The sequence below is a fragment of the Sardina pilchardus genome, chromosome 13 (genome assembly GCF_963854185.1).
Source record: "Sardina pilchardus chromosome 13, fSarPil1.1, whole genome shotgun sequence".
Taxonomy (NCBI): domain Eukaryota; kingdom Metazoa; phylum Chordata; class Actinopteri; order Clupeiformes; family Clupeidae; genus Sardina; species Sardina pilchardus.
Window position 1 is genome coordinate 9,075,560 of NC_085006.1, and position 120,000 is coordinate 9,195,559.

Below are 120,000 nucleotides of genomic sequence, written 5' to 3' on the forward strand. Positions count from 1 at the left end.
GTATGAATAGGTGGTCAAAAAGGGAACGGAGACAACAGGCCTGGCGCTCACCTGGGACAGGAGGTTTTGTTATCTCGAAGAGAACCATGCCGGTCTCCATGTCACGGATCTTGAACCGTGTGAAGTCAATGTTGTGTACATTATTTTCTGGTCCACATAGATAATCTGAAACAACAACAACAAAAAGCAAAGTTATTGATGCAGTTCTTTCCATGTCAATTCAGATTGGGCCCTCCTGGGCCAACCCCAGAAACTGTTTTGTTTTGAACATATTTTAGAGATATAGAAATACTGAGCAGAAAATGCAGAATCATTGTTTTTGTTCAGTCTACAAAATTTCTCACACGTTTCCAACCACGACTAGCGAGTGCAGACAGGAATATACCGTATATCGAATATATGTAACACTCAAAGGTGCAATAGGCTGAAGTGCAAATAAGGTGAGATAAAAAGGCTGCCTGGTATGGAATTATACACTGTTAGGAGCTAGACTATGATATGTTGCATGTAGGCTATGGAGTGACAATGTTCAGGACAGTTTTTGCTACAGTATATGCCTATTTTGTATATTTGACCTCATTATGGGAAATTACCAATTTCATTTTATTTGAATATCTAGCCCTATTCAAAGTATATCTAGTTGCAACATGTCTTTGGATGCCAAGGACTGCTTCTCAAATAAATAGTGAATAACACTTCCCATAAAATGAACACTTCTTATATCTATTAATAAATTTCACCAAAGCATGGCTTTCCTAACTGAGGGAAGTGGCTGGACAGTGCGTAGGGAACATTTTGGCACGCAGTTGCAGTGAAGGGGAGTGGTCAGTGGTGAGAGAGGCCTTCTTCCCCCAGGGTGGACAGCTGGCTTCCTGTCCCTGGCTGTCCTATCAGTGGCGGGCAGGCGGGCAGCGTGTGAAACGCTGGCTGCCCGCGCCGCTCTCTTCCCCTCTCCTCCGTGTGGTTGGATTACCCCTAAGAGGCTTACATTGTTTCATCGTCACATGGTACAGATTGGAAGATGCTAAGGGGATTTGAGGAAACTCCAGGGTTTTGACATATCCCTCTCTCCCTCTGTGCTATCTGCTAATATCATACTGATGGAGATCTACCAGCAGACCCTGATGATGACGACAATGACGACGATGACGATGATGATGATGATGATGATGATCAGCCCACAGTGGGCCTTCAGTGCTGTTAAACGAAAGCTGATTTTGCTGAGTTAAAAGCTGGATCTGCTGAGATCACGAAAAACCTGCCCACTAAAAAAGCCTCTCTCTTCCTTCAGGTTAACGAACAGATGGGCTCAACTGGCTCTAGCCAATCACTCTGTATTTTTAGCCTTCCTGCTGCCTATTCCTGCCATGTGGAGAAGCCTAGTCACAGGACACATATCTGCTAGCGTCGGTGGGCTTTCAGATGGCTCTCTTGTGTGATGAATTAATGAAATTGCTTTTTTGTTGAAGGGCAAGGCAGTGGTGTTTCTTGAAGGCATTGGGGCTCAGGCATTTTCTGAGTTTCAAGCTGTTCTTATTGATATTAAAATAAGAAACATTTTCATTTTTAGAACTTCAACTATAGAAGTCACATTCTTAATGGCCATTCTATTAAGTTTATTGCCATCCCCTGATGTGCTTTCAAATCCTCTTCACCAAGAAATGACAGACTTAAATTGTTCACATTCTTGTTGTAGTGATCTCCTTTTTTGACAACATTATCATTAAGTAGGCTATTTTTTTGGTTTATGGGTAACTTTCTCCCTTTTTTGGAAACTCGTTACCTCACTTCCTCACAGCAGATGCCTTTTGGCTCTCAGCTCTCAAAAGCTTTAGAGGACAACAAAATGGCCATTAGATAACACTATGCATGTAATCTCTCTCTCTCTCTCTCTCTCTCTCTCTGTCTCTCTTAGACACACACACACACACACACACACACACACACACACTGTGTGTGTATAGCCTACATAATGTGTGTGTATTTTCAGAGCCGGGGAGGTAAGTATGGAGGAGTGAGACAGCAAGAAGACAGGCCATCACATGCTTGCTAGAATGCCAATGAAGAGATTTATGAATGTAAGTAGATCCCCTGCTTAAACGCCAACAAACAATTGCTCTTGTGTTGAGCTTGAAACAGCTTCAAAGCATTCCGTACTCCACAGCAAGAAGTAATGAGCATTTGTACACTTTACTCTAACATGACCTACAAATCATTTCAGGAATATTATCGGAGAATTAATAGATAAAAGGGAGAGTGCAACACCCACTGTAATTCACCAGGGGCTCCTTGGTAACAAACACACAGTGACAAATACAAGAAAAGGTTGCAGGGGTTCATTTAAAAAAAAAAAAAAAAAAACTGGTGGTGAAGATAGATATGCATTTCTACAAGCCAAGATCCACTAAATTCCAAGGGTCCTTGTTTAACTGACACTATACCCATGCCTTGGTCATGATCGGCCCTGACACTTGAAGTCCTACTTCAGCGCTAAGCAGCACTCTCATGCCTGGGGCGCTTGGCTCTCATGGCATCTCCTGTCACCATAGTGATATCATCATGCAGTGAGTCTGTCAATGAGTCTCAGCAACCTTTTCTCAGTGATCATAATAGCTAACTGGCTTGGCATCCTGACTCAGATGCGGTAGCACATAGGCCTAAATAAGAATGTTTTTAACGATATAAAAGATAATGAATGAAACAGATGGAAAAACAAAATACAAAAGATGTCTAACATGAGAGTGAAGTTAATCACTAAAGTCAAGAAAGTACCAGCAGCAAACGTCAGCTTCCAAAGTAAAAGCTTGATTACTGCAATCCTTATTGTCCACTGTGAACCCATCTATTCATTCAGGATAAGGGGACGTCAATACGTTGAAAAGACTGACAGCTGAAGTTACATACTTTAATGCTCTTACAGTGACAGTCCCTTGATTCTCCGTAATCAGCCAACCATTGGTGAGCCCAAGCCCTGGCTAATGATGACATTGTCCTTGGGCTGATTTGAAGAAACCCTGTGGTGCTGAAGTGACTGGGGAGTGGAGCTGTTTCTGGCAGGAGGCCCTATGAGCACCCGGCTTTGACATCACACAACAGATCCAGATTCTCCTCAACCCCTGACATGAATCACATCCTAAAATATGATCAAATAGGCTATTGGCTGCAGCTACAGCAGCTGATGATAACAATCTCCATTGTGTGGAAGAAGTGGGGGAATAACAGACATTACATGGATGCTATTCGAAAGGTGGACAAATGGAATGTGAAATGGTATCTAATAGGTGGTGTCTCGAAAACCACCAATCCTATCTGATCAACAACTCATGAGGACAGGCTAACCAATTGATTTGGGGAGACCTCACTATGTTCTTTTGATTTTCAAATGAGTACAGTGTGGTTACGAACAATAACACTGAAACAGTCTTCCTCTTTCAAACAGGCAAGTATCTATATATATATATTTTTTTTTTTTTAAATTCTGCCTCTATGGGCAAGAGATGATTCATCAGAGGTAATGAGCTGAAAGTAGAGATCTAAACAACCAGGTCCTAGTTTGCTTTTTATATGGTGGCGACATTTTAAATATCAAAGGCCATTTCCATGGACAATTCCTGTGAAACCTTTCTGCAAAAAGCTTAAATTACACAACATCATGTCTCTGAGTGTCCATACAGATGGGGTTTTTTTTTGTATTTCACCTTAACACCAGCCACTTGCCCTATTGTGTACTGGTTGAAGTGGGCCTGCATATTACAGAGAGGTAGTTGACAGCTCTGAGTGTTATCGTTGATCTGGCTCATATTCATAACCTGAGTGCTGCCACACTTCACTTCCTCTAACACTGTCACCTAGCAACGCGCTTTCTGATGCCAAGACGGAATATCTGCCTGCTTTCCCTCACCACCTGCGTATTGAGGTAAACAAATAAAATAGCCTAATAACACAGCTCCGTTTTTCACATCTTGAATAATAGAAAGAGGATGCTTATGTTAAACTAAAAAAAGAACATATTAAGAGCAGAGTAATCATTATTCAATGGAATCAACTTAATTGAAGAAAACACGCTGAAAGACATTTCTGTTCTCTAGACGTCTGGTTGTGAAGACACAGGAGAACAATTGGACCTTGCCATCCACACAGGGGATCCATCTGGTGACAAAATGAACTGAGAGTGGCCTTAATCAAGAGCAGAAGCCATTTATAGACTATAATCCAGGTGATTAGTCAGGAGTTAGAGCCTCAGCCACAGGCTTTCTTTAGACATAGAGATAGCTCAGTGAACAGGCAACCACCATAAACCTTGAACACACACACACACACACACACACACACACACACACACACACACACACACACACACACACACACTGTATATACACATATTTGGATACCTTGTAAGTAGCTATAAGTATGGCAATGTTCATGGGCCTATATGGCTGGGAGATGTCTAGTTGTTTTGTTGTTCATGCAAACTCTCTGATGGCTGATTGCATCTATTGAATAGCTGAGTCTCATGACGTCGCTGTGCATAAAAGACAGCTTTGCCTGTGGAGGCAAGAGAATGCATTTCCCGTCTGTCAGGGAGGAGATAGCGTTTCAGACCTCTGCTTCTCTTTTCACAAAACTCGACCAAAAAACGCTCGGATGAGTCAGCTGGTGGTTAGAGGCAGCGTGCGTCTGCAGCAGAGCGAGAGCCCTAACTAAATTCACAGCTATAGCACTGTGGTCTGTGGCCTCTATTGTGCTGCTCTTGTCATGAGAAAGGTCACACTATGTCCTCCATCAGACGAGGGTGTACAACTGACAGAATGACACTAAACAGCAGGGCCTTCATGTCACACTGGTGTTACTACTGTATATAGATGTATCTGTGGCTTCGTGGCTTCATACTGTAGCTAAGTACTGGACACTTGATTTGGTCATGCTTGTATTAAAGTCAAGCAGCTTGTTGCTCAGCCGAGCTATTTGGGTTATGAAACAACCCCAGCGACTTCCTTTTGCTTCAGAGAATTGGCACACGCAATATTTCAGTTCTCACATACTCACATTGATGCAGGCCACCTTTTCTGGATCATGTGGCAAGTGAATTCATCCTCATATTGCTATCTTATTAGCAGAGGCATAGTATCCAATCAGGAGTACTTTTGGGGACTGACAGAGTGAGCTAAGAGAAGAGTAGATTTAAGATCAATCTTAAAACTCCCAGATGGTTAAATAACTTCTAGTATCCTCAAAAGGGAAAATGTCACTCGTATAAAAGAAAACATTAATGGGAATAAATCGCCTGTAGGCCTACTGGCTGGGAATGGAACGATGATGAGGTTATAGCCATTTATTCTCACTCAGTCATTCAACCAAAGGCAGAGCAGCCCAGTCCAGTCAGGAAACAGAGAAAGGGGCGAAGCGAGTGAAACAAGTTTGATGTTTTCGGGGCATGGCGAGCGGAGCCAAGACAAAGCCCTCCTTCCCCCGGGCCCGACGACTGGCATTTCAGTGGGTTGCCCGAGCACGAGCGTTATCTCCCTGACAGGCGGCCTGTAGCAAAACAATTCACCACTCCACTGGCTTCTCGGGGCGGCATCACCCAGAGAAAGGCAAAGGGTCGTTCAAGTGGGTTTAGATTCACACTATTTGAGGCACTACTGATGTGTATACAGAAGGATAATGAAAATGAAATTAATACAAATGTACCACTGTTCTATTGCTCTAATAACATTTACAATACAAACACTGTGGATGGTGTTTACAATGTAAATGTAGATGTGAATGAGATCACCCTGCATCACTAACAAGGATATCACAGGGATACTGAAATTAATTCAGCTGAGTAACCTTGCTAAACACTTATCCTGTAGTAGGGCAGGACTAACAGTACCATTTTTCCAACTGTCAAAGAGGCATTTCCGATCCTTGGGATATGCTACCAACCAGGCCAGTGAACAGAGCCGCCTTCTCTTTTCAAATTAGCAGCCAGTGCGGCCTGATCTCTTAATACTAAGTGTGAAAGAAATGGTTTAAGCGTTTAAACGTCTTTCATCACACAGGATGTGCATGGTGAGCTCTGGCCCTGATCCTAGTATGTGGTCAGGCCTCGCTGGCGTTCAGTTGAGATGATGATCACTGCACTGTGAATTAAAAACGTCTCCCAGAGGTCTAATAGCACTTGAGTGTTAAACGTTGACAAAGGTCTCCGCGGAATAAATGAGGAGGCTGGCATGAATGCACAGTCCTATGCACTGTTTACATGCAAATATCTTTGGTAGCCCCTCCAAGGCATACATTTATGAGATTATTGGTGAATGCTTAAAAGCATTTTTTGTAAACATGAAACTAGGGGGAAGATGAGTTTTTTACTTTTTTCACAATATTTGCTGAAACAAATGATTGTGCACCATCAAATATCTCTGTTCCGATCCGTAACAGAGAAAAATGGGTAATTTGCTCCAGGTGCTGCCCTTCAACACACACCCACAGTGATACTGCCCTTGAAATGGAAGTGTGAGATTGTGTGTGTTTGTGTGTGTGTGTGTGTGTGTGTGTGTGTGTGTGCATGTGTGTTTGGGGAACTCGGGTCAGCTCTCATTACAAGAGGCCATTTGAGGCCAAGACATGACTGCCTGAAATTAATTAAGCACTTTGAAAGTTCTGTAGCGGAGACAGGATGTGGCTACAGACATCATGCTATCATCCGATTTGATAAATATCAGCATTAGTCCAAGAAAATTGAAATCTCTCCTCTACAGTAACTGTTCTGTGGGAGTTATGTAATCACTAACATGTAGTCGAGAAGACATATTACCCACCGACGGACCCTTCGCTCCCTGTGTCTATAAGCTTAATTAGATTTTTAAATGTGTTTGCATGATTTAATTCCTTTGAATACTGAAGGTATTCGTTTTCACGAGGGACTGAAATTGAGAGCAATGAAACAGATCCCTTCAAACTAGTCATTTTACAATGATATCTGCCTGTATGATGTTATGTCTCTAATGTTTGCAAGCACATTCCACATTCAGTCATCATCATATATATAATTTTTAGAGCTGAATAAACTATACAACATGTATGCTGCATATGTAATATATTCTAAGCACATCACTGTATCAATCTCAGACCCTGTCCCTGTCTGTATACTTGCCATGCCTCTTCGATCTGCACACAGTATACAGACAGGCTTCAGCCCGGCCTTCCATGTGTCAAATTGCACACAAACGAGAGAGCTTTATGGTTCTGCCCTATACTCCTCTGACATACAATGGCGAAATCGTCTATGTGACACAACATCTGCTGGCTCTCTCCGCACGCACACCACACACAGACATACTGCTATGGCCCATGAAAACACTGCAAAAATAATTTCTGTCAGTTTCACAGTGAGCTTCCAAATAGAACCCTTTATATGACATACTCTGCCCCAAAAGGCTACGGAATTAGTGCAGTCTTTCATATTGTATATAAAGTTGCTTTTTAATATGCCATTTTTACTCTGTGTGGAAGAGTGAAACCATATCAAATTGAGCACAGTTGCCAGGAAATGAAGGTGGGGGGGGGGGGGGGGGGCTGTATTGTTTGTGAGTATGTGTGTGTGTTTTTTTGAATGACGGCATTCCCTAACTTTACTTCCTTTGAGTTCTGCTCCAGCAATATACATAAGGAACAGGGAAAAAATACAAAGTGATGTTATGACTGCTGGGTGATACAATTAAGTGATACAAGACATGCAAGAGAGCAACTGTTGCTGAATTAATGCCATTATTCAGGTTAAGCCATTACAAATGGCCTATACAGCCATATCACTGTTCATCCTTCTTCAGCGAGACTCTTTATGCATGGCCAATTGAACATGGTCAGTGGAATCTCTTTGCCCTCGGTTTCACTTGGAAGACCAATCACAAAGTCACTGAGCTTTGCGAGGTCTTTTATTTTAATTTTTTTTGCAGAGCCATTGGTGAATTAGGCAGCTAATGTAAACATTGAGTATTGGGTATTCCATATATGCTCTGACCATAACCAGACAGATAGGCCAATATACAAATGAAGATGACTAATAATAAGTTAATGAATTAACAGTGAGGTCTAAGGCTATAGTATTTTTGAATGTGCTTGAGAATCTCCTCAAATGTTAGATGAACTGACAATGAGAATGACATTGTGTTAAGTTCCTTAATGGATTGTAAGTTGCACAAAATACCTGTTACCCAACCGTGTCTGGGCAACTTGACAGACACACACACACACACACACACACACACACACACACACACACACCCCTTCTCTCTCTATCTCTCTCTCTCTCTCTCTCACACACACACACACACACACACACACACACACACACACACACACACACACACACACACACACACACACACACACAGCACGCAATTCTCAACTTTAAAAAGGTCACTAAATATTCAATCTACTGCCAGGTAAAGCATGCAATTACATATGAATGTCAATGTACTATATGATCTAGACTAATAGACAAAAGGTCAAACAACCATCTGCATAAGGCTATGGTGTTTTAGTCCTTCACTAATCCCCTTCTCCATCACTATCAATACTGTTCAATCCTCATGGTTGTGTTGATGTTCAGGGTTGCGTTATGACAACAAAAGGCACGAAACATTAGAGATCAATTCGCCTATAGCCACAAGGATGTGTTACACTTCACTGGCGTGACACACCAGGTTAAGCACTTTTGGTTTGCAGGTTTGCAGGTCGTTAAACTATTAGAAATGAACCAAAGCTGAGCGCGCGCCTTCAATGATGACATTTTACAGACAGGCGTCACTTACTCGTTGTGATATTCGGTAATCCCAATACATCCTCCGGGGTTATGACACTATTTTTAACCAATTCCTCCTCTGTTGTAGCCGGGACCCCCGCGTCTGTTGCGTTGCACCCTGTCTTCACTTTCATTGCCGCTTGCGACTCGGGGTCCGGTTCCGACGGACTGTTGACGATGGTAGTGTTGCTGTCGATACCTCCACTCCCGCTGCAACTACTATGACCGTTTAACGAAACACTGGCGCTTGACGCGTCCTGGCTATTACATACAGCCTCTCTGCTGGTACAAGAATAGCTCATTCTCTGCACCTCCTCCCCCTCTCAGGCTGCTAAGGATACCGAGTCTACCCCCTCCCACGAAGGATCAGCCGTTGCTTCACACAGTATTTAATTTAAATCCTCCCGTCCTTTAAACCGTCGGCTACTCGTTGGCGCATCTGCTCGTCTCTAGTGCTGTTAGCGGTGTCGAGATGAGCACTGGCAGCGCTATTGTGGTGGAAGGAAGGAAGCAGGCGTTGGTGCTCCACTGTGTGTATAGGTGGACCAAAATTGACATTTCAGCATCACGCACAGGCTACTTCTCTCTCAGACTGAGAACTATTAAGTTCCGATGATAGTGAGGTTAATTGAATTTACCATTAGGCCTAATAGAACGGCAGGTCTTGTGTAATGGTAAAGCCAATGGGCAGGACTCTAGCATTTTTTTTTTTTTTTACCGTATAGGCTTCTGATGTTGAAGACCTACTTTGAAGATGTTTTTAAATTGAAACATTCAACTTGTTGATACAACAAATAGGCTACAGAGGGAACAGTATATGACTTTGTCATTTCTAAGGTTTGAAATCTTTATTATCATTTAGGAAAGTTGCTTTCCAGATGCCAGCATCCCTGAGAAAGATACAGTGTAACATAACCGCAGGATCAGCCAGTCACAGGGGAGTGTAAAGTCTGTCCACGGAAAACACGCACTCCACCATCCGGCGACCCCTCCACTGAAAGTGGCATTTACAAATATCCCCAGCAGCAGACATATGAGGTCATTACGAGTTTGCGAGCTCCATACGAACCTGGTGGAGCCCATCCGATGACGCAAACTTCTCATGGTAATGTCTCATTTGGGGGTTTCTAAAGTGGCAAATGTGACTTTGGGGTAAATCTGGGCCACATCTGAAAACAGGGCGGCAGAACAGTGCCCTCTTTTGGGTGATTGTGCTCACTACAGTGATCTGTCAGGGCGGTGAGGCCTGCTTTGAGAAGATCTACATTGGCTCGAAAATGGGCCAAAACCCTTATGACATTATTGCATGGAAAAGCCTTTCACTTAATTGGTATAATCAAATAAATTAGAATATAGTTAAGAAATGTAAAAGAGAAAAAAAGGTGTATAAAAGTTTAAAGAAAGGGGGTGCTGTAATATGAACAAAGTAATAAACAAAACTAAAGATCTACTGTTTTGGTTAAAAGAGTTGTAATATTGTGGAAAATACCAAATCTGTGTCCAATAATATAATTCTATGGTTGCAACAAAGAACATGTTCCATCACTATTACCAGTATTTTCTAAGTCTTCCGGTATTTGTCAGTTACCACCCCCATACTGCTAAGGCAGTGTTATGACTGATTCCCAAAATCGCTTTAATATAGAACTGATAAAAGTGATAGAGGGCACTTAAAAAAAAAAGGTAACAGCTCTTGAGAAGACTGGAGGTTTTTGCTGGGGGGGGGTCACCTCCTACAGGGCCTTGTCCCTCTGTCCAGTTGTGCGCAACCACTGTCCTCTTATGGGTTCATCTCGAAACAGCCGCGGCGGTGTGTCTGCATGTCCCTCACTCTGCGTATCGACTGAATCTGGGGGTGGTGTGCGCCCCACTCATTCCAGTGCTTGAAGGGTCCACACTCGAACACGTACTGGTAACCACGATAACCAGGGTACTGGTATCCAACCCACCTGCACAGAGATCAATCAGAACAGCCGACCGGGTGAAAAAGGGTCTTTTGTCATGCAATGCTGATTATGACAATGATAACAAAACAAGGGGGGGGGGGGGGGGGGGGGGGGCTTACGTTCCACCAAGGACCTGGATGCTGGCAACTCTATCCTGGAAGCCATAAGACCACAGGCTGGGGATATCCTCATCGCAGACCTCCATTTTGCGTCCCTCAAAGTTCATGCACTCAAACAGGCAGATCTTATGATCTTGAGTGTCCTGAAATGACAAGAATATCAGTAACAGTGTTCCGGACTAGGAAATTGACATTTTGGGATAATGTTTAGAATACAACGGTCAATGTAAAATATATCTCCTTGTGATTATTAATTGGTATTTTGATATTTTGATCATCGTTCAAGATGGATGGTCTCTGTGCTGTGCTCACCATGCGGACGGGTCTGATGGACATGAGGCGATCACACCTGTAGCTGTTGGACCAGGTGTCCCAGCGGGGATACTCTCCTTTCTCCAGCATGAACATCTCACCAGTCAGGTTCTGCTGCTCATAGCCCACCCAACTGCAAGAGACAAGGCCCCATCAAAACACAGCCTCTTCCCCATATCAATTCATACACAGGAAAGAAAAATGAGCTCTTCACTAAAACAGAAAAACACATTTTTACATTTTGATAACTACGGTGGCAATTCCTGATGTAATGAATGGTACCAGGGGTAGTCCTGGCATTGGTCAGTGATCCAATATGTCCTACTATATGAAATAGAAATGTGTTCACTCCGGTTCTCTGGGATGACACTGGTAAAGACTTACGGGCCACACTCCACTCTGATGGAGCCGATTCTGTCGAGGCCTTTCTCGCACAGGTTACGATTTTCATTAGTCAGCTCCATCCTGCGGCCTTGGAAATTCTCAAACTCATAGAGGTAAATCTGAGGATGGAGATAACCAACGTCACAGCTGTCATGCTTCTACAGTTCCCTGTCCCCTCATTTCCCAACAGTTTCTTACATTCATTGCTGAAAGTGTACTGGTGTGTATTTGTGTATCCAAATATGAGAGTAATAATAATCAATGCTGTGCAATATTATAAGTGTGGCGTGAATATGTGTGTGTGTGTGTGTGTCTGTGTGTGTGTGTGTGTGTGTGTGTATGTGTGTGTCTGTGTGTGTGTGTGTGTGTGTGTTTGTGTGTGTGTGTGTTTGCGTACATACAGTATATGCCTGTTGGTGGGGACACAGTTGACCTACTTTGTGGGAGCGGAAACCCATGGCCGAGTGGCTCCCGATGCTTCCCTGGACAGCGGAGTGAGACATGGCTGAAGCTGTGGCCAAACAGAGAGAAGGGATACGTGAGAGAGAGCAACGTTACAGAGAGAAAGAGAATAGTAATACAGCAAACACTCATTTACTCATATCACTTCAAAAGTATTCAACCTGGGCTCTATTTTGGGATTTTTTCAGGTTCAAAACATCAGTTTTGTCTTTTGTACCAAAATCTTGGACCTAGAAATACGGCCCAGGTCGGAAAATCTAGAAGTTTCCTTTTGACTCTACTGTGATGAAAACTGCATTTGAATGACCCATTTATTTGCAGCATTGGGAGAGCGTGGCCTAAAAACTGACTGCATAATGTCCATTATAATAGAATTCAAACAGTGAAGGCTGACCGTCATATCTGAAAAATGTACAGTCACTTAACAAATCAGTGAATCACGCCTATGTTGCAGTTCAATCAAAAATGTAAAATGTGAACATCAATAGGATACAAAAAAATGAGGATGACAGTAGGATGGTAGTAGGCTACTGCTATTGACTGTGAATGCTCTTCCATCACTATGCACCTTCCTATGCAGAAAACAAATTACTCTCTCTTAGCCTCTCCCGGACTGTTGTTTAGTTCTGTACATAGTTCAGAACATTGGCTAAGTGTCAGTCCAAATCATGGACCATGACAGCTTTACAGCGGCCACTGCAAACAAACAAGATGGCCGGTCAGTCATGGCAGGTCCTATTTACAAGTTGCTGTGGACCACAAACATCACAGTATCTCTCCACAGTAACCCTCGCCACTGGTCCCAGTTTAAAAATGTGGTGACATGTCATTCCTCCTCAGGTTCCCCCCATGAGCAGTGACAACTTCATATCCAGTCAAAGCATAGCAAGGGAAGGCGTCCCTTTTTTTGGCGGTCGCTGGCTCCCCTGGCAACCTCGCGATCCAACTCCCCCTCCCATCCCCCCCCCCCGCCCTCTCCCTCGCGTGAAAAAATCCCCACCACGAGCACAAGTCTCACCGAAACACGCTGTAGTCAGGTACAGAGGACTGGAATGTAAGAGGAGGACTGGAGGCAGAGGAGGGCGAGGCCCAAAGTGAAGTGCGCAGCCTAGGCCAGCGTGGGGGTTATATATATACATATATATCCTGAGGCTTTTGCGTGCGGCCCTGGCTCCCCCCCAGCGCCATTGGCCGGGAGGGTTGTGTTGTTGAGGGGAGGGGAGGGGAGAGGGGAGAGGGGAGGGAGGGGGGCGTGGTGACTGGGGCTCATCCCCACAGCACTGCTGACTCGGCGCACCGCTTTGTTCCCGGGCCTCCACTGTGCATGTATCACTATCAGCAGTAAAGCTCTATTTGTTCTCTTTCTCTCTCTCTCTTTCTCTCTCTCCCCTCTCTCTATCTATCTCTCTCTTTGTCTCTCTCTTTTTCTTCCTCTCATTCCATCCCTTTTTCTCTGTCTTCCTCTCTTCCATCCCTCTCTCTTCTTCTCTATTTTCTATGTCCATCCATTTATGTCCCTGCCTCTCTCCCACCCCACTTGTCTGCCACTCTGTCTCTCTATCCCTCTCTCTATCTCTTTCCCTGTCCCCCTCCCTATCCCTCTCTTTGTCCTTCTTTCTGTCCCCCTCTCTATCCCTCACTCTTCCCAATTTGTGGCTGGGTGGGCGATTTGCTGACCTCAGGAGCTTCCTCACCATCCCCTCTTTTGTGCAGGAAATATCACTGTTATTGTTTTTGCGCGCTGCCAGTATTGTGTCCACTGCCCAGCCAGCGCACCACTGGGTTTTGTTCCCTCTGCGCGGCCTCAATCACATAGCCCAACAGTAGCCGCCCCGAAGAGCCAATGTCCAGTGCGCCAGAGCATGACAATTTGGCCCTCTTCTTTGGCACTGTGCTCCATGCTTTAACTGAGCTCCTGAACTGATTATTTTGCTATTTTGCTGATTTCTTACCCTGCTGTCCAAGTCAGGAGTAAGCAAGTGTGGTGAGGGAGACACATTCACCTGCTCGTGGACTGGGGGGGGGGGGGGGGGGGGGGTTATGTGTGTCACAGTATGGGAAATTAATAATAATGTGCAGTGTGTGGTTAGTTAGCTGCACCCAAAGGCTTATTATCACCAAATAACAAGAATGATTAGTATTCATAGTAGGCATATTTCATAGTCCATACTGGCCCTGAGTCTTGAATAGGTGTCCCTCTGGGCCCACCCCTCACACCGCCTCATTCAGCCTGACTCACAATGGCCTTGTCTCAGGGCATGAATAGGATGCTTTGCATAGCGTGAAAAGGAGTGGGCCGAGCATGGATGGCGACCGGGCGTGCATGTACGTGTGTATGAGCGTATGAGCCTATGCATGTGTGTGTGGGCGGGCCGGCCGGCCACACGTGTAAGAATGGGAGAGAGACGGACAGAGAGGGGTCAGTTGAGGTGGATGTCGCAGGGTGATTGCAAGGTTTTTGGTGAGAGGGGACTCGCATGTGCTTAGACTGATTACTCGCTCAAGGCTAGGTTGTTGGCATGATTTGAACGAGGCTTCATCAACAGCTCGGACAAACACTAGAACAGGTCAACTGCTTTGCAGGACACAGATTTTCTCCATAAACTGCATGTGGCCCATGCTATGATGAAAACAAGTCAGACACACAACACACCACCACCATTTTCCTCTTCTCGTCATCACATGCCATTTCTTCCCTCCCACTCAAGCATGTATGGTGGCAGTCGTCATGGGATCCAGACTTATGCCACCCTGGCAATGGGCACCGTGCCCTCCACTCTCAGTGCCACACGGCTGCCCGCTTTGTGCAGGGGGACTAAAGCCAGCGGCTCAGCCTGAAACAATGCCGCTGGTCGCAATGTGCTGACTCCTGCCGGGCCTGTGGTGCTGGACACCATTCAGCCAGGCCATGTATAAATAGACCCATGTGCCGGGGGTCAAGAGACCGTTGTGTGGAGCCCCCCGAATGCACACAGCTATTTTTGGGTAGGTCAGGTAAGCCCTCCACCTCAGTTGTTTTTAGCCATTGCTGACATTTTCCATTTAGCATTTTGCTGACGCACAGAAATCTTTGGGGACCAAAGCGTGATAAACAATACACAGGAGGCTTCTTTCGCTCTTCCTCCTCCTCACCAAAATACATCTCAAAACATCTCACTCCATCCTCACAGACAGCAGCTCTGTCTTAGTTTTGCACTGATGTTCACGGCTTATGTGTCTCTACTTGCTAACAATGATTGAAAATACTTTGAAAATAACATTTGCATATCAAATTATATCTAAATTTGGCTTTGAAAAAAGGGCATGCACTTAAAGATCTGTTTTTGAGTGAGCAGTTTAGTTTGTTTATAGTTATAGTCTATTACAATTGGAATTGTAGTAATTTTGTCATAATCATTCTGTGATAGTTTGTGTTTTTTGAAGTAGCATACATACTGTATAAACACACTTATGGTTTATGCTTGATCATATTTCTATGCTTATGTATGCTTGTGTTTTTGCATGTCGGTATGTATATCAATGTGTCTGATACACAGGTCATTCAACACTGAGAAATCGGACAGCATGGCTCAAACTAATCCCATGCCAATGGGACCATGGAAGGTGAGTCAGCATTTGCGCATTTATCGACACAGACAAAACAGGAACCACTCACATAATAGACACAAACAATATGACCCCGACTAGAGGTTTTCTTTGCATATTCCTTGCATCAGTCTGCATGCCATTACGTACAACTAACCTGACCTCAACAATGTTGAGTTTTCTTTTTTCTTTGCCTGTTTGTATGCTGTCACACATAATCACTCCATATGCACCTACTGTATGTGTGCCCATGTGTCCAGATCACAGTCTATGACCAGGAGAACTTCCAAGGAAAGCGCATGGAGTTCACCGCGTCTTGCCAGAACATTATGGAGTGTGGCTATGACAACATCCGCTCTCTGAAGGTGGAGTGTGGAGCGTGAGTCAGAAGGTTTCTCTATACTACTTTTGCACACAAACACACTCTTCCCAGCCAGAATCATTACATTAGCATACTACAATAATTACACATACACTGTTTTATACCCTAATTCACAATGGGACTGTGCACTCTTAAAACGAATGTGTTGAAAACAACGCTTCTTGCATTGTTTTTAACACATCTCTGTGTCCAGATAAGGACAACGGATTTGTTTAAAGAGTTTAAAAGTACATTTGATGATAATACATAATATGGTACAGCATACTGCAACAATTAAACACATACACTGTTTTATACTCTAATTCACAATTGACTGTAACAGAGAGTATACTACAGTGTTCTGTTACAGGACACAATAATATCCTGTTTGTGTTCCTGTTGCTTTGAAAGCCACCTCACACAGGAGGTTACATTGAAGTTGAATTTAAAAAGATTTTAATAAATTCTCCTCAGTGTTTTGTACATATTCTGGTATATTTGCATCTGTCTGTATCTGTAGCTGGGCGGGCTATGAGCATTCCAGTTTCTGTGGGCAACAGTTTGTCTTGGAAAGAGGTGACTATCCTCGCTGGGAGTCCTGGAGTGGAAGCAATGCCTACCACATTGAGAGGCTGATGTCCTTCCGCCCAATCTGCTCTGCTGTGAGTTTGTCCCCTTATGACGATTTGATGCTGGAAGGAAAAAAAGAGCCAAGATAAACCAAGAAGCTTCTGTTTGTCACGAGTTTGTATAAACAACACCAAGTCTGGCTACTTCTGTGTACCACAGAGATGTTTCTTGTCTGAAACAGAACTATCTGGCAAAACATCTCTTGTCTTTCTGTCACCCGAGCAGAACCACAAGGAGTCCAAGATCGTAGTCTTTGAGGGGGAGAACTTTATCGGCCGCCAGTGGGAGATGAACGATGACTACCCCTCTCTTCAGGCTATGGGCTGGCCCAATAATGAGATCGGATCCATGCAGGTCCAGGGTGGAGCGTGAGTAGGCCTGTGCATCTTCTGTTCCGGGTCCTCTAGGGAGGGAGAAATATTTGTAAAAAAACAAAAACACTGAAAATGGGTCACATGTAGGCTTTACCACCATATTTTTTTAAGGGAAATGGGTCAAATTTGCATTAAAATACTGAATGAGAATGTCCACTGAATGTGCAGTCGTGATTGTGACTGAAGACTTCTCCATACTGGCTAGTGAGATTTGGTCATCTAATCAGGTGTATATGGCTAAGCAGTACTGACAAAGAAGTTGGTTCAGACCAATGTTGTATCTACCCTGACAATATAGACAACATGCAATGGGCTTCATGTCACCTTGCTACTGGCTCATTCACTCTGCTCATTTCCCCCTTCCTCAGCTGGGTCTGCTACCAGTACCCTGGATACCGTGGTTACCAGTACATCATGGAGTGTGATCGCCATGGTGGCGAGTACAAACACTACAGAGAGTGGGGCTCCCACGCTCAGACTTTCCAGATCCAGTCTCTGCGCCGGATCCAGCAGTGAGAGGGATAGCCGTCTTCATCCTCTCTCCTCCTCCTCCTCTGCCTCCTCCTCATCCTCCTCCTCATCCTCCTCCTCTGCCTCCTCCTCATCCTCTCCCCCTGTGCTTAATCTGCCTCTACACCCTAGCATTCCAATCCCAGCTTGTTAGACCTCAAAGATCACAGGCTGACGACCTGGTGCTATCCAACTTGAGTTTACAGCACTTTTATTTCCACCAAGCAAGAGAAAAACGGCCCAACAGAAATGATCTGTGTGGGGCTTGTGATGCAACTCAGTCTTTGCTCCTTACCGCCGTCACTGTGCAATATGTGCAAAAGTGATCAATAAACAGTATGAGCATGTAAACCACTCCACTGTGTATGTGTACGTGTGCTTGTGTGTGTGTGTATTGAGTTTTCTTATGCTGGTCAAAACCACAACTTTCCTTGTTATGTACTGTAGGGCCTACACTGCCCATTTCAGTATTTTGAAAGACATGGCTGCTGCTGTATCAAACACCACCAAATTACCAAATATTGCTGGCAGGCACACATGTGTGTTAACCATTTACACACTGCCTCTTGCAGGACAGGACAGATATTGCAGCCATGAATCAAGAGACATGAGTAGGCCTAGGCCTAATGACAGAGATGAGATGGGTTTATAATCTGAATTGTTAGTAGGATTGCTGTATGTCGGCGAATTTAGCACATCTGCAGGACAGGGGGACTAAATGGAGTAAACCTACTCACACACACAGGGCCACCATAATATGAGTAGGCCTATCATGAATGTCATTCACAGTAAATGTACACAGTCTCTAAGATCTGTCACAGGATGATTAGGCCTACCATTAAAATGGTGGCTAATTAGAACTGTTGAAATGTGTAGGCTATATAGGCCTACACCGGTTGAGATAAAGTAGGCTATGGTCATTTTAAAAACCCTGATACTTTACCTTTAGCCTATTTATATGTTCTCATGATTTGTTTTGATTGTGTGAGAATGTCTTCACACTGATAAGCAATAACATATGTGTTATATAGCATAACCTGCTAAATTATGAACCATGGCTGTAAGAATACCATCTTGCTCACTTGATTGTTATCCATCAAGTAGCAAAGTTCACACGTCACACCATAACGACCTTAAATAGCAAGCACCGCCCTCCGAGTGGCATCTGATCAAACCACTGATGTAAGGCGAACGAGAAGTTGACTGTTAGCCTATTGGTCCGTGGATCAAACCACTCCCAACAGGAAGTTGTAACTACTCGGAAAAATAGAGGAAGCCGTCAGGCAAAGAGAACGTAGCGACGTTTCTATTTTAGGCATATCATTCTTCACATTTTTTGAAAGTTGGATGGTTAAGGAAGAAGATTGTCGAGGAGGGACATGGCGCGATTAAAAGAAGCGCAACTACGTTTTCATACTGGACTATGTATTCCACTTTATGCTCTCTTTCTTGTTGTTTCCATCACCTCGCTCAACCCCGTCACTGCTGTTGCTACACCGAGGGTTCTGAAAGACGGTGCGCCAGATGAGGGGGAATCATACAGCAGATATTACAAATATGAGGATCTTACCAGACTGCTCAAATCTCTGGCGATGAAATATCCTCATATTGCCAATCTATCCAGCGTTGGCCAGTCTGTGATGAAGCGAGAGCTTTGGGTGATGCGAATCACAAAGGACCCTAATGCCGATCTCCCCGGGAAACCTAAAGTCAAATACGTGGGAAACATGCACGGAGATGAAACTATTTCCAGACAGGTTTTAGTGTATCTGGTGGAATATTTACTTGACCGATATGGCTCTGATCCGCGGGTGACTGAGTTGATCAACAGCACAGATATTTACATTATGCCAAGTATGAATCCAGATGGCTTTGAGATTTCTAAGGAGGGAGACTGCGCCGGTAACGCCGGTGGTCGTGAGAATGCCCACAAAAAAGACCTCAACAGAAGTTTTCCGGATCAGTTCGCTGACATAAATGTCCCGAAAGATGATATACCAGAAGTCAACGCTGTGATAAAATGGATCTTAGATAACAAGTAATGTACTTCTGTAGTAATTTCTCTCTGTTAGTTATTTTAGGGTGACATTGCACCAAATAGTAGCCTAGGTCTAGTGTTGGTAGGCTAGTTCAAGTGATATTATTAAGTATTTTTCCCTAATATTTAACATTGCATTGGGCCTACATGTAGGCCATCACAAAGGGTTCAGTTCATCAAAAATAGTTTTGTTAAAGCATAGCTAGTTCATGTGTAGTAAAAACTGTATTAATCATGAGATAGCAGACATCAGGACATAGGCCCATACTATAGCTGATAAACAAAGATAGAGATCTGTCTTGCTTATTTATTTCTGGGGTCTTGCTCTCAAAAGGATATTGACATTCCCAACATCTTTACATGTGTGGACTTTCAGTGCACAAATACTTTTCTATTAATTTGCCTAGCTACACTACACCTCAAAGACAATCAAGTAGTCCTACCAATTGAATTGTATTTGGCTGTGACATATGATTATATATCTATTATGTACATATACATGTATCATCCTGTGATCCCCAGTATTTTGGTCTGAGACATTGACATTCTCATGTCCGTACACCCCAACATAATAATTGTGCATCTCATTTGTAGGTTTGTCCTTTCTGGGAATCTCCATGGAGGCACAGTAGTGGCCAGCTACCCGTTCGATGACACCCCCTCGCACAATTTCGAGGGGCAATATAGTCGGTCATCAGATGACGCCCTCTTCAGGCACCTGGCGCGGGTCTATGCATCCAACAACCCTGCCATGGACAAAGGCGAACCCAATTGTCCAGACGCCCCCGATGAGAGCTTCAAAGACGGCATCACGAACGGTGCTGCGTGGTATGATATAGCTGGTAAGAAAGGTGCTCAGTGGATCTCTCCATCTCACAGTGTGACCAAAGAATAAGCTTCTATACGATCTCTCAGTTGCTATAGTGACAAAGCCTGCGTTGGGATTGTGTTTCATCAGCCTTTTACCAAAGGATTGTGCCATACATTCCTTGATAATTGACCAGTGTCAAGTTTGCTGCAGGTCTCATTCATTAAACCATTAAACAAGAAATTATTTTGAAGGTAGACATTTACACGTGAAAGAGGTTTCACCATTTAACCAGCTGTATTGAAGCCTATGATGCTCAGCAGCTTGTTATGTAAAGCAGTATCCATATTGTTTTTTCTACTATTATGGTATGTAAAAGGCCATCATGTACCTGGGGCCTCAGCTGTAAGCCCATACTTCAAGGCCATTCGGAAAAAAACCCATCCAAGATATGCTCACTTATCCAGCCCGACATCCAAGACAAGCTCACATATCCATCTCGTATTGTTCAGAAACAGTTCTGGTTTCAGGTTCTATCGGCTTTTTCTTCAACAAACGTACTCTCTGACTTCCTCGTGTTTCACCACTCCTCGCTGGTCAGATGGAGAAGCATCCTTGCCAGACAGGAACCTGATCTAGTGTGTACCCTTAGGTTTGCGGCCATGCTGTGTGTCATGAAACCGGAAACTCTGCTTTCCATCAGCTCACTATCTGATCTCAGCTGCGTGCGCGCGAGTGTGAGTGTGAGTGTGAGTGTGAGTGTGAGTGTGAGTGTGAGTGTGAGTGTGAGTGTGAGTGTGAGTGTGAGTGTGAGTGTGAGTGTGAGTGTGAGTGTGAGCACACATACGCACACACACACACACACACACAAGAGATTGTGAAGGGAGGAGGTTGTCCAGGTGTTTGGGCAGGAATTCAGCCTCACTTTTAGCCAGTGTTTATATGCTGTCACTGCTTCACTGCTTGGAGTAAATCAGATTGCAAATGACACAGTCACAAAGGCTGTCTTTTGCTGTGAAAACAGGGCCTCTTGTAAACCAGAGACCCTGTTTGAAATTCTCCTTTTTGTTTTGTTTTAAAGCTCCTAGCCCCCTAGCCAAATTAGTTATTTGAAAAGGTTCATATGTTGTCACTCAGAGGGTTGTTTTTGGCAACAGCTGTGCTTGGGCACTCAAGCATCACCGTCCCCACACAATGCTGTGTGTCGGCCCCGTTTACATCCATTGTCCAACGTGCTGTAGGCAATGTTAAATGAAGACTGATGTTGCAGTTAGAGGTGGGAGACTTGCTACAAACTGAGGCTAAATTTGGGACCTTGCAGCCAATGTTTCGGAAAGAGAGCCTTTGAAGACTGCCCGATGCCAAACTATACGCCATCATAATGAGTCATATACCAGGCTCTCAAGAGGCCCTCGCCATTGTGAGGGGATATATTAATCTTCCTTTGTGAGCTATGCCTTTGATTCTTTGTTGTTGATAGATGGTGTGCCACTTGCATTCGCTGTGGGTATCTTATCAAAAGATATTACTTTACAGTTTTTTCTGACTGCAGGGCTTGCACAACAAAAGCTAAGACAGCAGTAGGTGTTTTTAACCAAGAGGGGCAGATTGATACCAAGCTCTGCATGCATTGTTAAGCCAGGCCTACAGCCTTTCATGAATTGAAACAAATCATGAGACAGGGTCCATTTCCCTGAAGCACAAAGGTAATTGTGGTTGTACAAGGCAAATGAGGAATCGCTTGTAGACAAGGCAGTTTTATTCATTGAAAGTAAAAGCAACCCTCGTAAAACCAGTGAGGCATTCTTATCAGTGTCCATGGCTTCAGAGTCAGACTTGTTTTAATGAATCACACAAGAGTGTGTGCATAGGATCTTGAGTATAGCGGGTCTAAAATTGACAGCCTAGTTGACAGACTATAAACTTGGTTAGTAGGTTATGGTATTTAGTGCTTTTGTGCAAAGGTTAATACTCAACCTGCCATCACATTCTTTTGAAATAATTATTACATTACATACGGATGTGGATTACAGGAACTTCTGATGTCTGTTGACATAATTCTGCCTATGTTGAATGGTGTTTATCCCCATGCAAACTGGCTGATCACAACCACACCTTAGTCTTATATTAAATGAAAGGTCACTCTACAAGTCATGTGATTGATAAGGAAGAGTATTTGCCTGGGAGATGTGAGATTTCCCCTATGGCCACTTATCAGGCAGTTCAGGGTAAGGACACATGACAATATGTGCTCTTCTGGAGGAGGGCCTTACCTGTGGATCAGGTGTGAGAGCAGAGTTCTCCACTGTGTGTACACTAGTACATTAATGTATACAGGTGTGTGAACGTCTTCTTGAGTGTGTGTGTGTGTGTGTGTGAAAGAGAGAGATCCTCTTGTAGATCTGCAGATATCCTCATAGCGCACTCACTGCATGGAGTGGATCGTTGTCTTGGCTGTGGTTATTTGTATGAAGAAGCAGAGAGCCAGCTGTGCAAGTTCAGCCCAGTTCATAGCACGGTCACTCACACACATACACACTCTCACTCAACACTCTGACACTCGCACTCACTCTCTCTCACACTCACACACACTGCACTGTTATAATCAAATCCATGCAGGGCCAAATGCATGGAATGACTTGCATAGCAGAAGCCAGCTGTTTATTGAAGCATCCAGATAATTATCCCCAACAAACTTCACATAGGACAGTTTCCAGCGTACGTGATGCACCACATCGTGTTTATGGCCTTACAAGTACAAAGGATTAGCTACTGTGCAGGTGGAGTGAGTGCTGAGTGAATTGTGATTTGTGTCTGGCACGTTCAGTTCAGACAGAACACCGGGGAGTCGACAACTCTCATGTGATTTGGCACCCTGGCACCAGTTGTCTAGTTTTCTTCGTGTGTGTGTGTGTGTGTGTGTGTGTGTGTGTGTGTTGGGCTTCAGATGTCTTGGGTGTATTGTACAGGGTTGCTGGCACTGAGGCAGAGGCTGCCCGTGGTTGCGGATGTTGTTCGGGTGGGGTCGGCTTTGTCTCTGTCGACTCTGTTTACTCATGGCTTTGGGCCTGTGTGTGGAGGGGTGTGGGTAGGGATTGAGACCTGAGGCGGCGGCATGTTTATCTGTTGATAACGAATCCACATCCAGTGTGTTACAGCTGTTGTTGATTTAGATAGTAGCTCTTGCCATGCACTCTCATGTAAACTTGAGACTCAGCTGGAGGGGAAGGTGGTGAGATCATTCTGTCTAGGTCATTGTTTACTGATGTATGACGCAGTCATCTCTCCCAGAGAACTCCTTTGTGGTGTCTTCTGGAGCCTGTGTTACAGTAAGTGAAAGTACCTTGATAGTGTGTTATGTTTTTCAAGATGATTGAATGGAAAATAGTTTTCAGTTTGGGGTAAAAAATGAACTGCATAGCCAAAACAAACATCTTGCTGTTGTGGTCAAGTGGATGCAGTTTAAAAAACAAGCCACTGAGCAACTGCAAATAATAACTGTGACCCTCCTCCGGACTGTTTGTTTCCTCCTTTCGTTCGTTCTGTCTTTCTTTCTTTCCATCTCTGTACGGTGTGCTGCTCTGTCCTCTGATGCTGCTGCTGTCGCTGTCGCTCTTGTGCAAGGGAAGGGTGAGCGCCTGCATAAGCCTGGTGGGATTAGCCCAAGCCTTAATCGTGATTGCGTTTTTATCTGCCCCCCTCGCAAGTGATTACCGCTCACGGCTCACGGGCGCCCCCCCCCCCCCCCCCCCCCCACACACACACACACACACTGCCATCACAGGTGGCCAAAGTGCTTGTGAGGACCTGTGTGCTATGTGTGAAGGAAAGTGATCAAGTCCGTGGAATTGATCCTGTCACAAGTAATTCCCGCTGTTTGGTTGTCGGCGGTAGTGAAACCGCCTAGTAGTTTTTAGATTAATCTGACATGTCAGAGGTTAGCGGGTTTGTGAGTAAGTACAAAACTTCCTGTTGGTGTCCGGCTTGGTCTCTGCCGGCGTGTGTTATGTAATCTGTTAATCAGCTCCTGCCAAGTCCAAATTTGGAAGGCTAACTGTTGTTCTCACCTTTGGTGACCTGACGACATGAGCTGAAGTGACTTGATCCACTCTTTATGGGACATTACTCTTGCGTGGGTTTGAATCTGTGCTACTTTAGTACATGGATTACTTTCCAACTCTTCTTTTTAGAGGTACTGCCAATATTATTTGGGTTTTGCCTGTGTCTTGTGTTTGTACAGACTGGGGTAGCCAGGGAGAAAAAAATTCAGGGTGCCTTTTCTTTCAGAAACCTCTGGTTTCTGTTATATGTTTTTTATCTTTTTTATGAGGTTTTATCCCCCAGTGATGTGGGCCTCGTTGACAACGGTTGTGCTTTTACAGGAGAACACGCAGTTAGTCAGTCCCCCCCCGCCCCTCACCAACACTCTCCACCTGCTGATCTCAGTGAAGGCCAGGCCTCAGTGCACTTCTAACTCCTAAAGTGCTGTTCAGCTAGTAGTCATGCCCTTTTGGTTGGATTTGGAAAAGTGTCTTTTACAGTTTCCCTATCTTTCTCTTTGTGAACTTTTGAAGTGCAATGAAATGCTCTCAGTCATGCAGAGTTGTGAAATATATTTTTTGTGAATTGCATATTCTTGGACTTTTCGCCTTTTATTCTGACCAGACAGTGAAGAGTGACAGGAAGTGGGTAGGTGAGAGATGGGTTGGCACAGGGATCCTTGGATCCTTGTGCCACAGCACCCCTCAGAGTTTAAGATGTTTAAAGCCCCCCTTGGTAGGATTAGCTTAGCTATATTTAATTTCCCCCTCTACTGGAGAAAGCGTGCATGCTATTTATTATTAACTGTGGAAAAACGATAAAGCACATGGATTTGTTTACAAGCTAGTGAAACGGCTAACATAAGTTCAGCACAACAATGTGGATGTTACAAAGTAAGAAGCACAATTTAAAACGAGTTTCCTGTTTCTCACTTCTCTTACCGGGACGGTAGGTCCCAATGTTGCAAGGTTGGTTTTCAGCAAAGATCATAGAGCGCTACGCGCGCTCTATGATCTTTGGTTTTCAGCCTGTGGATGCTAGAGGGAACGGGGAAAGTAACCATTTTCACCGGAACAGATCATTTAATCATCCAAATGATTTCTAAACTTATTAAGCTTACTAAGTTGAAATAGTTGCCAAGTTCCCCTTTAACCAGGGTCTTACCCCCGCAGAGTTGTAAGATATTTAACCAGGGTCTTACCCCCTTTCTTGTGAAGATTTGTCATAATGTCATATCGTAATAAAATGATCATGATGTTGAAACGATTTTTATTTCTTCAAAGGGGGCATGCAGGACTTCAACTATGTTCATGGAAACTGCTTAGAGGTCACGATGGAGCTAAGCTGCTGCAAGTACCCCCCTGCCTCCCAGCTGCCCCGCGAGTGGGAGAACAACCGCGAGGCTCTGTTGGCCTTCATGGAGCAGGTGAGTCCCCCAGCGCCAGAAGCACATGATCTGGTCCTCCCAGAGCAAATTATGATCACGCTATCAAGATAAATATCTCTAAGTCTTCGATCGTTTCACTTTATAAGGTCTTGTTTTATGGCTGTCGGTGTGTCTCTGCTGTAGGCCCACATTGGAGTGAGAGGATACGTGACCGAGGCCAGGAATGGGGCGGCGCTGCCAGACGTCAGGATTCTGGTGGTGGGCATCAATCACAACATAACCACAGGGCGCTTCGGAGACTATTACCGCCTGCTGCTGCCGGGCGACTACGACATCACTGCCATCGCCGCTGGGTGGGTTCCACTTTCACTGACTCTGTGAAATGCCTCCCTCCTCCTTACTCCTCCCTTAGGCCTTTTGAAGCAGCTCTGGCGTCGGAGTAATACCATCATATGATTGGTCATGCTGTTTTTGTTATGTATGGTGCTGGGGGCAGTTTCCGTCTCCTTATAATACTTTCCCCTCAACTTTCTTGGTTAAATAAAGTAAATAAAGGACATTTGTTCATATTTAGGTACAGGGACAGCTTTGCTTGTGAGACAGTAAAAAAAATATTTTTGTACTTTTTGTATTATTATGTTCAACCAGTGTAAATTTGAGCTATACATGTTATTTAGATATACATTTTAGCCATTTTATGTTTGGAGTACATGTCTACTTGATGGTGATGGTGGATGTTTTTGCTGTGATACTTATCCAGAGAGAATGTGCCCATTCCATTCTAGATATACACCCATGACTGTGGCCAATGTGCGGGTGGTGAAGGATAAGGCCACAGAGCTCAACTTCACGCTGGCGCCCTTGGGAGATGACCCTGCGAGTGCGGTGACTTCTGTACCTATGACTGCCGCTCACGCCACCACCACCACCACCACCACCACCACCGCCGCCGCCACCACGAGCACAGCTGCCCCCTCATCCCCCACCGCCAGTGACGCCACCAGTGCGGAGACCTCGGGCTCGGATGCCACAGGTGAGACCGGCCCTGCGCCCGGCGCCGGCTCCTCGGTCCAGCGCGAGCCGCTCCAGCCCCTGGACTTCAGGCACCACCACTACGACGACATGACGCTGTTCCTGCGCAAGTACCACACGGAGTACCCCTCCATCACGCGCCTCTACTCCATCGGCAAGTCGGTGGACGGCCGTGAGCTCAACGTCATGGAGATCACAGACAACCCTGGCAACCATGAGCCAGGTACTCCTCAAACACTCTGGACTGCGTTTCCGGATAGTGTCACTACCATGATTGCTAACTAACCATGTTAACTGTAGACAGAGAAAGTGTTCCAAATGATCTCCTCCTGCTTCTTTGTCATCTAACGATGGCCGTAGTTCACAAATGCTTCCCTTGATGGCCCCTCTGATTGAGATGCTTCTGTTCTACTGTAAATGTTGGAATAGAAGCCTGCACAGGTGCACTGCTCACATACTGTACCTCTCTCCTCGACAGGTGAGCCTGAGTTCAAGTACATCGGCAACATGCACGGCAATGAAGTGGTGGGCCGTGAGCTGCTGCTCAACCTCATCGAGTACCTGTGCCGTAACTATGGCATTGACCCCGAGGTCACACAGCTCGTTAACTCCACCCGCATCCACATCATGCCCTCCATGAACCCAGACGGCTACGAGAAAGGAAGGGAAGGTGAGGGCCTCCATAGCGACCTTACTGCCTGGCTACACCAGGCTCACAACTGAAGCTTGCTGTTCGCGGAGCGGAAATATTTTTTTGGAAGTCTAGTTTTTTCAAATGTCCCCCCTGCACATGCTGCATCTAATTTGATGGAGCCAGTTTCATTGATTTTTGTGGAAGCTTATTGTTGTAGCATATGCTACCCAAATGGAGCACTTCAGTTGTGCACCAGGTGGTAGCCTTGCTGTTATGAATCTGTTTTTACATTTAACAGATTTCCCCCTGTTTTTGTTGATTTTATCTGTATTTGGAGTTATTAACAGAACAGGTCAAGGATTAGGAATGATTTGATGTGTCCTGTTATAAGTCAGATTTATTTCCTCCCTAAAAAAAAATCCATTGCAGGAGACCAACGTGGGTACCTGGGGCGGAACAACACCCACAACTATGACCTAAACCGGAACTTTCCAGACCAGTACACCACCGTTACAGACCCAAGGCAGCCAGAGACCATTGCGGTGATGAACTGGTTGAGGAGTTTACCGTTTGTGCTGTCTGCCAACCTTCATGGAGGCAAGTGACCCATGGAGCCACATGCCCCACTGAGATCCAGTGGCCTGTTTGTTGCGGCAGTTAGCAAATAGTAGCGGGTCCCCAGTGCGGTGTCGTAAACTTGCGCTTTATTCATGTAGGGTCTCTGGTGGTGAACTACCCATACGATGACGACCCAGAGGGACGCACTAGATACAGCAAGTCGCCGGACGATGAGGTTTTCAAAATGGTGTCTCGGGCCTACTCCCAGGTTAGTTCACCATTCTTCCCTCCGGTTGATGAACGTTGATTGGTTTACAGACAGTTACACTGTATAATGATATTCTTTCTGTGTGCTCAATCATTTGTGTGTTGTATGTGGGCTTGTTCATGTAGGAGAACCCTCTCATGCACAAAGGGCACCCTTGTGAGGATATTTATCCGAGGGAGTACTTCCAAGATGGCATCACCAATGGAGCAGAGTGGTACAATGTGCCAGGTGAGCATTAGACTCCACTGAAGACCACATGCATTCTTAACACAATCTGTATATATTAATTAAAGCATTAATTAGAAGTGTACACTTGATTAATTCATGTTGAAATGCAAGCATACATTGAAGTGAACATAGAAACACATTATGCTTTTATCTACAAATATTCCAAGGATAAGTGTACAGAGCGTTCAATCTAGTGTGCAGAGAAAGGACCCTACCAGACCACGTCATTACTGTTTGGCTCTCTCTAGGAGGTATGCAGGACTGGAACTACATGAACACTAACTGCTTTGAGGTGACCATTGAGCTGGGTTGTTACAAGTACCCCTGGGCCAAGAGCCTGCGAGGCTACTGGGAGGACAACCGCCGGGCCCTGCTGCAGTTCATGCATCAGGTCTGCAGCTCTACATGCACAAACCCGGGGCTCACCCTCCTTTGCCCACCTCTCTCTCTCTCTCTATCCCCCTCTCTCTCTCTCTCTCTCTCTCTCTCTCTCTGGCATTGACACATTGTGTTATACTGTATGTGGTATTTTCTTTTACTCCGATGATAAATTGCACCTGTAGGTTATGTTTATTTATGCATCTCTCTCTCTTTCTCTTTCTCTCTCTCTGACCTGTAGGTCCACAAAGGAGTGAAGGGGATGGTTATCGACCTCAAGGACGGCACAGGAATCCCAAATGCCACCATCACCGTGGAGGACATTGACCACCCCGTGAGGACCTACAAAGCCGGAGACTACTGGCGACTGCTGGTTCCTGGAGTTTACAACATCACTGCCTCTGCACAAGGGTGAGGGAATACCCAAGCAGAAGAGGGGGCAGTCCGGGTGCTGGTTTCCTTTAGTGATGATGAATGAATGGAGGCTTTATGGAGAGGCTGATTTGCAGGAGTGTGTGGAGGCGGAGTGGAACGCTTTGCTGTGTCAGCGAAAGCTGGCTCGGTTCCTGTTACACACTGTTTGTTTAGTCGCAGGTGTTGTTCCCACATCCTGTGTTCTTCAAACATCGGCTACTGTATGCTCCCTCCCAGCTTTAACTTCTGGCTCCACCTAACAGTGACGACATCAGCAGTAAAAGCACTTGATAAATGAAATAGTCAAATAAATATGTTGTCACGTTTCCCCATTACCATAGAGCCTTTCCACAATAATAAAGATGTTCTGGCAATATCGCAGTGTGGTTTCAGGCAACATGCTCTGGTTTCTAGACTGTGGTTATGGATTGCCTACTCACAGTTGACAGTTGACTAGTATCAGTGTTCGTTAATTCTGGACTATGGTGCAGTGTTTTTTGTCACAGTCAATCACAGTTTATCCCCTTCCACCCACTCCACATGCAGGTACTCCCCAATGAGAGTGATGGTTACCGTTCCTGAGAGGGGGGCGAAGGAGGTGAACTTCCGCCTGCCGCGGCTGCGGACGGAGGGGACGGGCCAGGCGATGAAGGGTGGCGCCGAGTCCACGCAGGACCCCAGCGAGGAGGAGTTCCAGAGCTTCATCAAGGGGCTGTCCGTCGGCTCAGGGCTGGACCAGCTCATTCAGAGCACGGCCACCGACAGCCAGTTCCGCTATCGCAACTACAAGGAGCTGTCTGAGTTTCTACGCGGCCTCCACCTCAACTTTCCCAAGATAGTGTCGCTCCGAAGGTATGAGGCGACGGACATGTGGGCATCACAGTAGTCTGACAAGTTAGCGTTAGCATATTTGTGGTCCATTGTTGCAGAAGCAGTCATGTGCAGCAAGCTCAGGCATTCAATTGTTCAATTCAGTTGTTTCATTGTTTAATGTGAGAGCCAAAATTTGCATTCCCTTTCAGGCATGTAGATGGCTTTCTGTTCACTTCCTGTTCGTTCAACATTTGTTGAGGCGCGTTTGTTGTTGAGTCATGCTGATGTTCAAAACGTTTCGTAAGATTTCGTTTCGACGGGCAAAAGCAGACTGGAAAAGACTTCATCTCTATGTAAGAGTAACGCTTCAGGCTTCTGAGGAGGCAAGTCAGATTTCTGAAAGTTAACCTTTCTCAAAAGTCGTTGCACTCATAACCCTTAATGTTAGCAGCTGAGTCTCAGCTGTATGTGAGCCTGATTTCACCATAGTCTTTCTGTCTTCAGCTGAGTCACAGGTCATAACGGGCCTTAAGGCTACATGTGTCCTTATCACATGTTGCTTGTCCGGGTTACGAAAGAATGGTTAGTCAAATGCTGCTCAAGTGCCCTGCTGTTGCTTATTGTTTGTCGCCAGGCTGGGGAGAATGACGTGGTTTATTTGACAGGTCAGCCCATCTGTTAGAATTGTCCACATTACATATGTTGTTGACACAGAAAAGTACCGACATCCTGTATAAACAAATCCTTTAGTATTCGCATTTGAGACGTTAAGTAGCTCTGTGTTGCCATCTTGGCTTTTGCTGTTTTTGGCCCAGTTGCCCACACATGGATTAAGCCTAGACATGAACTAAAAGAGAACTTCCATGGAGCTCTACAGTGAGAAAAGGCTTTTAGTCTAGTATTAGTCTTAATCCATGGATGAGAAACCACCCTGTTATCAGGATGTCATCAGTGTGGAAATACTCTGCACTAACAGTGCTTAGACCTGATGTCATGTACACAGTATACTGTGGCTAGTTTTTCTGTGGTAAACGCATTGGTTCTCTTTGCTCTCTGATTTTAGCCTGGGACAGAGTTGGGAGGTCAGAACCATCTGGGCTCTGGAGATCTCCAACAACCCCGATGTGCCAGAACCAGCCGAGCCCAAGATCCGCTTTGTGGCGGGTATCCATGGTAACGCTCCTGTGGGCACAGAGTTGCTGCTGGAGTTTGCAGCCTACCTGTGCATCAACTATGGCAAGAACCCAGCTATCACCAGGGTGAGCGAGTCTCCACTCCATCAATGATTAATTTTCCAGATGTCACCTTCAATTATCCACTTCATTCACAGCTGTGTGTTGTACTGCATTATGTTTAAAATCTTAAGGACAACTCCAGTCTAGGAACAACCTAGGATCCATTTTTGCTTTTGTTGGAAAACAAATCAATGGTAATCGATTAGTTTTAAGAAGACCAGAGTATGCATTTGCAATGAAATAGCATATAGCATTAGCCTTGGGGGAGGCTCAAAATAGCATTACACTTCTGTAATAATGTGAAGAATGTCCCTACAGGCAAAAGGGATTGTTTGTGCAGTCAGTGCATTACGCCACCATCTTGCTAAGAGACGTCCCTACAAACTGATTACTGTATGCCACGCATGCTACTGTCAATGGATGCAGAAAGAGGAGAGTTTGGTTATCAACTCGTACAGACTTTCTTCTCATTAGATGTCTCAGAACCCTTTCCTTTAACTTCAGCACCACATTTTGAAACTGGTCACTGTCTGCCACACACCTACACACACACACGTCACGTACAGGAAGACCCTTGCTGTAACATCTCGGTAGCATTGTACTACATCCTGTTCTTCCTTCCCTGCAGCTCATCAATGAGACTAGAATAGTCATCCTGCCCTCCATAAACCCTGACGGACGTGAGCAGGCCAGGAGTGAGTGCTCCTCCACCACAGGCATGGCAAACGCCCACGGCAAAGACCTGGACATGGACTTCTTCGGTCAGTCTCAAAGCGATGTTTTGGATCAATGTCCAGTTTTACAAAGGGAAAAATAACTGTGGCAAACTGGTCATGCTAATAAGACAAACCTGCTAGACTAGAAATGACTGACTCTCGCCAAGAGGTTTCTAGAAATTAAACTATGTAATAGAATATCTAGATCTGAATTGTGACCATACAGTGTAACTCTGCCCTGCTAAATGCTAGTGTATCTTTGCCATGAAAGGAAATGCTTCCCAGCGCGTTGTGGAGGCCCAGCCAGAGACGCGTGCTGTGATGGACCTCATTCTGGAGAGGGGCTACTCGCTCTCAGTGGCCCTGGATGGAGGATCGCTCCTGACTACATACCCCTATGACAGACCTGTGCAGCCAGGTAAGAGAGAGCCCATGCAACTCTACAGTGCTACAATCCGTTCACTGCATTGTTTTACATGCAACGTTTTGTGTGCTTTGATGTATCTTGATGACTTGTGTATGTGAATGAGGGTTTATGTGTGCATGCAAGTATTTACAGAATTTCTCTTTTTGCTTCAGTTGAAAATGAAGACACATTGAAGTATTTGGCATCAGTGTACGCTGAGAACCATCCCACAATGCACATTGGTAACCCCGGATGTCGCGGTGAAAACCAGAGTATGTTTTTTTTATTTGAATTTTTTTTTTTCAGACAATTTTGATTTTCTTCAAAATATAACCTCAGTCGTACTTCATATGAATGCATTCTGCATTACTACACCCCCCATACCACGTACGGCATCCTACTGATATCAATTGTTTCCACGTGTCTGCAGTAGGGAACAGCGGTGTTCTACGGGCTGCAGAGAGACACAGTCACATGGGCAGCATGAAGGTAGGTGCCACCATCAACCTCTCGCTCTCGTAACGCCATGCCCATCCATCACTACTGCCCAGGCAGGCTGACACGAGGGCATTGTGTGAGGTGAGTGGATGAGTGAGGCCTTTGTGTTTGTGCGCCGCAGGACTTCAGCGTGGACTTCGGCCACTGCCCTGAGATCACGGTCTACACGGACTGCTGCCTCTTCCCTCCCGCCGAACAGCTGGCCACGCTCTGGGCCCAGAACAGGAAGTCACTGCTCAGCATGCTGGTGGAGGTTAGAAATAATTATATTTCACAAAGGTTTCATTTTCAGGCCGTGGTGAAAATTAAGTGTGAATCCACAAGAGCCAAAAAGTAATGCACAGCCAAGCTGACCGTATGGCAGAGTACGAAGCTTTATTCATGACACCAGAGACAGGTTACAAACACATAAGCATCTGAGCACGAGAGCAACAAGTCTGGTGTAAACAAAGTCTTACCATTATTTATGGGACTAAAACAGGTATTGTGGATGGATTACATGAAATGAAAGAGAGAGAGCTGTCACGATAAGAGATAAGCTGTTATTACATCAGACTAAAAGGGAGGTTGACTTCAGAGGACCGAGAAAACCAAAATAACTGAGGTCATCCTTTTTAATGTCTGCCTTTCAACCGCGGCGCAACCCCAGTAGTCATTAAACTGATCCAATTACTAAGCACTGGACATTTCCACAAGGTGTTGACCCTGATTGTCAAACCACCATGTAGTGTCCTGTAATTCTCATACATACCATGCCATGTTTATCACACCATATTCAGATCATCAACCATATAATGTTGTATGTTGGAGCCAGATGAACTGCTATGTTCAAAGTAGTGTTTGAGTCATTCAGAGGTCCTCATGTTTTGGCCTTCAAAGTGTGCCACTACGTTATCTGAAACTGGTTGTCCTCTCTCAGGTGCACAAAGGTGTGCGTGGGGTGGTCCGAGACAAAAGCGGGAAGCCCATCGTGGGCGCCATGATTGTGTTGAATGGCGGTGTGCGGGTGTTCACCAGCGAGGGCGGCTACTTCCACGCTCTGTTAGCCCCAGGCTCTCACAACATCGAGGCAGTCGCTGAGGGTTACCAGCAACAACGGCAAAAGGTAAGCGAATAGTGTGACAATTAACAACAACTGAAATCTCTTCCATAATCCTACTTGTACTGAAAATCCCTCATTCCAAGACTTGGTTGGGGATAATATAGAGTGTGCTTTTTAATGTATAAGTAATGTAGAATAATGTATTGCTTTAAACATACGTTTGTGCTCTCTGTTTCAGGTGCTGGTGTCCTCATTTCAAGCGGCTTCCTCAATCATAATTGAGTTTGACATGGATAACCACATATTTGGCCTGCCGAGGGAGTTTGTGGTGGCAACTGCAGGTAAACGGTTATTATTTTCTTCAGTGGTATGACCTTTCTCATGTTGAGAGTATTACATGTTGAACGTCATTGAACCTGTCGAGCGGCTTGGCATTTCTGAAATTGCACTGATGGCAATAAGCAGTCAGATGTTGGTTGCTGTCGGATGTTCGTGGCTGTTCGCTACCTGACTTCTTTGTGTGACTTCCAGCTGCCTCCATGACTGCTCTTATTGTCACGGCCTGCATCATCTGGTGCGTCTGCTCGGCCAAGTCCAACCGACAGAAGGACGGTTTCCACCGGTTACGGCAGCACCGCGACGAATACGACGACGAGATCCACCTCACCTCCATGGGCTCCAAGAAGTCGTTGCTGAGCCACGAGTTCCAGGACGACAGCGAGAGTGAAGAGGACACGCTCTACGCCAACAAAATCTAACGTGCCCCCCCCCCCCCCCCTACTCCCATGCACCGCCTGTGGCACCGTCCTGTTGGGGACTCTTTATAACATTGAAAGGCCATCATCCACCCACCCCAATCCCCTTAACCCTGCCCCAATCCAGTGGCCTATACCAGGCAATGTGACCCTACCCCAGAAGAGACAGCAGGGGGCGCCATGATCAATCCTACCATCCCCCAGTGCTTACACGGACTGCCACAGGGAGAGCGCCACAGCAGCTCCCGGGTTTATTTAAAAACCAATTGATGTCGCTCGCAAAACACAAACACAATTAAAAACAAAACAAATGCAACTACTCGCCAACCATTTCCAGTCACCCGTCCTCTTTGTCCACCCTCTCTAGCCGGTTAGTACAGCCTCAGCAAGTTGGCGCCCGTCGATGCAGCTGCTCGTCCATTTGAACAAACGCACCCTTCGAGTTGTTTCATGAAACACAGTGCCTTGAGTGATGCCAGCCGGGGGCACTCGGCTGCCTTCCCGCTGCCAGTGCGACAGCACGACTTTTTGTGTTTAGCGAGTTGAGTTAGCGGAGTGGGGAAGAGCGCGTACACCTTCATGCTGAATGGAAAGCAGTCGACTCGGGTTCCTCAAAGCCGAGTCTTGATTGCAGCACAGATGCGGATTGAGTGACTGAGGAGGGAAATCCTTGAAGGCCTTTGATTTCCGAGCCTCATTTAATAGATGTATGCTTATTGGTTCCATGAAAGGAATTTTACACTGTTCAGCCATGTCTCAATTCAGAATAGCATTGGTTTTGTATTAAGGAACCTCAGAGTTGTATGTAAGAAGTGATTTGGATAAAGATGGCATGAGAACAGATTCTCCCTATTCTACGAGTATGTTTGATCAGCAGAGATGTTTTTGCTGTCCACATTTTGCTGTTTTTTTTCCCCCCACTGTGGATGCGCAGTCATAACTCTTTGGTCTGTTCATAAGATACATGAAAAAGTTTTTGTAAATCTGGCTTGCCTCAGAGCACTCCAGTTATAGGCTCAATGACTATTTGAGTGAATACATTCAATACCAGCATGATGATCATACATTTCCCCCTTCCTGCCCAACATTTAAAGGAATATTTCGGTATTTTACACTTTAAGCCCGTTTTCTGTATTGCCTAGCATGAAAACAAGTGTTTCACACCGAAATCTCGACGATTGAGCCTGTTTGTGGAATTTCGCAGCTTTAGAATGGAGCTATGTATGGCTTTAACATTGCTCCCTTTGTGCATGGACTATTCTGTCCTTAAAACACCCCTAAACGTTTGTTTTTAAAAATGTGCAGCTCACCGAGTGGTTACTGGTCTTCAACGATCCTCTATAGCAAGTTTAGCAGCGAAATACAGCTTCTGTCATCTTTTATCATGATTTTCGAAATCCCGGAAGTACTTTTTCAGATACCTCACAACCGTGTGTGCCTAATATAACACAACAGAATTTGAATTCAAGTTAAAGCCATACAGAGCTCCATTCTAAAGCTGCCAAATTCCACAAACAGGCTCAATCGTCGAAGATTTCGGTGTCACACACTCGTTTTCATGCTAGGCAATACAGAAAACGGCTTAAAGTGTAAAATACCGAAATATTCCTTTAATTTACACTTGCAAGGATACCTGTATATATCAAGCACAAACATACCATGTCCATTTATTTTCCACAGGAATCCTTAAGCTTCACTAATGATGCGTGATCTGTAGCTTGTGAGCAGTGAAAGCTGTGCCAGTGGTTCCATCTGCTGACACAGACGCGTAAAGACACCCTTGTACAATTCTGTCCTGAAAGCTATGTTGCACTTTTCCTGTCCATTGGATAAATGGATGGACTTCTCAGTTTTCAAAACTATTTTCCCTTCGCGGCATATGATATGTTGTAGACTGAGGTACAGAAAAGGTATGACCTGCCTGAAATTATTTGTTTTCTATGTTTTTTTTCCCCAGATGTGCAGGTGATTCTGTGTATACCAATGTGGAAGAACAATTCTCAAAACATTTCTTTACAACATCAAATTTATTGGAAAATGTTTGGCCTTCATCCAGTCTTGGTACATCTCAGTATAGAAACCACTACTCTGAATCTTCATCTCATCAAACCCAATTTCCTAGTAAACAAAATGACAGTATGCTGTTTTAAGAACAAAACAGGTGAAAGTATCCGGGATCTCAAATTGTCTGGATATCAGTTTAACAGCTAAATAAGGGAGCACAGAGTAAGATGGTCGTACCAGTGTTTTCTTACACTTCTTATACAGCTTAACAACATTAACTTTCTCCCGCCACACCAATTAATATGCAATGGAAAAGTTCAAACAACCCTTGTAAACTTCTGTATGTTTATCAGATGACTATTGGATTTGTCTGTTTTTATGCAACAAAGTTTTGTGGGCCGGGTTCATGTTCAGAGTTCATAAATGAGTGATAAAGAGTTTGTGTACAAAAACAACGAATCTTGGTAAAAAAAAAAAAAAGCAAGTTTGGGTTATTCTGTTGGTTGATTGATTGATTGAGAATTTAGGTCATTTTTCCTTTTCAGTGATGGGCTGCTGCCGCTGAAAGTTTCTGCTCAATAAATACTGGATTAATATGGACTGTCATGTTGAAACGAATGGGATTGTACATTTTGAAATGGCTTGTAATAGTCATTGTATGTGTGGGCTTTGATGTATAATATCTTTCTTTTTTATATCAAAATAATTGATTGTAGATAATGACATGTTGCCAATTGTGTGTGAATGACAAAAACAAGTGCAATTTACCTTAAAAAAAAAAAAGAATCAACACAACAGAGCAAATAAAATCTGTCATCTCTATGTTTGTATTGTGATGATATTCAAACATGCAGGTGAAATAAAACTGAAACCAGACCCATCCTGTTTGCCTCCTTCTCTTACAACCCCAACAAATGCAAGCGTTTAAGGGTTTATCTAGTGTTCCATAAGCCCTACTAAAAGAGGTACCCCTAGTCTACTAGATTCTGCAAAAAAAAAAACTTTAACCGACAAAACCAGGTCTGACCCCATGGCTGCCTGACTATACTGTCCTTGGGGAACTCTTATGCCGGCGATCCACTGGCAAGCAATGTGAACTCCGCCACGCTGTAGGCTACTCAATCGTTACGCTACCCTCCCCATAGACGCTTTGGTGGGTGTTCCCTTTTTAATGGGTGGAAACAGGACAGGTATGGCGAGTAAACAATCAACCAAAAGCTAATTTATTTGCCACCTTTAGCGGTGGCAGTGCAATTTCCCATAGACAACCAAAGAAATTGCTACCAGTCTAATCTGAACAAATTAACAAGTATCTTACTTTTGTCAACTTCATAACAGTTACACTCACCATCATCATCATCATCAATAATAATCTCCGCTATCTTCCTCCATGCTTCATTGCACATGTTGTCCCTGTGTGAGTCCAATCATAAATACAGGGAAAAGTTGACACTCCAATAAGATTAAGAAGTGAACAGAGTGAAGCAGGCCATCAAAAAATCTAAAGCAGTGTAGATAGAAGAGACGTTTACACAAGGTAACATTCACGAGGCCTGGCAGGGTATTAAAGATAATGGCAGCAGTCAACACTGTGCGTAAACTTTAGACCTGTGTGTGTGGCTGGCAGCAGTGACGAATCCCTCCCCAATAAGCTCAACTCTTCTTATACCAGGTTTGAAAAAAATCACCAGTCTCAGTTGGCGGATATTATCAGTAGCTTGACCCCGAGTGACCCTATCATCATCATGATATGTGACTGACATGCTCAAACAAGCGCACAACCTCATCGGCATCGTTCTCAGCTACTCCCTCTGTTACTGATTGGACCTGCACATTCTTGTCTTGAGAAAACCCGCGAATATACCGCAGACCCAGACGACGTACTGAGGGGAAATGAAAACTGAGCGGTAGTACGTAGGAAGGTGGAGCCAGGCTAGTTAGGCAAGGCTAACCAGGCTAATAGACCTCTGAAGTTCGCCTACAAAATAGCTACCATCTTTGCCCATAAGGAGATTCGGTATCTTGAGATATTTCCTATGGGAAAATAACATGTAGATTTTGAATTAACGCACCTGTAAAGGGATATTCCACTATTTTGGGAATTACACTAATTTCCAACCTCCACTTGAGTTATACAATTGATTTTTTACCTTTCTCCAGTTCATTCAGCCGTTCTCTGAGTCTGTCGATACCAGTTTTAGCTCCAGCCTTGCAGATCATTGAATCGGATTAGATCGTTAGCATCTCGTCTGCTAGCATCACAATTAAAAGTGACTAAGATTCACGGTAATTTTCCTATATAATACTTGTCTCCTCTCAAGTTAGAGAATTCCATACTAAAGACAATTCAATGTGCTTTACAACCAGTGTTGCCAGATTGGGCGGGTGCCCGCCCAATTGGGCTTCTTTAATATCGTTCGGCGGGGGGAAATAACATTTTGAGTTCAATGGTTCTCTATGAGAAAAACGTCATCGGGCGGTTTTTTGCTGAAGGCGGCGGGGTGATTGGGCGGATTTCAGTCAACCCAATCTGGCAACACTGTTTACAACATCCGAGACCAGAGACAGCATGTGCAGGAGCATAAAGGACACATGAACGTTTTAAAAAGAAAATAGGAAGGGAAGACAGAAATATTTTATATCAGAAATATGAAAAAATATATATATAAATTACTATATATAAAATACAGCATAAAAAGAGCATCACAAAAATGTTATAAAAGCTTTTTAATATGAGTCATAAACACATCTATAAAAGTCTGAAGACCGTGGGTGCAAGTAAAAATGGCTATATGTAACCAAACTAATAGTAACTGAAGCGTTCCGTTCGCGATGCGTATGCTGCAGCAGTTAATAATCACTTTATTATACGGCTCTCTAGAATGTTGAGGGAGCTCCCATTCACTTTGAATGGGCCTCCCCAACGTTCTACGGTCAGTTATTTTTGCATAATCACCGCTCCGAAGGTATAATGACCGCTGCCAATGGCAACGGGTTCACTCTGCTAGTTGTAGCGGAAGCCATGAAACGGTAGCCAAGTCATTGCTAAAGACACATTGAGTTAAGTTTATTTTCTCGTTTTGGCAAGAAGCCGTATAATAAGCGTGATAATTGCGCGTCGGGGTTCTGTTCATCCTGTCGGAAATTATTTTCCGATAACGACCGGCGTTCTATACATTATCCCTAAGCTACATAATCAATGGAAGTAGCTACCAAGAGTCTTTGGTAGCTAGCTACACAAGACGCGACAGTGGATCGTACATTCAGAAAAAAAACAGTCTTCCAAAATGGATTTTATGCGTCGCTAACAGAACGCTTCAGTTATACGCCTGGTGTTTTTTTACATAATTACTAGGCTGTTGCCTTTTCTATCCAGTAGATAGCAGTTTAGAATAAGAAATAGAGCCTACAGACTGGCAAGTTAGAAGACGTTTGCTGCAACAAAGCTTTCTTTGTTTACATTACAAAGATGTGAGGCAACTCAGTGCATCGATGTTTGGTTTGTCAGGTTAGAAGAAGTTTGCAATCATACTGCAACAAATGCTTTGTGAAAATGTTATGTCCTCATGACGAAAACGGTAGGTAGGCTAAATACAGTTTATCGTGTTTGAAATTACAAATTTGCATCATTGTTTTGGTGGCTAGCTGGGTAGTTATTGACAGATTAAAAACATTTTATTATTTAATACGGCAACAAATGCTTTCTTAGTTTAATTCACAATACAGTAGGTAAAACAGTAAGCTTATCTACGTGTTGTGGTAGCTAGTAGTCGGCTAGCCAGCTAGGTTAATATTTTTAAAGACGCTCGTGCGTCCCTGTACGTTGGATCCTTCAACAGAAATCAATAAACTCGGGCGAATTATCGAACAGCAAACAACATTCTGACCGATGAAATTCTCGAAGTGTAACGGCTAATAGACCAATCGGAATGTGTTTGATGACGCGCCGTGCAGATCTGGTTACCCATGCAGATCAGGTACCCACACATAGCAGGAAAATACTGCGTTGCCATATTTTGTTTTGACAGGTTTTATTAACAAATCTTGAAATCTGAGAGGTATGGGGGGAATATTGTTCTAGCAAGTATTACTTATGTATTTATTTATTTATCTATCGATTGATTGATTGGCTAACACTTTGATGCTACACTAACAACACCAAGTTCTTTGGACCTGTCCCATTTAGTAGGCCTATAGAAAATGGGAAATTCTAGAAGTAACAAGGACCCAGTGCAGGGACTTTAAGGCTCCGTTCGAATCGGGTAAAACTGCTGCCTTCTAAGATATCTAACTAGAGAGCAAGGCAGCGAAGGCCGTTCGAAACCGAAAAAACGATTTTCGCTGCCTTCTAAGATATCTTAGAATTCCCGAATAACGGTCATTTTCGAAGGCAGCATCGATGTACACTACAAGCTCCCTTCTACCCACAATCCTTTGTGTCCACGTCTGAATCTCGGTGAAAACAAAACAAACATGGCTGCCGATATCGGTAAATGACTGCCGAGTCTGTTGAAATGTCATTTGTGTGACGTTATTTAGCTTGGATTTGTGGAAAGTAGATTGAAAATAAACGATTTACTACCTGGTTATACCATTGTTGTACCCACTAATAACGCCTGGTCTGAGATATTAGCTGTCAGTGAAACTATTTTATACAGTTAGCCTGCTAGCTTACGTAGGCTAATTTAGTTTAACGTCAGGCTTTTGCTAACGTCATACCGTAGTGTTAACCAAAGATTCTAGAGTGCTACGCTCATTTTTAAACGACGCGTTTAAACTAAAGTCATGTCTAGTTAGAGAGCTCTCTATTTAGGGAGGGAGGCAGTAGGCAGCTGCCTTCCGATTCGAACGGACCCTAAGAGTATGAAGGTAGATTTGTGTCTTTATTATTCAATCATAAAAAAGTGTGCTTCAATCAAAAAATATATCTTAAATAAAAAAAACATTCTCTTCTGTTAAAGAAAACAAATTCAATCAAAGAAAAAAGTGTTTGAATGCAAAAAAAAATCAGACTCAAAAAATGCCTTTGAACACCTTTTTTCTTTGATTTGTTTAAAGCAGCTTTTTTGATTGAAGTAATGTTTTTGTGTTTGGGCCATAATATATGGTTAAGACATTTGTGTCTCTATTATTCAATAGAAAAAGATGTGCTTCAAAGAAAAAAAAAATCTATCAAAACCCTAACTTCAATAGAACTAAAAAAAAAAAACTATTTTGGTCATTGAAAAAGTTTTTGAATGCCAAAACTATGAGACCCAAAGAATTGCATTTGAACCCTTTTTTTCTTTGATTGAAATGAAAATGTTTTCTTTTTTGGAGGTGAAAAAAAGTTTTGAAGTGTTTGCTGAATAGATCTTCATTGTGCTGTAAATGTTACATTAAATGTTAAAGTAAAGGCCAAATTGGTTTTTCAAAAGTACTAATATGTGTTAATCATGTTCTGAAAACTTTCATTGGATGTGAATGTGCTTTCAGCATCAACATCTACAACCTGCAGTACTAAAAGATGCAATAAATTAAAACAGCAAACATAAGTGCACGCGCGCGCGCACACACACACACCATACCTGAGCTGCAGTGTTTGCATCCCGGGTAGGTATCTGTGTGAATAGAAAATAAAGAAATAAATAAATGTGGTTTCCCTCACATTGGATTGAGTAAACCTCGATAAGGATCACAGTGAAGTGTAATCCTGAAAGCTACTGCTGAATTTAGCGTGAATGGTGACTTGCCTCTGATAAGTTCTGTCTTTTGCCATGTTTTGCTCGATGGAATGCCATTTCAGGCAGGCTCAGTGGGATTCTCTTCTTCTTCTTTTTTTCTTTTTTTTAACATTCCCAACGAACTTTCCTATGAAATGTTATGAAACAAATAAGAGAAAATTAGAGGGCTGGTTCATACAGGCATTAAAATGGCACTTCACCCATTTGCATTAAGCTTTGTATCATTAGGCCTACAAACCCAGGAAGTAGCTACACTGTTGGGGCTGTCCAATTTATCAAACCATATGTTCAGCAGTCAAAAGGAACGGAACTCACACACCACTAAAGCCGATGCACAAAGTCGGCTTTTATTGCATGAAAAAAGTGCTACCCAAAAAGAAAAGTGCGTGCAAAACGTTTTCGGTCCTATTCAGACCATCCTCTGCACTGAGGATGGTCTACCGAACAACAGGACTTTACAACAACGAACAACATTTTCATTTTCAATCCAGAGAACACTGTTATTTCAGTTATGATAAAAAAAATGAATACCTGTTGGTTACTGTGGGGGAACCTTTTCCTTTTAAATGGGTGAGCAATTTTATTAATTTTACTTGCATGTTGATGGAGGGTGCTAATATCTCAATCATCCTCTCACTCAGGGAAAGGAGGATTTCCCCATCAATAAGGTGCTCTGCAAATGACAAGAGTATAGACCCATTTACACGTAATAAACAATGGAACTGCGTGCGCAGCTTGGAAACGGAACACTCCGATAATGTAAATAACTGTAGAAAAAAATGGCGAATTACTGTCAGGAACTGTCCGCTTTAGATCGACAAAGATACGCTGCAAAGTTGACCTTGCTAAACGTTAAAGTGCTCCCAGATCCGTACAGGATTAACAATTGGATACAGGACCCCAGCAGGTGGCGTAAAATTCAATGGATAAATACTACTAGTTCTCCAGCACTTACCCGAAATAAAATGGGCACTGCACACTGTCCACTCCACCCTTTTTATCGCTTGAAATCGGTCTATAGAACAAATAGCTTGTCATTAAGTGTCAAAACCACAATTGACTGAACATACACCAAAAGTTCTCAAATTGTAACAACCTCTATATACAATGTCGTACGGAAACAGTGAGTCCTCCATCTGAGTTGGTATATGAATCCAGCCCATGGAAGGCAAGTTCTTCACCAGGCAACACTACTTCCCAGAGAGGATCTTCCTCTACAAGGTAGCAGTGTGGCTGTTAAAGCTGGAGGGTCTTAGGATTTTCCCACATAAAAACCATCTACAGTGTACCCAAAACTCCAAAAATATAGTAGATCTTCAAAAATAATGGGATATCCTCACTCAGAATGCACAGTTGCAATGACAATACAGCTTACAATCTTGTATGACACATTGTCTACTGTAATGGATCTGAGTGTTGTATTCTCTCCAAGTTTGTACTGCAAAGCTGTGACTAGCGACCCTGGTACATCATGGAGGGGCGCATCTCTATTATCAGCAGTGATGATTTTTTTCCCCCCAAGCAGTTGGTATTTGTATGTTCCCAGCATTGCCGCATCTGATGTCTCTTGGCTAAACTTTTAGCAATGTTCTTAAAATTGCATGACGTGCGGGCTATGACCTTGAAATACTGATGCTTTGCTTCTAACCGTAAGCATGAAAGGTGAATCAAAGGTCCATATGCCATAAGTAGGCGGGGATAATGAATTAGGTAATGCATTTTTAGTGTGTGTGTTCCTGGGAAGATGTCCTGAACTAGGGCAAGGAAAACGGTTATTCTGTCCTGCAAATAGTAACCAGCTTTTCTTCACTACCGGGGCCATTATGATGTCACCTATCTCCCTTAAGCATACTGTAGATACACATCCCATGCAGAACTTTCCTGAATTTGATTTCCAATTAATTCTGGAAGTAACCTGAAAAGCGTCCACTTCTCTATGTTCCAGCCAGATATCCACCAGGCCTAAGTGCATTTTCAGATATTGGAGGGGGTTTGGATACTTTGTCATTAACTCCATAAGGGAAATTTTGGATTTCATAGTTGATCTGTGTCAATTTTATTTTTTTCTCTTTCACCAACTCTCTTAACACTAAGGTAATTATTTTGGGGATAATTCCTTCCATGAAATTGTGCATGATGTCCGGGGGGAACAAATAAACAATGGGTGAAGGGACAAATTTCAACTGGGAGAAGCAGCATGCATTTCTAATTCCATACATGGAAGAATTAGTTGTGTCTTGTGTCACAGCCTCTAGTTGGTATTGGTAATTGTGGGTATTTCTCATCACATAGTCATCCTCTGTTAGTTTAATGGAAATGTCCTGCTTTGTGGCATTGCAAAACCGGCAGACCCTTCCGAAGCTAAATGTCCTGGTCAAACCGAGAACAGCACGAGCTGAGAGGTTGTCTGCTGAGATAGTTGCTACAGTGCCACGAAAGACCCTCTCCTCCCCTCCACATCTCAATGACACTCCACACTCCTCTAAGGCCTTGATATCAGACGGCAAAGGTTGAAATACTTCGGAGTAGTCTGTGAAGCCTGATTGAATGTACTGTACTTGTGTTGCACAAGGGTTGACAAATGTACGTTTTGAATCTCAGATAAATATTTTGTGTCCAAATTGCCAATTCGGAAGTATACTGCTGTTAATTTATGCTTTCCCCGCTTTGAGCCTAAGGGGTTAACTACTTCGAATTCATCCAAGTAACATTGAAGCTGAATGGTGTTGTTCTGACTTAGTAATGGATTGCTTTAACAAATATCACCATCTCTGAAATGTGCAAGCTAATCCTCATCCCTAGGGCCATTAGCTCTGTTAATCATAGCCCACACGTCTTCATTTTGAGCGACTAATTTCAGTATGTCAAATAGTGGGATGTATTGAAATGTTGCCCTCTGGCCTTGGTCTTGTCCTTTCAAAACAACCTCAACTGGCTTCACCATACCAAGCTCACTGCAACAGTATTATTCTAGAGTCCACTCTGAATTGATTGTTTGCACACATTCCTCAAACACCTTTATTTGGCTTAACAGTTCACTGAGGTCATCATCATCTTCAACATTGATGTTGATGTTTTGTAGGTGAAAGCGTATGGCTTCACTGAAATTGGCTAAAAAGAAGTCAAAAATTGCCCGGAGATCTTCAATTATGGTTGTGTGGACAACAGCTGGTACACAATGTTTCTCTCTAATTTTCAGGATGAATAGGCAAATGTTTATTTTCAGTACACTGAGTAGATCCTCAGTTCAGTGGTTCACAGATTGAACAACATTTGGAGCATTAATTTCATGAGCACCTCCAGCAGGCGCGACCTCATCATAGTCCTCGTCATACTCCATGAAGAATTCGGGAGTAGATTGACTCACACCTAACACCAAATCCCGGTGTTTTCGGTATATGTGTGTTCGGTATGAGGCGAAATGAAGACACTGGCAGACGTCAGCCCAGAGATGAATCACTCGATGAGCACTCTGGAAGTGTCTAACATGTCATCAGACAGTGGCTGTTGGTTGTTCAGCTTTGAGAGCAAGCGAAGGATCAAAATGGTCACCGGGCTGGTGTAGTCATCAGAGATGGATTCCATTGGGTTCAGTGGAATCTACCACAATATCTTGGCTTACTGAACTCACTGTATTGCTTCCTGGCCTGCATGCTCCTCCAAATTATCTGCTTGGGGCAGCATATTCATTACATCCTTGACTGTGACTGCTGTGAGAGTCTGTATTGTACCCTGCAGTACTTGGGTGGGAGATCTAGAAGCACCTTGAGGTATGATTTCATACATTGAATGTAGATAACTTGGACATGAAACTGAGGATGAAGCTTGTGGTAAGAATCTTCCCACGTCAATGTTCCAAGATGTTGGAATGTTGAAGGAAGGAACGGCAGGAACAAATTCTTCATAGACTTCTCTGAATAACCTCTCTGATATTATCCATTTTTGTATTAAATCCCTCACTGGCCAGTTTTTGAAGACATGCTTTGTGCAGGCATCAAGCTGCGGTTCGGGCAAATGAAATTCTCCCAAGACCACTCTATGTGTGCTGCTGTCACTACAGACCTTTCTAAGCAGTGGTCTTGTATGGGACTGTAGCTGCTCACTCTTAGTTATGGTAGGTTGCACTGACGAAGAAGGCGTTAAGTGAAGAGCATCCATCGCCTGCAATACCTCCGCTTGTATTTTTTCATCGTCTGAGGTTGACTTTCTCCACAGAATCACTGGGTTCTTGAAGAATTCTTTAACTTTCAGGTGGACTTTGTACAGTCCTTTTGCAGCATCAAGAATCTGGTACTTTAGAGTATTCTGTACTACAGAGGACTCACTATATTGAGGCTTATGTGTATTTTCCTCACTAATAACAGATTCTGCTTGACACTCCTTGGATTCAATGCTTGACTTCATCTCCTTCGCAAATGTGTTGACAATCATGGAGCCAATAAAGTCAACAGGCTGTGAAGAGCTTGTAGAGAAGATATCTTTCCCATCCATATCGGCATCACTCTTCACTAAAAAACATGCTGGAAGAATAAGGAATGAACAACTTTCACTTTTTCAGTGAGAACATCACTGATGGCCTTCTTTGCCTTTTTAAGGAATTCTTCACTGGACAGCCTTTCCAATGTCCTGCTTGAAACCTCATCTAGATTCTGATCAGGCTCTTCTTCCTCACAACCAGTTCACCAGGTTCATCAGTAGTATCTAGAGGAGTAATAACCTTCTCAGAAACACTGTGGCATGCCAGGGTTTTGACAACTGCCTTCATATTTCCTAGCAGTTTCTTTGCAGGATGGGTCTTTTTTTCCCATCTAAACATGTCTCCATTTGTTGTACGGTGGTTGTCCTTGCCTCTGTGGTGGTTGAGGCCAATATGGAACTGTCTGTCCATTCTTCAGAATCTGGAGTCAAGCTGGCTTCATTCTGTTTCGTTAGACTCTTCCGAAGTCTGTGGGCCAGATGTACTAACACAGCGCTAACAGCGAGTTTTTGTAAACGCAGAATGCGAACGCTGTGCTTGGCTATATTGCGTGGAATTTACTAAGCTGTCACTTCATTACGTTAACTGCGGTCATCCCCGCCCGTTCCTGCCCCCTCTACAACGCTAGTTGCGTGTGCAGAGCTGCTGAACCACAAGCGCAGTTGAATATTGCAATATTAAAAAGAATCCAAGTTTAGCGATCATACATGATACAAAGAGATGTCAATGAGCAGCGACAGACAGAGTAGACCTAGAAGTTCTACTAATCCACTTAAAAAAATACTTGTGAACTATTTACTGCAGGTAGACTATAAGGATATGACTAGGCTTTCACTGTGGACTCCAGTTCGAATGCAAGCTGTATGGTGAAGGTGAGGCGGATGAAAACAAAGACAGGAGCCAGGTCCAGAGCAGCACCTTCTCTGCACGGTGGAAAATTACATAAAAAATGTGCAGAGCAGCCAGAGGATGACGTTAAAGCCTTCAGTAGAAATATTGAACAGAAAATGAGGCGCCTGACAGATTTAAACATCAGATTTGAATTAGAAAGACAAATTGAGGGGCTCTGCTATCAGGCTCGTGATGAGGGATCGAGCAAGACAGGCGTGTGTTCCCCCTCCTCCCTCTACTCCGATGGGCTTGTACTCACAGTTTCCAGTCAGCAGTGTTTGTAGGAATTGAGTGATTAATTCAAGAATAATGAATTCATCCTCTACATCAGGTTGCCATACTTTTTTGCTGTAATTTTTTTGTATTTTGTCTCTCATCAGCAAAGCTGCTTTTGTCACAACATCCCCAGAGACAGATCTGGAGTTTCATATTCAAGGAGTACAGTTTTGGCCAGCTCAGTCCTTGATAGGCTGTCTGGGTACACAGGAAGTTTCCCTTTGTAATCAGAAAAGGATTGACCAAGTTCATGTTCCAATCCACGGCAAAGGTGTTTCTTGGTTGAATCCTTTATCTGGCAAATACCCAGAGACCTCATTGATGACAGCAATCTCGATGCAGAGATTGCTGCATAGGAATTATTTCTGGGTTGGGAAAGAGTTCATTCCTTATGTAAGAAAACAGTTCATATGCATGCTTTTCGGCTACCTCATGCTGTGCTTCTGAATCACCACTTTGATCCATTGAGTTACAGCTTGTAGTAGCCCCTGGCGTGTGTACGGTAGCAGGACCTATGATACATGCCCTCTGCCGCAATAAGCTCTCTGCTAGTGATGGCAATCATTCGTTGGTCCAATTTGGTGAGTGCTGCTTTTCGGATTCTGTCATCTGCCACAAACTCTTTAAACTGTACAAGAGATTCCTTTGTCCTTTGGGCCCTTCAGATACTTCCTTTTCTCCCTTCCATTTATTACAGAAGATGCATGTTTCATCATGCACCAATGATTTGGTGGTAATATGTCTTGCTGTCACAGAGGCAGGGGCAGGTTTTTTTGTGACAGAATCCAGTGATTTCTTCATTGTGAAAATACGGCGGCACTGTTGATGATACTGCACAGGTGGAATATCTCCTTCAATTAGGTTTTTAGCATAGTCTGGAATTGCCTCATTTCTGCTGCCCTCAACAATGTCTTCCAGGACTCTGTGTTGGGCTGACACCAGGTTTCAAATAGAGTCAATGCAGTGGAAGATACAGTCTGAGCGGCCCAGTTCCTTAGCCACTCACTGTTGCCTTCGCTGTGGGTTGAATCCATCATCAGTGTGGCTTCCTGACAAGGAATAATTGTTGTTATTATACACAAGTTCTGAATAGTTACAGACTTATACAGATTTTTCCCTGAAGGATTTTGTTCATGGCTTAAAACAGTGGTCACCAACCTTTTTGAGCCCAAGATCCCTGACCTCGGCCAGAGCAAAGGCAAGATCTACCTTGAAGCATCAAGTGATAACACTAGGAATGAAGACTATGATAGAGTTGGAGAGGCTGCCAAGTGAGGCACGACAGATTTCTTTGAGGATATGAACAGGCTTTTTGACATCTTAAAGGGATAGTTCGGATTTTAAGACACGAAGTTGTATGGGTTCCCTGTCAGCAACGTAGTGCATCAGCACTGACTTACCCCCGACAGCGTCCTGTGAGCCGAGATCCAGCCGGTTTTTGATCGTTTTTGATGCCGGACTATTTTCTTCAGCAAGTTTCTGGGGTCACGAAAGTAAAGTGTTTTTCTTCTCAAAACCATATGCGTTCAACAGAGTGATATATTTGCACCACAAAAACGTTGTCCAGCTGTCAGTAGCGCGCAGTGATAGGAATCGCGAAAAATAAGTAAGTGATAACGAGGTTTGAATTTTTCCTGGACAACGTTTTTGTGGTGCAAATATATCACTCTGTTGAACGCATATGGTTTTGAGAAGAAAAACACTTTACTTTCGTGACCCCAGAAACTTGCCGGACTACTTTCTTCAGCATCAAAAACGATCTAAAACCGGCTGGATCTCGGCTCACAGGGGGTAAGTCAGTGCTGATGCACTACGTTGCTGACAGGGAACCCATACAACTTCGTGTCTTAAAATCCGAACTATCCCTTTAACACTAGAAGCGCCAAGCGCCGGTCATTTGACCGCTGACGCGTATTCCTAGAAGCGCCGTGTGGGTTTGACCTAGATATACCTAGAACTGCCGGGCTGCGGTCATTTGACCGCAGCGATTACAAAAAAAAAAAATCTTTTCACTCGATTAAATTCCAGGACCCTACGTTCACGACTTTTCCTAAATACGCGTGTTTTGTCACCCAGAATTTTTACATGATCAAAAGCACACCGGTACAAGCTAGTTTAGAGCTATTTTGCGCTCACTTATGTGACAACACTATGTTGTCTCGCGTTCGGCCATTTTTGTCCAGGCTGCTATTCTCTTTTCTCACAGCAGATGTCGCAAGGATTTCCTGTCAGTCGGGCATGAGAATAATATTTTACCATAAAACATATCGTTTATATATGTGCAATATGTATTATATATGTGCTTTATTTTAATAACTATTTTTCATTTACATGGCATAGTCTATGGAGGCGATTTACAGTGGTAAAATGCGAGTTTGTTTTGAAAACGTTGCGACAGGCCTACATGTGTAAAACATATTTTCGTCGTAGCCTATTTATGTACGTAGGGCGCGTATGCCTACGTACATTCATAGTTGTATATCTTATCTTCTATTTGTAGGCTATCTTTTAAAGCTCAGACTAATGTATAAGCATTTTCTTACATATTTGCTGGACTGACTGAGTTACGTCAAGTCAAAAACCTATCCTAACGCAGTCTTCATATAATGTCAAGTGGCGCAGCGTTAACACTCCTGTCTGCAACGCCGGAGACCCGTGTTCACACCTTGGCAGGAGCGAAATACAGAATCTTCGATTGAATTTACTGACCGATTTTCAACGTCGATGAACAAATATTTTTTGTTAATGGTTTTTAATAACAACCTATCTGAAATAAACGGATGAATCACAATATGTTTAGGCCTACCATTAACGAAAAATAATTTCGCCAGCCAATCATTTTCTGCCGCCATCTGACAAACTTTGACAAAGCCAGTTAGACTTTTTGCATCTAAAAATAATTATATCATAGTGACACGCGAAAAAATAAACGATGGCTTTGAAACTAGGCCTGCATGAGATTTTCCCACTGGACACACCACATCAGTATTGTGCTCGTTGCTACGATACACAGGACTCACAGTGAGTTGACGACCAATGAAAATGACATGGGGAAAAGAAGGAAACAAAGTAGAACTACTTCTAGCCTGATTTTGATCTCACCTTAGGCCTACATACTTTCCTAATTCCTACGTTACTCAGACTTTTGTTAAATCGTCAGGGCCCGGTTGCACAAACACCAAAACCAAAGATTGATGATATGAACCAAATATTCTGGAACAGATGGATTTACAGCATTGAACGTGATAGGCTATTAGGCTACTGCTGCGACTTCCACCGTTTCCTTTCCAGAGATTGCTGCGCGTTCACAACGCATGAACGCATGCAGTCTACATTGAAGTGAAACGTGCAGAACGTTGTCCAAAACAATACAATAACATTGTGTGTTGATATCTAATACAATATACACATCTGTAGACATGAAGTGGCAACTAAAGCCATTATCAGTCATGAAAACTGTGGCGGCTGCATTAAGGTTTTGGCTGAGCCAGCTAGCCAGCCAACAACTTCATCAGCCAGCCGTTCTCAAAGCAAATGGCTTCGGGGTCTATACATAACACTATCCATTGCAGCCTATTTGAAACCGATCATCCCCCCTCCCCCATACACTCGTCTAGGCTAGGCTACAGACATCACCGAGGCATTGAGGACAATTAACTGCCTCCCCACCCCCACCCCATCTATCTGTCCCTGCCTACTAGTCTGTAGGCGGACTGTTTAGGCAACTCGTGGAAGAATGCGCAATGTTTCATCGCATATGCGCGTTTCAGAATGTTCGAATTCGCCAGCGTGCGTGTAGTTATGTGAATAGAAAAGAATAGAATATAGCCTACTTTATTGATGCCTTGTTCAAAAGGACTTCCGTCATGAATAGGTTGGGAATCAAACCAACACCCCTTGGGTCCTTAAGCCGAAGCTCTAACCAGTGAGCTACAGCCTTGCTTATCAATCACATGAAAATGTGTGTCTCAATGCTGAATCTCGAATTCACATAGAAGTTAGCTTAAATTGTAGAAACAATAGGCCTATAGCTTTTTTTCAGCAGACATCGCAAACATAGCCTACACATTCGCAAAACGGAGAATATCATTCACTCATTATTTTTAAATTAGGCCTATGCTACTTCTCACGCCTATGCCTGCTCAGCATAGCTCTCTCTATCTCCCTCCCTCCGAGGTAGCTAGCCTAGACCCTATAAGATGCTTCTCCCTAAATGAATGAAAGTTGTTTTAGAAAGTAGCCACGTAGCCTGTAAAATGCGGCATGAAATCCTGGCTACTGTGTAATTGAAACCAGACTGTTAGGCTCTTTGTTCCAGGTGACTAGGTCCGATCATTTTCGGCGGCGTGAACATATAGGCTACCTATTAAATTAATAGAAGTGAATTTGGGGAGTGAATTAAAACTAGCCACATTCACTCTTAGAGCATTTTAGTTGAAAGTCAAGTTTGCTTAAGGTTTGTTCAAGAACTCTTCCAAAGTTTTTACCTCAAACAACACAAATCAACACAAATACATGAACAGATAACTCAAACGTGCTGTATGTCATAATGAAACAAACAACCACAGATTATCAACAACACGGTCTGACACGAATGACACATGGCTTAGTGCAAACTGAATTTATGACCAAACGATTTCATTCGTGCACGAAGCGCCATCTAGCGATCATTATGTGTAAGTAAAAGCCTCCCAGTCTAAGGACTCAGCGGTCATTTGACCGCCTCGCCGCGCTTTAAGTAGTTCACAACAGCACGGCGCTTCTAGTAGGTCGTCAAAGCGGTCAAATGACCGGGGCGCGGCGCTTCTAGGTATAAGTGGGTCAGAACGGCGCGGCGCTTCTAGTGTTAAACATCGTCTTTGCCAGAGGGGAATGGAGGGAATTTCTGTATTCTTGATTTTGGGTTGTTTTGTTAGTAATAAGAGGGTGTTTCCAATTTACTTAATGTTTTGTTCATTTTTATCTAGAGAAATGTTTTGCTATCTTTTCCAATGTGTTGTTGTTTTCTATAAGTTAATTGATTTTGATGGGATCTCTTTTAGCAGGTATTAGTTTGACCAGTTTGTATATAAAGGGCGCACACGTGCGAGTATGGATTTAAACCCTTTCATTCACACTGCTCCTAAAATGAATCCACACAATTGTGGATCGAAGTATAACATTTTGGCTGAACATGGACTTTTCAGAAATTCTCAGAAATACTTTTAACTAGTACCGCTAGACAGACATTTTCTGGCTGGCCGCTGTGACAACTGACTGGTTTTCTGGAGTCTGGAGTTGTTTTTGTGTAAAACATGACATGTGGTTTTATTTAGTGTTTTTCAGAAGCAGTGGAAACTCCTTTGCCTAAGGTCATCATACTGCAGGCATGCAAACTCCTCACCTTTCGGCGAAATTCGCCGTTTTGAATCAAAAATAGGTGACTTACATGATTCGTGCAGATCCGATGAGAAAATATTTAGGGGGGGGGGGGGGGGGGGTCAAGGTGAATTGAATTTACAACTGAGTTTAAAAATCATGCGCAGACGCTAACGCATCTTGAGGTGTTTCCAGAGCCGCATTTAAAACGTGTCTGATCAGCAAGGGATGCGTGAATGTAGCCCTTATGCGTTTCATAAACATTAGTGGAAGCTAATTGTTGACAAAGACGCAACGAACAGAACGCGCACGCCAATAGCCTCCCTGTTGTGAGCGCAGATAGATGCGTATCAGGTGGAATAGTGATTCTGGACAGATGGAGGGGAGATGCCGAGGGATTTCAAAGGTGGGCTAGTTGAAACTTTCAACTTCTATTAGAAAAAGACGCGAGTGAAGCAACGGGCATAGGTTGTTTTCTTCTAATGTTATGAAAGTCAGCGAAATTAGACAAAAATGTAGACATAACGAGTTATTTTGATGAAGAATACGTGCAGTTTGAACCATCTAGATCGGCAAAAGGTGAAGCAAATAGGCAGACTTTATCAGTATATCAAAGGCTAATGTGACTGTTGAATTAAATGCTCATAAACTGGTCTGGTTTGTTTTGTCCGGAGACGTAGTTGATTGACATGCTAATGCTGTCTTGAAGCACACTGCGCATAGACCTTACGCAAAGCCTACGCAAAAGATATGCAACTCAAATGATTCGCTATAGTAACGTAGCCAAAAAAAGTTGCGACTGCTTCAGACCACACGTAACGCACGTAACCGTTTGAGTGTGTGTGACTTGCGACTTTCTTTTAGGTCTATGCTTGCGACAAGTTTCAGTTACACCCGGATCATTACGAGTTCGTAAGCCATGCGTAACGTAAATTTACATTTGATTGTCGAGTTACAGGACCCTGATCAGTAGCCTAGTCTGTGCCTACAGGTAGCCTACAGTTTAACATGTAATATGAAGACAGTTCACATAACTTTATTGGTTGGTTAAACACTAGCACAATATAAACCACAAGTAGCCTAGGCTGCATATTAAAACATTTAAAAACAATTTGAAAAAATAAAGCCTATTTTATCTAATAATATTAGGCCTAGTTTGAAATAGTGTGTCTCAAGCAAGTTTATTGATTACCTGGTTTGGTCCAACAAATATTCAGACTTATAGTTTAAAGGGACACTTCACCGATTAGCATTAAGCTTTGTAGGCTAGCTTTAGAAAACCAGTCATGTTTTTGAATGGTCATGCATCATTCCCTCAGTTTGCCTTGAGATGGGAGAAATACGGATTTCAGTGAAACCCATGAATAGGACTTCCTGCTTTCAATGATGTAAAATGATGATTTTACATCATTGAAAGCAGGAAGTCCAACATTGAAATCAGTATTTCTCCCATCTCAAGGCAAACTGAGGGAATAATGCATGACCATTCAAAAACATGACTAGTTTTCTAAAGATACAAAGCTTAATGCTAATCGGTGAAGTGTCCCTGTGTCCATTAGGCCTATGAAATCATCAGAAAAGAAAGCGGGTCCCTCACACTTTGGAAGATTTTTTTCCATTTCTTTTTCCGGGGGGGGGGGGGAGTCTCACCTTTTTCACCCCTGACCAGTTTGCATGCCTGATACTGTATCTCTCCCAGACAAAGAATGCCCTCCTACAGTGGGCTAGGCTGGATGAACCCTGCCTGAACTTCCGGGGAATTTTATTTTCGCCTGGCAGCTCAGGCTGGAAACCAGCAGGTATATCTCCTCTTTACTGCCAGAACCTTTGGCTCCAATCAGAAACTAGCTCATCTAAAAGACGCACCGAATAATTGGTCTGATTGGTTGAAGGACTATCCAAGCGTATGGAGTTATTTGAACGATGCTCATTGATCACGCCTCTTGTACAGCAGAAACAGAGCGCAGCCTCCCCAGACTAATGTTCAATCTTAAAAGATTGAGCTTAGTATGGTGAAAACCAGACTAACAATAGGCCACATAATTGTTGCTTTTCTGTCCTGTGGCCCTGGCAGAAAAGCAACAATTCCCCTCAGGATGAATTCCTCATTGGCGCAGGTAATGTTCACTGGAAACTCATCCAGTGATATAGCCTGTCTCCTTAACAGTTTCGATGAACACCGGTCCAGTACACAACAGAGGAAATGTAGGCAGGATCCTCTGTCTTCAAGGTGCCAGATGTGTCTGATGTTTGACAGGAAATTTGGTGGAGGTCCACCATGGACCAGGCTTACAGCTATAGCCCTTCCAGCGATGAAGTATTTGTTCCCCTAAGAGCTGGAAAAAAATAATAAAACAAAACAACATAAGGGCGGATGCAAAATTAGTGTACATAAGTGCTTATGTTTTTAAAAATGTATCTGGCATCTAGTGCCAGGTTCAAGTTCCCCTCACTTCCTTCGAACAGCTCTGACTGCTGAAGGGCTTTCAAAATCAGCCGTAAAAAAATTCTCCAAGGTCCACAGCCTCTTTGGCCATGCCCCATGTCATTGTGTTAAACCGTCATGTATTATTGGTCAGTATGGTTTCAGCCATTTCTGTCAGGGTTTCCTGTATGGGAACCTTGTCTTCACCTTCGGATGACTGCAGGTAGGTGTGTGGCCTCTGTCCCCCTACGAGCCCGCTCCTCCCTGTGGTCGTCAGGCACAGGCGAGGAGCACGCCGTCCTGGGATGGCCCTCACCTGCTGGTCTCCGCTGGGGCCGACACCCGTGGGCCCTCTCCTCAGTGTGGTCGTTAGGCACAGGCGAGGAGGAGCACGCCGCCGCTTTTTTTTTTTTTCATTTTCTTTTCTGAGCATGTCATTTTCAAGTTCAAGCACCAAAACACCTGGACCATCGGTCTGCTGAGCAACATCAAGGTGACTTGGGCCTGGTTCAGCGCTTCCTTCTTCCTCCACAGTCACAGGGAGTGTTGTTTTTTGCCGTTTGGCAGGGTGGCTTAGCCTTTCCCTCATTCCACGCAAAACGTGTCGGCCCAGCTTCTTTGCCTTTAGGAAAATGCCACCCACACACCCTGGAGTTGTAGTTTGGGGTGAAATTGTCACGCCTGTAAAATCAAAGAAATAATCATACTTACAGTACAAGGTGGCAATGGATATCCTACATCTCAGGCTCCCTAGCAAAATCAATTTCTAATGTCAGACGTGTCTTGCTTTGCACATACAAATACACACATAATGTTACAAGAGAGTTTGTTTAACCCTTGGCATAATTTTCCCCCATAGTCTAATGTTTTCCTGTGCAGCACAGATGCTTCTTGTGTCAGTACGGGTTTTATCTCACACGTTTAGAAACAGAGAAGTGTAGCTGCTAACCTTAAGCTATCATTAACGTGAGGTAAAACCTAAGGCTATGGAAGTATGGAGTACACCGTTTGAAAGGCGAAACTATGAAGATTCATCCACATTTTACATTAAGTTGGTCGGAATTTACATCTCACCATCTACGGTCCGACAATACAACGCGACAAGGCAGAGCTACCGGCGCGAATGTAAACAGAGAAGGGTAACTAACCTAATGCTAACTTTAACGTGAGGTAAAACCTAAGGCGATAGAGGTATGGAATACACTGATTAAAAAGCGAAACTGTAAAGATCCATCCACATTTTACAGCAAATTGTACCGACTTCTTACATCAATGCGGCAATGTCGGGCTCTGGGGTTAAACGTGAGCCACTTGCACAAATGAAAACAGAGAAGGGTAGCTGCTAACCTTAAGCTAACGTTAAAGTGAGGTAGACTACTTGCATTAAGGTGTATTAATCATAATTTGAGATCCGACTTACCATATCAACTTCAGCCATATTCTCTTCTCCTTTTCATCCACAGGAAAGCGGTTGAAGGACACTGTTTTCTGTACATAATTTCTATTTGTGCAACAGGGGTAGCACTGCACCATCGTTGACAGCAGATTGTAGACTGTGCCGCGATATGGCTTGGACACGGAAGTGATCTTTTCGAATATGATGACGTAGTCACTAGCCAACCGAATAGGCTCTACAGGCTAATGCTGGCTACCACAGCCGTTTATTCTGATAGCTGATATTCCGGCAGCCAAATGCCATAATTTAGGTGCAAATGCAAATTAGGCATGATATAATTAAATATTTAAGGGGCCCTACCCATACAATCGTGGTACATGTACAGTAGTCCACTGTTACATTAACATAACAACTTTCAAGGTAGAGCCCATCAAAATTCCACTGCAGCTCCAAGCGGTTTTGTACGCGCAGCCGGCACTCTTCGAGTCAAGGTAAAGTGTACGTTTCGGTACAGCTAATTAAGATACATGGTGGGTGCATGCGTTTCTTTACGAATCCGCCATTTGTATTGAAATGAATATTAAGTGAAACATACAGTAAGAGATAGCGGGCGGACAGAGTATGGTGTCGTTCCGATACCCTGTGAAGTGTGTTGGCCTACTTTAGATCGCCCAACTAGCCTATGCCACAACGAGAATTACTGAAATGCTTACTGATCAATTAGATCAACTATAAGTTGAGAACTTTTTTTGAGACGTTATGCCACTGATGGAGAGCTGGCTAGTTTTTATTTATTTATTTTATTTTTATTTATTTATTTATTTGACCTTTATTAAGTGCTGCAAACAATGTTTATTAATAATATTATTTAAGGGATATTCCGCCATTTTTGGAAATAAGCTTATTTTCCACCTCCCCTCGAGCAAAACAATTGATATTTACCTTTTTCCTGTTCATCCAGCCATTCTGTGAGTCTGGCGATACAAATGCTGATACAACTTTTAGCTTCAGCCTAGCATAAAAGTGACTAAGATTTCCGGTAATTTACAAGTGATATGCACTACTACTGCTTGTTGCCTATGGGTACTATTTTCAGATGCTGCGTGATATCACTGCACCCATGGTACATTTGCAACTTTCCTTGATTATTACGCCAGATGAGAGTGTAGTTCCATGTCAAATCAGCCTAGAAAGACGGCAGGTTTCATTTCCAGTTGGTCTTATTGTACTTTCTAACTTGAGAAGAGACACGTTTTAAATAGGAAAATCACCGGAAATGTTAGTCACTTTAAAGCATGATGCTAGCAGGCGAGATGCTAATGGTCTAATCCGATTTAATGATCTATGCTAGGCTGAAGCTAAAAGTTGTATCGCCAGACTGACAGAATGGCTGGATGAACGGGAAAAAGGTAAATATTCATTGTTTTGCTCGAGGGGAGGTGGTAGATGAGGTTATTTCCAAAAATGACGGAACGGAACATCCCTTTAATATCAAAAGGCCTACCTATATTTATAATTTTTAACTCACCTTTGCCAGTGTCAATCACCAAAACTTGACAGCGTTGATGTTTTTTAGTAAATAAGTGGAAGCTGTTAATCTTTTAAATTAAAGGATGAAGATTGAATTGCTACTTTTGCAAACCACTTGTAAAGATAATATGTGCCAGTAATCAAGTGTTGAGGCGATGGCTGTGCCAGGCTACTCTACTAAATGAGCTGACCTAGCCCCGGCCCCCCATCACTGTCAGGACCGATAATGTGGGCCCCAGAGAAAAAGTTTGGTGACCCCTGAAGTAGGCTATGACTCGAGTCCACATGTCTGATCTATCTAATGATGAGTAAAGGAATTGCGTAGACTTTCTCCGCCTCTGCAAATAGCATACTCTTGTGAATGAATGGACAAAGATTTCCAAAGACACTAATACAATCTTGTTGAATCTTTACCAAATAAGAGCTGTTGCAGGCCTATCAGTTGATTTAGAACGTCACTGAAGTTCCTGTGGTTGTGTCTGAATTTCTAGCCATCTTGTTGAAAATGTCTTCCGAGACACAAGAGGGTAGCCTACTGTGCAGCAGTCTGGCGATATGTTGTAACCTTTTTTTCTGTGGGTTCCACGCTGCTGATGACGTTGAATAACAAAGATGGCAGGAGGAAACAGCAATTACTGGGAAGGTGAGGTGGCAAAGCGATTTCACTTCGTTGCGACGGATAGAATAATGATGTGAAGAGCCATTTTAGTTCATGATACCTCTCTTGGTTGTGGTTATATGTGGACATTTGCATTTTTGAGCGAACAAAATGTAACTCCAGCCTGTCGCTTAAATTCAGTCGAATGCTAGCTAGCTAGGTATCTAGTTAGCCAGCGAGCTATCAAGCTTTTAAGGCACGCAAAAGCTAGATGACTAGCCTACCAGCTAACTTTCCCGACGCTGGAGACTAGAAAGCTACCATTGCCTCAGTTAGCAACAGCAGGACCAATGTAACGTTAGCTAATGTCATCTAGCTTTGTCCAGTTTGGACATGAGAAGCTAACATAAACGAAAGTAGTCATGTGATACAGGTGTTTTATGAAATTATTTCATCAGGTCGTCTCATCATATTCACCATGTCTTCAACAGTTGTCAATGCTGTGTATTATTTATGTTATGTCGAAGCTATTGAAGCGCTTCTCTGAAAGAAATTTTGTGACGTTGGTTATGAATGTTTGGAAGCCGCTGTCAAGTTGGCTAACGTTAGCTATCCTAGCTAAGTAATTCAGATAACGTTACGCAACCTATTTGCTAGAAGCAAGCGAATGTGCCGCAGGGGATGTGTCAAGTTAAGTGAGGAGTTCATGTTTTCGGATAGTTAGTTTACGACAGTATTGCTAGGTGGTAACGTCGTTTTGCCTTTGTCAGAATGATGTCTGCTGCTCTCCTGACACATCCTTTGACATCACCAAGATTGTCACTGTAACGTTACCCCAAGGCCTCACTTACCTGACACACATAACATACCGAGGCCATAAAGTTGTTGTGACAAACATAAGTCTTCGGTTTCTAACAAAAGTTTTATATCCAGATTTAAACTGATCTCTAAAGTAAAAGACAATGTCCTGATAATATTGCCGTCTTGACATAACAACCATAAATTGCACAACAGCATAATCTAAGATGATTAGAATGTGTTCCATGTGTGTATGTTTCATATCACAGTACTGGTAAATGGTATTACTTGTGATCAGACAATATGATGCTGTTTCAGATCTGCGAAAGCAGGCCCGTCAGCTGGAGAATGAGCTTGATCTGAAACTGGTTTCCTTCAGTAAGTTGTGCACCAGTTATAGCAGCTCCAGGGATGGGCGTCGAGGAGACAGGTAAGCTTGTTTCCTTTCTCTCAGTAAGAGAGGCTACAGCCAACCAGATTCTGTGTGAGGCTTTATTTTCGTAGATGTGCCTGCTCTCTATACTTTTTACAATATTTTTTTTTTCTGAATTAGTCTAAATTGTCTCATGATTCACAATTTTTCTCTCCACACATTAAGCTCTGACACAACTCCACTCCTGAACAACTCCACCCAGGACAGGATGTTTGAGGCCATGTCTGTGGAGATCGAGCAGCTCCTGGCTAAAGTAAGATTCTGGCATCCTCTCTTCCCATGACTTTAGCCACTGGGGCCTTTTTACTGCCAGCATTTATTACATTTTTTGCCTTTCTCTCTCTGTCTCTCGCAGCTAACAGGCGTAAATGACAAGATGGCAGAGTACAGCAGCACGCCAGGCGTCGCATCCCTCAATGCTGCTCTGATGCATACGCTCCAGCGGCACAGAGACATCCTACAGGTGAGGAGGACACTTTCCCAGAGACCCCTCTTGAAAACAGCTGGCTCCCTCTGAGCACGGCATTGATTCATCCATGTTGTTCCTACATAACTGAACTAGAGTAATGTTTAGTAGTATTATCAAGGTGCACATAATATAAAGAGGTATTCAGGGCTGGACTGAGAGTTTAACTGTGAAGAATAGAAATGAATAGTTGTTGGATCAGAACATGGGCACTCATGGCATTAAAAAGTGTGGCCACTAGAGGTTTTCATGTGCTGTTTCAAACACCAATTTGTCCCTGGCAATAAGCAGTAGTCTGTGTTTTCTATGGTCATGGTTTCACACATTCTGACTCTGTGTTGCATTTTGTAGGATTATACTCATGAATACCACAAAACTAAATCCAACTTTCTGGCGATCAGAGAAAGGGAGGATCTACTGGGATCTGTCAGAAAAGACATAGAGTGAGTATCTGACATTATCTTACTCATGTTGATATCACCTTACAGTGTTGGAATACAAACGTTTTATACAGATGAGGTACCCTGAATCTTGAAGTGTTCGGTTTGTGTTGGTCTGCAAGATTTTTTTTGACTGTTCTCATGGTTAAAGCTGGCCATTGACACCATGGATTCATTGTGTAGTGTTAACTTCACTTAGTGTCAAGATGTCAACAAAGATATCTCAGTACCCCCACCCATCCCCCATGATGATCTTAATACAGTGAAGAGAAAATGTATTTGATACCATGCTAAAGTTGGCTAAAAAGAGAAATATAAAATCATCATTTGACAATTGATCTTAATGTCTTAAAAAAAAAAAAAAACTGTAAAAATAAAACCGCCAAGTGCACCAATTTTCTTTGTGATTGAAGAATTTATCGTAAATAAGTAAATGTTCCTCCTAAATGCTAGGGGGAAGGAAGTATTTGACCCCCAATGTAACCCTATGGGAATTTAACACATAGGGTTAGGGTTAAAGGGATAGTTCGGATTTTAAGACACGAAGTTATATGGGTTCCCTGTCAGCAACGTTGTGCATCAGCACTGACTTACCCCCCGACAGCGTCCTGTGAGCCGAGATCCAGCCGGTTTTTGATGCCGGACTATTTTCTTCAGCAAGTTTCTGGGGTCACGAAAGTAAAGTGTTTTTCTTCTCAAAACCATATGCGTTCAACAGAGTGATATATTTGCACCACAAAAACGTTGTCCAGCTGTCATTAGCGCGCAGTGATAGGAATCGCGAAAAATAAGTAAGTGATAACGAGGTTTGAATTTTTCCTGGACAACGTTTTTGTGGTGCAAATATATCACTCTTTTGAACGCATATGGTTTTGAGAAGAAAAACACTTTACTTTCGTGACCCCAGAAACTTGCCGGACTACTTTCTTCAGCATCAAAAACCGGCTGGATCTCGGCTCACAGGACGCTGTTGCGGGGTAAGTCAGTGCTGATGCACAACGTTGCTGACGGGGAACCCATATAACTTCGTGTCTTAAAACCCGAACTATCCCTTTAAAGGGATAATCCGGAGTGAAATGCACTTTAGATCAATTTTTCGGACTATTGGGAGTAAATACGTTGAGTTGACACCAAAATCATGTCATTCGGATGTATTTTGAGAAAGTTCGAGCTCACTGTTTTTAGCCAAAACTCGTTAGCCTGGAGGTGACTCGGGCATGTCATTTCGCCGCTACAAAACGCAGTACCTTTCCGGAAATGTCGGTGCTGCAGCTGACAACGCTTTAACAACACTTTATTAACATTTCCGGAAAGGTACGGACTCGGTTAAATTCATTCTGGACTCTCTATCCGACCACATAAAGACGTGGGGATACTTCGGTTTGGCTTTAGGGATCCTCTACTCACTACCACGTAAGCGTAGTGTTGTTTGGAACAGTAGAAGAGGTATAAAAATAGCGTTTTGTAGCGGCGAAATGACATGCCCGAGTCACCTCCAGGCTAACGAGTTTTGGCTAAAAACGGTGAGCTCAAACTTTCTCAAAATACATCCGAATGACATGATTTTGGTGTCAACTCAACGTATTTACTCCCAATAGTCCGAAAAATTGATCTAAAGTGCATTTCACTCCGGATTATCCCTTTAACATAGGGGCAGGCAGATTTTTTTTTTTTTAAGGCCAGCTATTTCATGGATCCAGGATATTATGCATCCTGATAAAGTTCAGTTGGCCGTTGGAATTAAAATAGCCCCACATCATCACATACCCTGCACCGTAGCTAGAAATTGGCATGGTGCTTTTTCCAGTAGGCCTATTAGCCTGTTTGATGTTCATTGAGCTACATGCAAATCAAACAGGCTAATAGGCCTACTGGAAAAAGCACCACGCCAATCTCTAGCTATGACATTTGGCGTTCGCGCTAAAATATCAAGGTGAAAGTGATCATAGCTTGCGTGGTATAGACCCAGCTCCCAGCCCAACTTTGAGAATAGATTAACGACGATACTTTTTTTTATCGCCCGATAAGAGTTGCACGTTAACGCCGATAACGGCCCACCACTAATTTTTATATATGTTTTATTATATTTTCTGAGATAGCTGACACCAAAAAGTCACCAAACAGAATGAAATATTTGCATTTCACATGGCTATTCCGAGTAAATGTGTTCATGTATAAATACCAAGTGTTATGTGCTGTAGTCTAGCCGTAAGAAAGAAGTGATTGTGTGTGTGTGTTTGTGTGAGAGAGAGAGAGTGTGTGTGTGTGTGTGTGTGTGTGTGTGTGTGTGTGTGTGTGTGTGTGTGAGAGAGCAAGAGAGAGAGAGAGATAAGAACACCCTAAACCTCTCCCAGAAAGGAATTTGAAATCAGGAGATGGCACAAGACCATGACTGCTCAGTTAATGACTTATTGATCCCAAATCACATCACCGGAGCATCTTGGCAGAAATCTGCACTGGTGTTTGTGAATAATTACTTATTTTCCTTTCTTTTTTTATGCTTGGGCACCGCAAATCAAAACCACCCTACACACTGTTATCGTAAATCACAGCATTTTTCCCCTGCGTACTGTATATCCTCACCGCTTGCTGGAGCTGCATACTGGTCCTCCCTAGTAACTGTAAACATCTCTGTGGCACTTGTTTGGGCTGATTCCAAAAGCTTGCCTGAACACATTCTTTGTCTTCAGCAAAGTTGTCATGCCCGTCTCTCATATGGCCCACAGAGCACAGCATAATCCAGACACCACCTTTACGCACACTTTACCAAACTGCTGTCCGCTTATGACGGGGACCTCTTATACGGGACCTCTTCGAGCCTCTGATGTTGAAGACTATATTCAAAATATTTGGGCATGCATGCTGATGATGATGAACTTTGAAATTAGGACCAACATTTCATCTAGAAAGAAAATGCAATTTTGTGATGTCTTCTGATTTCAGTTCAGTTAAGTTCAGTTCAGTCCAGGCTTTGCCTACTGAGGAGTATGAATGTTGGATTTTAATGTTTATTAGCTGACCAAGAGGATGCATGTTACAGTGCAGTTGTGCATTGCTCTGTCAGATTATTTGTCATTTTTTCATTATATATAGTAACTTGCCTTGTTTAAGTCAACATATCATTTGCCTTGAGTGATAAGTATGCAACAACATTTTGCATCAAACTAAAACCTTCAGTGTCAGGTTAAGAGGTTTGCTATTTTTAAGCCTTTACTTCATAACATTTTATTTCAGTGGAAGCTTGTGTTTGAGATTGTTTGTTTGTTTTTTTGTCTTTTTTTCCCCTTCTTGGAAACCTTGTGCTGTTTACAATGTGTTCCACATTCTTCCTCTTTCTATTGCACTGTTTTGTGTTTTGCCCCATTTTGGTGGCAAGTACAGACTGTCCTTCAGAGAGTCCTTCACTGTGCTTGTTGCTGTTGTTGCTCCCGGCACAGAAAAAAAAAACAATCAGAAATGAATGTGTGTTAAAGGCACACATGACGTCAAGTCCGTTGATATTTGAGCTAAACGCCAACAAAAACACCAGAAAGCAAACTCACCCCTCCACTCTCTAAATTCACATTCCCCTTTTTAAGTGATTCGCTGGAACTGTTTTATTATACTGTATGTTTGGGGACGATCTTGTTGTACTGGTTTGTTTCCAGTTTACAGAGACAGGGCTGGGTTTTTTCTTTTTCAAAAAAAGTATTACAGGTTACTGTATTGCTTGCGCTACCTTTTTAAGTGTCAAAACTAATATCAGAGTGTGAGAGAAATGTCTAGCAGGCAGATGTTACTGAAGGCATTAGCACATTTGTCTTCATCTCAGTCAGCATCAGGAACTGAAATGGCAACAAAACTGATTTGTCCCCTTCTCTACTACTTACATAATGGGACAATCAAAAGGAAAAAACTTTGTAGAAGATAACCCTAACAACTCTAACAAGACCTTTGGATGTCTATGTTCTGTTGTGTCCCCTGCTAGTCAGACAGTGGATCCATTCATTGCCATATACCTCAGAGCTCCTCCATAAGCTTTGTTGCCTTTGTTATGGACTTCAGGGCCTTGTCCTGATTAAATACCTACAGTACAGAGGCCTGAGTGCACCTAAGCCTCCGTCTGGGTGCTGTTGATCTAGGCTTCATGCATGTGGGTCAGTGCTCTCTCTGGTGTCTGCTCCTTGATTGGTGACTAAAAAAGCCGACCATCTGGTTCTCACCCTGTTAATGTGTGTGTGTCTCTCTCTCTCTTCGTCTTCATGGTATATAGAACAATAGCAACACATTCCACTAGCATCCTCAGGAAAATGTCAACAAGCCTTTGACGTACACTACCAGTCAAAGTTGTAGATTTTCCTTTTTTTTTTCTTCAAGTAAAAATGCAACACATTTTCTGAAATGGTAGAACGACACACTAATTTACCTAAAGGAAAAGCCTACCACATGTTTAAGGGTAGTAAAGCTCTGTCTCATTTCATTTAATGTCTTTGTCCAAGCACTATTTCTATGGTATGATAGCACAGTCTGTAATAAGTGTTAAGTACCGTAATAAACAGAAGTTTGGACACTTTTGGAAGCTTTCTTTAGTTGTCTGAAGAACATTATTGTAACCTACAAGCTGTTCCCTGAGGGCCTATTTGTGATATTCTGAAACTTTTTATCTCTGTTTTTGCTAACCTAATCTTTAGATGTAAACCTGTGGCAGTGCTCCGGTTCTTTTCACCAATACAGGTCATACATTGCATTTAAGCCTATACAATTTGAATAACGTGAAAAATCCGAGGTGTCCTAAAACTTGACCAATAGTGTATGTAATGTTTTGCCGGTGGGTTGTTGTAAGGGTCAGGAGTTTTGGGTAGACGAGGATGATCGCTCGTACCTCTAGAATTATAGTGTTTATTTTACACTGAGTGTTAATTATTATCTTGTGAAGGACATCTAAAGCCCAGTTTAGTTGAACTAGTAATCACAAGGCCATGTTCTTTTTGCTGACCTTATTTTTTTGCTAGTAATGAAATGCAATCTTGAAATGCTGTATTTTAAGTGGTAGTTTTTCTCCCTGCTGTTTTTGTGTTCAATTTAATAGCATTTGATCTAAGCTAGCATTTGACCAAAATCATTGCCCTAAGGCTTGCTTCCTAGGAATAAAAATCCATATGAAAATGCAACCAGACTTTTCCCACAACCATTCTGCTCTGTCACCACTAGGTGTCAGTAGTACACCTTTCCTTTTTTGGTGTTAAGTCTCTGGCGACGATGTCGCTTCATTGCTGAAGCATCCCTGCTTATAAGTTCAACCTCAGCCGTCCTCCCCCGTTATATGCAGCCTGCATGGCTCCTGTTCCGATGCGGAGGCGGTTTGTGGTCATGGCTCCACACGATGCCCCCAGGCTTCCTCGGGCACGATGCCTGCCTCTCCTGCCATCCCTAAAGGGGGGCTGACACATCACAGCGGTGCGTGTTCCGCACCTGCAAATGCCACTCTGCAGCCCTGCCCTGACCCCCCGCAGGTGACGCAGAGCTGTGCCCTTTGGAAGGGTGGTTGGGACGAGGAGCTCAGCTGTCGTTTCCGCTTAGAGCCTCCTGATGGCTGAATAGACCTGGGACCAAGGCAGGCAAGCTTCCCCTCTCTGGACAAAATGAACAAATGTACATGCGTGCGCACTCACACACACACTCACTCTCACACACACACACACACACACACACACACACACTCACACACAGCAGTGCATACAGTGGATCCTAGCACAGTTCCTTTATACTACCCAAGGTTGGGGGTTACTGTATTCTTCTGTTTTATAACAGCTATCTCCTCTTTATTACCCCCTCCCCATCACGTATATATATATATATATATATACACACACACACACACACACACACGCACACACACACACACACACACACACACACACACACGCACGCGCACTCACATACACATACACACACATAAATAAATGCACACACCGATTTGAGCATCTAGATGATATTAAATCCGGTATGTAATACACGCCTGTCCATCGTGTGGGTGGTGTTCTCTGATGAAGGTGCTGGGAAGCGAGGTGAGGGGGTTGCCTTCATCTGACGTCCCCCTGATTAACTCCTGCGGAAGGCCTGAGCTCTTCCCATCGCGGCACTCATTCATTATTCACAGGGAAATGCTTTTCTGTAGTGGGCCCAACCCCTCACACACACACACACACACACTGCTCTGCCCACAGAGAGCAGCAAGGCGACGCAGTCAGGCAAGCACAGCAGCCCTAAGTCCCTAGCCTTGTCCGACTCCTTGCCTCCAAAAGAGTTGCTCACTGTTTTACTATTTTACCGGACGAGGCTGTTTAGGGAGGATGTCCTTTTTTATAATGGATGACTTGGCACTTTATCCCTTCTGTACAGGGTTTATTTGTGTGTGTATTTGTTTGTGTGTGTGTGTTTGTTTGTGTGTGTGTGTGCGTGTGAGAGAGAGAGAGAGAGAGATGCCTTAAATGGAATGAGACTGCTGCTGATTTTATTCTGAGTGACTGCACAGGGGTTCTCATAAAGCTGCTTGCTTTCTCAGCCTGCACAAGTATTTCAGTAAAGGAGAAATTGTTATCCCCGAACTCAACAGAGCGCTGCGTCTCTCTCTCTCTCTCTCTCTCTCTCTCTGTATGTGTGTGTGTGTGTGTGTGTGTGTGTGTGTGTATGCAATCACACACATGTCTAATGTGCCATGTTTTTTGTGTTCCCCTGCAGGACATACAAGAGTGGTTCAGGAGTGAACAACAGAAGGACAGAGCTTTTTCTAAAGGAACATGAGCACCTCCGAAAGTAAGCTCCCCCCCCCCCACACACACACACACAGACCAGCACACCCTCCTTTTCCCTGTATTGTCTGGGTTAGTTATTAGCAATACTTGCCGATCTCCATCTAGCGAATGGAAAGCAGGGATAATTTAATGCGACTCGGCAACGCAATCGCAAATGAGCACCTGCGGTTTCCCTCCAAAAGCAATTGCAGGTTAAGCACTTTCTGCATTGGACAGATGGTCGATATTTTGAGATGGATCCCCTTTTTTCGGGGGGGGGGGGGGGGGGGGGGTTGTTTGACGTGATTCAGTCCACTTGTGACTCATTTTGGACTCAGGAGAATCTCAGCCAAAGTTTCAGCTGAAGGAATTAATGTTCTGTTTAGAACAAATGGGGGGCTGGGAGGGTGGGGTGCCTAGAGCATTTGAGGTCAAGGGTAATTAAGAACCAATTATCTTAGCCCCAAAACTCAATTAAGATTGAAACCATAACTCATGTATCTGCAATTTTTCACACCATATATCACCCTGTAATGAGAAATGGCTGTAAAATTCTTAAAGGTCAAAGCCTTATATTTATTAGATAAGGCACAAGTGCGAAGATGCACACACATGCTCATGAACACACACATATTACTGTGTGTGCGTACACACACCCACACACGTTCATTTGACATGGTTCAGGCTCATCAATTTGCTACATAATTTAGAAACGACCAGTTAATGAGAGGCTAGGTCATACATGTTTAAAGGCTTACGCAGTTGTAAGGGACAGTACATTCCCTGGACAGTAGGGGACAGTAGAGAGCTGGTCAGCGGTGGGGTTCTATCTATATGCTGATCTCACTCATGGCCACCATCATCTGTCGGTCTCCACTAGACCCAAACAGGATGTTATGTCTTCAGCGTGTTCCCTTGGCCCTTTCTCCAGAGCATGACGCATGCTGCCAAGAAGAGGGAGCTCTATGTTATGGGAACTCACATGCTCGTCTCTTCTGGCTCTGTATGCATTACATGTGCAGTCAGAGCTGTAAAAGCTGCCTGTGCGCACTATAAAAGCTATACTACTTACCTGTGTAGAGGTTTGCTCCTCAGGTTGCTCCTCGGGGTTGAGGACATACAGTGTGCTGTAGTGTGGATTGCAGTCAGAGCTGTAAAAGCTGCCTGTGCGCACTATAAAAGCTATACTACTTACCTGTGTAGAGGTTTGCTCCTCAGGTTGCTCCTCGGGGGTTGAGGACATACAGTATGCTGTAGTGTGGATTGATGTGTTGTAGTGAACTGTCAGAAGGGAGCATGTGGCTGGGGCCTCATAGGGCTCATCTGTGGAGATGCAGGTGGCATGCCGACATCCATCTCACACCACCGGGCTCCGTGCACCTGGCAGAGCGGGCCTCCCTCTGTGATGTGTCCAATTAAACACCACACGGTGATGGAGCGCCCGAGTCCTCTGGGCACCCCGATTCCCCACCGACGTGTTTTGTACTCGCTTAAAAAGGGGAGTCATTCTGAAGGGATAATTAGAACGCCAGTGCCTCATTCTCCCTTTTTGAACAGTTGATTCCTTTTATATCTCAGTAGAATTACACATACTCAAACACTGCATTGTGTTTGAACAAATAACTTGTATTAAAAACAGGAAAAAAAAACCTTGTAGACACACTTACTCTCCTCAGAGACATCAGCCTTCTCAATACCAGAGACGTTACCTGTACAAGACCCTCTCCCCATTCATCAGCACCTGCAGAAGGCCGTCGATCGCACCCCCACCCGTGACATGATGGATTACTGATATCCGCCCAGTCATCGCACGTCAGCTCGCGCAGTAGCATATGAGTGTGTGTGTGTGTGTAAGTGTGTGTGTGTTTGAGCTGCTATTCATCACCATATAGATTACACAGGATGTGCTGAGCAGGGGAAACGGCCTGGAATTTGAATGTGCGTGGTGTTGTGTAGCAGGGTTGCCGCAGGAGGGTGAGGAGGGTGAGGTGTCATGCACGAGAGAGCGCGGTTGATTGGCAGGGTCGGTGCGGCAGTCGGTCGGCTCTGCTGTCAACCGCTTGTTTTCCTCCCAAGGCTGGAGTTTATCTGTCAGAGGAGGCGGGGAAATGGACTTCTCGGCATCTCACAGATACAGACATATATTCACACTGGCCTTCTCTGGCGTCCTCTCTCTCTCTCTCTCTCTCTCTCTCTCTCTCTCTCTCTCTCTCTCTATTTCTCTATTTCTCTTACTCTCACTCACTCACTCACTCACTCACCCACCCCCCCCCACACACACACCTTACAGGGAAAATTAGTCCTGCTAACATGATTGATGCAAATAATATCTTGGGACTAAGAGTTAATGCGAATGAAAGAGTATTTCAATACATCGCTCAACTGAACTGCTCTGGAGTCACCAGCTTCAAGCTCTCAAGAGGAATGCTCTCTCTCTCTCTCTCTCTTCCTTCCTTTCTTTCTCTTTCTGAAAATAGTGCTTAGATCATTTCAGATGACTTTGAAAATCATCACGTCAGGCCATCTATCTCTTGGAGAGGATTTTTTCCCCATCCCATTGTTTCCTATCTGTGAGTGAACGCTACTCGTCGCTCATTTTGACCTTCGTAGCGAGTTGAACGCCCCATAGCATTTCCTCTGAGGGACTTATTGGCCTCATCTCTCCGTCCTTTGGGAGTTAAATTCCCCCCTTTCTTTCACCATTGGGCTCCATTGGTTGCGTCTCTGCTCAGCCCTGGCCTGAGTTGGCTGAAGTGGGGCTGGGCTAATACTCATGGATTTCCAGTAAAGCCGCTCCCTCCAATTAGACACCGCTCGGGCCGGAGTGGAGGGAGCGGGGTGCTGGGAGGCTAGCCTGAGCCGCCAGCCGTGTGGCCTGTGTTTGTTAATTAATCCGGCAGAAGCTCAGTAGGCACCTCTCTCTCTCTCTCTCTCTCTCTCTCTCTCTTTCTCTCACTCTTTGCTTGTTCTCTCTCTCTCTCTCTCTCTCTCTCTCTTTCTCTCACTCTTTGCTTGTTCTCTCTCTCTCTCTCTCTCTCGCTGCAGTAGAGCGTGGTAGAACTGGCCTGCTGCCTGCTTTGTTTTCGGCCAGCGCGCTGCATGCTCCCTCCATTTCTCTCACTTACTCACCCTCCCCTGTTGTTTCTGTTCTCCTATTCCTGCCTCACTTTACTTTTTTCCCCTCACTCTTTTTCTTGCTTACTCTCTCTGTCTCATTTCCCCTCACATATATTTCCATTCCACCCTCCCTGTTTCCAGTCTCCTTGTCCCCCACAGTCTTTATCTCTTTTCTCCTCTGTCGTCCATTCTTTCTCACCGCCCTCCCCTTCATACCTGCTGTGCGTGAGGCCCTGATGTGGTACTCTCAGTGAGACCCCCTCCCAGGCTTTACTCCTCCACCAGCTGTGCTGTTGCTGACACACTTTGCGTTGTTCCCAGCTCAGCTGTTTCCGTTCCCATCCCTCTCCATGGAGCTAACGCAACGCTTCTTCATCCCTCAGCAAGCATCACCAACACACTAGACACACACACACACACGCTTATCAGCTTCGCAGCTGTTTCACTGGCAGACCCCCCTCCTGTGTGTGTGTATGTGTGTGTTTAAAATCATGTAAGGTGTTGAGCAGTTGAAAGGCTCCACCCTTTAGATACATCATTGTCTCCTTTCGACTCCTCTCGTCCCATCTCATGTCTGACTCAGAGGAAGCCGTCTGTGATATTAGTAACCCAGCCCATGGAAGTGCAAACAGTAATGGACGCCAACGCCATCCATTTAAAGCCATTAAGCACGAGAGAGTGAGTGAGAGAGAGAGAGAGAATGAGAGAGTGAGTAAGAGAGAGCGAGAGAGTCAGAGAGAGATCGAGGTCCCAGTTGCTGAAATGAAGAGCAGAATGTAAAAGATCGGAGACAACTACATGGAGTGCTTATTTAATGGCACACCCTTGGCTTTTCTCCACCCATCAAGTCGAGGATAATAAAGGATCATACAGTTTCCCCTAAACACACAAGCTCTGCCTGCACAATACCACAATCTTCCCAGGCAACCCCTGCCCTGATGGTCAGACAGAAAGACTCCAGAAGGACCTCATCTAGTCTAGGGATGTCTAGTATTGGCTAGATCGCCGCTGTCAATCATTCTCTTTGTCAACATGTCTTTGGGACCATAAGGTGATGAGTGATGATTAGATTTCTTCTTTTTTTTTTTTTTTTTTTGGAGTGCTGGATAGTCTTCAGTGAAAGCTGGTGGTCAGTCAAGACGAGAAACGGGATTAAACAGGGTGTGTCCAGTAGTTCAACTGTCCTGTATCTGGAGGGATGGGCCTAACCCTCATTGAACCCCTTTTATATTTGACATCCCTCCCTGATTTAAGGGAAAGGAGCGTAGTGGAGATGTGCACTAAGAGACTATTGGGAATGATGGGAGTGGGAACCTAATGTGGATGTGTTGAAAGATACTTCCTCTGGAAAATAAGGTCTTGCTCTACTTGTAAACATCAGACAGTTAGTTTATGGAGTCATAATTCACATTCATGGTGAGTTTACAGAGAGTGTCCTTGTTTCGTGTCTTTTCTTTGTGTGAGTCAGTATGTTTGTTTGTGTATTTGTATTGGGGGTGGGCTTGGTGGCAAGGGAGAGAGGCTGCTGAGGAACTTAAGAGATGCACAATGTGCATACAGCTAGAACAGGGGAGCACGGAGCACTGTCGCCTGACAGTCAGCCCAGGTTCAAACCCGAACCCGCTGTTGTGAGATTGGATAAAAGCATCTGCTAAATACCTCCACACACACACACACACACACACATACTCACACTCACACACACACACACACACACACACACACACACACACACACACACACACACACACACAGCTCTCCTAATGCATAATGGCCATTTCGCATCCCTTTGGTTTGTCATCATTACAGCCTCTATGTGCCTCACGGCTGGCTCTCACCACAACTGTATTTATTTATTTAGGAGGAAATGACTGAACGGATCACTATCAGCTCTCCTCATATTTCAGACCGCATTATAATGGTGGAATATTTTTTGTGGACAACACCACTGTGTGTGCATTTCTGTCCAGGGAAGCCCAGGGAGGACGCACAGCAGCTGACATTTTGTTCTCTGCTAAGAGCTGCTCCCCCTGGAGAGAGACTTCGAATGTATTTGTATTCCTCGTTGTGCTCTCGCTGTCTCTCTCTCTCTCGCACTCTTTCTCTTGGTCTCTCTTTCTCTTTCTCTCTCTCTCTATGTCTCTCACTGTCTCTCTTTTCTTTCTCTTTCTCTCTCTCTCCTCTCTCTTCCACACCCACAGCTAATGATGAGTGAAAGGCAGAGACTTTACAGACGTTTTCTCCTCTACACCCCAACCCCCACCGTAACCTTCTAGACTTCCATTTTCCACACACACACACACACACACACACACACACACACACACACACACACACACACACACACACACACACACACACACACACACACACACACACACACACACACACACACACTCTGAGACTAACAATGATAAATGTGAGATTGATAAAACTTTGCCGGGCAAAGAAAGATACAGCTTAATTGGGGAGCTGTAATCATAACAACCACTCCCACCTAATGGTGTTCTTATTTTAACTATAGACGGTCTCACTCATTGCCAATCCATAAACATAGGGAGTGAGGAGCATCACTTGGCCACCATCATGTACAGGATGAGGGCTATGAGAAACCATCCTAGTCAAACAATCTCCGAAAGTTCATTTGTCTTCTGCCTGCCTTCACTTCAGACTTGTAGTAGACCTATTTTTACAAGTGTGTACCTTATGGTCGACTCCATGTTGTGAGGAAAGTCCGTACAAGTCCCTTGCCAAACTGCCGAAAACAGCAAAGTAAATGTGAATTTTTGGAACTGAGCTCCAGTGGACTCCTTCCTTATGCATTGCCTTTAGTAATCGACTTGTTCAGACTTTCCCTACAACATGGAGGTGACTGAGGAGAGTAGGTAAGTCTCGTAAAACACTCTTTTTTAATAAACTCCTGCTACACTTCGTTTTATAGGGGTCCTATTCATGCTACTGCAGAAGTATGGTGCTATTTTGACCATGATAAGTGGTTAAAAATACGTTTGGCAGTCTGCTCCAAGCACTTCCACAGTTAGCCTCTCGGCTGGAGGCGCTGAAGCCGATCAAACTCGGTACTCCTTCGGTCAACGTAATCGGTTTCTCGAGGGTGTATTCTACTCGTTGTCATGGTGAAATAGACCCTGGGTTGAAATCGATCCGGAATTACGCTTTAAAAGCCCGAAAGCTAAGCATGTGATAGCATGGCGTTATCAGCCAACTATATCAGGCTGTTAGCTGTAAAAGTTTGTGACTCGAGCAAAGCGCCTACTAAGCTTTGCCTACAGTAACTCTTATAATGTTGCACCCCATTAAAAAGAAATTAGGAAATTATTTGTTAGTGATTGGGATAAAATGTACATAAGTAAGCAGTATGAGAGAAGGCAAAAAAAAAAAAAGCCCACAGTACATTAGGGAGATAAGCTCATTGAGCCTCCGGTGAATGAGTTGGAAGTGGCACAGAGTGTGTGGCGAAGCTGTGCTTCCGTAAAGGTTGCGTGCAGGGCAGCCAGTGAGCGGATGCCCATCATGGCTCGCTTTGGCGGCCATATGGAGAAGGAGTCTCCTGAGCCTTGGCAGTACTGGCTGCAAGAATGCTCATCCTGTAGCTGGCTCTCAGCCCGAGGCCTCGGATATGCTAATGTCATCACAACGAACGGGAAGAGGAGGCAGGAAATGTGTGCATGTGTGTGTGGGCGTGCGTGCATGTCTGTGTGTGTGTGTGTGTGTGTGTGTGTGTGTGCGCGCACATGCTGTGTGCGTGTGTGTGTGTGTGTGTGTGGGCGTGCGTGCGTGCATTCGTGTGTGTGTGTGTGTGTGTGCGGGTTGGGGGCATACCCTCTCTGTCTTACTGCAGAATCAGGGTGTGGTTGGATTGGCCCACTGCAGTACCCCTGTTCTCCATCACCAAATTACCGATTCAGGCCATTGAGAACAAAATCGATCACTTGGCTCCAATTGGTCTCAGTGAATGCAAGTTCAATGTGAACCTGATACAAACCAGGAACCACTGCTTAACCCTCAGAGCTTAAGTATGATCAAGTGCATGGCTCTACATGCCACATCAACTACAGTATGTGCACTCTTTGCAATGACTTGCAAATGACCACAGATCTCCCTTAAGTAATTGCATTTTGAAAATGCAGATGGATTTGAGACGTTTTAAATGGTAATTGCCTTACTTTTTGCTGTTAGTTATTGTCTGTAAACCTTTTAAATTTTCATTAGATACGCTGTTTTGTTGATCGAGGCAATTCCTCTTCATTTAACAGCTACCTTCAATTGGTTCCCCTGGGGGGGGGGGGGGGGGGGGGGGTCCTCTTTGTTGTTTCCCATTTGTGCAGCCCTAGTCTGGGTTGCGCTGACTGCATTTCTTTTCATCCGTCAGCGGCTTCGCAAAGAGCAGCCTGACTGCGCTGTTCCTCTGAAGACTCTGATCATGCTCTGATCCACACGTCCGCTTTTACAAGGATGCCTCGCTTGTCTCTCTTCAAGAGTGCTGCTGCGTGTGTCAGGGGGCTTTTTCCAGAGACGTTGGCTTTTGACAAGAGATTGAAACTGTCAAAGGACTGATCTAGATGCCCACCGGATCGGATCTGCCCGGTTGTCAGTGTCACGTCAGATATCACCTTCCACCTTCAAATGGCTGTGTGATGGGAGCGCAGTGGGGTCTGACATTACTGCATGGTCTCGCTGCAGAACCTGTTTCTGAACTGCCCTCCTCACTCTGTGGGGTTTTTTGAGGAGAGAGTTGTGAGATGCCAAATGCAATTTTCTTTTCCCCCTCTGGTTGCTATGTACAACAGACCTAGAGAACCATGCATTTCATTGGTTCAGGGTTCCTGTGTTGTAAAATTGTTCATCATTAAATGTCCTCATGTCCTGATTTGGTGTAGTTGTATAACTATTGACGGGCCATCTGACCATCCACCGCCAAAGAGCCAAATCGGCACTGCAGCCTCTGCTCAGCACAAAGAGCTGCCACATGTGTGGCTTTGGAGATAACAACATACTGACTCACATGGCCGAGCAGGCAAACACAAGGCCCTATGAAACAATCACGGCCATCCTGTGGAGATGAAACGACATTGTGTGTGTGTGTGTGTGTGTGTTTGTTGTCTCTCTCTATCTCTCTCTCTCTCTCTCTCTCTCTCTCTCTCTCTCTCTCTCACTCACTCACTCACTCACTCACTCACTCACTCACTCACTCACTCACTCACTCACTCACTCACTCACTCACTCACTCACTCACTCACTCACTCACTCACTCACTCACTCACTCACACACACACACACACACACACACACACACACACACACACACACACACACGAAGCTGGCCCATCATGGTGTCTGCTGTGCTGTGGAATGAGTGCTCCAGCAGAATGCCAGAGCCTGCATGTGTCCGTGCCAATGTCCTGCGCTGTTCCATTAGCCAGCTCTCAGGCCCTGCTCAGCACGTCCCTACCCGGCCTCTGAGCCAAGCTGCCGAGATGGGCAGAGGAGAGAGGGAGAGAGGTGGGGGTGGGGGTCCAATGTCAGAGAAGAGCTCTTCTCATTCACAGGCTTGTCTGCCACCCCAAATGGAGCCGTTGGAGTGGTAGACCTCCATGACGCAGGGAAAGGGTCCTTTGGCTCAGCACCTCTCACTCAGCTGCTAGGGACATCAAAGTGGAGCTTTCTAAGCTGTTGAGACTTGGGGCACTGGTATATTATATATCATATAAGATACAGGGATTTGTTTTCTTTCAGTATTTGGAATCACAGTTTGTATGTTGTACTGTGTTCTTCTCCGTCCTCTTACATAATGAATGGATGAAAGATCCTAGATAGCAAATTTAGAGTTGCAGATCGTGGACAAATTCAGAGTTGGAGATGTATAACAGTTGCTCAGGGTATTTGTTATTTCAAGGGAGCTCTGTTGAGGAAACGGTCACTCAAAACTATTCTTTAAAGAATCATTTGTAATGCACAAATGCTGACCCTTCATGAAGTTAACTATCAGTGGATATTCCTGTTTAGAGTTACTGATCTGAGCCCTGATCTGCTCCTCATGTGATTGCATGTTTAAGCGCATAGTAACAGGACATCAGGAAACCAGCAGTGGATTGGTGCTTTTATAAAAGGAAAGTAGGAGAAAAGCTCCCAGTGAGGGAGGGGAGACGATACATAGCTGGTCTTTTTTTATCCCAGGGAGGAGGTGGTCCTGGGGCTGGGCTTGTGAATTAGTCCAGTGTGTCTTTCCTAAAATGAGGTTAACGTGTTCCCTGTGCCCTCCCTGAGTGAAGGGGAGGAGGAGAGAGGAGAGGGTAACGGAGGTGAGGGTAGTGGAGGAGAGGCGCTGGTGCTGCTGAAGTTGTGAGCGGACGAGAGCCGAGCAGAAGGATGAGGGGACGGGAGAGAGGGCAGACGAGCTGGGCGCCCAGGGCAGCAGATGGAGCACAGCAGCAGCAGCGGGGGCTCACTGCACCCCTCTATCTGGCACTCTCTGGCTCTCACTCACACACGTACACACACACACACACACACACACACACACACATACCCACACACACGCTGTCTCTCTCTTTCTCCTCTCCCCCTCTGTTTCATTCTATCTTATACTGTTGACCGCTCCTTTTTTTCTGGCAGCTTTTCTCCATTCCAGGCTTTATCACTTATCACCTGTTTTTCTGGTTGGTGATCTCATCCCTTTCACTCCCTTTCACTCTGCACTATTCCTCACTCATTTGTTGACATACCCTCCTTTGCCTCTCCAGCTCTCGTCAGTTTCTCCCTCTCCATACATCTCCTCCCTCGCTCCCTTTCTTTGCTCACTGCATCTCTCTCTCTCTCTCTCTCACACACCCTTTCTCTCTCTCCCTCGTGCTCTCTCTCTCTCTCCCCCTCTTCCATCTCATCCATCCTCCATCTCACTCCTCTCCTCCTTTCCTTCTTTCTTGCTGTCAGTTCTCTGAAGCAGGAGCATAAATCTCTCCCCAGCGCATAGCAGAGCAGGGGAGAGCAGCGCAGCGCGGCCCCTCTCAGAGCCCCGCCTATCAGCCTATCAGCCAGAGGCAGCCTTTCTGATGAGCTGGCTGCAGTCGCCCCCCCCCCTCCGCACCGGGGGGGTAGGGGTGGCACGGTTTTTGAAAAATGCTCCGAACCGTATGGATGGCATGTCACGGTTCGGAGTGTGTGTGTCCTACGGTTCAGGCTAGTTATGGCATGCGCAATTGATTCCCATATGTGACAAGGTGTTTCCCTTTCGCACGAGAGTAGGAGTAGGGAGTTTTGAGTCTTTAGAAATGGCAAGTGCGAGAGACAAACGTTGTTTCTCAAAGTCAAGAGCGCATCCTTGATAGAATGCTTTCTTGCGAGTCGGGTGCTAGAGAGACAAGGCCACACACCTTCCCAGTACCCTCCCCAGCCGTCAAGATCACATGCAATGGAATAGCCTAGTGTTCCGGCTGCGCACTTCATTTGAACTATGGAAATTATAGCCTGACGAGCCAGACCCACATCAAGATGTAGGGTCTGGGAACTCGGCGTAGTCAGGGCTCGATCGGAGGGGTGGGATAAACAGTTGTCTTTCAAATTCTTTCGAATCATCATCTTGTTTTCAAGTAGCAGGATGTGTAACCTTCCCTCTCCACGCAATAGGATGACGCTAAACGAATCATCTTCTTGTTTTCAAATAGCAGGATGCGTTACCGTCGCAACTTCTGATCTCAGACCCAACTCCTCTAACGAGGACGCATGGTCAAGCCCCCTGGCGTCAATATCGGAAGCCGAAGGTGCCCCCGCGCGTTCATATGCGACGCGAAGGGCTGTCATAGACATCAATGTAAATCCTTTGGCGTCAAATGTAAACGCAAGGAACACAGTCACCATTATGTTAAGCCCGCCCACCAACTTTATACACACTGTGATTGGCCCGCTTGATTTTCCAGTTCTCAGCTCCTAAGCTCTATGGATCGTGCCTAGACTGCCCCGCCAGCCAAATTACATTTGCTGCCGTTAGGGGCGTCTAGATTTCTAGGCTATGGAAATTGCGCTGCTTTTACAGGAGTTCTGACAACTATGCAGCTGCACTTCCCTCTAAATAAACGTTTTCACATGCGGCTTGGTCTTCACATATCACAATCCATAGTTTATAATTATGTTAGTGTCAATGGAAGGTTATACCGGTAACGGTAATTGGCAACGGCAACGGTAATGGTAGCCTTGTCGGTTAAACTTGTGGCCTACAAAGTTCGCATTGGGCGAAGTTCAGAGATAAATTAATAGCAAAAGTCTATCAAAACATGTGTGTGGGGGGGTTAGAAACAGAAGGTGCCTGATGGCAATGTGGGAATAGGGACCACAAGGGACCTGTGTGTGTTTGTGAGGGTTTTTTTGTGAGTGTGTTGCAAGCGGGTTGTGTTGTGAATGTTGTAAAGTGTTTGTGTGAGAGAAGTGTGTTTGTATGTGTGTGTTGTGAGTGTGTAAGTGCATTTGTATGTTGTGAGTGTGTAAGTGCATTTGTATGTGGTTGTCAGGTCTGTGTGGCTGAATGCATGGTCCTGCATCAGGACCATGTTGCACTACTTCAGCACACTAATGTGTTTGTTTGGAGAGGACCTCAGGAAGTAGCCAGGTTCAAAAACACCTAATAAAGGAAGCATTAGCTTTGCAGCAAAGATTGTCATCTCCTATCAGGGATGCTCAGATTTACTGGCATGATGAGCTTAGCATTGATTCACCATTTTGATGTTGGTTTTATTACCCATCAGATCATCTGTTTAATGAATGTCTTGGAGTCGTGAGTGGCTTTAAAGGGATATTCCGCCATTTTTGGAAATACGCTCATTTTCCACCTCCCCTCGAGCAAAACAATCGATATTTACCTTGTTCCCGTTCATCCAGCCATTCTGTGAGTCTGGCGATACAACTTTTAGCTTCAGCCTAGCATAGATCATTGAATCGGATTAGACCATTAGCTTCTCGCCTGCTAGCTTCATGTTTAAAAGTGACTAAGATTTCTGGTAATTTTCCCATTTAAAACGTGTCTCCTCTCAAGTTAGAAAGTGCAATAAGACCAACTGAAAATGAAACCTGGCGTTTTTCTAGGCTGATTTGACATGGAACTACACTATCATCTGGCGTAATAATCAAGGCAACTTGCAAACGTACCATAGGCGCAGTGATATCGTACGCAGCATCTGAAAATAGTCCCCATAGACAACAAGCAGTAGTAGTGCCAGTAGCTGCAAGTTGCCTTGATTATTACGCCAGATGAGAGTGTAGTTCCATGTCAAATCAGCCTAGGAAAATGCTAGGTTTCATTTTCAGTTGGTCTTATTGCACTTTCTAACTTGAGAGGAGACACGTTTTAAATGGGAAAATTACCAGAAATCTTAGTCACTTTTAAACATGAAGCTAGCAGGCGAGAAGCTAATGGTCTAATCCGATTCAATGATCTATGCTAGGCTGAAGCTAAAAGTTGTATCGCCAGACTCACAGAATGGCTGGATGAACGGGAACAAGGTAAATATCGATTGTTTTGCTCGAGGGAAGGTGGAAAATGAGCGTATTTCCAAAAATGGCGGAATATCCCTTTAAGCCTTAACTGTAAATGTACACAGAATCTGTTTTCATGTTGGAGTAGTCCAGTGTCCAGACGTTGACCAATATGAGGAGGCTTTTGTAGTGCATGCAGTGATCAGATATGATCCATGTGTTTGTGTGCAAGGGCTAGGCTGCAATGACTATAATTGTCAGTCAGTCTGTTTGTAGTGTTGAGTGTGTGTGTGTGTGTGTGTGTGTGGTGTTCAGGGCTTCAGGCTACTGCTGTAATGAGTTTGATTGTCAAAGCTGGTCTATAGAAAGGGTATCAGAGCTGGTCTGTTTATAAACGGACAAGATTTTTGTGTGTGTGTAATGCCCCAACCTGTGTGTGTGTTTTTTTGTGTCTGTCTGTCTGTATGTATGTCTATTATGTGTCTGTGTCTCTATATAAAGTGTGTTTGTGTTGCTAATATCCTGTTTTGTGGTGTATGTGTGTAGTCGGCACGCAGCCCCTCTGGTTGCAGGAGGCTAATGGCTTCATGGCTGCTTGGGGGAATGAGCTGTGACAGCGCGTCCTTCTGTAGCGCTCCACACCTGCCTGCCACCACCTCAGACAAGCTGATCAAGTATCCAATTCACACATTACGCTCCGCCGATGCTTGGATGGCACCGCAGTCCAAGAAGGCTTTCTAAAGGGCGTTTGTATCGTTATTTATTTATTTGATCATTTTTCAATGGAATTTTAGGCGCGCTTACTACCTATAACTCAGCGCAGTTGTCATTTTTAAGAGTGTGTCTTGTACAAGAAGAATGCTGGCATCCACCTGACGACGCAGTCAATCCATCTTTCCTGAAAGAGAGAGGCTGGGGGTAGGGTGGTGGGTTCACCATAGCAAGGCAGCAAATCTCAATGACTTGGTCATGTGACCCAATCCAATTTCTTCTGCTGTATTGCGCAGGCACCGAAGGTCCAATATGAGGCACCTCAAAAAACCTGCCTCTCTGTGAGGGAACATTAGACCTGTCTGTTGGATTTATTATCCAGCAGAATGGATTTATCCCTGAAATTTGCCCACTGCAGTAGGTTTCCCCTTAAATGAGATTGACAGCCCTTTTCTCAGTAAGCGCTCATTGTTGATCTGAATTCTGCTTTGCATGCAGCAACGAAACCGAAGAGGAACTCCATGATTTACCGCTCACGTTTTATAGCAAAGACCTCTATTTGATTGGAAGCTGAGTCCCATTGAAGTAGGAAGTAAGCAAGCATCACTGTTGTGCACACAGACACCAGCTTTCAACACCTGTGCTGCTGAGGGAAATCTCTGACTGTATTTAAAGGCTTTCCTATTTGTAACAGAACCACAACAAACCCTTTTTTTTTGTCTGGAGGATGGTGAGCGAGGGAGCGTCTGTGTAATGTGCTGTATCCTCTGGGTTACACCAGCAGCGCTACCGAAGCACTCCATTCAGGGACCATATGCTGCAACAATTACTTTCCACTATAATCAATGGAACTTACTGAACCGGACATGCGACCACTTCGCATGTTCAAAAGAAATTAGACCGGTCCTCAATTTCCTCAGTCCTAAAACCATTCCTGTGCTCCGTGAAGCGAACGCCTCAGCTCAGTGCCCGGAGTAGCTCGAGTGTACGAATATGGGATTATAGGATGTGAATCCAAACAGGTCAGGCAAGCCAGCAGAGGTATCAGGCACCAGATGGCCAGAGAAGACCTGACTGCCTAGATGTCCGGCCGTTCACAGATCCCCTGCTTAAATGGCACAGGGTCCGCTGACCTGCTGTCAGTCCCCAGAGCAGATATTTCGAGGACGCTGTGGAGAGTTTGGCTGCCCTAACCTCTTATGAATCTGAATGGGAGCAGATGTCTGGTTTTCTGGGCAGTAGGGCAGCCAGGTGCTCACCCATTGCCACCATGACAAAGCCCCGCTGCCAAGCCCTGTGCCCCTCTCTGGCTGTTTCCCACAGATGGGTCTCCCTGCACCAGTCTTCCCTGGGACTCAAGTGAAATGGCTGGCAGAAATGCACAAATTATGAAATCCCCTGCTCCTGTAATCTTGAAATAAACAACCACAATATATTGTGCGGGAGGCATAAGAAGCCTGGCAGTATTCCACATGATATTTTTTTGTGAATGACTTAATGTGGCTATAGCTGGAATGAAGATTGGCCCATATAAATCCTTGAAAGTGTGATGCTGTCAGGAGATGGAGAGAGAGAGAGGGAGGGAGGCAGGAGAATAAGAGCAGACGGCCCATATGTGAACTCCTGGGCGATTTACACAGGGGAGGGAATTAGGTATGTGCTGATGAACACTTTAATGATAGCAGCAGCAGCAGCAATGCAGCGAGTGCCACTGCCTAAGAAACAGGGCAGAAGCGTGTGCACCACTACCATTCACACACACACTCACACATCCTATACACAGACATTATGTGTCCTTAGCAGTCACACACACACACTCACATCCTATACACAGACATTATGTGTCCTTAACAGTCACACACACACTCACATCCTATACACAGACGTTGTGTGTCCTTAACAGTCACACATACACTCTCACATCCTATACACAGACATTGTGTGTCCTCAACAGTCACACACACACTCTCACATCCTATACACAGACGTTGTGTGTCCTCAACAGTCACACACACACTCTCACATCCTATACACAGACGTTGTGTGTCCTCAACAGTCACACACACACACACACAGGCACACGTCCTGCACAGGCATTACGTGTCCTCAACAAACAGCCACACAAACAGGCACAAGCTCATTTTGATTCATCCAAAGCTCAGACACACACACTCACATGTCCTATACACAGGCATTATGTGTCCTTACCAAATGCTTTTTCAAAGCACAGTTTATACGCACAGTCACACCCATGACCTGTTCTGTTAAGGAGCTCCAAATACAGAGACAAGCAGTTTAAGATAGGAAGAAATCTGTTTGCACTGTACAACATGGTACCATGCGAAACACATTGAGCAGCCAGAGAAGATTCACTCTGTCTACACAAACACATTCTCGGGCGCTTTGCACCAGTGTTTTCCCCCACCCCACCCCCCTGTCCCCTAAACGCTGTGCGCTGCAGCCTGATCGAGGCGATGGTAAATCCTTCAACTGCGCCTCATCTGCGCCAATAAAACCGGCATGAATCAGCCACCAGGGCCCCATCTCCCCGCTTCCCACCTCCCCGCCGCTCGCTTTTACTCCAGGGCCCTCTCCGCACCGGGAGGATTTACTGAGCAGTGCTCCCAGAGACAGATGGTGAGTGAGCAAGCCTCCCCTCCCAACCCAGCTCAGCTCGGCTCGGCTCGGCTCGGCTCCGCACAGCCCGGGTCTTGCAGCTGGTTCTTCTGGTCCAGCACAGGTGCGCTGCAGATGCGGCCATCTGTCACCAGGGCCGGCATCCACTCCACAGACGTGGATGTGCTGACAGGGTAATAGTGTGGAAGTACAACAAGAGAGGCTTAGCTTAGAGATCACCGAGATGTTTTGGGAAATGTGGAGAAGGGCATGTGACTCAGCACATTTTCATGGTCCTTAAGATACTTGCCTGTCCATGTGAGGCCTTAGATGTGATTTGAAGGCTTTAGATGTAATGTGAAGGCTTTAGATTTGGCGGTGGTTGTAGTCCCATACAGTATAATGTTTGTTTGGCTGATGATACCATGTCAGTCCTTGTACTACTGCATTGTTATGCAAAAATGAGTAGTCATACTAATGGTGATTCGATACAGTCGGGCTTTCAGGTCTATAGTTTTAAACATATCCTTAAAACATATACAATTTCAACCAATTTCAGTGAGTTATCATTCCATTTAATCTCAAGACAATAGAAGAATACTATAGAAATGGGTCATAATAATGTCTTTTGGCCTGACCACGCTACCTTGAAACGCCCTATTATGTTTCATGGAAACTTGTTCCACAGTAGATGTTGCCCTTTTCTAAAGTTCTCTTTGCATCAGCGTTTAAGTGAGGTCCCAACCCCTGCTGCTTCCCTCAGGAGAGTAGTACCAAAGATTTGTAGGCTCCTAGATTTGTTTTTGTTTTTGTTTTTATTCTCTTGTCTAGGCTGAAGCATTATCACTATTGATTTAAAACAGAGTATCTTGTTTTTGATTAGAAAAGCTGGTAAAGGAGCCCCTTGGGTGGTTGTGTGTGTGTGTGTGTCTGTGTCTGTGTGTATGTGTGTGTGTGTGTGTGTCTGTTTGTCTGTGTGTCTGAGTGTCTGAAACATAAGGTGTGTGGGCGTGTGGTTATTGGGCTCTCAGGGACAGTGACGGTGAATGCAGAGCTGCTAAAAGGCCCCACTGTGACCCATAATACCTCCTGGGCCTATGCAGGACTCTCCTTGGGTGCTCCTTCGTAAACGTGTGCACGCACACACAGACACACACACACACACACAGACACACACACACACACACACACACACACACACACACCCCCAGGTGAAGGCCTCGAGGGGCCTGAGTTGGTGCTGTCCCTCGTCTATGAGTCATCATCAGTGAACTCCAAGGACCAGAGCAGCGATGGGATTACGAGTGCAGCAGGTCTTCTCAGTAGCCCTGCATTTGCGTAGTGAAAAACATCTCATCAGATGTCAGAGAGGGAATGTCTGCCCCGCCATTTCTTGTCAACCGTCCCAATCTGGCACCCAGCTTAACTGTGAGCTGTAATTGCATCTGACTGATATCAGCTGTCCATTAAGGCTAAGTTGCCATACGAGAGAAAAAGTTTCCTCTGAGGGCCTCCAGCTGTCCAGCTTTACACAGCAGTGCAGTCATTCAGTTTGAAATCAAACTTGGTCTTACAGTTGTATGAGCTAAAAGCAGAGATTTTGAAGAGCACAAATCCTGATGGGTTTGATCCTTCTGGTGTGTTTTGCCAGTTGAGCTCCTCTCATCTGTCCTCCCCGCTGCTTCTGCTGAGCCTGCAGCATTGCCCACTCCTTTAGAGGGGGCGACAGCATCAGTCCCCCCCCCCCCCCTCCAACACCGTCTGTGCTCTCAATGACTAGTGGCTTCCTGTTCGCCACAGATTGTTAAGCAGCTGCCTTAAAATATGTCACCCCAAAGGTATACATCAACTGCTACCTGTTCGGTCTCAATTTCAAGCACCATGGGCATCTGTCTCTAAAATAAAAACAAGATGTTGTGGATGGGACTTTGAGGCATTTCAGTGATGGGAAGGAACATCAAATGTCTTCGGTGACCGTAAACTGACTGACAAGCTTAGTTATTAAAGCAGAACTACACAGCTATTTGTCACTTTTGAATGTGCAGCTACTTTTGGTATCATCTTCAAATTTATGGTCATGTGAATTACAGATAGTCGTCCAGGTGACATGCTCCTGAAGTACCATGTTAATTGGCTGCGGTTGCTCATGGCTTGATCTAAGACGAAATGTTCCTTTTACATTGACAGTAAAAGGTACTGTGTTGAAATCCTCTAGCCATCCATTCAGTGTTTGCTCATAGGTGGACATTTCACATTTTGGTATCTGCCATCCAACATTTGTAAACATTGAAAACATGGAGAAAAGAGAGGGAGCCTTTTGTTCCTTGAATAGATTCAATGAATAGACAAATCACTATTGACTAATGCACAACAGCAAATATGGCTTTTTTCTATGGTCGTTGTTCTCAGGACCTCGTCTCACGGTAATGTAAACCGACTTTGTGGAAATGTTGTGTGCCACTCCCTCTAGCAAATGGGAAAAGCAACTGATGTTACTGAACTGGTTATCATTTTTTGTCATAGCCTACAGTGTACAGCATAAACAGGAAGTTGATTGCCTAGTAGGAAGTGAATCTAGAATGGAGTCGTGCATAGAACCCATACCAGAAGTCCTTTAATAGCCATTGAAATGCTGAGCAGTGTTTTCACGTTTGAGACATCCCATCCCCTTTGCACTCATTTGTTCTAAGCACCCCACCACCCCACCCCTCATTTCTTCCCATCATTACTAGGCTCTCAGTAGGGTGTGGTGCTGTTTGTTAATGTAATTGAACTAATGCATCTGTTGCCAGAGTGCTTCAATTCAGGCTTGCGGCCACTTTAAACGAGAGGCCTGCAAGTTAGTAGCGTGATGCTAGCGGTGAGCCCACAAGGGAAAGCCCCCGTGGCCTGATGATGACGTAGCATGCAGCCCCAGCTATGCCGATCAGACCATCCTCCAGCCAGCTAATAAGTTTGTGTCAATCAATGCGTTTACAAAGATTTTGGCCGAAGACATTGTTCAGGGCACCTGAATGTGTTTGATGTGACCTGGAATCAGGTTGTAGTTGTTAAGTCTCTGGGGTCTGCTAGACCCATGTTTTTCAATTCAATTTGATTTATTTAGTGCCAGCTTATAACTATTATATTTGTCTCAAAGAGCTCACAGTAGCCCATAGCCTGAACCCTGAGACACCCTTAAGTTTCTTAAAGTTTAGATCAATGGCAAGAGAGTAGACATCATTGTCCATTGGCAGCCTCTTGCTGTTGATGTATTTGCCCTTTCAGATACATTGATGGTGGCATTTTGGAACAGTCTCTTTTTGATTTTGTCTGTTTTTGGCTTGGTGTCTGTCTCTGTGTGTGTGTGTGTGTGTGTGTGTGTGTGTGTGTGTGTGTGTGTGTGTGTGTGTGTGGGTGTGTGGGTGGGTGGGTGTGGGCACAAGGCTGCTGTGTGCCAGGGAGACGGTGTCTCCCCTGTTGTCACTAGCTCTAGATTTAGATTAATGAGTGTGGCAAAGCTGCGCTTAATTCCCTTTCTTTTTCAGCTCAGAGCAGCCAGCCAGCCAGGCGGAATGGAAAGGGATGGGCACCTGAGCCTGGACCATCCCTGTATTACTGGCAGGATTGTGGGGCTTTTTGGTGTCTGCTAGGCATGGCTGACTGATGGGGGAAGCCCCAGAGCCCATTAGGGATCATTAGACTACAGGATGTGTGTGCTGCCTGCCCCCACAAGGTTAATGTCTCTTGGCCACTGAAGTGATGGATCCACCTTCCCTCACGCTTATGGTGATGTGGTGGACCGGGGACCCTGCTACTTCAGAATGGATAGGCGCCTCAGAGAGGTTTGGCAAAGTCCGCTGCATTTAGTGAGCTGCATGAGCAACTAGAACAAAGTAGAGCAAGAGAGATTCAGCCTGGTTGTCTTGTCAGTAACATGCAATGTGTTGCTGTTGTAATGTGATCTCTGAGCAGAACGACACTTGCTGCATTTTGTGTGTGTGTGTGTGTGTGTTTGAGAGCGAGAGGGAGGGAGGGAGGGCGCAAGAGTATGAGAATGGGGATGATTGTGCCGCAGTCGTTTAGAGAGCAGCATATGGCCCATTAGACTCCATTTCCCATCATCTGTTTGGGCCTCTCAGCGCGCTCTCCATGGACCAGCCCACTCTCCAGCCTCTATCCACACACCCAGAGAGAGAAACGAGCTCCGGCTCCCCGCAGCGCCCCACATCGGAAACGCACGCCAGAATCTTCAAGCGTCGCGTGTGTCACCTGTCGCTCAAAAGGAAATGGGGAAACTTGTCGGCTGTCAGATGTCAACCCTCGTGTCACTTGTGTCGCGGTGCAGGCATTCTTCTGTATTCGCTGCCACAACCCCACGCGCAGGGCGCTGCACTGCCTGTGTTTTCTGCTTGAGAGACTCGTAATTACGCTGGCAAAGGGAGACTAATGTCAGCAGCTTGGTTTTGGATGAGAGCATGCTGAAAAATAACAAACATGCAGTCATAAAAGCTGCGTTTTGAAAAGATTTTGTTTGTCTACATATAGTAATTCATATAATGACTCTAGTTTATCTTGCTCTGATAATACTCCAGGCAGATAATCCTCCTCTAGTATTGGTTCTTTTGAGGGTGTTTCTGTTTGATGCGCACACACACACATACATACTCTCACACACACTCTCTCTCACACACACACACACACACACACACACACACATATGACAACAGGCAGATAATCCTCCTAGGATACTATACTCTTGTATTGGTTCTTTTGAATTATAAGCTCATCGACTCGTATTTCAGGAAGGGATGTTTCTGTCTGTTCTGTCACACACTCTCTCTCTCCCTCTCTCTCACACACACACACACACACACACACACACACACTTGGCTAGAGGCTGCTGTGGTAATTGTTGGGCATTTCCTCTAGCCCACTGCAGTGGTATCCCCTAACACCTTCAGAGAGGGGCAGGGCTCAAGCCTCTGTACTTGTGTGTATGTGATTTGATTTCACTGTGTGTGTGTGTGTGTGTGTGTGTGTGTGCGCGCGCTGGAGCATGGAGCCCCTCGTGGCTGTGTCTGTGTGGGGTGGGGGGCTGGGCTGTGAGATTGGGGACTCATCCAAGCACAGCAGCAGGGATGTGTGTGTGTGTGTGTGTGTCCATACGAGAGCGTGCGTGTGAGCGTGTTCCCATGAGCATGTGTGCGTACGCCTGTGTGTGTGTTTGCGTGAGTGTTTCTGCGCGAGTGTCTTTGAAGGAGTGAAAGTGACCGAGCGTGCAGGAAGTGTCTGCGCATATGCGCAAGTGAGCCATCAGAATTCACTGCAGCCCGGCATCGATCACCTCTACTCTGACCCTGACTCCCCCCTGAGAGGAGAGCCAGAGGCACCGGCAGGGCTCAAGTCATTCAGGAGAGCCTGTTTGCACGCGCTCCCCACAACCCCTCTCTAATCACTCACTCTCTCTCTCCTCTCCCTGTCTCCCCACAGCTCAGACAGACTGATCGAAGACACAATAAGGTGAGTGTGCTGAACTGACGCACCACACACACACACACACACGCAGCTTTAGATAAAGAATTTTTTTGCATACATCAATTGATTTGTACTTGTAATTACAAATTATTGGCTTGATATCCACTAAACCACTTCAGACTCACTACATTCATTAAGAAGTCTGTTTACATTCCCTTACCATGTAATCAAGTAGATGTTTCTTTCAGGTTAGTGCATCACTATTGTGTGATGTGTGTCTAACAATACTATTGTTGTGGATCACCACATTGTGCTTGGTTCATGAGCGGTACCAAGGCCATCTCTTTGTCAGGGTTTTCACTCCGAGACACTTTTGTTTCCAAGTCAAAGAGAGACCTCAATCAAAGCACAGCAGGAAGCCATTGACCTATTCCTTGTCCGCTCTCTGACAGCATTAGATTGTCTCTCTCTCTTGATTAGGCTGAAAGCAAATCTGCCTCTCAGAGTGGAGCTGGCAAGACAGCTTTCTTGGCAGTCATTTTTGTTATTCTCCTTCCTTGAAGGGGAAGACTAGGAAAGCCCAGTTGTTGCTTACTGTGCAACAGCTCTTAAGCCCTCACAGTTCATTTTGGATAAAAAAAAAAAGAATCCTTCACTTTCAGACACTGCCTGCTGTGAAGTTTTCTCCTGCCTAGCAGTGAGCTCTGCATCCCTCAAGCCTCTGTTGTACTTCATTCACTTCCTATCTCCCCTACCCTCTATCTCTACCTCTCCCTCTCTCTTTTACTCTCTCTCTCTCCCTCCTTTTATCTAATATCTCCTTAATAGTTGTTTTTCACTCAATTCAGATAGAAATGAAAGGATGTGGACCTCCTCTCTTCTCTTTCCCTGGTTGTTCTCCTCTGATCTCTCCCTTCTCTCTCTTTCTCACTCTCCTTCTCGCTCTTTCTCTCTCTCTCTCTCTCTCTCTCTCTCCCCATCCTCTTCTCTGCCCCTCTGGCCTGTTGCCCAATATCACTCACTCTGCCTGTGTCCTACTGTTCTGCCCTTTAAGTTTCTCTTCGCCTTAGCGCTCCTCTTCCTCCTTTTCCACTCTCCTTTCTCCTCCTAAATTCTTCCTCATCACCCCTCCCTCCCCCATCTCCCTTGCTTTCCTTGTCTTCCTCTCGTTGGGGCACTGATGTGGAAGCCCGCAAGCACCGGCAGGCACAGGTGCTTAATTAAGGAGACCTGTGGGCCGTGGAGCACCACCTCGCCTCTTCCTCCCCCTTCTTCTCCTCCTCTTCCTCCTCCTCCTCCTCCTCGGCCAAGCAGAAAATTAGCCAACAGCAGCTGGTCTGCATCGTCGTCACAGACCCTCTCTGTCTTTTCACTCAGCTCAGGGCAGAGGCGATGCAGGAGCACACCGTTTAAACTTTCATCATACCCTCCTCTGCAGGGTACCCAAGAGGCCTGTTTATTTTGTGCATCTGTTTTTTTTTGTTTTTTTTTCCCTTTTTTTTTTTAAATGCAAAAGAACGACTTTTGATGAACTTCCATATCGATTGCCCCTTTATTGAACAAAGATGCCAGAAATTTACTGCAACAATGTCTAAATGTGTCTCAGACAAGCTATTCACTCAGTGTTTTTTACTGTTTTCATGACTATTCTGTTTTCCAGTTCATTTTAGTACTTTGAGTCTTATTTATAGCACTCGAGTGATTCACATGCATATGGTGTATTGGGGATAAAACACCTTAAATCCTGTGATATCAGCATATACGCATTACAATGCTGTAAACCCTCACCTGTTGTGTTATGGATTTGAAGATGAGCTACTGAATTGCCACCTTAATCACTGGCAGACTAGTTTACCTGCTGAGGATTTAACTAAATCCACCTCTATGGAGACGTTCCTGCACTTCTACAGTGAAAGTAAAAGGGCTTCATGTTGCAGAGATTACCGCTCCCTCATGTTCCCTGTTGACCCTTAAGCAGCCCACTGAAAAGCACACAAGACATACGCACAGTTTATCCCATATACTCACACATACACACACACACACACGCACACACACACACACACACACGCAGAGAGACACACAGCGATTCACCCATATGATGTACAGCCCTGATCTCTGGAGGCTTGTTTATGACTGCAGGCACCCCTAGGCAGAGCCCCCAGAGGCTCTGGCGTGTCCTCAGAGGACGGTGTGTGGGCTTTGTTAGCCAGCCCCTCTCCTCTCTTGTTTTCTACCTACCTTTTATCATCCAGCCTTTTCCCCACCTCGTCGTTGTCTTTTGTTCGCTGCTCGCTCTTTGTTTGTTTCCATAACGTGAAACCAGGCGGTAGTCACGCCATTGCCACATCATGGAACAGTCTGTTTATGAACCATTATCTTTATTATTTGCAGACCATGATGTGGTCAGTTCATGGGGAATTGTTCCAATTGTATCAGAGATTGTAGCAGCCAAACAAGTCATCCAAGCCCTGCTTGTTTTCCTGCATAGGGCCCCATTATAACAATGGCACTGCACTGTTCCCTGGTCAGACTGGTCCAACAGCTCTGTAAGACTGTGGTGTATGGCAGTGGAATGGCCCTGCAGCCTGCGGTACCTTTGGGAGGATGGGGAATAGGCAGGCAGGCAGGCAGGCAGGCTGGCTGGCTGGCAGGCTTAGCAGTGCCAGGCTATATGTTACACCTCCCAGAGCTGCTGAGCCTGGGCTTGAGTGATCTACAGTGTCACCAGGCAATTTAATCCCCTTCCAACTCACAACAAGAAAGCCGGAGTCAGCTCAAGAGCCTCCAAGAAGGGCAGGTTTCTCTGCTTGCTAGCTCAAGTCGTTTTAAGATCACTCTCCCTTAGTGAAGGAGAGCCTCTCAGAAATGTCAAACTTGTTACAAATGGCAAATAAACACTCAAAGATCTTTCCAATCTCTTCAAGTGGTTCATACCCAATCCCAAGGGGAAAACCAATTTGTTTGTTCGCTGAAATGGAAATGCATGGCTATTTTTTCTTCTCCCTTGAAGACATCTGCCTGCCATGTCTTGGGATATTAATCTCTAATAGAGGATAATTTTTCCTGGGGCATTTTGTCTGACTGATTCTTTGAGCTGAGCTTTGGTCTCCTGAGCATATTAATGCTGATCCATTCTGCCTTTGTATGTGTGAAGTGAACTACACAGTTTACATTTTGGGCGAACGCAGTTAGAGTGTGGTTGGGTGGGGTCGAATTAAATATGTAGAATGCAATTATCTTGAATTTGGCATATTTTGAGGAGATTTACTTAACTAACTTAATTTAACTAAAGACTGAGTGGGTACTTGTCCACCTAGCTTCAATGTACACAAGCTGCTGCACCCAAACAAGCATCCACACTCTCTCACACACACACACACACACACACACACACACACACACCACACACATCCATATATTTTTAAGGTAAGGTTGTTGCATGTGTGTCTTGGGGGGAATATGCAATGTAACTCTCAGAGAAATTCCGTCATCTCTGTGGTGTCAAGGTTACTTGTAGTTATTAAACCTTTTTGTTGCTGCAACCATTTTTCTCTTTTCTCTATAGCATTGCCATGGCAACTAAGGAGAACATGACCTCGCAGCGGGGTTTCTTGAAGTCCATACAGAGCAGGGTCAACACTTTGGCCAGTATCCTTTGCAGTCTGACTTTGAGTGTTAATGTGTTAATGTGTGAGTTGCATAAGCTTGAAGATATGTCACAGAGTTATTTGTCTCTGATGGAAATCTCCATTTTCTTTATTGTCTGTTAGTGCCCACATTCACATCATTTTGATAACAGTATGATGATCTAATTTCTGATGGTGTCCTGTTATAAGCAAAATAAATGTTATGAGTTAGACTTAATCTTATATACAAACAATCCATGGCACATCTTAATGTAATGTATCCGCTGCTGATATGGGATTTTCACTGTAAAGGACCAAAATGAACAAAACACTGTAAATTATCACCACATTCTTTGGATGCATGCCACATTTTGTGATATTTCATGCCTGCATATTTTATTATTTCAGCATTTGTCTAATGTGCACATTTGAATCAAAATGGGATGAATTGGACGATGTCTGACATAGGCTCCATATCAAAAAAAGGTGAAACAATTTGGAATTTTGGCTTTCACCATCGCAGTCTTTATTAATGCCATCTAATCAGAACTTTAGTGTGCGCAATCTGCACCAGAGAATTGGCTGAAACAGGCGATCTGGTGAGTTTTAGGAGGTTAAATACAACCTAAGAACTAAAAAACAGGCCTATATTTGAGACCGGTCTTCATTTATCCAAACCTGTAGCCACACCAGGCATGTAAAAGAGACAGGCTTCTATTTGGGACTCAGCTTTTACTTGAAGTTTTATGTTGCTTTTTCTTGGCACTATCCGTTCACGTTACTTAAAGTGCTGTGAACCTTTTGCCACCTAGGGTGCTTCGTACATGCTATTTGGAAGCTCTTTTATTAATTAATTAATTAAATAATTACATAATTAATTAATTAATTAATTAATTGTTTTTGCAGTTTGCTGCTATTTTGCCTTTTCCTTTTTTTAAATGTTAAACAGGATGTAGTCTATGTTTAGATATTTTATGTGATGAGCTAATGAACTTTTTTTTGGCTTTAGCATTCCTTTTTCTTTCTCTTAATGAGTGATAAATTATTAAAATCCCTCTCGTTTTGAATAAGTAAAAAACTTTGAATTTTGAATTATATTAAAATCCTGCTGGTAAGCTGTAGTGAATAGCAGGGGCGTGTCTAGGGGGAGGCTGGGGGAGGCAGTGCCTCCCCAAAGATAACGTCTGCCACCCCAGAGAGATTATCTGCGATGGGCGAAAAATGGAAAATACACACCCATACTTCTCTGTTGGATTACTCACGAAGTTCTAGTCATACTAATAGTGTCACTTAAAGCACGATCTTAGCTTTCTGATGGTATTAAGAACTTAGTTGCTGTAATAAGGGTTCGCGAGAAAATCAATATGAATTTAGGCAAGGCCTGCATTAACATTCGCATTATCTGCGAAAAGTGCAAAATGCACACCCATTCTTCTGTATTGGATTGCTCACGAAGTTCTAATCACACTGATATCACATGCATATCACTTGACAGAGCACGATCTTAGCTTTCCGATGATATTAAACACTAGTTGCTGTAATAAACAGTTCGCGAGAAAATCAACCTGAATTTACATGAAATGTAATCGTTTTTTATTCCATCTCCACAACATTACCCTCGGTAAAATATCTCAATCTCTTCGTTCAACCTACACGTGGCAAACCATATCAAAACAAATGGCAGACCTTACCAACTACGAGGCTATAAAGCATTCATTTGTACAATAAGCCATTCCCCAGTAATCCAGCTTTTAAATTGCAGGCAGCACATACACAGGTCTCCAACTCCGCTCTGTATGTAATAGCACCCCACAATAATCACTGCATGCATATTGTGCTCTTCTTGTTTGTTTTTTTGAACATTTATTTAAACCACATAGAATCAACGTATTGCTTCCACATATTTCTATGCATTATGCCTATTTTAGACTAGCCGAATATCATTACTGAAGCCTAATTACTCTCACGTTCTCTTAAAGTGACAGGCACTCAATGACATTAAAGATAAATGTAAATCAATATGACAATCATGCAAAATGTGAGTCAAAATAAAAAAATCTATATGAAATAGTCAACTTAATATAACTAATTACGCATAGGCTAGCCTATCATAATGTAAACTAACTTAATATGAATTTCAAAATGTTTGAAATACAAACAAAGCCACCTTTTCACTGAGTGTGTTGGGGGAAGAATATGCCTTGTAATGTCTTTGATCTCCACTGGTGTGGTGGGACTCCCAAATCAAATCAAGAAAGTATCAACATTTTTAACTTATTATCAGTATCAAAACAATTGTGACACACTAATAGTCTTATGTATTTTTCATTGACTAGGCTATGTCTCCTGGCTGATGCATGAGAGATAGATAGATAGATAGATAGATAGAATGGCTACAGATCATCTATGATTCTGTATTATTGTATTGAATGTGAGTTGTATCAGTCACAACGCCACTACAAATGATATTGGGAAACCCATACATTTATTCACCTGGTTTAACAACTACTACATTGTTTAGTCTATGGCCTAGACTATGGGCCCTGTGAGTCTGCCAAGTGGCCATGCGCTAAAAGATTGTGCTTTTTTTGTTGCCACCCCAAATAAGCCAAATGCCCCCCCAAAGATTGCATCCTGGTAACCCCTCTGGTGAATAGTCAAAACCAGTTTATTTTAGTCTCCATCTCAGCACCATTTTAGCTGACTCTGAAGCACCTTAAGTGCAGGCTCTAATCTAGTTCTCCACAAGGGGAGAGCATTCTCATCAAACTTACCATTTTCTCTCTCTCTTTCTCTCTTTCTCTCTGTCTCAACACTGAAGAGCTGTGTACGGCAGACATGCTGCTGTTGACCGGGATTTGTTTTTTTTACTTTTGAGCTGAATGAGCATCAACTAAGAAAACCTCTGTTATGTGACTGTGTTTCAACTGGATATGTGACTTATATGTGGCTCTCTCACCATTGTGACAAGTACAAGACATGAGGGCAATGATGTTAGGATTTAGTTTTTTACTTTCCTTGACCAAATCTCTCTCTCAGATCGCTTTCCTGCCATCAATAGCCTCATCCAGCGAATCAACTTGCGGAAGAGGCGGGACTCGTTAATTCTGGGCGGAGTCATCGGCGTTTGCACCATCCTCCTGCTGCTCTACGCATTTCACTGACGGACACGGGAGTTGACCAATCGCTTTTTATTTCCCTCTGGCATAGCTCGAGTTGTGGTGGAACCCGGAAGGATGGACTTAGCAATAGGAGGACCCTGGAGGCTACTAAGCAAACGCCCACTTGGCCTAATCAGATAATGGTATTGATTGCGGCCAGCATGGACTTCCTTATTTGTATTTATCAACGGGAGGGGTGGTAGTTTGGTGCAATCCTGAAGCATTTTTGGGGGGTATCCTCCCCCCACAAACAGTTATACTGTGGGGTGGGGAGAAGGGAACAGAGACCAAATATCTAATATGACTAATCTGGATCTTTTGTTTTTTTAAAGGAACAAAAATGTAACGCTTCTTGCTCTGAAAGGAAAGGCAACAAAAAATGTTACCCTCTGTGGTGATTTTGTTTTCCCTTACTTTCCTTCTAAGCAAGACATTTTAATGTGATGGTTCTTTTAGTGACGGAAGATGTTCATCATGTTATGTATCCTGTTAATTAATAAATTATTCATATAAATGTTTAAAAAAATGTGTGACAGTAGGCACTCAAAAATTTTCAAGAAGCTTTCGTTCAACTTGAAGATTAACAATTTAACCCCATAACAGGGATTTAAAACACTTCCAGAAATCCAAATACAGAAAAAAACCCAACGCTGACATGTTATGTATTGACTGGCATGATGAAGGCATTACAAGCCTAGTCTGAAACACTGTCCTGTTTCAGGCTGTGTACCACCTGGTCGTAATAGGGAGAGGGATCCCCCACAGAGGTCTGTGAAAGTAGAGCATCGTCGGCCGATCGTGACTGTGAGATTTCCCCATCGTACGCACGTCTTTGCCTTTTCTCGCGGGCGGCCGCTGATGGCATCTTGAAGAACTGGAGCGTGATGGCGGAAACAGGCCAGCACTCTCTCCTTGATGAATATGCAAGTTGAAAATCCCTGGTTTTTGAGAGAGGGAGAGACACAGCAGGAAAGAATAGTGAGGGGAAGAAGCACATGTACAGCGAGGCTGTCACATAAACCCTCTAGCACTAATAGGTGCTGCAGGAGAAGCTACTAAATAGCAGTGGAAGTCTAGATAACACGTTTCACCGCAAGTCATACAATACACACTGCCTTTTGGCTCCTTCATTGCCCTTGCTCCCTTTTATCCCACTTTCTTTCGCCCTGGACTCCTGACAAACAAGGCCTCCTCCGACAGTTCTGCTCTGCTGAGGCAGCAGGCTGTGAAGGCATCGGGTTCTTGGGTACTATCCATTTCTGATGGCTCTGTCACCGCAGAGCTGGCCATGGTAGGGATTCTTATCATTCTCTTGCCTTGTTAGAGCATCAGCACTGGCCAAGGATCTCACTGCTGTCTGCTGGTGGAAGCACAAGACGTGAATGTTTGTTCATGACCTTCTGGATTCACATGTCCATCTGATGGCAAATCCATTCTTCCGTTTCCTGTCGAAAAATACTCTCCCTCCATGTGCGGTTTTTACTGCCAGGTGTCAATTTTGGTACTTGCGTCTTATTGAAGTAAATTTGAAGGTGAGCTTCATCCTCTGATGAATGTTTTTTCCGAAGTCTCTATGGGATTTTAGGTGTTGCCTGCACACAGTCAGCACATAGAGGTCTTCAAAAGGACCTCTCTTCTTCTGTAAATAATGTACATAGATATGATTATATGCTTAGCAGCTCTGTTTCAAGTCAGTTAGGTGGTGGTGCAATTATATATAGGCAAAGCAAATCAGACCGAAAACCAAATGGTGTTCATATGGATGGTATATCTTCAAGTCTTGGTGTTTCGATACACTTCAGTGAACAGCAACTATCTGTCAGATCTTCCACCATCCATATTTGTATATCTGCTCATCTGACATTTGTATGGGAATAGAGTTCCTTCAAAAGTTAATGGGGCTGTCAGTAGGAGAACGCTCCACTTTCAAGTCCATCAATGGACCATGGCTTAGTAAATATCTGCTGGCCATTGTGATAGTCTACAGCACAATGAGCGTAATGAGATTTTTTCCTAGTAATGGAACTAAAGATCTAACACAGACACAAAGGCCTGGAGAGATAGAGGTGGACTGATCGAGATATAAAGATGAAGGGAGGGAGGGATGGACATAGAGAGTGCAATGGAGTGGATGGCTCTGCCACTTGTAGGGGGTGAGGGCAGCACACCATTCTCCCCAGGAGGCTGTCACCAATCCACCGATCTCCCCCCTCAAGCTTCCGCCTCTCCTCTGGTGCCCTGTCTGAAAAATGCCCCATCGCACACCTGTAGCATTTACCAAACTGACACTTCTGACCGCATGAGCGCCTCATCACGTTGTAAGTAAAGTGCAGTCAAACATTTGTTGGCTCTTGTAAGTAAGTAAGTAACAAAGGAATACTGTGTAACGGAAATGAATTGAGCTACAATTTGTAGCCAATGCCAAGATTGGTATTGCCAAGCAGGGTAACATCACTTCAGCAATTGAATTGTACTTTCTGCTTATGAAAGAACTTTTTTTTAAAACAGCAGCCAGTGGCCCTTGCCCAACAGGCCATTTTATTTTGATCTGTTAGCATTTTTGCAAAAATCAGCCTGTGTGTGTGTGTGTGTGGCAGAAACTTACATTTGGCAACCTCCAGCACAGCTCCATATTCTGCTTGCTTCGAGCTTCTGGGCTGTGATGACAGTGTGGAGCTTGTGAATATTTAAGGGCCTTTTGACTAATAAGCTGGTTACTGGAGCGTAATGGAATACTGTGTACTGTGACTATAATGGTTCCCCTCTCACTGTGACCTCTGGAAGAGCAAACGTGTGCAAAGTGCGACCGGCTGATGATGACCCTCCATGCTATAGCATACAGCCTACTCTAGACTTGCTTGAAGACTGTTGCCCTTTTGATCTAAGTATGACGCCAGTGAGTTACCGACCCATCTAAACATATGTGATGAGAGTGTATGACAATCTAATTTACGTGCTTCAGTTGATCGTTTTAACACTTTTCTCTCAGCTTTTTCTAGCTCGTGTTGGCTCTGGATTAATAGTTTTAAAAGACTGTTGAACGGTTTGGTGTTCTTGCCATGGAATCTTTTTTCTTTTATGGATAAATGGATGGATGAGTTGCTTGAGGTTCTGACTGTTGGTTGTTTAGGCTTCTGCCAATGCAAAGCGTAATTCATTACCATTTTTATTGTGATGCTACTGTATATGATTATTGTTAATAAAAAATTCAACCAATAATACAAGCTCTCCTATGTGCAGTATGTGAGCATGTATGATGTGGACACGCAAGTGCTAACATGGCGTGAGGCACATCTGGGGATCCACAGAACCGCTACGGACCGAAGTGCCCAAACAGGCAGTAGATCTTGTGCCATTTCCTAGGTCATCCATTATTCAGGGGCACTTCAGTCAGGACCATTAAAAATGGAGGCGGGTGTCTATGTAAGTGTGTTTCTAAGGGAAAGCGGTGGGGGGTGGGGACTTCACCTCTTGTCGTGTTCAGATAGAGTGAATTTTGGGCAACATTTTGTTCAGGGCCACGAAGCTGACATAACTCAAACTTCCACCAGACATGTCTGCGTCACAGTTTATGGGGTGTACCAGCCCCACATATGTGTTGTATGTAGCCCTTCATACTCCACTCCATTTCCTGATTAGTTCATGTACTGTACTTACTCATGTTGAAATCTAACTGTTCAACTGTTGAAATTGATCATAGAAAATAGTAATCAGTAGGGTTTTTTTTCTCCAGACAATCTCATTTTGTAGTCGATCTCAAAAGAGCAGTGTAGGCTACAGTATGAGAATATTCCAAAGATATATGATCAGTATCTTAGAATTAACCTACTATTGGATATGGATACATTTAATTGTCCATTATTATTGTATTTTGATTTTTAAACCATAACTTTACAAGTAAATAAGACTCACCATGGACCATGCATGTTAAAGTTTATTCCATACATGCGAAAGGTACACAATTAAAGGTCTGAAAAACATACATATCCAAAAGAGAACTAAACCGCTAAAAAGATACATGGATAGAAAGTCACATTTCATTCAAGGTCTTAGCAGTGGACAACTGAATACACAAGAACAGTCTTTGAAGATACAGTATGTGCGACGTACAAGACAGTATGTAAAATCATTCTCTTCAGTGGAAAATAGTAGTCATGAGTTGGACATCACTGACATTTTCTTATATTTTGTACTGGCCATTATCAAAGAAAAAAAACTATTTATACGAAAGAAGATATCCTTTGCTCAATAAAATGTATGGTCCTGATCATTCAGAAATTTCACTTTTTTTTTTTCAATTTCACTTCAGATCAGTGCACATTTTAGATGACGCTTAAACATGAACACTTTTGGTTAGAGATCACCAAAATATCTTGTTCTGGAAAACCAGCAATGGAAAATCTCCGCAGTGCACTGATTGAGGAGTTATGTATAACTAAATGTGGAAGGTGACTTTTTGATCAGAGTATTTGGACAGGTTTTTTTAGCTACCGTTTTCAGTGACTGGATGGGGGATGTTCAGCGTGTATCAAGTGCTTCGTCGTCTATACTTGGGGCAGAGAAAGAATTTGATCAGTACACCTGAGCTTTATCTCCAGGGATCTTTGAATTGAAAGTCTTTGTCTGTTCTCGGCAGTTATGACCTCGAAGACATAAAACCCAGGAAATAGTTCCCTTTCCAGGCACCATATAACTTGGCCATTATGACAGTCACTGACTTTCGCTAAACCAGTGCTTTTCTTGCCCATCAAGTCTCAGACGTCAAGACTAGGCCTCAACCATGTTTATTATGGCAACCAATCCCTATGAAAGACCCACTGTTTGCCTATACAGTAGTAAAAAGAAAATTCCAAACTTCTCAGTAATGGGCAGATGGGCAAATTTTATTGTGTGCACGAGTTGACAAAAACCAAATGGGCATTTTTTTAGAATGATGTCACAGATTGGTGTGCGTATTACACTATTAAGACCATATAGTGTCTCCAGTCACAATGTACCCACCCTGCATAGACTAGAAAGACTATTTGCAACAGGGATTTTTGTGAGGGATGGTGTACTGTTTGTTCAAAGCATGCCTATATATTGTGCGAATACATAAACTTGGATATATAAATATACATGTATATATATTATCGAACAAATACAGGTGGAGATTAGGTAAGGCCTGTATGTGGGTAGTGGGCATAGTGCAGTGGTGAAGGGTATACTGCACAACACTGCATCGGGGGACACCGGCTAGTACACATATCGGAGGGGTCGGGGCAGGGAAAGGGGTCAGGACTTCTGGGGTTCGGGCTGGACGAGGTCCAGGGGGTCTTCATGCCTCCTCAGTTGCACCCATGCACAGGGGGCAATCTGGGGCGTGTCAGGCTCACTCAGGCTCGGCATGCGTTATCGATATGGTCAAGCCCCTCGCACAGCAAGGCAAACGACTACGTGGAGAGAGACGCATGAGTTTCTGGGAGTTTCTAGCACTGATCTCACAGTATGTACATTTACCACTGATCATTGGAACCACACCCTTTCTCCCACTGGCACAGAAATAATGATCTCCGTCGAGTCAGTTTCTCTTTGAATAAGAAAATCCCTTGGCTTCCTATGCTTCAGAGAGACATGCACGTGGTCTTTTTTTAACGCTACAAAATAATTAGCCAAAATAAAAACCACACCCCATCTTCATGGTTTCCCTTTCCCCATCTAGTTTGCCAGTCTGTACGAATCCTACAGTTAGCAGCAAGGCAACCAATAAACAGTGACTTTCCAACTGCAACCACTGCATACAAATCTCTTTAAAAATGTACATCAATATATATATATTATATATATAATATGTATGTTGCAAATATATTCATATATTTCAGTCAGCTGGGACTAAAGAATGGTTATGCAAAGTCCATTGGTTCCCATCAGGCCCAGTGCATGTCCTTGTACAACTGAGAAACATCCTCTTCCTCTGTTGTTCTCTCATCGAATCTGCACAGCTGAGTGCGGCTTATTTACTGAATGCAAGTCATAACCACTAATTACTTTTGGACACGTTGGACAGTATATCAGGTTTTATTATTCTTTTTCATCAAGCATATTGTAACCCTAAAGCATGCATCACTTGCACCTATGAATTTACTCAAACTGTCGGCATCTGTTTTTTTTCTTTTTTTTTCTTTTTTTGTTTGTTGCTGAGAAGGAGGTATTTTCTAATGATACGTGGCCTTGCATGTTTTTTTCGGCATGTTAATTTGCTTGTGTTGCTGTTGATGAAAAGAGAGAAAAACAAGGTTAGTCTCATTACATCTCCTACACACCTCATCAGTCATTTCATCAATGGAAATTAGAGATTCGTATGAAAGACCTATGTACATTCAGGCTTCAAATGTATGGCCAGGTGACATGCTGTGGGAATATGCCTTACCAACCCCACCCCAACTATCAATGTTTTTGTGCCATATTGCTTGAAGAGTTGCATTCTGTTATGGGATTCTCCATCGATCTTTCCGAATTTGATGACAAGTTAAGGACTAAAGGCACACAAGCAGACATAGGTCTCGGGGAGCAGGGGGAAGATGGCGTCCTGCCTTACTTACTTATTACTACTGTGTAGACAATAATGATCAGCAGGCCCAGGACGATGGACACCACGCTGAGGAGGCGAGCCAGACGTCCCAGTCTCCGAGCTCCGTCCAGGTCGCCCTGCTGCTGACTGTTTCTGGACTGGAGACACACACACACACACACACACACACACACACACACACACACACACACACACACACACACACACACACACAGACAGGACAGGAACATGGGATGAGACCACAGTGAAACCCACCACACTGAGTGCATCCTTTTCAAATATGAATGAAGACCCATTAGTCAACACCAGAGAAGCCCTCCTCTGTCTTGTCCACCTCATGCAGGTAAGGGCATCTAACTGTTGCTGAACGACCTCTGGATAAAGAGACACACTGTTAAATGGAGTTGGAAAACGTATATCATTCCAGTGATGTTCAGCAGAGAAATACTTTAACGGGAATAAAGATAAATTATTTCCAACCATTGGTTGATAGACTAGAGTCTTTTTTAGTCAGTGATCTCAACCAGATAATCTTTGAGCGATAAGCATGTGAAACATCATCACTGATTAAAAACAAATTGTGCAAAGAGGTAATATCAAACATTCTATTGGAGGAGAGAACCCCAAGCTTTACTTTTTCCATTGGGAAACCATTAACTAGGAGGCAGTGAGGTAGAAGGGTGTGTGCAGTGCTTTATGCTCCTATCAGAGCAGATTGTGCAGGTGTGTACTTCTGAGCAGCATGTGTGTGTGTTGTTACATAGTGTTGTCTTTATTTGCTGTTACACATGGCTTGCTGAATCCGTCTGAAATTGGAGGAGGGGTAGAACTATACTTTGCTGGTTGACACCAGACAGCTTCTCAATTGAGACTGAGAGTGGGTCGAGAAAGGTCTAATTGACTTCCAAGCGGGTAACCAGCAGTAAAATTATACTTAAATTGGTGCATTAAAGTCTTGCCAAATCATTTCAGAAGTGCAGAAAATACATCTTTCTTGTAAATTAAGGTTTTTCTTTGCAGTCGATTTCTAAATTCCAAAGAAAATAAACGTCCACATCTGTTGAACCCTGTTGGCATCATCAGCACAGCCATTGGTTGTGCTGAATGCACTGCCATCATCTGTCATCATAAAAAAGGCATTGTGATTGGATCCTGGGTTTTGGTGATTCTGGTGTCAATGGGATTCTTTCCAGATTCAAATTTGTTAACAGGTTCCTCTGGGTTCACCCAGGCAGTGAAAAACTGCTGGACAGACTTCACTTTGGGAATGACCTATACGCACAAGCTGACCTATACACAGTTTTACAGAGTGATGGACCAGCACAGCGTGTAAGATAAAGGCCGAGGGTGATTGGAGGGGGTGACTCATACATGACTCTAGAGGTCAGAGGGGACTGTGTGTTGTGTTGAGTTGACCAGGACTACACAAGAAACCTGACCGATGGCATTGTGCTCTCATTACCGGCGGCCCTTGGCCACATCTTCCCATTAACCCTCACTGCACCCATGGGAGGGCGTCCCTTCAGCAGACTGCATTAAAGAAATCAATACCACCTGCCATACCCTCCAGGACAACACACACACACATACACACACACACACACACACTGATGCAGTGGCCAACCTCAAAACCCTCAGTGGTGCATTCTCATATTATCACGACTGTCTCATTCAGATGCCTTATTTTATCACACATTCTGATTCCATGTGTAAGGGTAAGACCAGAGAGGGTTAAAGCGGAGTAATGAAGGACCTTTGGTAAGATCCCCTCAGGCACCCATATTGGTCTTTAAGAAATGGATACAGGACTAAGGTCAGTGTCCCCTACTGACCCCTTCTACCCCTAAGTGCTGTCCAAGTGGCGTTGGAAGAAACCCTGACGAGGCCCTGTAGGTGACTTAAAGTTCACAGTCCAACTACTGCACCATTTCTTTAAAAAGTCCCCTCCTGTTCCGCCTCCTGAATAATGTATGCGTTGTGTTTTGTTAGTTGTGGGGGTGGGGTGCGGTGCGGTTGGGGGGTGCAGAAGCTTAAAATACTTCACTGTAAGGCTATAATGCAAGTCAGAGAGAAAGTGTATTTTAGCAGGTGGGAAATTTGGGGAAGGAAATTTACTGCAACACCATTCTCATTGAAATGCAATAGGGAACAGAAGTGTCATTTACAAGGAGATGGGACAGGATTGGGAGGGTTGGCAGCATCGGACAGTAGTGCTGCCGAAATCCCACAAAATCCTAGAATTGGTTCTAAAGTGGACCTTCAAAGCCCCATTACAAATATAATGAAAATCAAACTAGAAGGTGTTTTATGAAACCAGATTCCGAATTACATTTAACTGATGTAGTCTTACTTTATGATTTTGTTCCGCATTAATCTTCATTTACAAGAACTCCATTCAACACAATCAGATGCCAGGAAGCCTGCCAGTAATATAAAATGAAGATAATAAATGCTGCCTTCATTTTCTAAAAACACCTGCACTGGTTCCTAGTGTGCAATGACATCACTGCACCATTCAGACTAAGCCTTTTATGAAAGCGTGTCCTGCCAGTTCCCCTTGTGTTAGCACATATGACTTTATGCTAATGGCCTATCCATGCTCTCGACTCTGAGCTGTGTTTGCTTAGGGCAGGGAGATTTACAATAAAGGATAGGATTACAGCTGTCACAGTTGTAGCCTAGGAAAACAAGAAGCCCACTAGCCCTCTCTTACTCTCTCTCTCTCTCCCTCCCTCCTTATCTCCCTTTCTTTCTCTTCTCTCTCCTGCTCTCTCTCTCTCTCTTTTTCTCTCTCTCCCTCCCCTGCTCCTTCCCTTCCCCGTGGACTTCCTTGTCTCCACAGTGTCTCGGCATGGCTGCTGAGATTCGCACAGCTAAGCTCCAGCACTGAGACAGAGAGTGGCAGGCAGGCAGGCAGGCAGGCAGACAGACAGACAGTAAGGCAGACAGACAGGCAGGCAGGCAGGCAGGCAGGCAGGCAGGCCGGGTCTGCAGGCTACCCTCCCCCTGCCTGTCGGTCTCCCTCTCTGACACCTCTCTCTGGCTCCACTGCTCTTTATAGGACCCCAACTCTGCTCTGCTCACCTGGCAGGACGTGATGGGGGGTAGCTTTACATAGTTTCATCAAAAAGTGAGCCCCTCTTGTTTGGCTATATCACCACACCGAACCACACACACACACACACACACACACACACACCGCTCGGCACATTCCCCAGTCTCAGTTCAAATACTGCAGACTGGCCCTGATATCTTAGCAGAGGTATAATATGTGGCCAGGGCAGCAAAGCTCTATTGATCCAAAGTCCAATCACAGCGAAAAGCCGCATCAGCGCCTCCAATCAATGGAGGCCCTTAAAAACAAGAGCACGGTGAGAGAGCCATCCACTCGAGGTGCACTTACGCTCCCCGGAACTTTCTCCTTTCTGTGCAATGCCTCTGGAACTTCTACAATACAATTTTTTTTTTTTATTGTTGATGTTCCGGAATTTCTTTTTTTTTTTTTCCTTTTTTCAAAAAAATGGCTGTCATTTCAAGCCCCCGCACGCTCCAGGCGGGAGCCGTGTCCTTTCCAAGAGGATTTCATTTCGCTTTAATGTCACTCCGGGAGTAATGGCAAGTAGCGGTGGGATCGAGCCGGTCTCAGGGTGGCTTTTCCAGAGCCCAGGAGCTGGGTAGTGGGTGGTAGGAGTGGGGGGTGAAGGGGGAGCAGGCCCACTCATGATAAATGGACATATTGATTTGCCTGGAAGGCGGGGATGCCTGTATTTCTCTTATGAATGTGCGACGCCCCCCACCCCCCAAACTCCTCCTCTTCCTCCAAGCCATATGAGTGTTCGACTTGGAGGAAGGCCAATCGATGGCCAATACACGTTCCTGACAAACCTATAGGCATCCTTCTTGCTATACCACAGCCAATCACCACCCCCAGCAATCCCCCACAGCATCCTCTACTGCAGACAAAGAGAGAGGCAGAAAGAGAGAGGAAGAGAGAGAGAGAGAGGTTGAGGGGGGGGGGGGGGCTAAGTGCTCTCTCACAAGCCTCAGCCATTAATAATACAGAGAGCAGCCCAGCCAGCCAGCAGCAAAGGGAACGGCGCATGGGGGGGGGGGGTATGTGTGCGTCGGGGGGGTATGGGGGGGTACGGGTTTAGTGCCTGTTAGGGTGACTGTAAAAAGCAGGTGGTAAACCTGCTAAATGCAAAGCCACACAGAATCCATCTCCTGGTTGCCTCGCTCAGCCCACAACCAATCAGGTGTGGCTGAGAGCCGTGAGGCGAAACAGGGCGAGAAGGCTCCGTTGTTTATGTGTGAAGCGCTCAGTGGGAAACATGAGCCTTTTCCACACTATACCGTGCGTGCACAACAACACACTCAGCACTCAACCAATAGAACAACACTGAGTGAGTGTTGGATATCCAGCATCATGCATGCCCTCGTGCATAGAAACGGTCCTTGTAAACCTCACAAAAAAGTCGAGGAATTAAAGATGGAAATTCTCAACTTTTGTCCAGTCCACCTGACTGAGACAAAAATACCATGTCCTCCTCAGCCACCTCTGGATAGAGCTGGATATCTGATCATGGGCTGAATCTGACTTTTTGCCCTTTAGACTTGATCTTGAACACTGGCTCTTTCCCCTCACAGCCCATCTTTTTTTTAATCAAGGTTCTAATAGAGATCTGAGTCCCCCTTGTGAATACTCCCGCTAATGTGAAATTAAATGTCAATCAGGGTAGTCCAGTTTTAAAAAACAATAACAAATGAATGACTAACTGCACAGGGACACACCTGAACCACTCTGCCTACTGTCCATGCTGTGTGTACACACACACATACACACACACACACACACACACACACACACACATCGTCATCGACAGAAGCCTCCTGCACATGCATCCATTTGATTACACTCACATGCAGCTCTAACGCCATCAGCACTGCAGTCCCAGCACACAAACACACGTACACCTGCTACACACACTGGCCCATATTTCACATGTAAATCTGCCAAGCGTTCACTGGCAGGAGCAGGAGCAGCAGTGGTGGAGGTGGAGGTGGTGGTGGTGGTGGTGGTGGCTATGTGTTTCCTGCACGCGTCCTGACTGCACTACTTGCAGAGCTGGGTCAGTGCAATAAAAGTCGATTACTCCACAGCCCTCCACTCCCCGTAATTGACTTGTAGGCTTCTGCCTCTGTGAGCTGCAACTATAAGAAATGCGTGTCCCTTCCCTCGAATCGGTTTTCTCACGGAACCTCACTCCAGTCTGTCCACAATCTAGGCCACCTGACTGGTCTACCTGCCTCTGGTGAAGCAGTGGTGCCTTTGAGTGTGTGTGTGTGTGAGTGTGTGTAGGTGTGTGGTGGTGGTGGTGGTGGGGGGGGGGTTCTCTCCACTGCTCCAGGGAAAGTCAGAGAGGGGCTGTTTATCTGGGAGATGTCTGGCTAACTGCTGCAAACTGCCCTCTGCAGAAGCAGCTAATTGACTCCTCTCACCTTGTATTGAGTTAGATGCCAGCTCTTATTTCCTCTCTCTGTCTCCCCTTCTCCCATTCCTTCTCCCTCCCTCTCTCTCTCTCTCTCTCTCTCTCTCTCTCTCTCTCTCTCTCCCTCTCTCTCTTCCCAGGACTTCACAAACAGAGGGGAAGGTAAAGGCTGTTTGTACACCTCCAGACTGACAAGAGGCTCACATGAATACAGAGTTTATTTGCCTCACTGTCACCGGTGGCAAGGTCTCCCTCCCACTACCTTTGCTGAGCAAGCTTCCATGTGAGTTGCTGAGCCAATGTGCTACCATATAGTTAATTTGTTGTCTAGAGGAGTCAGTCACACTGGCCATCAGTGCTTTCATAGTTCTATCAGGGTTAGCCAGTATCAGGAAGATTTCATTCTTCTTCCAAGCTGGCTCATTTACAAGGTTATAACTAAAATGGGTGTAGAATTCCGTATACCCAGCCAAGACAGACATGATTAATTATACAACACTTGGTAAGGCTAGTGTAAAGACTTCTTGATGAATCTGCAGTTCAGAGTTGCAGACCTGTAACTTTTAAAAGATGAAACACTGTGAGTCCAAAATCATCAATTTATTATCACCTCAATTTGAAGTTTAATTATCCACACTTTTGGAATATATTTCTAAGGGAAAAATGTCAGCCTTTAGAGTTTAAAGCCCTCCAAAAAAATGGCACCCTTTCACCCTTTAATATTTAAACACCTTCATGGAAATATTATTTTTTGGTTCAGATTTGTCTCTGATGTTTCAGTAGAAGTTGTTAAGTAATCTAAGTGAATAAATGTTTGGGTCATTTTAAATTTACTTTTGTGAAAATGGCATCTTAAAATTCCTCAGAATAGAAGTCTAATGGTGCATTACGTGGCACTGCAGTCTAGGTCAGTAGCCTAATAAAATTGCACACTGGGTCATGTCCCACTGTCCGCTTAATCCATCTATTGTGTGACTGCGTGCACTCCCCACTTTACTCTGCCTTCAGACCGACCGTCCAGATGAGAACACACACAGGCTACTTATCAGGAGTCTCCCCAGAGATAGGAGGCCAACCTGAAATGCTTGGATGAAACGCAAACATATAAACACATGGCACAATACGTTTCTAACACCAAACATTAGACGTAGAGCCCCTGAGTTCGAGCTGCAGTGTTGAATGCGCACCAAGTGAACAATTTAACGCACAATGACCTTAATAACCAGTCTTTCACGTGTACGACGGTCGTGGAAAACGCTTACTCACACAGTCTTCCTATTCAGTACAATATTTGCATTCATTTCAGCTGTTCAAAATGGCCAATTAATTTCTGACTGGATCTACACAAACCAATGGAAAAGAATGACTGAATGGCGCCACGCCCTGCACGCGAAACGCTCTCCAAATTATGCCATCTAATATAAGGCATTTACTGAAGGCTTGCGTCGTTATTGAGGTAACTTTTAGATGCACCGTGTGTAAAATACAAGAAAATGTAATTCACAGAAATGAAAGTTGGATGGTTGGTTGTTTTGACTCGTATATGATTTCTCGACTTAATTTTGCCATTGTGCGTTTTTCCTCTGTCAAAAGGCAAAGTGATTGGCTGTGAAAAGGTACAATTTAGCTGCAATTATGGGTTTGGCCGACTTTTCTCCAATGATAATGAATATTCTGCTGTGTTGATCATTCAGCTCGGCTGTCTTGTGACAGAAGCTCGCGTGTGGTCGAGAGTGCACCAGATGTTTAGCGCGTATTTCCTCTCGACCAAAAGTGTGAATAGGAGCATCTGGGCAGACCAATGTTTGTATGCTAAGTCCTTAGCAAAAACTTTTCCATTTTGAATTCAGTGAGGAATACATGTAGAAATATGACGAATGCAGGTTTTGCCATGCGGACCATACAGTCCCACGTGGAACCCCCGAGATATCCCTTGTGATTTTTATGAATTCAATAATAGTCTTCCTTCTATCACCATATCAATATTTTATTCTGCAGCTAAGGACATGAAAGTGTTCACATGGTGCTTTGGCAAAGACGGGTAGACTACTTACCATAATCGAATATACCAGTGCAACGATGCTGAGGGGCCAGACGGGACAAAAGCAGGACAGAATAACCAAAATAAGATAGTCTTTGGGCTTCTGTTGCTCTTGCGCGGCATTCCCGGTGGAAGAAGTGCGACTTAAACTGACTCGGGACGGGGACAGCGGAGCAGCCCCTAGGTGCCCTGCGGAACCAGACCTCAGTGGCACGCTGTGGCCGTTTTGGTCAGCATCCAAGGCTTTGTCGCTGCCGATATTTACGGTGAAGGAGCTAGACATCTTCATCCCGTTGCCCCCGGGCTCAGTGGTGGTGACGCTGAGAAGTTTCTCCGTCTCATGGGACTCGGGCGGCTGAGCGGCGGCATTCTCTCCCAGGGTGGATTTCTCAAACTCTGGATCTGTATTAATCGCCATTCTTCAAGCACAAAGCGACAAATGTATGAAAAAAAACTCCCGGTCTTCAATAAAATATCTTGTGTTATCGATACGTGTTGAAATGCTAAATTCCCATTCTTGATTTAAAAATATTTCTCTTCATTTTTCATCATTTAGTCTTACAATTATTGTTAAATCTGATAAAAGCCGGAGATAGCGTCTCCTCTTTACAATTAATTAATTAAATTAAAACGGCAAGCGTTGGCCAATTAGAAAAAAAGACAGAACTCCTCTATTGCTGCTCCTTTTGGGTATATGGGCATCCCTCCTCCTGGATCAACAGTAATGAATTTACTTCAATTCCGCAGCTCCATTCAATCCACAGTCATCAGAAAACCATCTTCTTCTGAACGTGCACGCGCCTTATCCATCCACAACGACAAAAAAACTCCACACAGGAACAAATCACTCAAAAGGCTCCTGTCCCGCGCTTTCTCCCCGTCGCATCCTTATGGGGTAAAAAAACGACGTGCTTGCTTTTAACGTGTAAACATTCGACAGGGGGGAAATCTCTCGTAACAAAGTCACTTTCTGTGCAGTCTTGTGTACAAACAAAGAACGCGCTATGTTTCCGCAGCGATACTGCGCCGCTTGATAGGGGCTTGATCTCTCCACGCTGCAGCAACAAGAGTGACTGGCTGAACTTGTAGCAGAGCTGCACAACCGCACAACCCTCAGCATCAGCACCGCTGTGGTGGAGGGGCGCCAGGAGTGAGCTGTAGCCTACACGGGGCGGATTCTTGCTGCTGCGCTATCATTGCTCCTGTGCTCCAGCTCCCCTGGGGGGCATGCTGCAATACCGTCTAGCATTACGTGAAATTTTATCTGCGAGGTTCTGCTGCCACATGTTTTGTGGTTCAGTTTTATTGTGATTTCTCTTCGAATCACCGGGCACACTTGTGAATGAAGTGCAGCTATTTATTCTGAGTAGTTGTACAAATAGAAGATTTGTGATGTTCGACACGTTTCTAAGATATAGGCTAAGGTGCCATAATACGTTCACATACACATTAATTTCGTTGACCAGACCATCTTGAGTCAAGTTAAGTGCGGGACGTAGAGAGGATATTGAAGAACGTCATGATAAGTTCAATCTAAGTGTATTGGGTTATAAGTGGTGATAGGAGAGGGGGTAGGCTCCTCTTCTACGAGCTAAGTCTTCAAAGGATTTTTGAAAATAGAGAGGGAAGTCCCTACTTTCGTAGCAACTTGTAGCGCGTTCCACGATATTGGAACCATAGAGAATAGTTTTAATCACGCAGGCAGTAGTGCCATGCGGCGTTCTCTGAAGGAGCGCTGCGGTCAGGTGTGTGCCTTATGAGAGCATTCAAGTTACTGGACGCGGAAACGGGGATCACCTTGTAGGCCAACAGTTCTTATTTGAATTTCATGTTGAAGTGGCTACAGGTAGTCAGCGGAGCTCGGTGAGCATTTGGGTTAACTAAGGCGCCGCCATGCGTGACATAACCATGGCCTGTGCTATGAGCAAGGTCTGTAGGAGCCGAGGGAACTTGGCCTTGGATCATTTGGTAATCAATTAAGACGCCTGCGTTTCTCGCAAACTCGAAGTTGTACATAAGCTGCAAAGCTTATAAAGAAGACATCTTAATAATCGGACCCCACGGAGAAAGGGGATTCTGGCACCGAGCCTTGGGGTAACCCTGTGGTGAAGTAGCGAGATGCAGGAAATTGCTGTGTTCATGACGCCCATATCCAAGTATGTAGAAAGTAGGATCATGCACTGGTTAAGGAAGGCAGCTGATAAGTCGTTTACCTTGAGTACTGAGGACTGAGCTATTGCTCAGCTCAAGGCTTCTGTCACAAACAACAGAGCCGTTTCGGTTGAGTGGCCGCTCTTGAAGCCAGATTGATTCGGATCGAGGTTCTTCCGTGAGAGGAATTCTGAGACTTGTACAGAGGCTGCTCTCCGACAGCTTTGGGTAGGGGGAAGTGAGACCGGATGATGGTTCTCAAGGATTGAGAGAATGTGTCTGTTAGCATATCATATAGGGTGGTGTATCTCTTCATCATTAGATGATTATTTCATAAAAAGTAAAATAGCTGCATATAATAGTCTCACATTTTTGTGCCAAATTAGTGCCCTTAGCCATTGGTAGTGTAGCTTTCTTTCCCTGCTTCCCAAATCTATTTTCATTCCACATTTATTAATCCTGTGAGATGAGGAGATAGCTGATGGACTGATCATTCCATTCATTTAAAACACATTTGAAGGAAAAGCAGCTTCACTAAGTCTGTGTTGTTATCTCCTGTCAGCGCCACAGTGCGTGCATCTTGTGTCTCTCCCAGCATAACAATGAGGAGGGATTCCCTCAGGATGAAAGTAAGCTCCATATGATGTAATGACATCGACCTGGGTTGTGGCCCTTCTCATGTCCTTCACTGCAGTCAGCTGTTTTCACAGCTTTGGAGCATTACTCATCACTCTCTCTCTCTCTCTCTCTCTCTCTCTCTCTCTCTCTCTCTCTCTCACACACACACACACATACACACACACACACACACACACACATATGGAGTCATATGGTTTTCCCGGACATTCCAGTATTGCTCGGAAACAATATCCTTCCATTTGACGACTTACAGTAAGACACGCACATACTGTACATTATGTTCTTTGTAGTCTTGTGATCTCTGACTGTGGGCTCTGTGCTTGATGTTAGTGATTAAACATACAGCTAAAACATCAGATCTTATAAATCTGCTCCTTTCGGTTACAAAAACTGTGATGGGTGTACCCTCAAATAAGTTTAATGCAAGGTTCTTGTTAGTTATGATTGGGGGAAAATATTTATTTTGGTGCATCACACATACAGTATTTTAAAATACTGTATCTTTATCTGTATTTTTCATTGAGTCAGTATATGTAGGCTACATGTCAGTACCTATATATTGTATATATACCTATAGACTATTTATGTGTTTTGCATATGAGCATGTTTCGTCACTACATTCAAGCTCATTCAGGAATGGCTAATGTAGGCCTGGGGCACTTGTATTTACAGTAAGTATTGATTCTCTCTTGTTAACTGTTCTTATTGATGAAAGGTTACTCAAATATCAGACTTGTTGGCTTGAAGGGCATGTAACCAGGGTACTCAAATATTCAATTCCGTTTACTCAGTCACTTTGAGGAGTTTCACCATTGTGCATGGTAGATTCTAGACACATCTGGTTGATTACATGGGTATGCGGTCACCACGGTGTCTATCCTGGATGGAGTGAATGAGAGGAGGACCCACTGAGTCCAGGAGACATCCCTTCATCTAAATGTAGCCCAGCAGTCCTTCCCAGAATTGAAGGCCAGTTTAAGGCAAAACCAAAGTAGTAGAAAAAACGTGATGGTGGTTGGTACGTAAACCAAATTGATTTCCGCTGAAGAATCTTTTAGTTCTCCAAAGAGATCAATTCCTAACTTGAAATGAAGATGTTAGTCAAGATGGAGACCGTCATAGATAGCTGCCACTGTTTCTTCTGATTAGATTATGCTGAGATAGCCTGCTCCTTTTATGATCCTTGTTCAATTTAATAATCTGGAAATGCCTCCAATCGCCTAAAGGGAGGAGAAATAACACACATTTGTCTTTATTTCTTTTTATTTCCATCGCTTTCAAAGCAATACAACAGGCCTTGTATTACATCTTATGATGCTATGGGACACCATCATAGCAGTATTTGATCACCTGTAACAGGGAATGGATGGACAGCAGGGTATTTTGACTGTAAGACATTGGGGTATGCCAAATGCATTCATCCGCTCCATTTACTCAAGCAGTATCTAATAATGCTTTACAACAAGGTGTATCTAAGAAAGCATAACAGTAAAACCGTGGATTTCAATAGGCTATAATAAAACAATAATTGATGTTAAAAGCTAAAGTTCATGCTTTAGTAATGTCTTAATAAATAATGAAGTGTTTAAATTGTATTTCTTTCATCATCTATAAATCATTAACTGACATGAACACTGACATAGACACATACGTACTTCTCGGTAATACTGCATACTAGAGTTCATAACCTTCCAGTGTTCACAGTGTTCATATCAGTAACACTTTTATGCTGCCTAGACTGAATCTGATATATTCGCTACGATTATTGAGACCTCTTAGTGTGATAACGCTGCATTCTTACAGAGCAAACAACATCCAACACCCTACTTCCAGCACCATTGCATTCAGCACACAGCACTGAAACTGCTCATTTCGTTCTCCTTCGTCTCACGCAGTGAAAGTTACCGGTCACGTCTGGTGTGTGTCGGACACTTCCGACTCTCCGGTCTGTTGCTCCACTTCATCCGCCCCTGTGCTGCGCTCCGTCTCCTGCTGTTGTTCCTCTTCATCAGCCTCCGCGTTGCGCGCCATCTCTTGCTGCCGTTTCTTCTCGAACATGCCCCTGTACTTCTGGCGGTCCTCCTCGTTCTTCCCCTCCATCCTCATTTTCAGCACGCCCAGGTCCCGCGTCACCATCTTCTTCATGCCAGGCTCCAGGTCCAGCACCCTGTCCAAGTCCTCCCGAGCCTCCGCCTCGTTCCACACCTCGATGTGGGCCCTGGCCCTCAGGTAGTAGGCCTTCATGGTGCCTGTGAAAACAGGTAATTGTATCTTACACATGAATGTACATTTTGTACTTTTTCCAAACTGTATCTAAACTAGATCTAGCTAATATAGACACTTTGAACAGAACTGAATTGAGCTGAATTGCTACACAGCTCACAGTGCATAATAATATACTGTTCTTGTCCCACCTACATTATATTATTATGTTATGTCTGAGTGTTTGTCAGACCAAACATCATCATCCTGACAGAGAACAATGACACATGAGACTACAAGTGCCAGAAAAGCAAAGATTTCGCTATATCCTTACACTGAGCCCAGACATTTTGCTTCTGAGTTTGAATAAGTTCGGTTTGACCTCATGCTGCTAGGAAATGTGCTAATATCCCAGTCCAGGTGGCTTGCATGAATATTTATGAGGGATCTTCACATTCTGTATCTGGACCTTGCCTCACTTCTATTTGGACCATCTGAAGAATATTTTAATGAAGATATGCATGAGTGCGTGTGGTGATGCGGCAGAAAGAACAGTCGTGTTAGCCTACCTGGGTGCTTGTTTAGGATGTCTGTGGTGTGCTCAATGACCTCATAGTATTCTTCTGTGCGGAGCAGACACTGGCAGTAGTTTAGTGTGAGCGTGTTCCCCATCTTCTCGAGCTTCATCCATGGGACGTCCCATGCCTTCTCCTGATTAGGGATAAAAAAAAATGTGCAACCACACAATTACACACACACACACACACACACACACACACACACACACACACAATAAAAACATTCAATACATTGTCAAACACTCTAAAATTTTTTCATAGAATGAAGGTTCAGCTTTTGCTTTTGGACATCTTTTGGACCTCTTTTTCCTTGAACGTTGCAGAGGAAGTGCTTTCATTGTACCTTTGTTTGTACATTTTTGACGCAAATAATGGCCTCCTTGTACTTCTGGATGGCCTCGTCGTAGCGCTCCTGTTTGTAGAGCTTGTTGCCCTGGGCGTGGAGCACGGGCACGGCCTTCACTCTCTCTCCATCTGATAGGGCCCAGGTCTCACGGTTATACTCACTCGGCTGGGACACCTGTACACACACACACACACACACACACACACACACACACACACACACACACAGATACACACACACACACACACACACACACACACACACACACACACACACACACACACACACACACACAGACACACACACACACACACACACAGATACACACACGATAAACCCCCCTTGTATCTCTTCGACTGCAGTACATGGTCCTATTGCACATCCTAGTGGCCATTTAGTGAGCTGTTGTGATAATTTATGTCCCGCTAAATGGAGGACCTCCCCTTGCTCTCCTCTGCATCTCTCACTGCTGGGGTCAGCACTTCTTTGGTCCCTCATAATGGCCCATAAAGCCACAGGCGGCCACTGCAGTGTACAGCCAGAGACAGAGAGCGCAATATATATAGAGAGAGCGAGCGACTAGCGTGTGGTGCACACAAGTTGTAGCTCACAAGGAACTGTTCTGTGTACGTGTGTGTGTGTGTGTGTATACAGTATATGTTTGTGTACTGTATGTGTATATGTATTTGTGTTTGCTACTATAACCATGTCCTCTAACCTTGAGTAGCTCAAGCACAAAGATCAGGGGCTGTGGTTCTTTCATCAGCTCGTCCAGGTCGGGGTAGCCCAGGGTGTGGTAGGCAAACATGTTGGCCATGCCACAGGTGTGGATATGCCAATCCGTCGGGTCTTTGCCCTCTGCGATGTGCCGCATGCTCTTGGACAAGATGGGGTACATGCCAGTGTGCTGACAAGAGAAGACAACGTGTCATTCACACAGTTCAGTACTGTATTTCATAACACTAATTCATCTCTTACCCATTAAAACAAATACAAAAGAGAAAGGAAAGATGGTGAAAACTACTACAAACAAAAATGCTGTGCACTTTATAAATAGCTACCACCAGTCAGTGGATTAGGTAGGAGGGGACTAATTGAAGTTAGTTGTGTCTATGGCACAGATGTGATAATGGATTTGCAGCAGTGACTCAGTGAGTAGGAGGCTTAAGAAAGGTGGCTCTGGTGCAGATTACCACCCACTAAGCAGTCCATCTGTCTGGTGGTGTTCAATCACACAACACTGGACGGAAGTAATCGTGTGAAAGTTTTTTTTGTTTTTTTTTTAAATAAAGTTGCAAACAAATATCTATCAAAGCTACAGTAGCACTTCTGCTCTTGACTTCCAATGATGCCTCTTCATAAACAAACTTAACTTTCCATCTAAAACAATTGTTCTGCATATTAATTTACTAAGAAGACATCAACCATTTTTATTTAAATGTTATTTTGTCACAGCTGAAGACATGCCTGTGTGATGTGCCTTCTCATGGGGTATGCACTAGCAGTAGAGCCCTGACAGGTTTCTGTAAGCAAAACCAGAGCGTCTTTCTGCTGTATTCTGATCCATATACAGTATTCTGTTGTTTTTGATTCTGTAATTCTGTATCTTATTAATGATCCTCAGCATGCTGAGCTCCAAAACACCATTGTTTGTTTGTTTGTTTGTTTGTTTGTTTGTTTGTTTGTTTGTTTGTTTGGGGAAACCCCTTTTTTATCCTACATACTCATAGCACTTCTGTCTGATTACCATCAACTGCCTGAGAGGTCTGGAACCTGCCAGAACTCTCCAGCTCTTCCAGCAACAGCAGGGCTAGGATTTGTACCTTAGCCCACATGGACCAAGCTACACTATTTCATGAGTGTAGACAACTCTAATTCAATATGCACTTAGTTTATCAAGCGTTTCTCAGGCGTTATATTCATTAAGCTATTGATTGAATTGATGTTGTTTATTATAGCTATCCTCCTTAACGTCGTATTACCAACTTTTTAATTGTTTACTGTTACAGTAAATGTAACTATTGTATTGTTGCTATTTGTATATTGCTCTGGACAAAACACCATACCCATAACCATAACCATAATTAACCCCTGAGTAGTCACTCATCTGCATGGTGGATGGAGGGAAAACAGGGTGCATTGGGTAATCTGAGGCAATGGACAAAGGACACACATCTCTCCACTTCCTTAAGACAAGAGCTCACTCACCGTGATGTCACACCAGAACTCGGAGACCTCTGCAATTCTCATGGAGGCGAGCAGGGTCTCCCAGATGTCCAGCTTGAACATGTTGCCGATCACTATTTCCATGGCCATGTCCACCTTCTTGCTGTCATCAATTACCGTACGGTCATCATTGCACAGCATTGTACGGAAGTGGAACTTCACCTGTATGTGTAGGTGTATGGGTAGGTGTGTGTGTGTGTGTGTGTGTGTGTGTGTGTGTGTATGTGTGTGTGTGTTTTTTGTGTGAGTGAGTGTGTGTGTGTGTGTGTGTGTGTGTGTGCGTGTGTGTGTGTGATATTGGGAATGACAAAACAAAGTCTTCAGCACATTTAATTCCAAGTTAGTTGGACACAGCTGGCAAAACAGCTAAAACAACAGTTTTGACAGAATAAGGAACATATCTACTCTTTTCCTTTTTTTGATTTATCTCGGTCAGCACCACAGTTCACTACGAGGCAACAACAGGATGTGTTTACAGTGGCTGTGACACGCTGCTAAAACAGTGCATGAAACTGTTGGACCCTGACTCTTCCATACCTCCTGTGTCTGCTGGAAAGCTGAATGAAAGGAGACATTTAAAGATTGTATAGTGACCTATATCCGTGTCAAAGTTATTTATCGGCCATCATGCATGCCTTGTTAAAACAGTGCTGCCAACATTATGATAGGGACGATTTTCTGAGAGCTAGTTCTGTGTCCTCTGCCGTCCCCTGTTTGCAATGAATGAGGATGTGTTATTCAATCAGACAGGGTTGGCCCTCTAGTTCCCCTCTGGGAATAGATACATGTGATTCAGTAATGTTAATATGATTTGGCCCGTTAAACGTTTGCATTTTAAATAGGCCCAGCACAGTGATGTCTGATGCACCGTAAATGTCCCAGTCCTGAAATATAATGTTGTTTAACTGCATGAGTGTGGACTCTAAGATTGAAACCAATTAGCCTATTTCACAAGATGTCGCCACTGTGTAAACTAACTTCCTCTGGAACAGCTCAGTCTATAGGAAAGACAGAAACAGGAAGATGTTTTACCCTGCCAAATAAGGCATCATTAACATCAACTAGGCCAGACACCTGGACACTGTGAAATTGGCTCATTTTGTCTGAATCTTTCTAAATATTGAACAATGCAAGCTCAGTCAGGATTGAGCCGTGGCGTAGTCCAGGTTCTTACCTTAGATCCAGTGATGAAGGTAGGTATCTCCCCAGTGCCACCATACAGGATGGTCTTTTTGACCCCCTCCACGCCGAGACACATGGTTGTGTCCATCTC

At 44.2% G+C, this 120,000-nt stretch overlaps 7 protein-coding genes across 9 annotated transcripts in view; 3 read left to right on the forward strand and 4 right to left on the reverse strand.

The window, feature by feature from the left end:
- Window positions 1-9,246, reverse strand: part of unc119a (unc-119 homolog a (C. elegans)) — a 14,119-nt gene extending 4,873 nt beyond the window's left edge. Inside the window, exons 1-2 of the mRNA XM_062553019.1 lie at window positions 8,799-9,246; window positions 52-165 (exon numbers count right to left, since the gene is read on the reverse strand). Coding sequence (XP_062409003.1) covers window positions 52-165; window positions 8,799-9,090 — 406 coding nt within the window. The 5' untranslated portion in view covers window positions 9,091-9,246. The remainder of the gene's footprint in view (window positions 1-51; window positions 166-8,798) is intronic.
- A 360-nt stretch (window positions 9,247-9,606) lies between these two features.
- Window positions 9,607-13,113, reverse strand: crybb1l3 (crystallin, beta B1, like 3). Of its 2 annotated transcripts, none has more exons than XM_062552523.1 (6): window positions 13,030-13,113; window positions 11,987-12,060; window positions 11,550-11,668; window positions 11,166-11,298; window positions 10,854-10,996; window positions 9,607-10,737 (listed from the first exon to the last, which is right to left on the reverse strand). In XM_062552523.1, exons 2-6 carry the CDS (start codon window positions 12,050-12,052, stop codon window positions 10,569-10,571), a joined length of 630 nt encoding a protein of 209 aa, XP_062408507.1. In that variant the 5' UTR covers window positions 12,053-12,060; window positions 13,030-13,113; the 3' UTR covers window positions 9,607-10,568. The 2 variants fall into 2 exon arrangements, with proteins under 2 accessions (XP_062408507.1, XP_062408506.1); XM_062552522.1 differs by having other exon boundaries at window positions 11,951-12,060.
- Window positions 13,114-14,918: 1,805 nt separating this feature from the next.
- Window positions 14,919-17,825, forward strand: cryba1a (crystallin, beta A1a). 2 transcript variants are annotated; one of them, XM_062552500.1, is made up of 6 exons: window positions 14,919-15,005; window positions 15,548-15,614; window positions 15,857-15,975; window positions 16,478-16,619; window positions 16,813-16,955; window positions 17,330-17,825. In XM_062552500.1, exons 2-6 carry the CDS (start codon window positions 15,576-15,578, stop codon window positions 17,475-17,477), a joined length of 591 nt encoding a protein of 196 aa, XP_062408484.1. In that variant the 5' UTR covers window positions 14,919-15,005; window positions 15,548-15,575; the 3' UTR covers window positions 17,478-17,825. The 2 variants fall into 2 exon arrangements, with proteins under 2 accessions (XP_062408484.1, XP_062408483.1); XM_062552499.1 differs by having other exon boundaries at window positions 14,958-14,996.
- A 932-nt stretch (window positions 17,826-18,757) lies between these two features.
- cpda (carboxypeptidase D, a) lies at window positions 18,758-37,546 on the forward strand. Its single transcript, XM_062551759.1, has 21 exons — window positions 18,758-19,509; window positions 20,104-20,351; window positions 25,642-25,784; window positions 25,929-26,098; window positions 26,531-27,000; window positions 27,256-27,447; window positions 27,841-28,008; window positions 28,128-28,237; window positions 28,363-28,465; window positions 28,714-28,856; window positions 29,085-29,254; window positions 29,804-30,109; window positions 31,134-31,329; window positions 31,934-32,066; window positions 32,293-32,439; window positions 32,601-32,699; window positions 32,858-32,916; window positions 33,047-33,178; window positions 33,845-34,030; window positions 34,206-34,308; window positions 34,499-37,546. The coding sequence occupies exons 1-21, from the start codon at window positions 18,851-18,853 to the stop codon at window positions 34,723-34,725; spliced, it is 4,164 nt and encodes a 1,387-aa protein (XP_062407743.1). The 5' UTR covers window positions 18,758-18,850; the 3' UTR covers window positions 34,726-37,546.
- Window positions 37,547-59,360: 21,814 nt separating this feature from the next.
- gosr1 (golgi SNAP receptor complex member 1) lies at window positions 59,361-99,694 on the forward strand. The gene is made up of 9 exons (XM_062552448.1): window positions 59,361-59,445; window positions 60,517-60,628; window positions 60,797-60,884; window positions 60,987-61,094; window positions 61,449-61,540; window positions 68,258-68,332; window positions 89,710-89,739; window positions 93,263-93,345; window positions 96,363-99,694. The coding sequence occupies exons 1-9, from the start codon at window positions 59,415-59,417 to the stop codon at window positions 96,485-96,487; spliced, it is 744 nt and encodes a 247-aa protein (XP_062408432.1). The 5' UTR covers window positions 59,361-59,414; the 3' UTR covers window positions 96,488-99,694.
- A 706-nt stretch (window positions 99,695-100,400) lies between these two features.
- trarg1a (trafficking regulator of GLUT4 (SLC2A4) 1a) lies at window positions 100,401-111,701 on the reverse strand. The gene is made up of 3 exons (XM_062553232.1): window positions 110,599-111,701; window positions 103,066-103,192; window positions 100,401-102,732 (listed from the first exon to the last, which is right to left on the reverse strand). Exons 1-3 carry the CDS (start codon window positions 111,001-111,003, stop codon window positions 102,716-102,718), a joined length of 549 nt encoding a protein of 182 aa, XP_062409216.1. The 5' UTR covers window positions 111,004-111,701; the 3' UTR covers window positions 100,401-102,715.
- A 3,582-nt stretch (window positions 111,702-115,283) lies between these two features.
- On the reverse strand, window positions 115,284-119,997 carry aipl1 (aryl hydrocarbon receptor interacting protein-like 1). Its single transcript, XM_062553114.1, has 6 exons — window positions 119,902-119,997; window positions 118,710-118,889; window positions 117,220-117,408; window positions 116,499-116,675; window positions 116,147-116,288; window positions 115,284-115,624 (listed from the first exon to the last, which is right to left on the reverse strand). The coding sequence occupies exons 1-6, from the start codon at window positions 119,995-119,997 to the stop codon at window positions 115,284-115,286; spliced, it is 1,125 nt and encodes a 374-aa protein (XP_062409098.1).
- Window positions 119,998-120,000: the final 3 nt, after the last annotated feature.

Excerpts from the sequence above, each read along its gene's own strand:
- gosr1 (XM_062552448.1), top strand. The coding sequence starts at position 59,415 with ATGGCAGGAGGAAACAGCAATTACTGGGAAG. Across the intron at positions 60,885-60,986 it reads TCGAGCAGCTCCTGGCTAAA|CTAACAGGCGTAAATGACAA; the intron begins GTAAGATTCTGG and ends TGTCTCTCGCAG. Across the intron at positions 61,541-68,257 it reads TCTGTCAGAAAAGACATAGA|GACATACAAGAGTGGTTCAG; the intron begins GTGAGTATCTGA and ends GTTCCCCTGCAG.
- aipl1 (XM_062553114.1), bottom strand. The coding sequence starts at position 119,997 with ATGGACACAACCATGTGTCTCGGCGTGGAGGGGGTCAAAAAGACCATC. Across the intron at positions 118,890-119,901 it reads CCTTCATCACTGGATCTAAG|GTGAAGTTCCACTTCCGTAC; the intron begins GTAAGAACCTGG and ends CTACACATACAG. Across the intron at positions 116,289-116,498 it reads TCAAAAATGTACAAACAAAG|GAGAAGGCATGGGACGTCCC; the intron begins GTACAATGAAAG and ends ATCCCTAATCAG.
- cryba1a (XM_062552499.1), top strand. The coding sequence starts at position 14,977 with ATGCACACAGCTATTTTTGG. Across the intron at positions 15,615-15,856 it reads TGCCAATGGGACCATGGAAG|ATCACAGTCTATGACCAGGA; the intron begins GTGAGTCAGCAT and ends CCATGTGTCCAG. Across the intron at positions 16,956-17,329 it reads ATGCAGGTCCAGGGTGGAGC|CTGGGTCTGCTACCAGTACC; the intron begins GTGAGTAGGCCT and ends CCCCTTCCTCAG.
- cpda (XM_062551759.1), top strand. The coding sequence starts at position 18,851 with ATGGCGCGATTAAAAGAAGCGCAACTACGTTTTCATACTGGACTATGT. Across the intron at positions 28,238-28,362 it reads TGTCTCGGGCCTACTCCCAG|GAGAACCCTCTCATGCACAA; the intron begins GTTAGTTCACCA and ends TTGTTCATGTAG. Across the intron at positions 28,857-29,084 it reads TGCTGCAGTTCATGCATCAG|GTCCACAAAGGAGTGAAGGG; the intron begins GTCTGCAGCTCT and ends TCTGACCTGTAG.
- crybb1l3 (XM_062552522.1), bottom strand. The coding sequence starts at position 12,052 with ATGTCTCACTCCGCTGTCCAGGGAAGCATCGGGAGCCACTCGGCCATG. Across the intron at positions 11,299-11,549 it reads ATCAGAGTGGAGTGTGGCCC|TTGGGTGGGCTATGAGCAGC; the intron begins GTAAGTCTTTAC and ends TGTCTCTTGCAG. Across the intron at positions 10,997-11,165 it reads CCATCAGACCCGTCCGCATG|GACACTCAAGATCATAAGAT; the intron begins GTGAGCACAGCA and ends TTGTCATTTCAG.
- trarg1a (XM_062553232.1), bottom strand. The coding sequence starts at position 111,003 with ATGGCGATTAATACAGATCCAGAGTTTGAGAAATCCACCCTGGGAGAG. Across the intron at positions 103,193-110,598 it reads CACTGGTATATTCGATTATG|TCCAGAAACAGTCAGCAGCA; the intron begins GTAAGTAGTCTA and ends GTGTGTCTCCAG.